Source organism: Cololabis saira, chromosome 4 (genome assembly GCF_033807715.1).
Source record: "Cololabis saira isolate AMF1-May2022 chromosome 4, fColSai1.1, whole genome shotgun sequence".
In the NCBI taxonomy this organism is placed as follows: domain Eukaryota; kingdom Metazoa; phylum Chordata; class Actinopteri; order Beloniformes; family Belonidae; genus Cololabis; species Cololabis saira.
In genome coordinates this window covers 40,350,146-40,471,453 of record NC_084590.1, presented here as the reverse complement: position 1 = coordinate 40,471,453, position 121,308 = coordinate 40,350,146, and the positions used below count along the sequence as shown (strand labels likewise).

Sequence of the window (121,308 nt, the reverse complement as noted above, 5' to 3'; positions counted from 1 at the left end):
TGTAATAACGGCCAATAACGTAATAACTGCCAATAATGTAATAATTTTGGCCATTTCAAATGGAATAAAGCCAATAGTGTAATAATGTGCCAATAATGTAATAAAACTTTTGAGTCAATAACGTAATAACCTTTTGCCGATAATGTAATAAGGCATTACATTATGAAAGTTTTTTTTAATACCAGGCCAATAACGTAATAACCAGCCAATAATGTAATGCCTTATTACATTATCTGCAAAAAGTTATTACGTTATTGGCTCAAAAGTTTTATTACATTATTGGCACATTATTACACTATTGGCTTTATTACATTTGAAATGGCCAAAATTATTACATTATTGGCAGTTATTACGTTATTGGCCGTTATTACGTTTTTGGTTGTAACAACATGTATCTTATGTGCAGCATCACGCCTCAAAACAAGGACCTCCCCAATCTTTCTCCAGCTGGAACCAGTAAGAAAAATCCTCATCGCCTATAAAATGTCTCCTCATCAACAGACCGTTTGCAGATTTCCTAACGTTGTTAAAAAGATATTGTTAGAAGTTAGTCAAAAGATTTGAACTCTGAGACAACTTTGCCAGCGGTGCAAGTTGGGGCCGGTTTTAATCCCTCTGCGAAAGAAAGATGCGGCCAGTATGATTCACACTTCTCTTACCTTTGTTCATGAATAGTGACTGGATATTCATCGCACAGCTTTGTCATGTTTCTATAAAAAAAATATATCCTGAAACATGAAAGGGCCAATTCAGAAAATCTCAGTTAAAGAGAATTGCACTCAGAGGCTTCTTAAAGAAATTTATCAGGTAAAAATCTGCAATTCAGAATAAAGTTTTATGTTTTTGATGGTTTTAATTAACTGAGAGACTTATAAAATGTTTAAAAAACACAGTGAAATTAAGGTACTTTACGTATGGGTATGTAGTCTTTTGGTTTGTATCTTCTAAGTTTCAGGAAACTACTGGTATGATTAACTACAACACGGTACATGTGGTTTTCTTTTACAATATTTTAGTAAAACTTTATTTATGCCTTGTGAAGAAAACAAAATTCCCACTTTATTCAAATAATTTTTATTAATTACACGTATTATAATGTCTAATTGCTATCCCAAATATTATTAAATATCACATGAGAAAAAATAATGGTTACATTTTTCAAACTGCATTGAAAACTACCACAGATGAAAACATTGAAACACTCAGGAGGAAACATCTACTGAAGCGAGAGTCTGTGTGTGTGTGTGTGTGTGTGGTGACAATACTTCAGAAGATATTTACCACGCCATGCTCAACTGTGCATGAAGATTTAGAAACTTAAAGCGACTTTAAAAGCAGCACAGCAATGTTTTGTTTTCACAGTGTGAATTTGGTTTGAAACCCTAAAACGACGGCACCGAAGCATGAAATAAAACCCACAAAAACAGTGACTGCAAAGGAAAAGGCAGTTTCTTGGTTTACAAACCATGAACAAATATGCAGAGTTGTGACAATGAAACGCGGCATTCTTTTCACAGTAAATACGATACAAAACAGTTCAGTATACTTGGATAATGAAGGAGTTTATAAAATGTCTATTTTGACAAACGTCATCCCTTTCACCTAGCGTAAATGGCCTTGATAATTTAAGATGCGGATTCATCGAATTCACGAGTGGCTGCCCAGGATCTCGTCCAGATTTATGTCTTTCATCCAGTCGTCGTTCCCGGATCCGGACTTGAGCAGCGAGTCAATGAAGTCCGAGTCTGCGTTGATTCCCGGGACGGTGTTGTCCCCCTCGGGGAGGAAGTCGAAGGTGAGCCGGGTGGGCCTGTTGTTCTGGTAACTGCTGGAGGTGGGACTGGCGTCGGGGAACTTCCCCGCCGGGACTCGCTGCTCAGGAGACGCCTGGCTCAGGCTCCCCACCGGCGACGGGGAGCCCATCATGGCCTGGTTGGACCTCGGGCCTGCATCTCTAATCCCAGCGCTCAGCGGGAGCCTCCCGATGTCCGGCGCCACCTGGTTAGGGGGCCCGACGTGCCTCTGCTGGTACGGGTGGCTCGGCATGTCCTGCACGCCCTGCGACTGCAGCGCGTTGGGGAGACGCCTCACGCCGAGTCCAGTTGTCACTTGCTTATTGGCCGAACCCCAGCCAACGCTGGCATTTGTCATGAGTCCTGCGAGAGCCTGCCCCGGCAGCCCGGAGGAATGCAGGTCAGCTGCCGCCCTCTGGTGCTGCTGCACACCTGTCAGATTGTTCATCCCGAAGGACTTCCCTTGCGTGCTGGGCTCCAGGAACCGGGGCTGGCTTTGATTCAGGCCGATACGGCCGTGACTGTTCTGCTGCTGCTGGAACTGGCCGATGCACGGACTCTGGTGGGAGTCCGTTCCCAGACAAAATCTGCGCTCCAGCGACGAAGAGCTCATCTTTGGCGCGGACCCACCGGGGAGGTGACAGGGGAGGGACTGGAGGTTATTCTCAGGACCACTGCTGGGAGAGTGGGAGGAGTTCTGACCTGGAGAGATGCCAAACAAAATGCATTAACACTGGGATGATTGACAAGATTAAAAGAAAAAGAAAAAACAAACATAGTGACGTACCTGTGAAGATGTTTCCTTGCTGAATTCCCGCCATGCTTCTCGTCTGTTTGTAATCAGGCGGAGGTCTTGTAAGATGTCTGCTAAACTGATCATGTGCATTGTCTTTGTCCTAAAGGAAGATATAAAATGACGATGGATTATATGACTTAATTTTATTTTTTATTTATTTTTATTTTATTCTTTATTTCATTCAAAAAAATAAAACAATTCAATACAAATACAAATGTTTTTCAATTGTGAATGAAAAGGGAGCAGAAAGAAGAAGAATCTTATCTGATCTGCCCCTTTTTCCAAGAAATAACTTCACAAATAACATAAATTAAAAATTAAAAAAAACAACAACAACTAAGTGAAATAAAAAACTAAAAAACTAAATAAAATTACCGCTGTCTATGGGTATGTCAATCAAACTTAAACTAACATATTTCATTATATTTACTTAACATACAGGCTTTAATTGTTCTTTTGAATGTAATGTTTGATTTGGATTCTTTGTTTTCTTTATTCAGATTGTTCCATAAACTGATTCCTTTCACAGAAACACAACGTTCCATCAATTTAGTCCTGCATCTTGGTTTTTAAAAAATCCCTGTTCCTTTTAAGTTATACTTGCTTTCTCTTTTTTCAAATCTTTTCTGAATGTTGATTGGTAAAGTTTTTTTATGAGCTTTAAACATAATTTGCAGAACTAGTCTACTAGTTCATGAAATTTCAACAATTTTAACGTTATCACTTTGAACGGCGTTCAGGGTGTGAACTTCCTGAGCGTACCGTGTTGCTGATGGCGTGCTGCTGCTGCTGCTGCTGCTGCTGCTGGTTGAGCTGCCTCTGGATGGCCAGGTGTTTGGCGGGACCTTTCTGCTGGCTGGCGGGCGCTGAGGGTCGCAGCTGCGACTGCGCTGACATGACTCCCGCGTTTCCATTGGAGGACAGCCTCGGCCCGTTAGGAACACCCTTTGAAGGAGAAAAACAGCATGTTCTTACATCAGTGTCAGCTCTTTTACATTTTATTTTAACGACTTCATTTTCCTCATCTTTGCTAAGAGCCATGAAAAGTTATCATGGAAGAGAAGAAATAAAAATGCAATTACGTAGGTTGGCCACTAGAGGGCAAAACACCACTAGTCATCACCTATCTGTGTCAAAGATGCTATTCAGCCTCCAGAAATGTGGTCAAGGCTACTCCCTCTGCAGATGAAAAAGGGAGACTTGAAGAAAGGCTTTTTTTGGAAGGGGGGGAGAGCGAGTTGTCCTCAAGGCCTGCCTCTCCCTTGATAATTGTGCCTAAAGAGAGTGGAAAGAATCCCTGAGACAGCAGGAAATGTGTGCCGATGGGAAGTTCAGCGCCAGCACCATGACTACCTACATTTAATAAGCTCTCCTCGACTGATCACTATGTTGTGTTTGGCAAAGAAGCATTCCATCTTCTGGAAACCCCAGTTGGCTCATGACACTGCCGCTGATTAAAATGTAGTCGGTGGCGCTCAAATTTAACTGAGACATCAACACCGGCTCCTTGTTTGAAGTCTTGTCCTCATCGCATGCTTTGCAGATAAGATTTCACGGGTGTCTGAGATGTTACATATCTCGCGCTGCGTGTTGTCTTAATGCCTAATGTCTTTCCGGCAGCAGTGCAAGCACTCCGAGTAAAACTCGTCCTTCACGTAGACTTGAGGACACCCTCGCAATGCTCCGGCTTCTCCCAAGTGCTCGCATTTTTGTCATGAAGGAGCTTCGTTTACTCCCAGTCCAAGTCAACGCAAACATAATACAGCATCACTCATTATGATGACTTAAAATGTTTCGCCAGCATCCGACGGTGCATTTAGGAGAAGCTATTTGAGGACAGACAGTTTTTAAAGCATGCATATCTACAGGAAAGTGATATATATGTGAACAAAACATGTGTGGATCTGAGGGGATGATGATAAATGGACAAAAATTGCGAGATGTAAAGGGGAGGATTAGAGAATAAAGGAGTTTGAAAGTCACCGCAAGTTACAGGTTATTTCATGAAAGCTAATATTTGCCATCTCTCACCCTCACATGAGACCCAACCTGGCCGCGAGGTTACCCAGCGAGCGAAACATCAAAGCAGGTTTCTCCTGTTACGCCTAGAAAGTGGAGCGACTTTGATTCATTGTACCCAGTTAGCGGTTGGAAGACCCGCCGACAATCGCAGGCGAACAAAAGCCCAACGAGGGGCGTCTGAGCGCACACAACTGAGTAATCCCCCTCATCCCGATGTGTCATAGAGCTGTTTTCCATGTTTTCCCCTCACTCTCATTCTTCACAAGCTCGTTGTAAATGAATACCACATGTGGTTGGAGCTCGGCAGAGAGGGAGCAGAGTGATTTAGTCTCCCATCCCGCGGCAGTGCAGGCAGCTGACAGTGTTCCAGGCCCGGCCTCGCCGGCTCTCACACTACACTTCCCCTGTCTGGTCTCAGGATGCTGCCCCCGGGGAGCAGCCTCGGCATCTGGACTTGGCAGCGGATCCCTTTCCCAGGAAACAAGCACTCCCTCCGCAGAACTGCCAGAGTGACCTGGTAAGTTTAAGCTCTGACTGCGGTTCTGCTCTCATCCCCAGTGAAGGAAGTCAGTGGTACCGCACGATGTATCAACAAAAGCCGAGGAGACTTTATTAAAGAGAAGAAACAGAACTCTGCATCTTTAGTTCATTTCTATTCTTTTATCTCTTTGCATCACATGTCTGCACCCAGATTAAAAGCACGGATGGGGTTTTTCTTTTTATGTGACATTTATTGTAACTGCCATTTTCATGCCATTTTTGCAAGGACTGTATGTTGTCAGGTAAAGAGCAAAGTTCTGGTAGTGAAAACAAATGCGGTCCGATGACTCCGTCTCATCTAACGCCAGTCAGTATCAGTTCCACGCCAGCATTTTATTTCATTTGATTTCCATTGTAAACGTTCGTCACACAGCCATCCGTGCTCAGTGGGCATGTGCGCCGCCGCAAAACACCCCTGGAAACAACCTTTGCTGCGGATCGTTTCTGTAATACCTCATAATGCCTTTTACTCCCACACATGTAGCCAGTTGCTTCACTATTAAATCCAGACTTTGTATTCATAATAGCAGAAACAAAAGACAACAAAGTCGGCGGCGCCTACTGTTTCTGCCTCCAAGTTGTTGTTGCACGTTGTGTAGGTACACCTGTGTGATCTCTTTCTGGTGACGGCTGCTGCGTGATGAAGGCTCGGTGAATTGGTGAGTGTGTGTGTGTGTGTGTGTGTTTGGAGAGGGGAGGGGGGTGACGTGACCCAGAAGCAAATCCGTGCAATTATGTCATTGTTTCCAACTGATTCTGGTTTCGTCCACATGACACTGCACCAGCTGCATTTACAAAATGAAACAGGGTCTGCAGCACATCAAAGGGTTTCTGCATTCAAGGGCTGAAATTGCCGGAGAACTGTGACTGCCAGCCGTAACAGAAACAAAAGGTATTAGCGAGGATGTAACCCGCAACCTACCCGTTAACTTTTAACAAAGGGTGAGGCAGATGTTTGAATGCAAAATGTTAAAATATTTCACTATGCATGGCAATAGTTACATTATGACTGTAACTATTGGCAAATCGGGGAAGGATATGTTGTGACACAGACGAGGACAGTGTATCACAGGGCCATCCTTGCTCACTTGCAATGGTTACATTACAGACGTCATTATTGCAATGCCAAGTGTTTTCCTTGAAACAGCACCGCCCTCTAACGACAGCAGTCAAGGTGACGCAGAAAACACGCCACACAAAGGCAGAGATGTGTGTGCATAGGCCTTTTTTTTTGCAGGATTTGTAAGCCTAATCTCCACTCACATCCATTTAGTTGTGCCAAATCTAAATGGATGAAATGAAAGTAGGTCAATAATGCGACAGAAAAGAAGAAAATATAATTTTACTAAACACGAAACTCAAGAGAGTTATCAGTGAAGGAGGGTAGAGAAAATGTGTTTTATCTGGGGTTTCAGTTCTGGAATGATGAGTGGGGGAAAAAAAACCAACTAAAATTAGCGATGAAATGTGTAAGTTCAGTAGGACAGAGGTCAAGAAGCGCATCGTTTCACAGTGACAGTAGCAGAACCACAGAAAGGGCCCCAGCAGAAGAAAAACATAACGCATAGCCTCTACAGTATTTAAGGTCAGCTGTGCGTGGAGATGATCGGGAGGGAGATGCAGATTTGTATGGATGGAGTGTAGTATCTTGGCAGTTTTCTTGGAAATAACAGCCTTCGCGAACCTAAAGCGGCTCTTGAGCCAACTGTCATCACAATGGACCACAGTCCATCCATGAGCGCTGCGCACAGCTGCAGCTATTTAATGGCATTCACGATTAAATAAGATTATACACAGCACTTAATGAGAAACAAAATCAGACATAACTATTGCACACATTTGGTTAAATTACTTCACTTAAATGACTCAAATGGTACATTCTTCTGTTATAAATACCATTTTCTGTATTTTTCACATTTTTTTCTGTCAACACAAAGTTTGTTAATGCTTCAGCATCCTTGCCCCCCTGGACCAAGCCGTACGTAAAGCAGCGTGACGGAGTTTCGGTTTCAATTAAAGGAATTCCTTTCACCACTCCAAGGAATAATTTATAGCACCATCAAATTATCCATGCCGTTTTATTGCAACCATACAAGCTGAGGTTACAACATATCTGCATATGTTTTCATATTATTTACATAATATTAACAGTATTATATAATATTATAATATATATATATATATATATATATATATATATATATATATATATATATATATATATATATCCTACTGGATTTACAACCCATCTGAAACAATTATTTGAAAAAAAAAAGAATAGAATTGATATTCAAATTTTGGATATATCGAATTGGCCGACAAAGTATCGCGATATATTGCCATATCGATATTTTTGCCCGCCTCTAGACAGTGTTGTAAAAGCAAGTGCACCTTCATCCCTGTAGGTGAACCTTCTTAGATAAAGAGTCTACAATAGAAACCCGTTTCACTCTCTCTTGATCGCAGTGCCCTGAAAACATCCCGCAGTTTACCTGGAGGGTGCAATGGATTAAACTAAACCGATTAAATAATCATCTCCACCCTAATGTAGGTAAAAAGATCATTTTTTTCAAGTTTCAGCAAGTATAGTACCGATTAGGAAATGTGGAAATGAAACGATTTATATTTTTTATTGTTTTTTTTTTATTTTTATGTGTAATTATTCTGACTGAAAACAAATATTTACAGCAACTCATGGCACGATCTCCAACCTCAATGTATTAGAGTTCATGGAAAGGGCTCTGATCTGAACTCAACTTACGAATGCTGTAAAGTGACTTGAGAAATGACTTGTGGGATGTCGTGTACCAAAAGATGTACATTTTCACAAGTGACACTGCAAAAAAAAATTGGAGCCTGGCAAAGACATTAGAATTAAAAACAAACAAAGAAAACTAAATAAAACTACCCCGATGCAGACTTTAGTTATGAGGCTGCAGCTCCCCTGACCCCCCGCTCCCAGAGGCGACTGCAAGTCCTGAGACTGAAACAGCTCCCTGTAAATAGACCCCGGTGCTGCTCTAAAGGGGATGATGACATTTTTTTGTTTGTGACCTCGAAGTTACACGGTCTCACAGTGGTGGGTATGAGTTTTGGGGAAATTAATTCAGCGTCTGTTAATGAATCCACCAGCAGCTTTGAACAAAAGCAAAAAAAAACAAAAAAAAATATATTTCACCGTTTTAAAAACAGGTTTGCAGCTCCAGTCGTTGGGAAGGAGCCCACTGCTCGTAGCAAGTGTTACACGGGGGATCAAGGGATTCTTTGAGGACCCTTATTTCTCCTGCATTACTAATTCAGTTCGCTGTGGGGAAGAGACTTTGCTCTTTTTTTCTTCTCCCTGAGCCATCCCTTCCTCATTAGCTGGAATTTTAACCCCGTCCCTGCTGACTGAAAAAATACAAACACCGTTGTCTGCATTTTTCTTTTTTTTTTCTACACACATGATCTTAAATAAAAAAAGGTAGCTGCTGTGTCCTTTAAATAACTTTTACACCATCGCACCCCGAGCATCGTGTGTGTATATAACATTTGCTCAAAACCAAAATGCTCATTAAAATTCAAGGTCACTTAGAAACTCGTCTCAAACCTTTGCTCTTCAGGAGCTAAACCGCAAGACCGTGTCCTCAGCAGTTTAACGATTCGAGGTGAGTGAAATCCAGAAGATCATCTGGATTTCTTTGCTTTTGTAAGTTTTGTAAGTTTGCTTGTTTAAATCAATTTATCAAAATCTACTGAAGTCATTGTAATTATTTGATATCTGGGCCGCCTCTTTATCTTTCCTCTACTAACATGCCACCATCTGTTAATTTACCTTTAAACATCATAGGCCTACAACATTTAAAGAACCAGAAAGATTTTGTCTACTTATGAACAGGGATGGGAATTGATAAGATTTCTACGATTCCAATTCCATTTTTGATTCTGCTTGCCGATTCGGTTTTTTTATCGATTCTCATTTGGAAAAAAAGGACAACAATTTATATTGGCGGCAAATGGCGTTAATATGAGAGGCAGTGTTCGTTAGTTAATTAGTTACCTGCAGTATTATTAAGCCAAAGACATGCTAACGTTGCTGCTGCTGCTGCTGGATTGAGAATTACTGATGTTGGTCCGGAGTGGATTGAAAACACGACATTCACTGATTGTTATTCCATGCTGTGTGTGCAAATGATTTTGTATTTGGTAGTATTTCCTCCCTTTGACGAAATATTCACTTTAAAAGTATTGCAAGTTGCCCTTTTGTCATCTTTTTTACTGAAATGTAACCGGACTTTCGAGTGTCTGTATCGTTTGGGCTCCATGTTTACTATTGACTGTGGGCTTAAACATGTTGCTTAGCAATGTGTGTAAGCTGATTACGTCATTCATGCCAATCGTTTGCAAATTTCAAGGAATTGAAACACTGGGAACCGGTTCTGAACAAGAACCCGCTCTTGATTCCCATCCCGACGTATGAAGCTGTTTAATGTCATTTATATTAACTAATACTCATGCATATACTACCAAAGTTACTACTTCCACTCCTGATCAGCTCCATCGATGCGTTATGTTTGTAGCCAACAAAAGTATTTGGAAATGTTTTTATTTTTCAGTCTCGAATATGAACGAAAAAAACCTGATAAAGAACATTTTAAAGGGATTTTTTAAAACAACAAATATCGCTCAACGATATGATATTTTGGTGCTACATATGAAAGAGATCATTTTAATTAGTTGCACTTTCATTAGGACTACATGTCTTACTCCTTATATGGTGCAGAATTCAAATGGTTTGGGTGTAAAACTGACCCATTTAATCTACGTGCAGTGATTGATTGTTTGTCATCCCACCTTGTTTACTTCAGTGTTTGTGAAACTCGCTCCCTCCTCCCGCCCTTCCCCAGTCACTAAAGCACTTCCCTTGATCTGCAGAGTTTACGAGAGCTCTCTTGTGCGGTTCACATTATCATTTCACACAAAGAGAGCTACAGATACTGTTGGTTGCAAGAAAAAAAAAATGAAAGAAGGGACGGTCTAAATCTCCCCAATCATAACAAATCAGTATTTCAACCTCCGGCACCAGGCTAAGCAGATTACTGTCATTTTCCACCACTTGTCCCTTGTAGCGAACAACCTCCAATTAGCAAATCCTGCTGTGCATATCTGTGCCCTGACAGGGAGCCACCATGACAAGCAGAGAAATTATAAGTCCTGCATGTTAATTTACCGTGCTCTGGCAATCTGTGTCATCGTCAAAACACTTTCAGGGGAAATGCATCCTGAAGGGGGCTGACAACAGCAACATTAACACGAACAATGCAGTCCTCCAACAAAAGGTGTTGCATTATTGCTTTACTTCAACACATTTTTAAATCCCGGTGTGTCACATATTGACACTTGGGCAGCAGCTCTGCACATCGGTCTTTAACCCACTGGGTACGGCTTTTACCATCACTTTCTGACGCAATGAGAACTAGTAGGGATGGGCGATATTTTACCGTTCACGATAAACCGTCAAAAAAATTCCCCACGATAAAAATTTCTCATCTCGCGGTAAAAACGATAAATTCCCGTTGATGACGTTTTGGGGTTAAGTTGATTTATGGTTCTGTGTTAAATCCACGCAGAAGGAAGGAAGGAAGGAAGGAAGGAAGGAAGGAAGGAAGGAAGGAAGGAAGGAAGGAAGGAAGGAAGGAAGGAAGGAAGGAAGGAAGGAAGGAAGGAAGGAAGGAAGGAAGGAAGGAAGGAAGGAAGGAAGAATTAAATGAGCCTGAAAAAAAGAATGAAATGAGCCTGAAAAAAGAATGAAAGAAAGAAATGAGGCAAAAAGAAAGAAAGAAAGAAATGAGCCAAAAAGAAAGAAAGAAAGAAAGAAAGAAAGAAAGAAAGAAAGAAAGAAAGAAAGAAAGAAAGAAAGAAAGAAAGAAAGAAAGAAAGAAAGAAAGAAAGAAAGAAAGAAAGAAAGAAAGAAAGAAAGAAAGAAGGATCATTTCCCGTTGATTACGTTTTTATGTAACAAACATGGCGGATCTGAGAGCGAGATAAATTTATAGTTAATAAGGTGGAGTTGAATTGGTATTTTTTTTATTGTCGTTTTAATCGGGATAAATGCCAGAAATTATCGTGATACATTTTTTAGTCCATACCGCCCATCCCTACTCAGCAGCTGCCAACGGCACCATCGGTGCCAACAGGAAGACATTGGTCCGTAGTGCAGGATTATCAACAAAAATAGTTTTATTTGATATATATATATATATATATATATATATATATATATATATATATATATATATATATATATATATATATATTACTAAATGTATTGTTTTCATTCAAATATAATCAGGGGCGTTTGGCTCGAATTAGCTTATATCATCATGGCATTATCTGTGTTAAATTCTGTCTTCTACGTAGTAATAAACATTTCAATAAAAAACCCAGCGGCTCCGCGGGGATAATTGACCCTTTCTTAGCCTTCTGATTGGTCCCTGACTGACCAATCAGAAAAATAATTCTCCGACTATCCGGTTGGACAACACACCCGTGTGTCTCGTTCGCATCAATGGAAAAATCCTAGTTGTTACTTGCCGAAATCCGATCCGTAATGCCAAAACATAAGTCGGCTCGGCAGCAGGCTACAACGTATAGCTACAACCGCTAACGCGTTTATTTATTTATCTTAAAATGGTTACGCAGTGTGCTCGGGGCACTTGTAAAAGTGACACCTGCTACCCAGAGGGAACCACAGGAATACATCTCATCCCAAAACCAACAGTAAATTACGAAAAATGTCTGCGTTGGATAAAGCTATGTGGACGGCCAGACTCGCAGTTCAACCCTTCCACCATGCTGTCACTTAAAGGAGCATGAGGCAGGATTGAGGCAGGATTTATGAAAAAAATTTGTATACATTTTAAGTTTTCTAGTAATAATGTCAGATGAAGCGTTCCAAACCCAAAAGAATGAGCCCTCTAGTGTATCTCTCCTTTGCCTTGAACAGGCTGTGTGCTGCAAAATGTGCTGCAATTCGGTCCCGAATTTCCCGCGCTGGGCTGTGGATGTGACGTCACATGACGCTGCATGCACGTTCTCCCCGTTCTCCCGTGCCGGCTTCACTGTTGGCTGCAGTACCCCCGACGGCCGTCGTGGCACTAATGACTCTCATTTCTTATTCTTGCCTCAAGCTCCTTTAAACCAATCAAAATATCTCGTTTTTGCCGAAAACCTCAGTTTTTTAAACTCACTACACGGTACCTGAAGTGTTCTTTTTTATTTATATCTAGTTGCTGTTGATTTTCTTTGGTCCAATAATTGGAAATAAAGTGATGTAAAACCCCGTTTTTACAATGGAAGTGACAGGAGAGATGACAGTTTTGTCCGACCTGGCAACGGGGGCGGGACTTGACAAAGGGTCAATTGCGCACTTTAAATACATGCTATCGAAGCAGAAGTACCAGGTGCTTAGGGCTGGGCGATATATCAAGATTTTAATATATATCGATATATTTACAAACGCGATATGGTACGAGACAATATCGTTTATATCGATTTTAAAAAAAAAACATTTTTTTTAATTTTTTTTTTTTTTATGATTTTGATATAGCTTATTTTCATTGACTTGAATGTTTTATTTGAGATTTGCACAAATGTTTTGTTATTTGCACAACTGTCAACCTCAGTGGAAAAGTCTGCCTGTTACTGTCTACATTGTATTAATTGCACAGTGTACAGGAATTGAAACACTGGGAACCGGTTCTGAACAAGAACCGGCTCTTGATTCCCATCCCTACGTATGAAGCTGTTTAATGTCATTTATACTAATTAATACTCATGCATATACTACCAAAGTTACCTATTCCACTCCTGATCAGCTCCATCGATGCGTTATGTCTTCATTTGTAGCCAAGAAAAGTATTTGGACATGTTTTTATTTTTCAGCCACGAATATGAACGAAAAAAACCTGATAAAGAAACATTTTAAAGGGATTTTTTAAAACAACAAATATCCCTCAACAATATGATATTTTGGTGCTACATATGAAAGAGATCATTTTAATTAGTTGCACTTTCATTAGGACTAGATGTTTTACTCCTTATATGGTGCAGAATTCAAATGGTTTGGGTGTAAAACTGACCCATTTAATCTACGTGCAGTGATTGATTGTTTGTCATCCCACCTTGTTTACTTCAGTGTTTGTGAAACTCGCTCCCTCCTCCCGCCCTTCCCCAGTCACTTTCCACAGTGGAAAAGTCTGCCTGTTACTGTCTACATTGTATTAATTGCACAGTGTATTTTAATTTAATTGTTATGCAGGAAAGGGATATTTGTTTTATTTTATTCAAGAAGCATTTTTATTCTATATATGCAGGCAGTTTATTTTTATTTCATTTGTTTTATACATTTTGATATTGTGCAGACCTCTGTTAATAAAGGAACCTGTGTGACATTTGGCACGAGGCTTTGTATTAAAACTGACAGTTTTTTTAAGGGTTTCCCTCAGAAAAAATGAAGCTAACAGAGATGCTAACAGAGATGCTAACAGAGATGCTATGCTATAATGCTTTGGGGGAAACCCCAATTATGGCACAGAAAAAATATCGATATATATCGAGTATCGCCATTTAGCTAGAAAATATCGAGATATGACTTTTGGTCCATATCGCCCAGCCCTACAGGTGCTGCAGTCAAACAGTCAAATTCAGTTTTAACAGTTCGGTTTTTACCTGCTGCTGCTGGGGCAGTCTGAATGGCAGCCCCCCGGGACCGGCCTTGGTTTGGAGACAGAGACCCGCTGATGACGAGATCTGCTGGTTCTGGAAGTGCAGAGCCGAATGTGGCTGGTTCTGACCCGGCGACGGCGACGGCTGTTGCTGCTCTGTTTTCAGAGACATGGGCTGGCCCGCAGGATGGGGAGTCTTAGGGCTGAAGTGCAACGTGGGCTTGTTGCTGAGACTCTTCATTTCAAACTGCTGGGATCCGTTGTGGCTGTTGGACTTCAACAGGCAGTTGCCGAGCCCCTTGTTGCCGGAGCCCATCCTCTGCTGGCTCAGTGGGTTGGAGCTGGAAACCTTTTCCTGGGGAAAGGTGCTGGTGGTGGAGTGGCCGCTCACGGCAGAGGCCCAGTTCGTCATCCCCACGGGTGGCGTCTGGTGGTGGTGATGGAGGAGGGGACTCGGCTGTTGCTGGTTGGCCGCCATCTGCTTGAGTTGCTGTGCGTGGGATATTTCTGGCCAGCAGGGCATGGCTCTGGGGTGTCCGGCCTGGGCGTTAGCTTTCTGTGATGTGTTGGTAGAGGAGGTGCTGGTCAGTGTGAAAGAGGGACCTGCTGAGGCTGGACGAAGCTGTGACGAGCCACAGTGAAGCTGGCCAAAATCCGGAGAGTTCTCCGTCTTTATCGGCTTCTCCATGAGGGAGCACAGATTGGCGGCCGCTCCCGCTGAGCTCGGCCGACCTAGATCTAAACTAAATGGATCATCCTGCTTGAGCATCTTCTCAAACTCGGGATCGTTCAGCGGGGGCACTGACTTGGTCAGTTCATCAAACAGATCCTGCAGCTCCGGGTCAATCTGACCCCCACCTTCATCCTTGAAATCAAAAATCATCTCTGAGTTGGACTGCCCACAAGACTGGATCTCCATGGGCTCCTTTTTCATTTCTTTCAGAGTCATGTTGAATATGTCTGAGCCCAACGCGTGGGGCATCATGTAACTCTTCCTCTGCATGCCGATGGCCGAAGACAGCTGCAGCGAATGGGCCTGGCCTACGTTATGGCTGCACGTGACGTGGTCCAGACCTCCGGGGTCCACGCGGACGCGTTTAAAGTCCGATCCGGCGAAACCGCAGGAGAGGCCGTTCTGCTTGAGCCCATGTCCAGGTGTATTTCCTTCGATCTTCCTTCGCAGAGATCCTTGGAGCTGAAACATACAACACAATGGAGTTACCCTTTGAAAATATACATAAAAACATCATTTTTTTGACCTCCGCCTCCCTCTTATTTCGTTTGATTATCATTTACAGCGTAACTATGTTGAAAATAAGAACAGCAAACTCCAATATTTATGTAATCTGGAAAAGAAAAAAACCTCAGAAAAAAGAGATTTTGATTCAAAGACTTCTTTTATGTCAATTTGAGTCAAGGCAACATTTCTGAAAAGGTTCGATTTCATTCCACAAAATGTTTATTTACACATAAAAATTCCATTTACACGTTAAGTCGAAGACTTATTATTTGTGAAATTGAGAAAAAAAAGCCTTTATTATTGAGAAATCTCAATCACTAGAACCAATACACAACTGCAATGACGTCTAAAGTCCGTTTTTCTGGCGTACAGTAGTTAATCCATCCGGTCGCATCACTACGTAAGACCATGCAAATGAATTCAGCTAACAAATGCAAAACTTAACAGTTTTATTTAAACACTTGCAGTGCAGCGGTGAGGCGATGGAAATGTTTTCTGATATAATGTAGTCTGATTGCAGTGGATGGAAAGAGAAGATAGTTAGGAATCTGATACAGTCGACAGACCGCAGAGGGAACAATAGGGTCTTTGTCTGTTTCCCTCATTTGCATACATTATATTTTCCTCCATTGTGCTTCGTTAGATAGCAGAGTTTCTCCTTTGTGGCTGAGATTCTGCTTAACATGCCGGTGCAGATATCTGGTTGCCTTTTGTCCTACTCTAATGCCTGCGTTTAGGTATCCACACGGCCCCGACTCCAAGCACGAATCGGCCCAGGAAAAAACCCACAAATGTCAAAAATTCCAAATCAATTTAATCAATTCTTTAGAAGTGCGGTAACTTAACATTAGAGATTATCTTTCCGTTTGAGCCTATGAGTGATTAAAAACATCAGAGTGAGAAATACATGATGGGAATCATTCACAGCCTTGCAAACACACACGCAGACACATAAAAAGTCTGATTTTCTGACCACATTTTTATTTGGACCCTGCATGGAAACAAAATGGCTCGAGTAGCGCTCCGACCTGAAAACATGAAAGCAGTATCAGTGTGTTGTCTATCCCTCTGTGGGAACACATTTGAGTCACTTCAACCTGCTGGCAAACGGTACATTAAATGTGATTCACACCCCGAGGGTTGGAGCAAATCCTGCACCTCGCCGCATTCCTACTCCGTTCGTGTCTGTGTTACCGCTGCGAATGCTTTAACAACAGTTCAAAGATACGTTTTAATCACGGCGCAAATATGTTTGAGGCTCACAAAGCCTCCTTTATAAGACCTATTAAATGTAAGTGTGTGTGTGAGTGGATGATGGCATTAAAATGGATCTATTGTATGTAACATTAAAGATTAGTTTAAACTGTTACTTTATACTATAGAGAGATGACAAAAACAGCCACTGTATATTTTTGTGCAGGGGAAAAATGTATGCTTTGTTCTGCTCATTTCAGCACATACTAAACATTTGCATTCAGACATAATGTCATAAAATATCAATATAAAGAATTCTATTTCTACATTGCTGCAAAGCTATGACTGCCAACTGCGGACCCCCTCCACGCAAAAAAAAAAAAAACGTGTCATGGCCTTTTAGGCGAAGGCTATGCAATGCTAAAATTGATCATTATCGAATAACTTTTCTGCAACATGAACATATGAAGTGGTTGATACAATGTCAACAGAACAGCAGAGACCAACAAAGATACCGCCAGCCCGCGCTGAAACCAATCATGTGGATAGACGTTGCAGCCAAAAGGGAAAGAATATCAGGGGGGTTTTTGAAACTGAAACGTCTAACACATGCTGACTTTGCAAAAAAACTGTAGGACGCCGTTAAAAAAACAACAACAATTGCAACGTTATAGTGTGCAACTGACCGTGGAAAATGCAAAGAGCCATTACAGCAGAAGCCAGAGACCATGATCACATGGCTGACTTCCACGTACGGCTGCACACTGCACAACCCACTACCAGTATCCAGTGTCCCTGTGTGCACAGCATCTAAAAATGCCTTATTGTACAAGTACCATCCTGCACACATGCTAATATTTGCACTACTGCAGAGAATCCTCATTAGATAAAAGAGAAAATGGACGACAGAAACAGTTGATGAAAACTCGAGCCTCTAACGGACCACGGCCCGAGGCTGGAAAAATGAGGAAGTTGTTAAAAATAAGTATCTCAGATTGCACAGTCAGGACAAAAAAAAAAAAACAGAGAAGTGATGGTAGTCCCCTAGACACTACCAACATGACACCACCACAGCGAGTAATAGGCTACAGACACGACAATGGCAGAAGTGGCCGATGTAAAATAAAAAACAAATACTGCAAATAGGGCTGGGCGATATATCGAGATTTTAATATATATCGATACATTTTCAAACGCGATATGGTAACAAGACAATATGTCTTATATATGTCTGTGTTATATCGATTTAATTTTTTTTTTTTTTTTTTTTTTTTTTTATGATTTTGATATAGCTTATTTTGTGACAAATTGACTTGAATGTTTTATTTGAGATTTGCACAAATGTTTTGTTATTTGCACAACTGTCAACCTCAGTGGAAAAGTCTGCCTGTTACTGTCTACATTGTATTAAATTGCACAGTGTATTTTAATTTAATTGTTATGCAGGAAAGGGATATTTGTTTTATTTTATTCAAGAAGCATTTTTATTCTATATATGCAGGCAGTTTATTTTTATTTCATTTGTTTCATACATTTTGATATTGTGCAGACCTCTGTTTAATAAAGGAACCTGTGTGACATTTAGCACGAGGCTTTGTATTAAAACTGATTTTTAAAACTGTTTTTTTAAGGGTTTGCCTCAAAAAAAATTAAGCTAACAGAGATGCTATGCTATAATGCTCTTTGGAGGAAACCCCAAATATAGCACAGAAAAAATATCGATATATATCGAGTATCGCCATTCAGCTAGAAAATATCGAGATATGACTTTTGGTCCATATCGCCCAGCCCTACTGCCAAACGCGAGGTGCAAGCGAGGATGGTCACAACTGTCATACTTAAGTGGCTCATTAAGGCAAATGAGCCTTGTTAACGGCTCCCTGGCTGTAAACTCTCACCTCAGACAGCACATCTGCATAGAGAAGGCAGCCACACCGTTGAAACGGAGCCTCATCATGTCTCACACTGCAATACCACATTTTATCTGGGTTCAAGTGGCCCGTCTGAGCGTTACATGAAGAAGCCGACCGCCACGGTGAGCAAAATTGTGATTTGAAAAGCAAATGTGTGCAAAACGTCACGTTTTCCCTGAAGAGCACACAGGAAGAGCAACAACAGCACCTGCATCACTTGAGTGTGTACTATGGATGTACTTGTATGCACGACAGCATACACAGATGTTTATCTTTTACTGTTTTAGTAAAGTAGAACATGTTATTTATTTACCTGCCAAATAATTTACTTTACTCAAACTGAAAAGTCCTTATTTTCTTTTTCTCTGTTGTGTTACCGAAAACCATTCCAACATATTACCGGTGTCAGCTGTGTACTTGAAAATTGCACCTGCTCAAATTTAAGATTTTAATACGGTATAACTATTTTTTTTAAAGTACTTCATAATATCACACCTCATATGAGAAACACGGAACCTTGAAGCTTGACGGAAAGAGTGATGTGATTTATTCTGTAATATATCTTGGCAGACTTTTCCCCGGTACTGCAAGGCCTTGTGGTCAGTGTTACCTAACCAGATGGACGTGTTGAGAGATTCACACTAGTTTATTTATCAAAGGTTTTTACTAAAGGTGGAACATGTTGCCAATCTTACCCTCTATAAAGTGATGCATGTTAAACATATGACTATATATTATATATATATACAGTATATATATATATATATATATATATATATATATATATATATATATATATATATATATATATATATATATATATATATATATATATATATGTGTGTGTTGAATAAACATACACTGCTGGTGTTATATCAATAATATCATATTTTCTGCACTAGACTGTTTTAGTCCAGAATTACACACAAAATATCACACGCCAGATTATATATTGTAGCCATAAATGGTATTATTGCTATCGCCTGAGGGTTCAGTGAGTCTAATGTGGATGAATTCACTTTTTCTTTTGTGTCATTTTGTGACCGACAAAGATATTCAGAAATGTAATACAAATAAATCATCCATCCATCCATCCATCCATCCATCCATCCATCCATCCATCCATCCATCCATCCATCCATCCATCCATCATCCATCCATCCATCCATCCATCCATCCATCCATCCATCCATCCATCCATCCATCCATCCATCCATCCATCCATCCATCCATCCATCCATCCATCCATCCATCCATCCATTAGGGATGGGCGGTATAGCCTAAAAAATGTATCACGATAATTTCTGGCATTTATCCCGATAACGATAAAAATGACAATATTATAATATTATTAATATAATAATGACAAAAAAAAATACCAATTCAACTCCACCTTTTTAACTATAAATCTATCTCGCTCTCAGATCCACCATGTTTGTTACACAAAAACGTCACCACGGGAATTTATCCTTTTTTTTTCTTTCTTTCTTTCTGGCTCATTTCTTTCTTTCTTTCTTTCTTTCTTTCTTTCTTTCTTTCTTTCTTTCTTTCTTTCTTTCTTTCTTTCTTTCTTTCTTTCTTTCTTTCTTTCTTTCTTTCTGGCTCATTTCCTTCCTTCCTTCCTTCCTTCCTTCCTTCCTTCCTTCCTTCCTTCCTTCCTTCCTTCCTTCCTTCCTTCCTTCCTTCCTTCCTTCCTTCCTCTTGCTCTCTCCTTCCTTCTTCCCTTCCTTCTTCCCTTCCTTCCTTCCTTCCTTCCTTCCTTCCTTCCTTCCTTCCTTCCTTCCTTCCTTCCTTCCTTCCTTCCTTCCTTCCTTCCTTCCTTCCTTCCTTCCTTCCTTCCTTCCTTCCTTCCTTCACATTGTGCGTGTATTTAACACAGAACCATAAATCAGCTTTACACAAAAACGTCATCAACGGGAATTTATCGTTTTTACCGCGAGATGACAAATTCTTACCGTGGAGAATTTTTTTGGCGGTATATCGTGAACGGTAAAATATCGCCCATTCCTACCATCCATCCATCCATCCATCCATCCATCCATCCATAAAAAAACTATAGTAATAAGCTGTACAGCAACACGTAATGATGAAATCAGAGTGTATCAGGGTTAAAACATTCAGTGCGGTGAAATCCAACCTTCTATGAGGAGCCATGGCATTTTATCAATCTAAAAGAAGTTGGATATTAGAATTGGGTTATAAAAAGCAAAACTGTATGCAAAACCTTCAGGAACGAGCAAAGTGTGATAACAGTTAGCACACTACAAACTCTCTCTGTTTTCCCTGAAAGGCACACTAACAAGCATTACTGGACATCTGCAAATGCAGACGTAAACAGGCCCTCAGGTGAGCAACCTGTGCTCTTTCAGGAGATGACAGACAAGACTGTTCCTCGTGGTTCCAAGCACTACCTTCAAAAACACATCGTGAATAATGGAAAGTACAGTGCACATGTTGCAAAAAAACTAAAAACAAAACCATTTTGAGGAAGGCTCGTTTCCCTCCTGCCTCGGCGGCTGTAAGAAAAAAAAAAGAAAAAAAAAAGGACTCTAGACAAGAATGGATTTGAATTTAAAATCTGAAGATGTATCATCTTTGGACAGTTTAAGATTTTCTTCAAGGTTAGATCACTCTTGTGCATATCCTGATATCATTTAAATGAGGTGGTTATAAAATACAACCTTTTTTTGAACCTTTTCCTAAGAAAAGGACCATCATTTCCACTCAGCTCTCAGAAGCTCTGGCCTCTGAGATGGCCTGAAATCCACATGACTGATCTCCCAGTGATCTGAAAATAGATTTTTTGATTAACATTTAATGAGCTCTCAGAAGCCCTGAATCACTTTTGAAAGTGACTCCTGATACATGAGAGGCAGTATGTAACACGTATGTTTTACATACTGATCATCTTAGTAATAAATGACCAAACGCTTGCATTTACTTTTCTCTGCTGACAAAAAGAGATGACGAGGTCAGTGGATGCGATAAACGTCTTTTCGGCGCAGCCAGTTTTGATGCTCCTTGACCGCGGCGGCGAAGGAACCTGACCTTGACCACGTCAAAAGAGACAGTCTATTCACTGGGAGCTGGGAGGCTGGTCGCTTCAGTGTCAAGATGAGCAGTGTGGTGATGCTGAGCGCTGTGGATGGGGCTCCGGGTGAGCCATCACAGGGACGCAACACCAGACCTCTTGGTACCATCTGCCAGTCTGCTGGCAAAGTGCTCAGAGCTCAACACACAAAAAAAAAAAATGTTTTAAGGGTAAGGGTATAGGTTTGAAATCGCGCAGAGCTTTTGTTTGTCTCTGTTTGACAGCAAGACTGTGGCTCGAAAAAATAGACAGAAAGAGACAGAGAGAGAGAGAGAAAAAAACTGAGCTCACCAGCCTTCAGTGTTTTCACCAAAGCCTTAACATGTTGCAATCTTTCCTGAAAGAAAGAGAGCCTGCTCTCTCGGAATATGACATGGAAAAATAACAGAAATAAAGGAATAAATACAACTATTGTGTTCCTAGGGAGACATAATATTTATGTGGTTCTGCAGGTTGCATGGTGTTGCAAGAGGGAATTTCAGCTCATTTATTGCCAGATAAGAAACAAGAGCCCCCCAGACCAGTGCCAGTGATCAGCTTTCATGCAAAATTCATCTGCTTGGAAGTGTGGAGAGCTCAAATGAATGATGGAATTTGTACAAGCTGTCTCGAGTTGTGAAGTCGTGATAATAAAGCCAAAAAACATCCTGGATAAGCTGAATTTTGGGAATCATTTAAAGGCTATGACTAAGATTCAGTACGTACATTTATAATCAAATCAGGTCAGAGCATAATATTACATTCTGTTTCTTAATCCTTGTTTGCTGAGGGTCTGTTATTAATCAACACACATTAATGTGTGCACGACGTATCTAATACTCTTAAAATATTCCAGGTTAACCATCATTTGATGCTAAAAACAGGACATACATTTTGCTTGTACGTTTTCAGTAATTCTGTGATAACTGCACTGAAGATAACTACGTGACTTCAAACCTCAGTGGATCTAATTTAAGGAAAAGATTTGCATAACGGTACTAATAAAGGGAATCTACCTTTGATGGAAGCAATGAGACAAAAACAAGCAATTATAACTGACTTTCTATGGAAAATCTACTGCAGCAACAATTCGGAGAGAAGCCACACGGTTGCGTCTCGCTTCACTTAACCAATCTTGACGGCTCTATTTTATATCACGTAGGATACATCAGCTGCAAAATAATATCACTGAGTATAATTCTTAATTTCTTTTATCGCGGTAAATGACAGATTATTCCTCCCTGAAGCAGAGCTCTTGGAACGGAGCTCATCACATCCACCGCCCCGGCTCATGTTCACGGCATGCTTCCCTAAAAAAAGGCTGGTGTGTGTTGGGACAAAGGAGCACACTGCAGAGGTGGGCTACTTTTGGCTCATCAGCACTTTGCATCCCCACACTTCCTGACACAGTTGTATTAGATTGAGGCTGCCCTCCAGAGAGCAGGCAGAAGAGAAAGATGAAGTGCAGCAGCAGGAAAGAAAAGAGAAAGGCAGCTTTGTGGCAGCCGCTGGGAAATGGGAAGAGATGATAAGAGCTCCTTTGAAGAAAAAATCATCCATTATGTTTACTGAAGGCAGTTTTTTTAACAGTTACTGAAGCTCTGCTCTAATATTTCATGACAAAAAAAACAAAAAAAAAAAACAATTTGTATGCACAATAACAATCTCGTTACAGACATTAGTGACTCTCTATTATCCAAATGCAAAGACTAAAAGCCAACAATCCAATCAGTACTTGCTCGCTCAGAACCCGGACATGTTTAATATGATATCCCCACGGCTAAAAGACACCGAAGAAGCGTGGTGAGCCCACTTACAAAAGTGCGCTGTTGCTGCCTTTGCAGTTACTGGCCACGTCCTTAACGGTGATGACTTCAACTGAGAGCGAGAGGACAAGGTGTAAGTAGAGCTCTTCTCGGATGGTTCAAATTAGGGCTGGGCGATTTTGGACAAAAATAAAATCCAGATTTTTTTCTCTGAAAACCCGATTTTCGATTTCGATTTTTTTTGGTAAAACTACAAAAGACAATGGAATAAATTGTTTCAAATATTTTATCTTTATTTTTAAAGAAAAATAGCAAACAAATTTCCCTATTGGGAATGAAGTGCAATTGAAAGATACTGTAAATCCTCCTTGAGTTTAGTAAAGTGACAACATTTACAATTTTCTTGACCAAACAAAGATGACTAGACGAGCTCTGTCTGTAATGCAGCCAGCTGCAAAGAGGGAAAATCGATTTTCCAATTTTCCTTTTTTTAACATCGTCTTGATGAATAAATCCGATTTAGATTTAAAATCGATTAATCGCACAGCCCTAGTTCAAATCAACTGAAACCCTTTTTTATGGTTTAAACAGAAAGATCATCTTTGGCCTATCATGGTAGTTTGAAAGGCTATTGTGTCTTATATGTACTAAGGTACAAAGATAAGAGTCTATAGGCTGCGACTCTGTCGGAGCATGAGGGCAGCACCAGCCAGGCCAAGCCACCGCAGATATACCATGGGTCAACAACATCGCAGTGACAAGCTGTCACATCATATCACCCGTTGCCATGTGGCTCACAGAGCTCCTGACACTGCTGTCACCTCTCATCTACATGTCATTCTTAACCACAAAGACATTTACTGAGGAGGGCTGGGGAGGACTGAGGGCTTCCCGCTCAGGAGCGCTCCCATGCAACACATACCACAGTTCTTTCCAGTAAAAGGACACCTTCCAATAAGCACTTTAAAGCCAGAAAAAAATATTTTTAAAGATAACTGTTGCAACCTGATCGCAAACTTAAAGGGGACCTATTATGAAAAACAAGTTTTCTCTTGCTTTAACATATATAAAGTGGTCTCCCCTCAGCCTGCCAACTCAGAGAAGGAGGAAAGCAACCAAATTCTGCAGTGTCTGTACAGCCGCCCGGATGAGCCATCCAGTGTCATGTGACTTCTACGAGCTGGTCAGATTCTGTGCATTTTCGTTAGGTAACCAAAATGCAAACCACGCCCACAACTATAAAACCGTGTAACTGCATGAGAGCGTCTGAATATCGCGTAGCACTGCGTGACATGATGCTCTCTGTCCATCTCCCTCCAGCAGCTGCCACTTTATTGAGGTTTTTGTAGTGAAATGAGGAGGAATCATAGAGATAACTTCTCATTTCAACTAACTGGATCAGCCGTTCCTCATCCATGACTGTTTCCTACAGCGCTTTCAACCGGCTTTTAACGCGAGCGACAGGAAGAAAATAGAAGCAGGGCGACAAACAAATGTTCAGCTCAAAACGGCGCGCTGCGTCGCTCGCGGCCAGTTAGGACAGTCCAATAGAAAATAAAGCAAATGGAGTTGATTTTGTCGCTGACGCTCGCTCGCATCGCATGCAGTTAGGACATGGTGTAAACTCCGCCGGCCGGAGCTTCCGCCATTTTTTCGTAGCGGTGTATCGCGTCATTCAGGCAGCCAATCAGCACAGTGCCTCATTATCATAGCCCCGCCCACTCAGAATCCAGCATAGATAATGAGGTTAGAGACTGGGATGATAAAGACATGGCTCAGAGGCTGAATTTCTCATTTATTTAGCAAAAAACAATCAAAAGCTTGTTTTTAAGACATCCAAGGCCTGTTTAAAATAGGTATTAGATGCCATAATAGGTCCCCTTTAAGCCCAATACTATTTTTCTAGTAAAATCTCTTTGTTGATGCGCATTATGCAAATGATAGAGGAAACCTGTGGCTGTTTGTTTGTCAACTTTATTTCAGTCAAGAGAGCCACTGTATGGAATGCCACAAATAAAAAAAAAAGAAATGCATGTGTTAAAGCGTAAGAACATGAATAAAAAACAAATATGGTAACAGAAACAATAGAAAACAGTAAATACGGTAACAGTAAAGCAGCCGTGCACTACGCACCTTGGGTGCGTAACATCTGCCACCACCCTTCTTCCTGATGCGCCCGTCACTCTGAAACTGGATAAATCTGGATTCACTAAACCATATGACCCTTTTTTTCCCTCCGTGCTCTAGAGTAGAATCTTTGCCCAAATGTCAGCCTCCTTTGTAATTTGATTAGCCTCAGTGTCAAGCAGTTTTCTTAAAACTACACAGCTAAAAATATACCGTTCATCTACCAATATTATTGATTTTCTTTTTTATTATAGTTCTCAATACATTTAAGAGATCGCCAGTTGTGATCGTTCAAGATTTCTCCCCCTGATGCTTCAGCAGGTTTGAATAATTCATGGGGCAATTCTTGACCCATTTTTAGTAGGTTCAAATTGTTTCCTTGATGCAGACCAATTACTTTACTCTCTTCCATGACCGTGAGATGGGTCTTTGGACATGTTCTTAAAGGAATGAGAAACTACTGGCAGTATCAGTCGGGTTAAACTACATATGACTTAAGATAAGAGAGAGGGAACGGTTTCCAGTGGACATTTATGGATTTTGCTTCTTCACAAACTTGACTCGAGCGCTACTGGGATTCATCACTGTCTAACACCGTTCTGATGATTTATCTGGCGGATAAGACAAGAATGGGTGAGTGTGTCGATCACGTTTATGTCTTTTTATTTTCAGTCCTGGTCTTCTCTGAAACCTGTGCACCCGAACACAATGACCAGCGAGGAGGGTGACCAAGAAGCAGCTCCATTTGGTTACCCAGCAGGGCTGGGTATTGCCAAGGACCTCACGATACGATACACATCGCAATACTTGAGTCACGATACGATATTGCGATATCCACATTTTTGCCCACCCCTTTTACCCAACCACTTAAAGGAGCATGAGGCTCCTTTTAAGAAATGAAACTCTCTAGCGCCACCCTTCACCACGACGGCCGTTGGGGGTACTGCAGCCAACAGTGAAGCCGGCACGGGAGAACGGGGAGAACGCACATGCAGCGTCATGTGACGTCACATCCGCAGGGCAGCGCGGGAAATTCGGGACCGAATTGCAGCACATTTTGCAGCACACAGCCTTTTCAAGGCAAAGGAGAGATACACTAGAGGGCTCATTCTTTTGGGGTTGGAACGCTTCATCTGACATTATTACTAGAAAACTTAAAATGTATACAGATTTTTTTCATAAATCCTGCCTCAATCCGGCCTCAAGCTCCTTTAACCTCACCTGCCTGGCCCATGAGTCTCTATCAACTTGCATGTAGTTCCTGTTTTTTCTCAGATGAGTTAACAAGTTTCTCAGAGCTGAAAAAGGGTTTAACTAACAAAAGCATCAAATTATCAGCTGAGAATATTGTTAAACCAAAGGCATTACATTTAGCTAAGAATTTAACAAAGTATTTAATGTGACACTTCCACCTGCATACAATCCAGCTTGTTTTAACTTCATATTCTTGAAAGTTCCTTCTTCCTACATGAACAGCTGAACTGCATCAAATTAAGAACTGGATGAGACATCACAGACCACCAGGTTAGATATGCGCAGAGCCAAAAACAAAGACATTTATAAATGTGCATTTGCTGAATGAGTAAAAAGTTGTAGTCATAACCAAGGGAAGGTGTTTTTTTCATTAAAAAAAAAAAAAATCTAAATGGAAAGTTTTAGGCAATCGGTAACAGTTTGTGTGGGGGGGGAGCAGAGTATTGAAATCACTGGAATGGATTCACACAACTTTCATGTACAACTATTAGCTAAATAAAAATAAAACTTAAGAATCTGAGAGATGAAAATGTTTAAATTTGAATAATTTGACCTTCTCTGAAAGCAAGTCCCTTGCTGTGCAGGTTTAAAGCCTTTCTTCGAAGCTTTGTACCCTTAAAAGGCCATTACCGCATAACCTCAAGTACCTTTTTCCCAGCAACCGCCAAACACAAGGCCTGCCTCCGGTCATGCCACAGGAAAAGGCACATAAGTAGGGAACAAGTTCCCTTCCTGTTTTCAAAGACGATTCCTATGGCATGCAGAACTGTTTCCTGTTCACGAGGCTCAATTCACCACCTCAAACATCTGGCTGCTCTTCAGCAAGCAGCTGCACCACGGTGAGAGCCAAAAGTGCCACTGCTCAGTTGAGCAAGACTGTCCTGAGACATTCCAGTCATCTATCTGGAAACAACTAAGAAAACCCATCACGCACTTTCATTAACTAACAATGATGGAAACTTAAGAACAAGTTTAAGCGTGACAATCTGCACCGCGTTTAGTCCCTCTTTGTCCTTTTTCATGCCCTATCATCCAGTTATTTAGATTGTAAATTCCTTGATGCTCCATTTGAAGTGCAGTGGCTGCAGTTCCCATGCAGGAAACAGTATTTGTCAATATCTGATGTGGTTATGGCAAAGTGCTCTTCAGCAGCATTGCTGTGGCAATTGGCTTGTGAAACAAGGATCCATTTTATATCCCATGGGAAACCTGGGCTGAGTGGTTAACGCTGTGCTAATACTGCCTCACTCAGCCAGGTCTTGATAAGCCTCATGCTTTTAGGGGAGGGGTGCGGTAACATTTAGTGTTTTAAACCGCTTCAGTGGAGGAAGCTCTGAAAAAATACAGCAGCTGAAAAAGAGTACACTTTTTCGAGTTTTTGCCGTCTCACTCGGCTTTCACTAAAATAACATGACCGTGCATCACGACAGTCACGCTGTGAAATTAATCTGCACTCATCCTCCACTATGCTGGTTGAAAAAAAAAAAAGGCTGTTGCAGGTATAAAGCAGGAAGAAAAAGAAACGAGTGGGAAGCTTTGTTTGACTCCCACTCCTATCAGCCCTGACATTCCAAATAAGGTCTGCGCAGCCCGGCACGGACGCAAACGGACACAGAGGCTCGCTGACTCCTACCGAGGAAAAACTGTGTATGTGGGGTACTGGGGGATAATGGTGCAAAAAATACGTGACCTCTATATAAATTTATCATCAGCCCAACATTTTCCCAGGAACACAAAAAACAAATATCACACAATGCTGTTATCTCAGTAGTTAGATACCGTTACACATGAAAACGTGTGTACATCAGGAAGCTGGTTCATTTATTATTGAGTTACAGACTTTATTGGTTATGTTCAAGGCAAAAAGCAGAATATTGCCTGAAAATATACGTTTTTTTGTGTTTAGTTCAGAAGATAAGAACCATAGGAGGAAATTTGATTTTAAACATCCGTTTGCACGCACCACTTTAAAACAAATGTGTATTTCAGTATGTGGTGTAAAATTATGGAACTCCCTAACAACTGATTTAAAGGATTGTAAAAATATTCACCAGTTCAAGAAATTGTATAAAGACCACACAATCAGACAATATGAATTTAACGGGTAAAATATATTTTGTTGTGTTTGTTTTTATATTGTTGGTGAGTTAGTGTGTATGTTTTCTTATTTTTTGGTTTTGTTTTTTCATTATTTCTTTTTTTTTGGTATTATATAAGTAGTGATTGTTGAACAGACGGACAGACCATCTTCATATGAATTTTTTTTTTTTTTTTTGAGAAAGGGGCTTGGTATATAAGGCTTTCTTCTTCTTGCCCCTTTTCCATCATGGAATGGAACATATGTGAACTATTTCCATGATATGGAATAAATAAAAATGAAATGAAATGAAATGAAATTTATTCAGGATGAGATGGTTGATTTAACTGAGTATAGCAGTAGCCTAAAAAGATACTTTACCCACAACTATTTTTTGTTGTCAAACCATCCTCTAAGCGTTATTAACTCTGTTGCTGTACTTTTGAATCAGTGCGTACCTACCTCGCCTGCCTGCTAGCAGGCTTTGTCACCCAACCATATCAACAGAGTAAACGTAATTATAAAGTGTTTACTTCAACAAGCCACTAAGTCTGAGTAAGGAGGAAGGAGGGAGGGTGAATGGAGTCATCGCATGCAGCATTTAAGACTGTGGGAATCCAGATCATGACTACCACACTCTAACAGTTTCTTCACTTCCTTTTTTTTCCATTCATTCAGCCTTTTCTCTCAGTTCCTCTCACTCTTCAGCACCTAAATGACATTTCGTCATAGGATTTCAGATTTCTGTAGGAAAATGAAAAAAAAAAATCAACTTTCTCTTTTTCTTCAGTGTCATGTGCAACAGAAACAACAGTGGAAAGCTGCTCAAACTTTATTCCCACACAAGTTGATTATGTTGTCAACAGTGCTACAGAGTCAATGTGCACATGTTGCCCATCTGAAAAAGAAATTAAACAGTCGGAGGAAACTGGCTCCTTGGCTTGATTCACAGTGGCGTTCTTTGAAACAGACTTTGAGAAAGCTGGAAAAGAAAGTGCAGTTCTACTTGTTTAGAAGAATCTTACTTAGATGGGAACGATGTTTAACCTCAGACTTAAGGAACTTAAGATAAGACTTAAGGAACTTTCCAGCACTGTAAACCTGACTCTTAGTCTGGCTGACTAAGAATAAGAGCTATTGTGTTGCATATTCTTTGAACTCCAACCAGTGATGAACTCATGACCCTCTTTACAAATAATCTGGTTTCTATTAGAGGGAATATGTATGACATCATTCTCACATCATCCAGTAATGCTGCTTTACAAACAACTCTCTGAGCTGACAACTACTTTCTGCAACCACTATATCTAACTCTCAACTTATCTTTTCATACTGCCATACTGGAACTTATAAACATATCTTTACTGGTCATCTATGAACTTCATGTTCTTAAAACTGCTCCAATTAAGCCTTCACTTAAAAAACAACAACATAAAAACAGATATAAAATTAAAACTGTGCTGTCTTCCTCATACAGTACAGTTAGTCATGGTATTCCACAGGGTGCTGTACTTTCACCATTACTTTTCATTTTATATCTGGTTGAAACAGGTCTTATTAACAAGAAATTCTGTCATAAGAAATATGCAGATGACACTTGGCTATACTTACCAATGTAGACATAGGAGCCAATCTATTAGTGGGACTAAAATGGCACAAAGGCCTCAGTGGCTTTAGTTTCCTGCTACTAAACTAAGAGATAAGACTGAGGTTACCGTGCTAGCCCACATTGCCAAATGAATGGTAGAGTAAACAGGATTGTGTCCTGCAGAAGGTCTTATTTTTTATTTTTTTTACCTTGTCTGCACACATATTAATGATTGATACCATGCCGGTAAAAACAAAAGGCATATATATGTGCATTATTACTATATTTAATATATATACATATATATACGCATACATACATACATACATACAAAAGCCTGGTGATGGATCACTGCGGCCAGGGCTGGACACAGGCAATCTTGTGAACATCAGAGTTGTTGCTCTTTTGTTTGCTTTTTTTCTGTGAAGTGAACTATGATTTGTAAAGTGTTAAATAAATTAAATAAAATGTTCTTGCTGGCTTGCCTAGTACAAATGTTTTAGGACACTTCCCATAACAGAAATTTAAGAAAACATCTTCATTGATTTGATAATACAAGCACAACATTATAAAGAAAAAATGCTCCAGAGTGAGAAAATAGTTACAGAAATGGGCAAACTATTGAAGAGTGTAATAGTAGGGCAGTTTCTTTAGGAAGTAGACTCAAAAATCCATTCAAACTTACTATATAGCCAGAAACAAGATACAGAATGAAAACCCACAGACGCTTTCACTCAGAGTTTGTGATTTAAAACCACAAAAAAAAATAATTTTAAATGTGTTTTTCTGCTGGTGCTCGGTCAAAGCAACAAAATAGGTGGCATATCATCGTATCAGTATGTGCTTTCAAACAGCAGGTTTTCATTGATGGCTTGCTTTCCCACATGGCCTTGCATGTGCTGCACCCACCACAGTCTGGAACGGTGACTAACTGTGGCAGAGAGAGTTCAAGGTTGCAGCAAAGCCTATATCTCTGAGCAAGTTTCTGCATGCAAGCTGCTAGTGTGTGTGTGTGTGTGTGTGTGTGTGTGTGTGTGTGTGTGTGTGTGTGTGTATTGGGCCTTGTAAACCAAAACTTTAGGTCTATTTTACATGTTGCAGCTGGTGAGGGAGAAGGAGACAGAGTGTGCTCTCAGGTAATTTGCTCAAGTGGAACGGAACAACTTTCCCATGATGTGATGTTTTGAGTTTCATACAGTATGAGGCGTTATATGTATGCGGCGAGTAGGCGGAGTCATGCTTGACTGGCTGGGGTTCAGCCCCCCTTCAGATTAAAAAAAAAAAATCATATTATATTGATGCAAACTTGTACTGAATGACAAGATTCAATACTGGTTTACTGTCACAGTGTCTGCTTGTGTGTGGAGAAGCTATGAGTCCGCAGCCAAACTGTGACAGAGCAAAACAGAAGCAGTGTGACCATAGAAGACATCACACTATTTTTCTGCATGTATCTTATTTGTTTATTCAGCTTTCATGGCGGGAAAGAAAACATTTGGATACCTCTCCCTAAGACGTTTAATGATAGTGATTCAAACATCTAAAACCAAAAGGCAACACTGAAGTCACCAAAAGTGACAACAGTTGTGTCATTCATTGCACAATGCTCCATTTGTGACATCACAATGTGACTTCAGGTTGGATGGTTGTATAACTACTGTATACCGACGAAAGGTGTGTTTCTGTTAGTGGGGGTTCCCGGTAGTTTTTCCGAGGCCGGATCGTGGAAGCACGTCTCCATTACCAGGAACGGCCGTGCAAAAGTGGCCTTCAGGAACCTTCATGGGGTAAATAACGTTCCTGCAGTAGGAGAGGTAATCGGATTGGCCTACAAGACGACGTGGCGAGGGGTCAGTGTTGATCTGGTATTCTACATTATGTTCCGCCCATTCACATGAACAGAAATAGGGTGAACGCAACTTATTTGAACAATAGGGACCGGAAACATTTTGCTGTGAGTACAGTATTTTGCAGACGTTTAGGTGCACCGCATTATCAGGCGGAATACCAATGAACGGGTCTATTTTCATACATAAGGCACACCGGGTTATAAGGCGCAGGATAAAACATATATGAAGCGAAACAAAACAGTCTGGTCAGTCGAACTTTATTCAACTCATTCACAATAAGTCCGAATATCGTTCAGTTGTAACTAATACAGAAAAATAACACATTTTAAATTATTTGTCTTCCACCAATCCACAAATAAATAGTGGAGGAGGGAAGTGTAGTACTATGTCCTGCTCTGTGATTGGTTGCCAGCGATAGCAAACACCTGAAGTTAGTGTGAGGTTGACATTTGATTATAATTGGATTATGATGTAGATTTGAAAATTGTGTTTACGCTAAAAAGCTAATGTTGGCTTGACATAGGGCTGTGCGATTAATCGATTTTAAATCTAAATCGGATTTATTCATCAAGACGATGTTAAAAAAGGAAAATCGGAAAATCGATTTTCCTTTTTTGCAGCTGGCTGCATTACAGACAGAGCTCGTCTAGTCATCTTTGTTTGGTCAAGAAAATTGTAAATGTTGTCACTTTACTAAACTCAAGGGGGATTTACAGTATCTTTCAATTGCACTTCATTCCCAATAAGGACATTTGTTTGCTATTTTTCTTTAAAAACAAAGATAAAATATTTGAAACAATTTATTCCATTGTCTTTTGTAGTTTTACCAAAAAAATCGAAATCGAAATCGAAAATCGGGTTTTCAGAGAAAAAAAATCGGGATTTTATTTTTGTCCAAAATCGCCCAGCCCTAGATTGACGTGTAATTATAGTAAGGTAACATTGACTAAATGTTGGATGATGGTTGCTTGCCAGCTATAATTAGCTATCTAAGGTCGATTGATGTTGCAACCCATATCCAACCAAGGACCGACTAATGTGTCAGTTGAGAATGGTCCGACAGTCAAGCGCTCACACACTAGTCACACTAAAACATTTTGACAGATTTTTGAGCGCACCTGATTATAGGGGACGCTGCCGATTTTCGAGAAAAATTAAGGATTTTAAGTGCATCTTATTTTAAGTGCTGAAAATACGGTCAATTTGATGAAAATGGAGATTAATCGACCGACGAGTCGCTTCAGGCCTTGTTGACATAGTGAGCCAATGTGGGGGTCCAACCGGTGTTTTTCTTTTCATCTCAATCGCTACTACTGTGGTGTATTTTAAAATACAGTACCAATAAATGCAAGTAGACTCCCTTGTGTTTTTTCTTCTATTACCTAAGTCTTTTAGTGCATTCTTCTTTTTCATGCCATGCCGTTGGCTATTTGCGAACAGCAAAATGTGGTCAGCTGTATTATTTATTCGGTCAGTGGTTCTTGTGTGGTGCTACCGTGTAATGGGGACATGCCAGCTGAAGGAGCTGAGGAGGGGGTCGACCCTGTTTTAGCATGAATCTTCGCTAAAACCATCAAAACTGCCTTCTTGGTAGTTCTTGCTGCAGTCAGGGCCACAAGGAACCAATTTTGGCGTGATGTTTTTTAAATGCTGTGAGTATGCTGTCTGTAAAAATGCCATTCAACCAAAAGACATCAATGAAAACTGATGATATTCACAATGTCATTTTCTGTCCATATGTTGAACGGCTGCAGTCACATTAAAATACAGCCTGGTAAGTGGAGGCTGCACTGCAAAGGAACTAGTACTTCCAGTGTGTGGTACAGCACTGGCTGAGGGGATTATCCTGCTTACTCGTATGGATTTAACTCATCTGACAAGGCGTCCCTTATCATACTAGACTGCTGTATTTTTTATTTCCATTTTTTTTGTGTGTGTTTCAGTGGCTACTTTGATTACTTCAGGCCAAACAGAAGGCCTGGTGATTCAAAGCCAGGCAAGACTGCATAACAAGGAATTCATTCACGGGGAAAGACAACGGTGAAAAATGCTGAAATGCATGAATGTATGTGGTTATACAAAGACATGAGACATATAAATTGATAAATAATTACATAAAATAATATATAATTGTTGAATAAGGATAAACAAATATATTGTTGTCAAAATGGTAAAACTAGACTTTACATAACATAACTGAACTGATGAGTTTTGGTTGTGAATGTGGCAAAATGCAACATAATATGGTTTGACAGTAATGATTAGACACATTTGTTAATTATCTATTTTAAAGGAAATATTTACATCTTTGGAAGGTATTTGAGGCAAACAAAAAGTTATAATACTCTAAAGGAAAAAAGAAAACACAAAAAGCATGATTAAGTTTCAATCCATCATTCTCGAAAAAGTAAATGCACGATTCGCACTTTTGATGCATATAACATGACAGCACCACAAAAACACTCGCTCAAGGCCACCCACCCCCACCCCACCCTCAACGGTGCAGGACATTGAACACATCAAACAATTTCTGCTCTTCAAAAGAGACTTGCAATCCAAACTATGCGTCAAAGGCAAATGAGGGCGTAGCGTTGAGAAAGACTAGTTCATTTAGAGTCAGTTGATCAGATAATTTATCACAAGTGACCACGCTGCAACACAGAACACCACGCTGTTAGATTATGGCTGAAAAGGCTGGCTTTGTTGCCGGATGTGGGAAAAACATCCAATAGACTCTAAAAAAAGCACAGGAAGGAAACTGGGGGTGGGGTGGCAGTGAGTAGCAATGGGGGTGTGGTGGTGGAGAGTGGGAGTGAGAAAGGAATGTTCTCTTCACTCTCTCTTTCGTGTTATCGTGCATACGCACACATAATAACCCCACGTTCTCACTAATAGCTATGAGAAGAATGCAGCATCAAGGTTTTCCACTGCAAGCAGAAGGGCAAAAGAATGAGTCTTCACTTGTTTAATGATCATTTGTCATCTTAATTTACAAGAAAAGTAAGCAGAAAAAATGTAGAGGCTGAATTAAAGGGGCCGTTTGCTCTGTATTGAGTATCAATGCTTTTCTTTTCTTTCAATAGAATGTCATGCTCTAATCTGCTTCGTGCAGTATCACTGCAATCGTGTCGCTGACAGGCGCAGGGGAAATGTAATGCAGAGGTTTTTAATAATTAATTGTTCAATAATCATGGTGAGCCAGCACTTGACCTCTATACTGTATTTCCATATTAGTGCCCAATACCATCAAAAATGACCCGTTTGTTTTAAGGATGCACTTCATTAAATGTTTAATCAGAGTGAACGCTTGAGGCGATCGCTCATGCTGGTTGTAAAGCGGCTGACTTAATGTTTGAACTGGACTTCACCCCACTTTGCAACATTTTAAGGGCTTAGTTATTTGATAAAGATGTCTTATCGGAATTTACTCTGCAATCCAGTTTAAAAACGGCTTGCATGTAGTAGGATACACTTTAAATGGCGCAAGACTTCTACTCAACACCTTTTTTCTGCAGCCAATGTTAATTACTTGTCCTTACCAGAGGGATTAAACATAATAGATTTTTTTTGGGAAAAGGTGAAAGAAGGTGAAAAACAAATATAATTTTAGAAAACCTATTGTATTATGTCACTTTACTGCATGAAGGAGGTAGAAAAGAAACCCCTAAGCTAAGACAGTAGAATATCACCGCCCTGAAGTTTTTATTGTGATTAGAATATACACTAAATACTCACAGAAATACTAATACACTGCACGCACTCTATTATTAAGTTAAGTTAGAAAAAGTGCTCAGAGCATCATGGCAGGTCTCCAGCAGCTGCGGTCTAGAGCAGCCTGCAAAAGTAATGGCTTAGGGTCCTAACTATAAGATCTATCAGAGTAAACGTGAATCCAAACGGGGAGGTGGTTTATCAAACCCGGAGGCTGATATCTGCGGGCTCTGCTGCCTGCGCTACTTTTGGAAAATCAAGGAATCAGAATTAAGTCTGAAGTGTAACAACTTTCCACTAGGGATGGGCGGTGTGGACCAAAAAATGTATCACGATAATTTCTGGCATTTATCCCAATAACGATAAAAATGACGATAAAAAAAATACCAATTCAACTCCACCTTTGTAACTATAAATCTATCACCACATTCAGTCTTTCTTTCAAGCTCATTTCTTTCTTTCTTTCTGGCTCATTTCCTTCCTTCCTTCCTTCCTTCCTTCCTTCCTTCCTTCCTTCCTTCCTTCCTTCCTTCCTTCCTTCCTTCCTTCCTTCCTTCCTTCCTTCCTTCCTTCCTTCCTTCCTTCCTTCCTTCCTTCCTTCCTTCCTTCCTTCCTTCCTTCCATAAATCATCTTTACACAAAAACGTCACCAACAGGAATTTATCGCTTTTACCGCAAAATGACAAATTCTTACCGTGGGGAATTTTTTTGACGGTTTATCGTGAACGGTAAAATATCGCCCATTCCTACTCTCCACATTTCTATTTTGAGTTTAATCCTTTTTTTTTTATCTAAAAAAATGATTACTTGAATATTCTACAAACAGTATATTTTGAATCTTGAGAAACTGATCTCAAGGCACTTTAACAAGAGCTCTTGATTTTCCAAAGACTGAGATTTCTACTTTCAGATGAGAAGACAAGCCTCTTCAATTATGACCATTCAGCAACAATTCCTGGTTATTACCACTTCATTGCAAAAAACGAAGGGCACTAACGGAGCACTCCTCCTAGATCAATGCTTTGTTCTTGCACAACTCAAGTCCACAATGGGAAGATTTGGCATGATTCAACAAGCCAAAGAGATTACATTCGATAAAACCCCACACTTGGGGGTTATGAAACGCACTTAACTGATAGGAAACTGAGCACAAAATGTCAAACATGTGACAGATATTTACAACAAGCTGTTTGCATTGCTTTGTTTCCTTCTCCAAATCAGCTTAGTCAGTCTTCGGTCGAGTTTCGTCCAGTGCCTTGGCCTTTATTTGTCTTGGCCAGTGTGATTCCTTTTAGCCCTGTTGTCACATTCCAAGATAAATCAAATATCAAAACCAAGACACGAGGCCCACGCTGTACTTACCATACTCCAAAGTCTCCACTGAAACCAGAACTAATTATATTGCTTAAACAAGCTGGCACCCCTCAACCTGGTCAGTCATGAAAGTCCTCCACTCAGCATCACTGGAACCATGTGTGCAAACTTGAAAATACAATTGTCGGCCATACTCATCTGAGAATGTGTGTTAAAATAATATTACTAATACTGATAATGGCTATCTGTTGCTTTCAGTCAGATATACCAAATAAGTACACGTTTTTCCTGTGTTTTACACTGTTATTGTCACTAATAAATAGGGGTGTAATGATACACTAATCTCACGATACGGTACGATACACGATATTGAGGTCACGATAACGATACGATACGATATTATAGCAGTATTTTTTTAAGAACCTTGAATGAGGAACATATGACTGGAAAAAATTGTCTTTTTTTTTAAAGACACAAAATACAAAACAATGCTGTGCATTTGCCCTATTGTTACAGTTTGTAATGCTTTATAACTGTTTAAGTTTTAAAGAGAAAGCCAGGCCAACCATTTTCCACAAACTGAACTAAAAGTAAATGTCATGGTATGCATTATGAATCTTCAGTTTCATACAAGTAATAATATTTTGCCACAAACTGAATAGTTTCTTTCTTAATAACCCAATATCGCGATACACTTTGTCACCTCCACGACACGTATTGTGACGTTTTTGTATCGCGAAATTTCGTGGCACGATATATTGTTACACCCCTGCTAATAAACCAGTGAAAATTAAACTATTCCTCTCCTAAACAAAAAAGAAAGAAAGAAAGGAAGAAAGGAAGAGATAAATATACATAGAAAACTGCACAATATCTCTTACAGTTGTTGAATTTGCCATCACTGTGGTTCCAGTATTTATTTCCACAACCATTCCAGTAACTTTGGCCCAGGCCTGCAAACTTGCAACATGCATGTATGCCTGTGTCAGCTGGCTTTGTGGGTTTCACTTTACATACATTTCACTTCTACTAAAACTCCCCGAGGTTTGATCGCTGCAAAGAGCTGAACATTACCACAATGCAAATGTATTGAACTATGACTTAGATCCCAGAGCACAGGAGAGCGAGGGAGAGAAGAGGAGAATAAATGAATGCTTGTGCCTCTTTTCAGCACTCTGGAACTCCGGAGCCTGGGAACTTCAGCAGCTTGGACAGGCTCTGAGAAATATCCTGAGCTGTAATGTAAACATGACTGAACTCCGATGTAGCAGGCTCTCCTAACCCCCCCCCACTCCTCCCAGCTGAACCCAGGGTTCTGCTCAAGGGCTGTGTCGGTGACATCAGGAGCCCTCGTTCTCCTTTCCTGAGGACGGTAATGACCCTGAGGAGGGCAGGCTGTTTGAAGCCTCGCTGCAAATTAAGCTGTTTTGCTCCGAACCCGATTGCTCGTTACTAGGGATGGGCGGTATGGACAAAAACATTTATCACGATAATTTCTGGCATTTATCCCAATAACGATAAAAAAATACCAATACAAAAAGTGTCATCAACGGGAATATTTCTTTCTTTCTTTCTTTCTTTCTTTCTTTCTTTCTTTCTTTCTTTCTTTCTTTCTTTCTCTTCTTTCTTTCTTTCTTTCTTTCTTTCTTTCTTTCTTTCTTTCTTTCTTTCTTTCTTTCAGGCTCATTTCTTTCTTTCTTTCTTTCTTTCTTTCAGGCTCATTTCTTTCTTCTTTCTTTCTTTCTTTCTTTCTTTCTTTCTTTCTTTCAGGCTCATTTCTTTCTTCTTTCTTTCTTTCATGCTCATTTCTTTCTTTCTTTCTTTCTTTCTTTTCTTTCTTTCTTTCTTTCTTTCTTTCTTTCTTTCTTTCTTTCTTTCTTTCTTTCTTTCTTTCTTTCTTTCTTCTTTCTTTCTTTCTTTCAGGCTCATTTCTTTCTTCTTTCTTTCTTTCTTTCTTTCTTTCTTTCTTTCTTTCTTCTTTCTTTCTTTCTTTCTTTCTTTCTTTCTTTCAGGCTCATTTCTTTCTTTCTTCCTTTCTTCCTTTCTTCCTTTCTTTCTTTCTTTCTTTCTTTCTTTCTTTCTTTCTTTCTTTCTTTCTTTCTTTCTTTCTTTCTTTGAGGCTCATTTCTTCTTTCTTTCTTTCTTTCTTTCTTTCTTTCTTTCAGGCTCATTTCTTTCTTCTTTCTTTCTTTCCGGCTCATTTCTTTCTTTCTTTATTTATTTATTTCTTTCTTTCTTTCTTTCTTTCAGGCTCATTTCCTCAATTTATCGTTTTTACCGTGAGATGACAAATTCTTACCGTGGGGAATTTTTTTGACGGTTTATCTTGAACGGTAAAATATCACCCATTCCTACTCGTTACCAAGACAAGTTTATTTTGAGCTTCACACGTATTCTTTTTTATCAAACATTTTGTATTGTAAAACTCTAAAGCTTTGTAAAGCTGGAGTAAAGTGCAGCGAGGTGAAGACAGGCGTACTGTGTTAACGTAGCGACATAAATGGACAACCGCGCCCTGTTCAGCAGCCACAGCTGTGATAATCTGATCTGTTTACAGTGGCTACAAGGAGTCCAGGAAGGCCCGACATATCAGGTAACTGATTGTAAGATAAGTGTGAGAACAGTGCTAGATAATCTCCTGTTCATTCAAGCGCACAACTGTCAGCTCTGGAAAAAAGAAAAAGAAGAAAAAAGTTGTCAAATTAGTTTACAAAACCAAATACACACTTTTAATACTGGGCTAAAGGTGTGTTTTTCTCAGCTTTTGCATTGTTTCTCATAAATAAGGCCAAATAAATAGATAAATACTCTGATCTGTCCCCTCACTCCACCTTCAGCGCGCTGCACCCGAACAACTGAACATGCTTCTTCCCACAGGGTTCCAGTTTCAACACTTGGTAGCAAAGCACTCGTGGAAAGACACTTCAAGGCATTTCTCTCCACCTCCCTCCCTTTTTCCCTCTCTCTCTCTCTCTCTCACACACACACACACACACATACACACACAGCCTTACCCTCTCTTCAATTAAGTCAAGCAGGAAAAACTAGACAAACCCTTAAAGAGCTCTCTCAGCAGAATAAATCACTTCAGGCATGAACTGATACCTCGGCAAGTTCCCTCTAAAAGTAAAAAAGTACATAAACTTAATCCCTTTTCTGTGATTGTCCTTAACTTCATATATATATATATATATATTCTTATGTCAATATTCCAAATGATGAAAAGCCCTGAAACGCTTATTTTCTCTGTAAAGTGGATTAAAAAGCACCACCAGGAGGACAAATTTCATTACTTGTCCTTAAAGTCCCCAGGAACTTCAATGTCATAGCTAAGATTTGTTTTTGCTTTTTATTTTGTAATCTGACAGTCCACATAATACTTGAAATTTCAACGAGGTGCCTGTAACAACAGGGGTCCCGCTGACAGCCCAAATCAACAACATATGAATGCAGATGGGACTCTAATCCAAACCCTTTGGGGAATAGAAGTATTTCAGTGAAACACCCGGCAAAATGTTCACTTGCATGGAAACAGTGAGTGCCAGGTTAATTTATATTCAAACCATGAAACAAGTGTCTACACATTATTCACTGGAGTCTATTGTAGAGTCTATTTCACAATTGGAGTACCAACTAGGGCATTTAAACAATTACACAGCATATTAAAGCTCATTTTCACAGTAAAGTTAGATTACTTTATCATCTTGTGTTTACCGTCCTTTCTCATCATGACCCCATATCCTTCTAGTTTTAGGCCTGAATATGGTCTTTTTATTTTATGTGTTTAATTGTGGACTACAGTACAAAATGCAATGCATACAACTACCAACCTTAACTGATAAAATCCTCTTCATACAAGCGGAGAGGATCAAGATGCAGTCTGGTGACATATTATAAAGGCTTCCCTGTGTGTAAGTCAATACTGAATGAATGCTAGGGATGGGCGGTATGGACTAAAAAATGTATCACGATCATTTCTGGCATTTATCCCGATAACGATAAAAATGACGATTAAAAAAATACCAATTCAACTCCACCTTTGTAACTATAAATCTAAGCTCTCAGATCCGCCATGTTTGTTACACAAAAACGTCATCAATGGGAATTTTTCTTTCTTTCTTTCTTTCTTTCTTTCTTTCTTTCTTTCTTTCTTTCTTTCTTTCTTTCTTTCTTTCTTTCTTTCTTTCTTTCTTTCTTTCTTTCTTTCTTTCTTTCTTTCTTTCTTTCTTTCTTTCTTTCTGGCTCATTTCCTTCCTTCCTTCCTTCCTTCCTTCCTTCCTTCCTTCCTTCCTTCCTTCCTTCCTTCCTTCCTCCTGCTCTCTCCTTCCTTCTTCCCTTCCTCTTTTCTCCCTTCTTTCCTCCTTTCCTTGTTTTCTCCCTTCCTTCCTCCTTTCCTTGTTTTCTCCCTCCCTTCCTTCCTCCTTTCCTTCCTTCCTTCCTTCCTTCCTTCCTTCCTTCCTCCCTCCCTCCCTCCCTCCCTCCCTTCCTTCCTTCCTTCCTTCCTTCCTTCCTTCCTTCCTTCCTTCTTCCCTTCCTCTTTTCTCCCTTCCTTCCTCCTTTCCTTCCTTCCTTCCTTCCTTCCTTCCTTCCTTCCTTCCTTCCTTCCTTCCTTCCTTCCTTCTTCCCTTCCTCTTTTCTCCCTTCCTTCCTCCTTTCCTTCCTTCCTTCCTTCCTTCCTTCCTTCCTTCCTTCCTTCCTTCTTCCCTTCCTCTTTTCTCCCTTCCTCCCTCCTTTCCTTCCTTCCTTCCTTCCTTCCTTCCTTCCTTCCTTCCTTCCTTCCTTCCTTCCTTCCTTCCTTCCTCCCTCCCTCCCTCCCTTCCTTCCTTCCTTCCTTCCTTCCTTCCTTCCTTCCTTCCTTCCTCCCTCCCTCCCTCCCTCCCTCCCTCCCTCCCTCCCTCCCTCCCTTCCTTCCTTCCTTCCTTCCTTCCTTCCTTCCTTCCTTCCTTCCTTCCTTCCTTCCTTCCTTCCTTCCTGTATGTTGTGCGTGGATTTAACACAGAACCATAAATCAGTTTTACACAAAAACTTCAAGGGGAATTTATCATTTTTACCGTGAGATGACAAATTCTTACCGTGGGGAATTTTTTTTGACGGTTTATCATGAACGGTAAAATATCGCCCATTCCTAATGAATGCATAACGTTTTTACCCCCTGCACACAGATGTAGGGGTTCCTCTTATAACATTGGAAGCAATGACTCTTATTATAACAAGAATATGTTACAGATGTATCAAATGCTGGAGGAAAGTGTTTCAGATGATTTATCATCAAATCACTTCAAGCTGTTGTCTTGACTTTCTGTCTAATAACTGACTGAAAGCTGCAAACTCCACATCGTAACTGCATAACTGCTCATATCATGTGCAAATATACTAAATTATATATATTTCTCATAATTCATTATTTCACCCAACTTGAAATTTGCCCATTTGACACAAAAATAACAATAGCTGGACCACCTGGGGGAATATTTTGCGAAGCGGATGCTGATGGTGTACATTTTCTACCCTGTTAGCATCTGAAGGTAAAGCTGTTGCCTTGCAAACCCTGCGTGGAGCTGGGGACTGCAGCCAAGGACAGCTGCGAAATGTCTGTGGAACAAAAGCTTCAAACAATGAAAAGGCTGTGGCTGCAATAAAACTAAAGCCTATATTCACCCTAAAGATCTGGCTGATATAAAGAGGCGTGTGAAAAAGAAAGTACACCCTTGTGAATGTCAAGTATCAAGATTTAACAAAAGGATTTCTAAAGTCATCACTTCCTAACCGGGTCTCAGACTGTAGATACAGCCAAGTATAAGAATAGTATAGTGTCGTCATTCAATTAATGAAAATTAAGCCGAAATACAGACCTTAGCTACTCTGTGACAAATACCCACATGAAAAGATGTGTTGGTACACTTACATTAAAGGAAGACACATCTACAATGGTCAATGAAATAATTTGAAACTGAAAACAATTCCATTAACAGGGACTAAAGAAAATCAGACATTGTTTTTGAATCGTGGTTCAACAGAGTTGTTTAAAAGGTCTGACTAATGAAATAGTCAGACAAAAAGATGACGAGGCATTCAACTTAACATGTCATTGCACAACCTTTCTAGGTAATCACTGCAATCAAGCAGTTTAAGTTATCTAATTGAGACTTCTGCATCTGTTGACAGATATTTTGGTCCACTACTCATGCGTAAACTGCTCCACTTGTCTCACGTTTGAAGGGTTTCATCTCAAGACTGCACGCAGCTCTTTCCACAGATGCTCAATAGGATTTAGATCAGGACTCAGATACCCCTTTTCCACCAAACTGCTTCCAGGGCTGGTTCTGGGCCAGTGCTGAGTTTGGAACCGGGCTTCTGTTTCCACGGACAAAGAACTGGTTCTGGACCAGAAAAAGCGGTTCCAAGGTAGCACCAACTCTTTGCTGGTCTAGAGGAAAGAACCGCTTACGTAAGCGGAGGGGGCGGAGTTATCAAGACCAACGGCAATAGAAACAATGGTGAAATTTTCAAATAAGCGACAAATTAATATGGATGCAGCAAAGCAGCAGTGGTTTGAGGAGGAAACAACCTGTCTTTTAGTGATATGGTCCACGGAGGTGCTACATGGACCAAGTCCGTATTAGAGCAAATACGTTGTTGTTGCTTCAACTTTGGCGCCAATGCAAACGCAGCAACATAACTGACGTTTGCGGTGACGTAACTTACATTTACAGCGACGTAATGACGTGCTCCCGCTTAGCACCTGAGCTATGAAAAAGCGAATCGGTTTTCAGCTGGTTCGCAAGTTGAACAAGTTGTGAACCAGCACAAGCACCGGTCCAGCAGCCCTGCAACCAGTTTGGTGGAAAAGGCGTAATAGAAGACTGCTGCATTTTGTTTCTAGTAGGGCTGGGCGATATACCGAGATTTTAATATATATCGATATATTTTCAAACGCGATATGGTACGAGACAATATCGTTTATGTCGATTTAAAATGTTTTTGTTTTTTTTTATGATTTTGATATAGCTTACTTTGTGAAAAATTTATTTGAATGTTTTATTTGAGATTTGCACAACTGTCAACCTCAGTGGAAAAGTCTGCCTGTTACTGTCTACATTGTATTAATTGCACAGTGTAATTTACTTGTTATGCAGGAAAGGGATATTTGTTTTATTTTATTCAAGAAGCATTTTTATTTTACATATGCAGGCAGTTTATTTTTATTTCATTTGTTTTATACATTTTGATATTGTGCAGACCTCTGTTAATAAAGGAACCTGTGTGACATTTGGCACGAGGCTTTGTATTAAAACTGACTGTTTTTTTAAGGGTTTGCCTCAGAAAAAGATGAAGCTAACAGAGATGCTATGCTATAATGCTTTGGGGGAAACCCCAATTATGGCACAGAAAAAATATCGATATATATCGAGTATCGCCATTCAGCTAGAAAATATCGAGATATGACTTTTGGTCCATATCGCCCAGCCCTAGTTTCTAGTCATTATTGGTTGTTTTTAGCTGTGTGTTAGGTCATTATCCTAGCTCTCTGACACTGGGCAGCACGTTTCACTTGAGAATGCCTCAACGGTCTTGAGATTTCATCCTATCCTGTAAAGACAAAGCATCTCCACGACATAACCTTCTTTGCTTTCTGGACTTCATTTTTGCATTTGTGAACATAGAGGTTATATAACTTGCCAAGAAGCTACAGTTTTGTCCCGTCTGTCCAAAGGACATTCTCCTAGAAGCTTTGTGGCTCGTTGATATGCATTTTGACAAATTCCAGTCCTTTTCTGAGGGTTTGTTGTCATCATTGGAGTCCTCCTCCTCGATGCAGCAACATTTGCATCTCTGAGATAATTTCTGTTGTGTTTCCTTCTCTGCATTGTGTTTGTCAGCAAACAGGCAAAACCTCTGCTGCTGATGATCAATTCATATGGTGCATTTGATACGTAGTTTGCTGCTGTTTCTTATCATATTAACTGCACACTGCTTCTGTATTTGGGGTTTAGTCTTGTAAAAAAAAAAAAGAGCTCACATGACATAATATGTGTATTGTTCTTCTTTCAAAAATCTTTACCTAACTGAAAGACCAAATGATTTTTATTTTGATTATTCAGAATGGGTAGTGATTGACAAGTGAAACCACAATCATTTAAGTGAGTACTATGTCATTCTTTTATATCAATAAAAAGCAGTTTTCATTCAAAATACTGCTAAATTGAAGGCCACAACTAAAACATTAACAGCTCCAATGGTTTTGCACCACTCACTCAAAAAACTGTTCATAAGCCAGGGGACTGAGCTCGTGCTTCCTGCAGCAGAAAGTTAACAACCGCACTGATCACCAACTACCAGACAAATATGGGAGAAGAACTTGATTTTCATTCTTTCAATTGGCATTTTTTAAGCTATTAACAACAACAACATATACATGTATACATCACATGCCAGACACATCAAACCAGTACTGTTATCTATGGCAGTGACTGTGCTGTGCACATAATGGTTAGATGAGGAAAAATCACAAACAAAACAAAAAGCACACACCTCTAGGAAACCAACACCACTGTTTGAGGAACTGTGTAGTATCAAGTTCTTTCATACTGTAGAAAACGCAGCTTACCGTGGTTGCGTGTCCCCACTGCAGCCTTGTGTGCAGCCACTGTCTGCACCGAGACTTAGACTGAAATTTGTACCAATTGTGTCTTCATTTCCATTTCTAAGACACTACACTGAGTTTTACAGTCACATTACTGGAACCCCGGTCCATCTAAACACTGAGTAATCCAATAGCGTCTGTTGGCAGCCTCCGCCTGCAAGCATTAGTTCCAATACGATTTTCCTATAAGCACTTGTTGTTGTTGAATTGTGCTATATAAATAAACTTGCCTTGCCTTTTGTAAATAAGCTGTTTTTTATATGTCTATAGTCAACAGTGCAACTTGTTCAAAGGCGGTCAGCTAGTACACTGAAATGCAGCATAGTTTAAATTTCAATTAATCAAAACAAAAAAAAAGATTACATTTACAAATAATGGGTTGTGGTTGTTGGAAATATTCATTTTACAGGTCTAGCCCTGATCGTAACCTTGGAAGTGATAGAAGGTCTTCATTCTCTCCGTGTGACCTCCCAAACTAGCCGGGTGGACCTGGTCCACCTGGACTGTCAGAAGATCATGTTTTTCTGAGCATACACCACTTAGGTTGTATGGGGCCTTGAAGACTGAGGATGAGACGGGTTTACTACACGATCTCTGCAGCACGCTTCAAAGACAGATACAGCCTTCCCATAGGCTGCTGAATAAAACATGAGGAGTGTGAAGCAGGGTGGTTTTGTCTATGTGTGTGTGTGTGTGTGAGTGCGTGTGCATGTGTGTGCGTGTGTGTGTGTGAGAGAGAGAGACAGGAACAGCGGGAGCATGCCTGAGTGAAAAAGTGTAGGACTGGGGCAATGTGAAGGGAGAGGGAGGGTGAGGGGGTTCTTACGACACTGCTGGAGATACTGTATAACGCATGATCCATAAATGCCTTTGATGTGACACACATCCTCACTGCCCCGGTGGGTGTCTGGAAACTTCTGTCTTGATTCATACGTTCTTTGTTTTCTTTCTTTCTTTCTTTCTTTCTTTCTTTCTTTCTTTCTTTCTTTCTTTCTTTCTTTCTTTCTTTCTTTCTTTCTTTCTTTCTTTCTTTCTTTCTTTCTTTCTTTCTTTCTTTCTTTCTTTCTTTCTTTCTTTCTTTCTTTCTTTCCTTCCGTGGTATACTGTGGAGCTTGTTAAGAAAATCTGAATTAGCCCAGAAAAGAATAAAAGTGTGCTCATTTCAGGAGGACAAGGCTATGCAAATCCTGCCAGGTACAGAGATGTCCCAGATTTAGAGAGCACCGTTTCCAACACCCAGCTGCAGCTGCTGATGCTGCATTACACCCAGTTTCCTTAAAGCTGACTACATATAGGGTTAATCTGTTTTAACATTCAAACCACCTGAAATGTTTCATCTATTTCTGTTAATATTGACTATATAGATAATAATAATGTCAACGTGTGATTGTTTAAAACTGAAATGAGCACTTAGCTGTAGGACAAAACTGAAAAATAAAGCCTTAGTAGAATATAATAATTCAGTTTACAAAGAAGTGAAGGATCCAATGCATCAAACAGGCACATCTTTGGAAAGATTGCAACAGCACAATCAGCAGATCTTCATCCTCTATCTACCCTGTACTCTGCTGTGCTCCGCGAAACATATGCTGCTTGCACACGGTGTTTCCATTTTTATTTGCACTAAACCCTGATTGCTCTGAACAGCTTTAGGCATCGTGGTTATTTTTTTCCCTCCTCCTTGAACTCATTACTCAACACCTGAATTCTTTGACTGCATCTGCTCTTAAAAGGAAAAAGTGTTGCATAGATCTTTTGTGGTAAAATTCCACTGGTATTGGCAAGAATGTGTGCAGCTGAATAGTGAAATACGGCTCCACACACAGGGAAATTAAAGGTATTAAAAACATAATGTAGAACTTTATATCCTGGAAGCAATAATAAACAGTAAATTGTACCCTCTCTTCATCCAATTTCTTCGGAAATAAAAGCACAAAACAACAATTTTTAAAATACTTAAAAATTAAAAATCATCAATCATAATGGAATTTAATATTAGACTAATACAGCAATTACAAGCTCGGACAAACAACACCAATAGAATTTGTATTGTTTATTCAACAAAGATGAACCCAAAATAGAAAAACCATGTGGGTAATACTAAAGACCCCTTACTGCTTTTATAGCATTTATGAGGGTAAGTCGTAGCCAGGTGCTGCTAATCATTAGCTTTGATGACCTGATCGTCAGCAGGTGTACAGAGCTCTATAAAAGCAGACGTTTTGGCAGTTTGTCGTGGAACGTTCAGGTGTTGTTTTGCAGCCACGGGAATCGGGCGCCATGCAGTCACCGAGTTCAACACCAACTCCTCTGTGAACCAGCGTCCTGATCAAGGTTTGGCATTGGCTTCGTCAAAGTCAAGACCTCAACGCTAGGGATGGGCGGTATGGACTAAAACATTTATCACGATCATTTCTGGCATTTATCCCGATAATGATAAGACGATAAAAAAAATACCAATTCAACTCCACCTTTGTAACTATAAATCTATCACCACATTCAGTCTTTGGAGCCAAATCACTGCTCTAAAAGATACTAAATACTACTAAACTACACCAATTAAATTGAATTGATAAAAAACAATTAAATTGGTACACATGTACTGCAAAACTGGAATGACTCCTCGCTCTCAGATCTTTCTTTCTTTCTTTCTTTCTTTCTTTCTTTCTTTCTTTCTTTCTTTCTTTCTTTCTTTCTTTCTTTCTTTCTTTCTTTCTTTCTTTCTTTCTTTCTTTCTTTCTTTCTTTCTTTCTTTCTTTCTTTCTGGCTCATTTCCTTCCTTCCTTCCTTCCTTCCTTCTTTCTCTCCTTCCTTCCTTCCTTCCTTCCTTCCTTCCTTCTTTCTCTCCTTCCTTCCTTCCTTCCTTCCTTCCTTCCTTCCTTCCTTCCTTCCTTCCTTCCTTCCTTCCTTCCTTCCTTCCTTCCTTCCTTCCTTCCTTCCTTCCTTTTACGTTGTGCGTGGATTTATCGCAGAACCATAAATCAGCTTTACACAAAAACGTCATCAACGGGAATTTATCATTTTTACCGTGAGATGACAAATTCTTACCGTGGGGAATTTTTTTGGCGGTTTATCGTGAACGGTAAAATATCACCCATTCCTACTCAACGCTATGGAAATGGTGCTGGGACCATGAGAGAGGAGAGAAGGAGCAAATCCCTGAAACACTCAATGAGTTAAACTACCGCTGTAAAGAGGAATAGGCAGAAATATCTCCCTCCAAAATGGGCGACGAACTCATACAAAACACGACTAAGTCAAGTTACTGCTACAAGTAGAGGTCCACTCTCCAAGTTACTGGATTATGAGGATCAGAAAGAGAAAAACACAGTTTACAACATCAGAAAACGGAGTTATAAGGTCAAAAGAGTTGAGAAAATGAGGCTCCAGTGAGAAATCTGCTTTCTGGATTTGGCTCCTGGAAGAGAAACTTGTTAAAGCTTGCGGGGCAGTCTCCCTCGAGGATATAGCTATCATGATTCCCGAATTATGTAAAAGACAACGTGTTTGCAGATGTCGTCATGAAACTATGTTTACGGGGAAATAAAGAACTTCATTTCCTGAGCCGTGTTAAGCCAGGGGATGACACGGTAGCTATCACTACGAGTTTCCAAACAAACAGACTCCTGTCTCAGGGAAAAAACAACAACTTTACATTATAATTCTTTAAGATGTTCACTCGTTCATTTTCCTTTTAGACAAGTTGTACTTATTTACGACTATTTGGTGCAAAAAAAAAAGACAAACTGCCCTCGTTTATGACTCTGGAATGTCCAGAACAAAATGTTACATGACCTCGATTTTCATGAGACAAGTCAGTAAATCTTGTTAATGTGTATCAATAAAAAGAACTGCTGTTTTGTTTTTTTCCCGATGAAAATGTAACTGTGTTCTCTCCTCCTTATGGAATGTAAATCACAGAGATTCATAAGCTCAGGGGTCATATTTTTTCAAATATGTTATGGCCTTAAGTGAATTTGAAAACATTTAAGCAAACAGAGTTTAGTATTATTCCCTGACAAGCTTCTGTTCAGTTGAAACGATCTTATACACTAATTCATAACAATCCAAAGCGTAAAATAAAATAAAAAATCTTGTATATAAATATCGATAAGTATTAATAAACACCCCGACAACATAAAAAAGATAATTATCCAAATAATTTGACTTTTACACATTTACATTTTTTTAGGTTTCTTGGTGCAAAAACAAAGAAAAAACTACATTACATAAGTTGATCTAATATGAAACACATCTGCCCTGCGATGGACTGGACATCTGTCCAGGGTGTACCCCTTACTTTCACCCAAAGACATCTGGGATAGGCTCCAGCAGATTCCCGTAACCCTGAGTAGGAATAAGCGGGAATGGCAAACGGATGGATGAACCACGTCTTTGGAAGACCTGTCACTCCAAAGAGAAGAAAGAGATCTGCAAATGGCCTCACTACAGTATAATGAGCGATATCTTAATCTCAACTCATTTTACCACCGTCTCTACAGTAAAGCTTCACGTCAGATTTACGATGTAACTAATCAGTGAGTAAAAGCACCAGCAGCACTCCGACCCCTCTTCCTCGCCATAAAGAAAAGGGGGAGAATCCTTTAGAAGCACAACCAGCCAGCTATTCCTGAACGGAAGAGGTTTAAGCCCATCCTTGAGACCGTGGAAGTGATTTTTTTGGTCAAATATGGATCCTTTTCTGCTTCTATAGGGTTGGGTGGGGCTGTGAGCCTCACGGTGGGTGGTCTCCGTGGACCTGGGCTAATTGTTTCACATCACAGCCGAAACAGGCTGAGATCAGGCCACCGGCAGCTCTGATTCAGACTGCTCAACGGCTTAAGTCGATATGCCAGGAAACACTTACAGTACACACCCCACCTCGCACACATCCACAGGCAAAACCCTGCTAATGCACAATACATGACCACCAGAGACTTGAAGGATTTTCTTTTCCCTCCATGCTATTTGACTAAGCTGTCATTCCAGTAGTCAGCTGGAAATTGAATTTACTCCACTGATAAAAAAAAATGGAGAGGTTGCTCTACAAGCGCCCAGATTAATTTTGCTACCATGTTAATCTTCTGCTTGGGAACGTGAGGAGTCAGACACAAGAAGTGCTGTGCAGTTTCTTGACTAAATCTCCGTTTGCACATGGGGGCAAAAAAATGTGCGAACACATTCTTTTCACCAGATTTCTGAAGCAGAGAGCATGTATCCCAGATAACAAGGAATGTTTGGCCCAAACATGCTTCACATTTGGAGTTTTCCCTGTCCCACATCTGGCCTTGAAGGATGCAATTGAGTCATTGCGACTGCGGCTTCCACGTATTCATCAGACATGTCCAAAATGTGTCTTTTTCTTTGAGCCTCAGAAGCTTTCAATGTCAACGTTGGCTCACGGCATTTGGGGCATCATGTGGGTCATGCAAAGCATGCAATAACCCCAGTCAGCCCCAGCTCCTGACCTCTGGGTCACCTAAGTCCCACGTAACCCTTGCCACAGTGTTGTAATTGAGCCATAAGTAGCCCAGATATGGCGCGAATGTGGCAGCTATCTTTTACGGCTCTCCTCCACACACCAATCATTGTGAAATTATTCACATAACTGTTTACACATGCCTCATTTCCGCTTCCAGTTTAAGTTACTAGCGTGCGGGGACATCCCCCTACTTATCGGTTCAGTTATAAAAACGCTGTTTACAACCCCAAGTGAAGAAAAAAAAGGACATGAAAATGAAAGCAATACTAAAGATGAAGCACATTTTCATTTTCACTGATTATGAAACTGAGACACTTGTTGAGAAAAGCAGGTTGTCTTGATATATTGGAATCACAAACAAAAATTCAACTTTTGAATATATAAAAAAGTAGATAAAGTGATCAAAGCCCTGAATACAGGGCACATGAACCCTGCAGAACTGAAAAAAAGGCTGAATTAAAAACAAGAAGCAAAAAAGCACATTCACAGAAACCACCAAGACCAGCAACCCTTGCTTTATCTGCAAATACATATAAATATACATATATATATATATATATATATATATATATATATTATTTTTTTTTTACATATATTCCACCATGCAGCTTTATGTGGCAACGATCAGAAGGGACACCAATCTTTCGATGGAGTATAGTTGATTGTTTTATTTTCAAATATTCACAAGGTTGCACCTTATTCAACCGTAATCTGCTGCGAGAAACTCCGACACAGTTCTAACTATTTGTTTTCTTAATCACACCTGAAAGATCTTCCAACAATAGCTTAAAAAGAATAACCATGGCTTTCCTTGTGAAAGTGTCAGCTTGTTGTAATGTAAAAGTGTATTCCCTGAGGTGCCCACAGTCTCACCGCACATCTTTCCTTTACTTCGGGTTTGACTGCAGTCGCCAACTTTTAACAGTTAATCCAAAACCTTGGATTTGTGCCAGAACTGTCACCAAAACCTTGAAGAACATGCTGGCACTGAATTTTTTGGTGGTGAGGAGGATGATTTACTGTAAGGGGAAAGGGGGGGGTGGTAAGTCTCCAAATTTGAAATTATGAGGTCATATCGATTCTTCACACCGCCAGCTGACCAGCGTGCCTCATCCTCCAAAAGGGAAGCCATAACATGACAACAGTCCAGCAGTCAGGTGCTGCGTTCTGTTCGATGACTATAGTTCCCAGATTTGTTGCTGCGTAATAACAAAATCCTCCAGGCACACACAGGACTGTTAATCACCAGGCATCCTCGCCTACTGCTTTTTCAAGGCCCGTTTGACTTTAAGTAAACATGTGCAGGAAATGTATTCAGTGGCTCCAAACATTTATGTGTGGCTGTGTGGGGGGGGTTGTGTTTCAAACAGTTTCATGGTCCACAAATCATTCAAGAAGGTGCTTAGAGGGCCATTTGTTAAAGACATGATAATAGAATATGACAATACACGGCATGCAGGAGGGATGTATCTTTAAGCTCGTAGTTTCCATACTCACTATCTATCTCGCTGAAAGACGAAGGCTCAACAATGCTCCATCCTGATCTGATGAAAACAAATGTCTGTGCCTGGTAATATGGGGCCGATGTTTTTGAAGGCTCATCTGCGTGACCCATTTCTGTGATGAATGCATTTACTGATACAGGTACGAGGGGAAAAATTGACAAATTGAAAAACAACCGAAAATATGACTATCCAAAAGCTTTCAGTGAGTTTGTGCAAACATTGTGGAAAACCACCTCTCCGAGTCGATGAGCTCGCTCTCATCTCACTCGTTCGTTTTCTGCAGCCGCTCTAATCGCTCTCATCTCGCCTTTCAAAATTCATCAATTTCATCTAAAATAATATCCTTTGTTAATCTGGTCTCAATGAGCAGCGTTGTTACGCGCTGCTCGGAGCCAGTTATAATCCATCTTACTTGGTATATATTTCCATCCCAAATTCCAATGTGAACAGTCAATAACAAGCACACGTGTGGGCACTGTAGATGACTAACTTTGTAATTTAGAAGAATCTATGTTGTACTACAAGCTACTACGCATCCCACTTCTACTCTTTTTAGCCAGAGATATAAACCAATAATAATAAAAGACATCATTTGGTTGTTAAAGTTGTTCCACACTCGTTGAGAAAAAAAGAGAAAGAAAACAGTAACTCTGCAGTATAAATGCTGAGTAGATGCAGAGTACATGTGGATGATTTCTGCAAAGGCTGCTGTTCTGTTTCATCCAATCATCACGAGCTGTGAAAAACATTAACCTCGGGGTTGATACGAACGTGTACAGCAGGACTTCATTTCCTCCTCACATCTTGCTGCTCTCATCAGTTTTATATGGAACACACTACTCCAGAGTCAACATCAGTAAAACTGAAAGAGTACAAGATAATTATGTTCCCTGACCTCTTTTACGTAGTCAATATTGTCCGCGTTGTTGTTGTTTTGTCTCCCATTATGTTCCGCTGCTGAACTGTACGTAACACTTAGCACTTATTTGAGAAGGTGAGAGAGACAAATGCATTTTATATTGTCATTATGGATCATCTACCATCTGTTTTTTTCTCTTGCATGTTAATGTTTTGAGCAAGGCATACTACAGCGTACACGGCATGTAGAAAAAGTCATCCCTTGGTCAATCCCAGCGAAGAAAATAAATAAAATTATGGAATAATTATTGCTGCCCTTTTATGGCTTCACTGGAAAAAAATATCTCATTGTTTGTTTTTCCATTCAGCATCTCCAGCACATCGAGAGGAGGAACATCTGCAAGCTTTCACCCTTTTGACATTATATTGAAATGCTGCTTGGGAAATAATTCGTAGTCTAGATGCTGAACTCCCTCATGCCCAATGAAATAAAAAAAAGAGAGAAAAAAACAGAATAAATCTCACATCTCACTGACTGCTCCCTCAACAGATGCCATACAGGAAGTTAGTCCTAACAGCACTACCAAGCGAACGAAAATAACCATCCAAGTTCCCTATTTGGTGTAACCTTTGTGCATTATTGTCGTTTTTTCCCTTCTTCTTCTTCTTCTTCTTCTTCTTCTTCTTCTTCTTCTTCTTCTTCTTCTTCTTCTTCTGATTATTATTATTATTATTATTATCATTAGGATTATCATTTAAATGTATCCTTTACACTGGAGATGCGGATATAGACACTAAAGAAAGCCTCGACAGGCAGCCTCCTCGAGAGGATTCCTTAAGTCATGTAAAAGCAAAGGAAATTGGATTTTCTTTACTGCAAAACTTGATAACGGTGGATAATAAATGGATTAAATATAAGGCACATTATGCATCTCGATCCCTCCGTTTGGATCAGCTGCACAGCGGAGATGTTGAGATGGCGTGCAGGAAATGCAAAACCTCCCTATGGCCCAGTGACCCCAAAACTATTTCCTCACTCTGGATTGCTTTGCAAATAAACTTTGCAATCCGGCATCGTGGCATCAACTTCAAGGGTATCTTTTTCAGGAATCTGTACTCATTACTATTGTTTTAGTAAATTGTTGTGACAGTGTGTTGTTACGATCCATCGTCGTGCCAGTTCGTGGGCCAGTGACTGGCTGTCCTACAAAGTGAAAGGAAGCTTTATCCCTGCCAGCAGTTATGGCAACCACTAAAATAAAAGGACAATGAAAGTGAAAGAAATATCTACATGTTTAGTACTTAAGTGACACCAATGAGTTGTTTTTTCCCATGTTAAAAATGTCTTTTTCAATTTCACTGGGTTATTATGAAGCCTTTTCATCTCACCCACGTTCTTCAGTCCCTACGATTATGGCAAAAACTATCCGCAGTAACTTTGGACTCCCAGTCCCGGTTGTCTCTTGTGACAAGAGCTTAACACTTGACACCACTGTGTCATGTATCAACGACGATGCCGCTAACTCCCTGAGCTACAGTGAACATCACCACAGAGGCAACTCAAACCTCGAGAGAGATGAGAGAGTGACCAAACAAGAGTAAATGTACAACATTTTCCCAAAAGCGACTGAACCTCTGTGAGCTTAAGAGTTCCTTTGTGTTGCTTTAAAGGCAGGGTAAGGAATTTCTGGATGACATCACTTCTATGGATATTTGAAAGAAAAACACCATCAAAACAGGAACTAGCACCTGCTCCCCAAGAAAGGATGTGGCAACTACATTACATTACTTTTTTATTCTAATCTATTCAATATGTTGAAGGTATTTGGCAGCATGTGAGTATTCAATCACTGAGTTTATTCTGATCATGCTAACAGCAGGGTTTCCGTTGTCCGGTAATTGCCGGACTTTGTCCGGTAAAATATGCCGAAGTCCGGTATTTTATAATCTCTCCGGTCAAAATGTCCGGTGAAAATACTCACTGGTGCTATGGGACTAGAGTCCCCGGGAGTACTGCGGATGGACACGCCGAGCCCCGGCGGAGGGACACGCCGAGCCTCGGTGCCGGGAGCCGGGAGGAAGCGGAGCTGCGGCGCCGACATCCACGTGTGCGTTGATTTATGGTTCCGCGTCGCACCGAGGCAGAGCCTACGGCGTAGAGTACGCATCGCCGCGTACCTTACGCCGTAGGTTACGCGCAAGCTTCTGCAATATTTATTTATTTTTTGAAGTTACGCTCGCGAGTCAATTGACGGGACTTATTTTATTTCAAATACCGTTTTTCAATAAAAATACTATTAAATGACTTGCATTGATATCGTACTACTGCATATGATTTATTTTTAACCTCAATAAATTCATATAGCCTATGTGACCGGAATTTCAAACATTTGTCCGGTAAATTGAAACCCTGCCGGTCACATTGTCCGGTGCCAATTTTTTCTAGCGGAAACACTGGCTAACAGTGACAATGTACATTTTCCACTTTGAACAGCATGAGAAAGATATTAGTTTTGATTGTTTATTAAGTTTATTTATATATAGTGAGGTATTTTCCACAAAGAGAAAGACGCTTACTCAGCATTCACACAAACATGCCTCGATTCTGGTTATAGTGATTGAGCGTTTCAACAAAACAGTCACAGACATGAGGACAGGGGACAGAAAGGTTCTTGCTTGGTGGTGTCCTGACCAACACTGGTGATGCTTTTCATCTTTTAATGATGATCCCTAATCAGATCATCCATTGCCCCCCCATCCACCAACACCCCACAGAGTGACAAAACTCACCGCTATGCGGGTGGAGATCTTCTGCTCGCCCTCCGTGACCTTCTGCTCCCCGTTGGTCCTGCTGTACTCTGGGGGTTGCTGCTGGTTCGACCCCCGGCTGCCTTTAGTCTTGCGGGTCCCGGGCCCTTGCTGGACGATGTTGAGCAGGTGGAGCGTGCTCTCGTGCTCCCGGTCCGAGCTCTCGGCCTGCCCTCTCTGGTAGCGGCTCTCGCAGGTGGAGTGGTGCCGCCTGCACAGCTCGATGCGGGCGCGCAGGCGCTCCACGATGGCGTTGTGCAGCTGCGGCACCGCCGAACCCCTGGAGGGGGCCCCCACCACCGGGCCCGGCATGGCCCCCAAGCCGACCCCCAACATGGGCACGAAGGTCCCCGCGGCAGACTGGGCGGGGGTCGCCTCGCCCATAACACAAGTTGAGAGAAGGCTGAAAGGTCCAACTTGGAAAGGTTTCTGACGCACCGCAAGACGCACGGACCTAGGATCCCATGTGGGAAATAAAACCTCTTAACCCCACGGTCCGAGTCACTGAAGAGAAGCACGCACTGTGGCCTATGCCGGGCTATGAACTGAGATGTTTATGATCTGTTTAAACTACTTAGAAATTATATAGTCAGTAGTAAAACCAAATCAAGTTATTATAAACCCCAACTGTTTTCAAGTCGTCAATAAAAACTCCCAAAGTTAAAGAATCATGTTATTCATCGTGGGTGATTGTGGGCTTGTGGCAACTTGTAATTAAATGTGCAAAGATTTGTCTTACAAATAGGCTATAAATGGAGTTGCTGCTGGATTTGATCCACTCTTCCTCAGCGACTCAACCTCTGCGCACAAATAACCAGGCGAGACTCAACAGAAATGCCGTGGATGATTCTGAACCACGGCACGCGTGATGGTCGGGACCGATCCACGGAACATTTTCATTTCATTTAGTCCCAGCCGTGTTGCCGACCCTAAAACTGGAAGGGGAGCGATTCCTCTCCAGCGCCCAAAGAATCTGCAAACACGCAAAATCCGCTCAACTTCAAGACTCACGGTATTTTCGCTCGGAAATTAGTCCATCTTCTCTATGTTTCTCCATCTCCATTCAGATAAAAAAAAAACGAATAGATACATATCATTTGGCGAGAAAACATGCGGCTGGAACGCGGGGAAGCTGTTGCAGATCCGTCTCAAGTAGTCCATTGACAATCATTTGTCCGAGTGGTACAGCGAGCAGCGGCGGAGCTGCTTTACACAGACCTTCATTGTATGAACATTCCTCCTTTTGACATGATGCACTCGTTTAGACGGAGGCGGGCTCAACGGCGCACTCTAGTGGAGTTAAAGGTGAACTGAGAGGGGGGCAACAATTTCACTTCATATGCTCGCATGACTAATTAGAAGACATTGCATTTACATTGCATAAAAAGATACTCATACTAGTTTTCCAATGAAGGGACATAGGCTCTAAGATTTGACACACCCAGAGGCTATCAGCAACAACTCTCAAAAAAGTTTTGGCAAATATTCTGATTAGTTGAAATGCAAGTATAAAAACCCATTTGATATTGTTATAGTCATAAAAGAGTCATAAAACCTCAAGAAAAATAAATGTTGGTAAAAAAAACAAAAAAAAAACATATATATATACATACAGTAGGCTACAGACCAAAAGTTTGGACACACACACCTTCTCATTCAAACAAATGTACTGTATACTGTATTGGTCTGTACATATATATATATATATATATATATATATATATATATATATATATATATATATATAAGCAAATGTCCATCCATTATCTATACCCGCTTTATCCTTTGCAGGGTCACGGGGGTCTGCTGGAGCCTATCCCAGTGAATTTTCAAGCGAGAGGCTGGGGGTTCACCCTGGACAGGTCGCCAGTCCATCACAGGGCCACATATATGCACACAAGACACACTCACATTCACACCTACGAGCAATTTAGAACCACCAATTAACCTAATATGCATGTTTTTCAACTGTGGGAGGAAGCCGGAATAACTGGAGGGAACCCACGCAAGCACGGGGAGAACATGCAAACTCCACACAGAAAGACCCTGCCGAGCCTGGGAGTCGAACCGGGGACCTTCTTGCTGTGAGGCAACAGTGCTAACCACCAAGCCACCATGCTGCCCTTAGCAAATGTCATAAACCCATATTTTATTCCCAATAGAAAACAAACAACATATCAGATGATGAAACAGACATTTTGCTGTTTTATGGAACATATGAGCTCACTTTGAATTTGACAGCAGCAACACATATACAAAAAAGTTGGAACGGGGAAATGTTGTGTAGCATCCGCTCTCCTTTCAACAACTGTCTGTCAGTGTCTGGGAAGTGAGGAGACCAGTTGCAGGAGTTTAAGAGAGGAATGTTTGTCCCATTATTGTTTGATAAAGGATTCTAGCTCCTCAACAGTCCTATGACTTTGTTGCCGGATTCAATAAAATAAAATAAATAGATACTCATACTATGTTTCCAATGAAGGGACATAGGCTCTAAGATTGTACACACCCGGAGGCTATCACATTTAATTTGATTTCTTTGTCGTAGGCCTAAACAACTGAGATAGGTCACCGTCTGGCCTCAAATGATCAAAACTGTATTTAAATTTGAACTTAACACTTTGCCATTTATTATACATACATATACATATATTTCTGTGCATTAACACATTGAGAGACAGCGTGGGGAGTAACTGGAGGCTTCTTACTAGGCTACTCTTTCTAACTATAAATGTTGATCTCTTGTTAGGCAAATCACTGTAATAGAAATGTTTTCAATCTTTCATCCATATCTTAATCTAACGGAGGTTTCGCAGTCGGCAGAGATTTATGTAGACAAATTTGAACATTTGTAGGAGAGTCAGGGCACGGGAAGGTGCACAGCTATTGAATCACACTGAATCTAACAGGAAGCATGTTCTGTAAAGCAGAAGGAAATAGTGATAGGAAAACCACATAAACGGCAGAGAGAACATGGTAAGAGTCCAAGAATAAACCAGTGGAATGCTGAGTTGCATTATTGCCTTAAAAGAAAAAAAAAGGAACTAGAACAGAGTTTGCATGGATGTGCATATGGGTCATGAAAACTCCTTATCAGAGGTAATCTTCAAGTACTGTAATCAAGTAGGATTTTTCCCATTGTTCGCAGGAACAGATCAGTGTAGAGGGATATATGCGATATAAAATATTTGTAGTGTGGATCTAATTCTTTTTTTTAGCAACAGATATCAATAGTGAAAGATATTTGCAATATTTTGGCATTAACATAATTACGTTGTACCATCAGACATACTTGCTATCTTATCATATCCCCTGTTATCAGTCTGAAGACGCCATAAGCATGCATCTCATGTAGTACTTTATTAATGCCAGCTGGTGCAGCTACTGTCTAAAACAGCAGGGGAACGGCAAAGAGGAAGTAGCGCTCCAATGGGTTTTAGAGCCATGTCCTTAAAAAAATAAAAAAATAAAAAGAAATTACCAGTATTTGTTCTGCATTGACGTGAAAGTCATTCAGGACTGAATGTAAGTAAAGGAAAACACTACGCAGCATCGCCCAATGAACATGATTGAATTCACCATCCAGGTAATATTATTATTTGCAAATATTCTGATTAGTCGAAATGCAAGTGTGAAAATCCATTTAATATTTTTAGAGTCATGCAACCACAATGCTGTGTGAATATATATTTATATATATGCAGTATGTAAAGAATGCAATTATTCAGATTGTTATTAACCCCCATTTTATTCACAATAGAATGCAAACGACATGATGAAACAGATCATTTGCTGTTTTATGGAAAATATGAGCTCACTTTGAATTTGACGGCAGAAACACATCTCAAAAAAGTTGGAACGGGGAAATGTTGTGTAGCATCCGCTCTCCTTTCAACAACTGTCTGTAGGTGTCTGGGAAGTGAGGAGACCAGTTGCAGGAGTTTAAGAGAGGAATGTTTGTCCCATTCTTGTTTGATAAAGGATTTTAGCTGCTCAATAGTCCTCAGCCTTCGTTGCCAGATTTTTGGTTTCATCATGCGCCAAATATTTTCTGTCCGTGAAAGGTCTGGAATGCAGGCGAGTCAGTTCAGCACCCGGACTCTTCTCCTGCAAAACCACGCTGCTGTGATGGATGCGGTAGGTGATTTAGCACTGCCTTGCTGAAATATGCAAGGCCTTCCCTGAAAGAGATATTTTCTGGGTGGTAGCATATGTGACTCTGAAACCTCCTATTTGATCGAGCTTTGCCCAAGAGAAGATGGCAGTGTTTCTCGGTCATGTTTAAGTGTGGTTTCTTCTTTACATGACAGAGCCATCTGCATTAGTGGATAATGCAGTGAGCCGTGTTTACAGACGTGATCTCTGGAAGTGTTCCTGAGCCCCTGCAATGACTTCTAGAAGACGATCATACCTGTTTTTAATGCAGCGGAGCCTGAGGGCATGGAAATCCCAAGCATCCAGTTCTGAACCTCAGCCTCGTCCCCTTCACACAGAGACTCCTCCTGATTCTCTGAGTATTTTAATGGTATTATACAATGAAGATGGTGGGATCTTCAAAGTCTTTTCAAGTTAATTTTGGGGAAGTTTCCTGAAATAATTCCACAATTTCTTGGCGTAGTTTCTCACAGATTGGTGAACGTCTGTCCTCCGTCGGATCTGAGATGCTCTGAAATTCTCCTTTTATATCCAGTGATGCCACTGACCGGTTGAAATTCAGCCTAATTAAATGTCAAAGTTGCAGCCACGAATTCAAAACTAGCTATTTTCCATGAGATGTTGAAAAGTTTCGACATACTGTATATGCTCTTTATGGTCTGTTGGAAAGAAAATGTGGGTTTATGAGATTGACAAATCACTGCATTCTTTAAAAAAAAAAAAATATATATATATATATATATATATATATATATATATATATATATATATATATGTATATATATATATATATATATATATATATATATATATATATATATATATATATATATATATATATATATTTTACACAGTGTACCAACTTTATGGGAATCACGATTGTAGCTTTAAGAAATGAACCCTGTCCCTCCATTGGCTCCCTGTTAAACTCAGAATCCAATTCAGAATTTTATTACTAGTGTATAAAGTCCTAAACGGCTTAGCTCCGTAATATTTGCAAGAACTGATATTTCCTTATGTTCCTAATAGGGTTTACTCGTAGTTCCTAGAGTATCCAAATCTAGACGGGTCTTCTGCTATCAGGAACCATTACTATGGAACCAACTTCCAGTTTGGGTTAAAGAGGCTGATATCCCTGGTCGGTAAATCCTTTAGTTAGTGTACTGTTTTGTAGTGTTACTGTTTTAGTTTCCAGTAGTCACAACTGCAGCTACAGGACAAGACTAGAGCAGCTCGTCTTAAACGTAGCTTCGCCCTGTATGCTTCTATAGAGCTTCACTGCAGGGGGAACCAACATGATCTGCTCAGTGCTGCCCCTCCCCCTCCTCCTCTCCTTCTGTTTCCTTTCTTCAGCTCAATCCACAGTTATTAATTAAAGTATCTCATAACCATAATTGCGCTCCATTATTCTTGTAGGTTGTTGTGCTGGTGTGCCCCTCTTTTTCTCTTCTGTACATGTTTGCAGGCCAGAGCTTCCAGAGCTGCTGACCAGAGCTGCTGTCTGCTACATCTGTTTATATAGTCGTCCCTGTAGTACATCACCTAACCGTGTATCAGTCATATAAGTCTTAGTTCTCCGGCTCACGGACAGTTACGACTAATATATCTTGTCTTTTGTACCTTTGACAGTGTGTCTGTGTCTCTCCTCTCACTGTTTTTCATTCTCTTTTCCTGCTCTACCCGGCTGGTCTCCAGCAGGAGGGTCCCCCCTTATGATCCAGGTCCTGCTCACGGTTTCTTCCCTCCTGAAGGGGAAGTTTTCTTGCCACTGTTTGGCTTAAGGTTTTTCTCCCACTAGGGGAATTCTTACCTGTCATATGTAATAACTGCTCAGGGGTCATGTTCTGGGTCTCCCGAAAGCGCCTAGAGACAACATGTGTGGTAAAAGATGCTATATAAATAAAATTGAATTGTATAGATTACAGCTTAAAGGGTTAGAATAAATAAAATGATTTTAATTTATATCTAAAGAGGAACTTGCAGAATGTTCACTTTCTGATTTATTCTATGACCACAGTTTAAGTCAATAATAATACAGGAATAACAAGACTTTCATTCTTGTATGTCTCAAATTTACTGTACCACATTACCACCACACTAGCATTGCTTCTCATATTGCTTCAAAAAAAATGAAGACATTTGCATACATCTATGTTAGTAGAGAGAAAGTTTCCTTGTGTTTTTTCTTTTCTTTCTTTTTTTTTTTTTTTTTTTTACAAACATCATCTGCAAAACACAATAAATTAATAAATAAACACACAAGCAATCTGCAAATGCTTTACAGTAGTAGCAGTAACAGTGGTTAAAAAAAAGGATCTCTACAAGTACAGTACATCAACCCAGTGACAGAGTGACAGCAGGTCTGAGCAGTGATTTTGGTCTCATAGAGTCAGACTGTCATTTAATACACAACTCTAAACTAGCACAACACGTACACAGCTCTCCTGCTTACAGCACATCGCTCTAGATAATAAATTACACATCCATTTCACTTCAGAGAATGACAGGTAGACAAGCTCTTCAATCTTTTCTTCCCTCTCGGTTTGCTCTTTGTGGATCACAGTTCACGCTGGGAATGGTTATGTCAGTGCATCTCAAACCGAAAGCCATTGCATCTTATGAAAAGCTCATCGAAATATATTTGGGAATTCAAAACTGAATGAAAATGCACTCAGAAAAACAGACGTCGCCATATTTTATCTGATTCCCGTCCTCACGTTTAACACTCGCTTCCATGCTTCAGTAAAAAATAATGATTTAAAAAGAATACAAAAAGCTGTAAAAATTGTAGAAAAAACATTAGGAAGCAAATCATTGATAACACCATCCAGTGCTGCATGGCCGTACTTTTAAGATCAATCTGGGGTTCACCTTTGAGTGGTTCCAGCCCACAACCAAACGCTGGACTTGACTCGAACCAGAAACCGATCGTTCAGCTGTTTTTAAACACAACATGATCCGTATTGTAAATAATTCTTCAAACAAAAATCCACAGTCTAAACTCACATAAAAACACATGGCAAATTAAAGAAATAGAAGAATTTAGGAAAAAAAAAAAAGAGAAACAAAACCTCAAATTTTCTCCAGCTATTTTGACTCAATATGATCAGTGGCTTATCTTCAGTAGAGCACATTGTCAAGTTACATAACCGTAGTGCACATTTGTCTCAGACGTGCATCACATTTCTCACAATAAACAAAATGCACTTCAATATGTGTCAGTCTATCAATAGTTTAGACAAAGAAAATCATTATTCTTCAGAGATAGCTGTAGTGTGAGGAACGGTTGGAAATAAAAAAAGAGTCTGTGGATGGTTGAATTCCGGAAATACAGAAATACGCGACCCTCCGTCTACTAACCTCGTATTCACGGCCTCTGGAGAGATAAGAGTATTTGGAAAGCACACCTCCGTCTTTATTTTTGCTTCCACCAACCTCGTTTTCTTGGTCAGTGCACATTTACGATGAAATGTATCAGAATCTTTACCGGAAGAGAGTCGACATCTTCGGTCACACAAAGACACACACTGCCCCCCCCCCATCTGACTGACTGACTGACTGACTGACTGACTGACTGACTGACTGACATGGAAGCTGCAGTGAAATAATTGGCCTAACAACCAGCCTGACTGTTCTTAGAGCTGATTTGGGCTCATACATAATTGTATTAAAGGCAGCAGTCACGTGCAGTGGTCATTAAGATGTCTGACACAACCTTTTGCATATTTGTATGGCTATAACACCCCGTACTCGCTCTCTTTACTGGACACGCACTGTGAAGCTGAAAATATTGCCTGCAGTGAAAACCATCTCTGCACTCCTTTTGCATGACTCAGCACAAATGACAGATTGAAGTGTGTGGGGGAAAGGGGGGTTGGGGGGGGATTTTCAGCCTGTGTGCCAAAATTGGAGTGTATCTTGGCATTCCTGAGACCAATAAGTGTACTCTCACAGTCTATTACTTAAGTCAGACAATGCTGCTCTGTGCAGGAGTTGAGTAAATGACCAACCGGACGAAAACAAACGGAAATGTTGACGAGGGATGGTGGGACAGCTTGGATCAAAACATGTATTCGTGGATGGTGAACTGATTGTGATGAACCTTTTATACACTAACAGTCTGGATCAGGAGCGTGGACAGGGCACTTTTTTCTGTATGGCCTTGGATCCTGCACGCTAGCAGTGCACTGCAGCAATAATCATTGGAGTGAACAGGCATAGAATAAGTTATGGCTTTTTGCTCAAACGTGTCAGTCTCAAACCAAACCAATCAGCATTTACATTACTGATGACTTCAGTGGGGTGTTTTTGGTTATTTTTGCCTGATCAGTGTCAGGACTTGACGCCCTTGGCAGGTTCGGCGGACTGCCGCACATCAGTCCACTCCTGCATCGTGCTTTGCAGAGCCCGCGTCTTCTCTTTGTCGACCTGCACGTAGTCCACCTTCTCATCAGATGTCACAGACGACGTAGAAGGCTGTGAAAAAGGGAAAAACAAAAGGTTCAGCTGAAGTTCTGGCTACTAATTTTTATGTAGTATTCCATCAAAACCAATTTAAGAGATAAAATGACAACTTAAATTGGTTTTGTCGGTTTCCTTAGCATCTTTTCACTTTCTGTTTTCAGAGATATCATTATTATTATTATTATTGCTATTATTATTATTATTACTATTATCATCATTGTGATTATTGTTATTATTATTAGTATTATTATTATTTTGTGTAGACTTATGATACTTAATTTGTTCTTTTTGTATATTCTATTCTGTTAAAAGGTGGGCAAGATAAGCTTTATGCTTCAAGCCCAGACCTTTTCGGTCAAAATAATCACAATGTTGACCAGGGAAAAACCTGTGTTATCTTGTTTGTTGATTTTTATGTTTGTGATTGACAGAAATAAATATTAACTAAAAAAAAAAAACAACTAAATCAACCGGCCCAGGGACTACAGGTGGAAAATAGCAAGCTGCTACAACCTGGCACAATGCATATTCTCTTGTACAACTTTGTATAAGATTAATGTCTTATTGTGCACTGTCCCTGTTTTGAAATAAATAAATTACAAATTACAAATTAGGGGAGGACTGCACTGTATTAAAAGAAAAACAAAACATGTACTTACTTTTCTGTGTGGACTGGGTGAGCCGGGCTGGAAGTCCAGTGCTAAATAGTCCACATTGCCAGACTTCCTAGGGGCTGGGCTGCTGGTGCTACTCACAGCTGGGGAGGTAGACGCTGGGTTTTGCTATCAGGGGAAGACAGAGGTTTCATTCACACAGGACATAGTAGGGAATCAAGGCATGCAAACCAAGTTGAAACCCCACAACAAACTCCCTATTTCTCCCTCCAGGTACTGCAACTTACCATTGCCACGTAGTTCTCCTCACTGTCTGCAGAGTCCGTGCTGGTGATGCTCTGAGTAGAGATGGGTCGACATTGCTGGGAGGACATGGAGTTTACGGCGGGCCTGAAGCAAAAAAAAAACGGGACCGTGTGAATGACCTTGGGCAAAAACGAAATGCTGCAAACGTTTGCAATCAAACAGTCTGCAAGTATGTGAATGACCCTGGATAACCGGCTCACATTGGTCGTGTCCAAGACATAGTGACGGGACTCTTAAAAGGCAGCTCATCAATGATCCCACTGTTTTTCAAATCAAGAGGTGTTGGCTTTGCTGAAGAAAATCAAAGAAGAGAAAACACTGTCAACTATTAAAACAGTTCAGGCAGATTCTTAAAAAAACAACAACAAGCATTTACGTCAGTCAAAATTCTTTTGTGAAAAACTCACATTTCCTGTTTGGTTTGAGGTTGCGGTTGATGGGTGGTGGCGTCACGTCACTGAAACGAGTGGGCCTGTGACACAGGGAGGCGCTGCTCCCCTTACGGGCCGGTAACGTTGCAGAGAATCCTGGGAAATCAAAGTGATGTGGCCCCGGACTCATGGGAATGTAGATATTCTTGGGGCTGTCGGCCTGGGCGGCGCTGAGTGGCGAGGACCCAGGATTCATAGGCACATAGTTGTCATCTGAATTACCGCTGTCCGAGCGGGTCAAGGGGGTTTGGGCTCTCTGGCATACAAAGAAAAAAGAGGAAAGGGGTCCCAACTGTAACATTCAGGTGGAATAACTGCTATAGAAATGTATTTTTTCTGTCACTACGGTGAATCTGACGGTGGATCTATCCGAATACTGACCAGGTAGGAGCTGAAGCCATCGTTGACAGACTCCACGGATTGGCCTGAGTTGTTGAAATGGAAGAGACGATGGCTGTTGGTTTCAAAGGACGAGCCTGAGGAAAGAGGTGAGGAAGAAAATCAATGTTTACCGGGGCAACAAATACTAGAAGGCAAACATATTCCTCAGTAGGGCTGGGCGATATATCGAGATTTTAATATATATCGATATATTTTCAAACGCACTATGGTACGAGACAATATCGTTTATATCGATTATTAAAATTGTTTTTTTCTTTTTATGATTTTGATATAGCTTATTTTGTGACAAATTGCCTTGAATGTTTTATTTGAGATTTGCACAAATGTTTTGTCATTTGCACAACTGTCAACCTCAGTGGAAAAGTCTGCCTGTTACTGTCTACATTGTATTCATTGCACAGTGTATTTTAATTTAATTGTTATGCAGGAAAGGAATATTTGTTTTATTTTATTCAAGAAGCATTTTTATTCTATATATGCAGGAAGTTTATTTTAATTTCATTTGTTTTGTACATTTTGATATTGTGCAGACCTCTGTTAATAAAGGAACCTGTGTGACATTTGGCACGAGGCTTTGTATTAAAACTGACTGTTTTTATAAGGGTTTGCCTCAGAAAAAGATGAAGCTAACAGAGATGCTATGCTATAATGCTTTGGGGGAAACCCCAATTAAGGCACAGAAAAAATATCGATATATATCGAGTATCGCCATTCAGCTAGAAAATATTGAGATATGACTTTTGGTCCATATCGCCCAGCCCTATTCCTCAGGTGAAGTAGTTCAATGACAAACACGTATAATTAAGACACCGTACAATAATCACAACAGAGGTCAATTAACACCAAGATCTCTGATATTAAAATATGCAAACTTGCTTCTTTCCTAACAAAACTACGTAACATAACGGAAGTGAAAGTCCATTAAATGCTACACTGGACCCCTTTGCTGTGCAGGTGTGTAAACAGCTTGTGGACTCACTAACGACGGTCCCAAATCAATTGTTCTGTCTGGTTATACGAAGCCTTAGCAGAGACTTGGCCAAGTAACAAACCAAGCAAACTAAGAAGCCACGCGCTGTGTCTGCAGATTCTTTTTAAGGAAAAGAGGAAGAAAAAAAACCAACAACAACAAAACTTGCTTATCTGCCTGGAACGAGCCATTTCGGATCAGGCTGTATGACTTGAATGTCATTAGAGTCTAAACCGAGCGGCGTCTGCTACACTGGGCTCTTTGTTTCTGCTCAGCTGCGGGTGTTTAATCAGAAAAGTGAGAGATAGATGAAGTGAGAGCCGGGGCAACGTCATTGCGATACCAAAAGAGCGTGGATTGATCGAGTCAGACTTGACTGAAGACAGGAAACAGGTGAAAAACACGACTTCAAAAGGATGTGTGTCAGACGGATGCAGTTGTGTTCAAAGAAACAGGCAGCATTTATGACAAGAGAAAATGTTGTGGAAAAGCAGTTAAAGTACTTAGTGGAGTTGACGTTCACGATAAACCGTCAAAAAAATTCCCCACAATAAGAATTTCTCATCTCGCGGTAAAAACGATAAATTCCCGTTGATGACGTTTTTGTGTAAAGCTGATTTATATTTATTTTATAAATCGGTGCAGAACGAAGGAAGGAAGGAAGGAAGGAAGGAAGGAAGGAAGGAAGGAAGGAAGGAAGGAAGGAAGGAAGGAAGGAAGGAAGGAAGGAAGGAAGGAAGGAAGGAAGGAAGGAAGGAAGGAAGGAAGGAAGGAAGGAAATGAGCCTGAAAAAAAAGAAAGAAAGAAAGAAAGAAAGAAAGAAAGAAATGAGCCAGAAAGAAAGAAAGAAAGAAATGAGCCAGAAAGAAAGAAAGAAATGAGCCAGAAAGAAAGAAAGAAATGAGCCAGAAAGAAAGAAAGAAAGAAAGAAAGAAAGAAAGAAAGAAAGAAAGAAAGAAAGAAAGAAAGAGAGAGAGAGAGAGAGAGAGAGAGAACGAACGAACGAACGAACGAACGAACGAACGAACGAACGAACGAACGAACGAACGAACGAACGAACGAACGAACGAACGAACGAACGAACGAACGAACGAACGAACGAACGAACGAACGAACGAACGAACGAACGAACGAACGAACGAACGAAGATAAATTCCCGTTGATGACGTTTTTGTGTAACAAACATGGCGGATCTGAGAGCGAGATAGATTTATAGTTAAAAAGGTGGAGTTGAATTGGTATTTTTTTTATCGTAATCTTTATCGTTATCGGGATAAATGCCAGAAATGATCGTGATACATTTTTTAGTCCATACCGCCCATCCCTAGTTGACGTACCTCTGTGCAGCCTGATGTTCTCGACGGCGGGGAGAGTATTCCTGCGTGGGATGACTGACACCGCAGATGTAATGTCACCGTTCTGGCTCCCGACTGAATGGGGACTCCCCCACTGTCCCTCCGAGCCCTGGGTAGGTTTGGGAGGCCTGGGAGGAGGAGCGCAGGAGGATTCAGAGCTGGAGGGCGTCAAAGCATTGTGATTCTTATCAAAAGTCCTGGGGATCTGGTAGAAGGAGCCGGGCGTCGTAGGAAAGTCGTAATGTTCAGGCGACCGGTCATTATTGTGCGCTGTGGCCGGGGTATTGCAAGGCGTTTTGAAGGTATACACATCCTCGTTCTCGAGATCGGGGTCGCCCAGACTGCTGTGAGCCGGCGCTTCAGAGCTGTAACCCCGCGGAAGGACATAGCAGGCCTCTTGGGGTGAGCCATCATGCATGGGTAGCTGATGTTTTCCTGGCTTGGGAAGGCTGTAGAAGCCGTGCAGCTGAGCCCCCGTGCCATTCAGACAGTGGGAAAGGCCGTAGGAAAGTTTCTGCACTGGAGAGTTGCTCCCCACTAACATATTGCTTCGTGTGGCCTGGGAGAAACTGGCACTCCTGCAACATGAGATAAAGATATACAGACATTGGCATTTGTTTTTACTGTTGACAATTTCCATGATGCCAACATACATTCTCATAAAATTCACACCTAATGCCAGGACTTCACTGTATTGTCTAAGTAATTATCCAAGCAGACACTAGATGGCAGCATAGCACTTCAGAGGGAACATAAAGCATCTCTATGCGGCTGCTGAGCAGGTTTGTTCAGACAGTAATATTAATAATTTTAATTAATTGAAAAGCTTTTTCTTTTTTTAAATATACTTTCAACATGCTGACAAGGACAGAGGATCCACGTTAAAAGGGTGAATGCTCTGACGTTCCCAGAGTTTCTCAGATTCAGTTAAGCACACTGGGGACATGGCTCATTTACCATGAGACTTGACCTTGAGCACCGACAACAGCAGCCCCACAGCTTCAACATTTCTGGACAGTTAGCTGAGCAATGGCTCGATTTTTAAATGGCCAATGCAGACGCAAGATATCACAGTTCCTTTGGAACTAATCGCTGCTCAGAAGATCACGGATAGATGTCTGAAGGTCTCGAATTGATCTCATATCTGCATTACAAATACAACAGCTTAAAATAAAAACTCAATTTTTGTCATAGATCTCATTTTTGTGTAGCGTTTCATCAACTACTTTTCATTTGTGGATAATTAACATTGATTATTGCATCATCTTTCTTCAATGTGGTTGCAAGGGGGCTTTTTGAATAAATGAATACATAGCATAGGTCATCAGACCTGACGACTTTCACTCTGACGTGCGTCAGGAGCCCGCCACCAGATGCCTGGCCTAATTAGGAAGCTCATGAGGCATTAGCTACAGAGAAATACGTGCATAAAGCCGAGGATGTGGACCGGGAGGTTTGATTTCTTTGGTTTCAGAAAGGTCCAAAAACACAGATTTATGTGCAAAGCGTGTTGCTGACGGGGCAGTTCTACCGGCGTCTAAACCTGCAGGAGTGATGAATTGCTTCTACGGCCTCATTGATCATCCACGGCGCTGGCTATCTCGTGACTGGCATCGCCGCTAAAGCTGCCTTGTGATGGCAAGGCGTGATGAAAATGTGAATAAAAACCCAGCAGCCACTGAATCGGGGCATTTTGTTATGTACTCATCATTTAGGTGAAACGGGTACTTTTGAAAACATATTTGACCCGTGCATTTTTGCCAGAGTTGAAATGATGTCTCAGCACAAGTATTCAAACACTTGACTTGCAAATAAAATCTGAATAAAAGCTTTTTTTCCTCCGCTTTCTTGCATTAAGAATATGAAATCATTTTACTTTGAGTGACTTTAGGGCTCAACAAAAGCATGTACACAAGAGAGAACTGATCAGCATCAAAGAAAATGTGCATACATTGCTGCAGAGAGTAATCGATGGCGTTTATCCCTTTTACCCTTTTTGTTATTTAGATTAATTTTGACACTCAGATATTGACTTCAAGTCAACGTCTTCATATCTGTCCATAATGCTCAATCACATCCCCCCTGTAAACACACACACACACACACTCATTCCTGCCCCACAACAGTGTCTTTTAGTCCCGGGGGACTCTCAGCTGAGGAAGCGCCATAAACCTGTATGTTGACCTGCATTAACGGAAAACAGGAAACTGACACAGGACGTCTGAGGGTTGTGACCTTTACCGTGCACTCTCTGTCTTCCTGCTCATGCACTGGTGGAGGAGGAGGTAATCCTGAGGTGCACTGTTGGACAGGGAGTTGTGGTGCGAGTGGCGCACCGGCACATCAAAGGTGAAGAGCACGGGCTGGCTGGAGTGGATTGGCGCCGAGGACTTGCGCTCCCCGCTCAGAGGAACCGTCGAGCCGCCGACATCCGCTCCAACAGAACGAGGCATGTGCTGCGGCCTCCCATCTGCAGGCGGGAGAATACATTGGAGTCATTGATTATTTAAAGCAGAAAAATCATTCTTTAATTCCAGCTAACCCCAGGCTCATTTTTCGACAGACTCGATATACAATGTCATTTTACGTAACAGAAATTAACCAACAGTGACGTTATAACGCTGGTGTGGTCTTGTAGTCAGTAGCTTTCAGTCTGCCCTCTAATCAATACGGATGAGGGATCTGTCTCAAGGGAGGGGAGAGAGTAGCATCCCCCCACTTTTTTTTTTTGAGCAACAGAGAACAAATGGCTGGACAGCACATGATCCAAGTTATCCCCCCTTTAAACCAGGGTCAGTGTGCTTTGTTTGATTTTATTGAGCCGACTATTGTTTTGCACAGTGGGACAGTGTGAACAACATGGTCCGGCAGTCTTATTGTTTTTCTGTGACATCCCTGATTTTTCCATCGACTACAAAGAAAAGACAAATCCGAGATGGGGATGTTGGAAACAAACTGGGCGGGAAGCCAAAAACGAGGAGCTGCACAGACTGAGCTGCCGGAGTAGAGAGTGGGCGGTCGACTGATCCATCGACCCGTGGTGCTGTGTGCAACAGTGGCTGAGCCAGAGAGGGAATGAAAAAAAATAAATAAAAAGGATACTGCTCATGCCATTTTTTTTCCTTTTCACTGTACAGTAAATCCAAGTATTGCATCAAAGTGTTATTGCAGGAACAGTGAGCTTCATTTCACTTATTATAATCAATCTAAAGCTTAGGGCCATTTAATCAAAAAAAAAACAACACAGAAAATGGTCAGAACAATTTCAAAGACCATCTGAAACCAAAAGATATTCAAACTGAACATCAACACAAATACATATTTGGCAATTAAGTGTTTTTTTTCCCGTGAAAAGGACCAATCCACACCTCCGCACAAGACTTAGAAAGAATAATATGCATCTGCTCGTCCTCCAAGAAGATGACTGCAGTCCAGGAATGAGCGGGAAAGCACATACAAATGTACTGCGTGAGCATGTGAACACATGTGTGCGTGTCGGGCAGTAGGAGGGCTGGATTCTGGAGTCCAGTTTGCTGAATGAGGTCACATGCACGCCTGAGGGGGGGAAAGGGGCTCTGCTCCGAGGACTGCTGGCCACTGGACACCAGTGAGATGGCCGGGACCACAGTGACACAGGCGGGGACTCCCCCCTCACACATCCTCAATTACACCATTGTTCTAAGTGATTTCATTCTCCCTAGGATGGTTAGTTAGCCATCATCTCTGCTCTCCACAAAAAGCTTTGCAAAAGCTTTCATCCAGGCCAGTAAGTACTAGGTCCCCTATTATAGGCGGACGTATTGATTTGTTGTGAACACACAGATCTCCCACAACGTGCCCTGGTGTGGAGAGAGGAAAAAACAAAACAAACAAACAATCAACTAAAAGGCAAAATGTAATCTTGCTAATTTGCAGGGTGCGTGAGCACCAGAGGTAATGCCGGCTCTCTAAAAGATTTTTTGATTAAGTACACAGATGCCAGTGAGATGAAAGATGGCTGGGGCCGCCTGCTGATGGAACAGCCTACAATATGTGGCTCATCACTGACACTAATGAGCCTGGTGATGTATGTCAGCGCTGGAACACTTGCACTGGCGCAGGAGGACCACGATACAGAAACAGAGGAAAAGGGGGCTAAATATAACAATTTGATTTGATTTGATTTGTTTATTTGCACAACATAAAAAAACGGTACAAAAGTTTAAATGAACATAAAAAGCATGAAAATATGTGCAGGTGAGAAAGGAAGCCCTAAATGGGCTTATTCAAAGTTCTCACCAGGAAAAATACATTGTATTGAAATAATAGCAAGAACAAAAAAACAAAAAAAACAAAAAAAAACAGCGTTCAAAAAAGATGGATATAAACAGACAATTTCTCGGTGTGCACGTGCAGAAGTGAGTCCACATTAAGTGGAAGCACTTCTAGACGCTTGATCAATAAGGCTGGTCTTCAATCTCTGTTTAAAACTATTAATAGACAGTGAAGATTTTGCGATAAGTATATGAGAATTCCAGAGTTAGGCACCTCTGTCTTTGATGGAGAATTGACTGCTATTGGTACGACTGAATGAAGAATGGAGATCTTCAAATTGTCTGGTATTATAGTTATGAATTTGCGAATTGGTCTTAAAAAAATCTTTGAAAGTACTTGGAAGCATATTTGCAAGATAAGTGCATTATATATATGAATATATAAATATAACAACACCGAAGCATTCCCAAAAAACACTTAAAGTAATGCTCCTTATGAAATAAATGATAAACTAAAGGAACCGGGAATTTTTTGTCCATGACCTCCCCTCAGCTTGGAGTCAACATAAGAGCCTATCGATGCATCAAAAGAGCCTTTTGATGGGTGAACGACACATGGTTATTCCGGGTCAGAGAGCTCCTAACTTCATGAGCAATTTTCCAATTATGTTCTATAATACATCACCTACTGTCTCATTGGCTCTGAAGACGTAATCTAATAGAAACTGGCTGCTGGTCTCGGGGGGCCAAAATTAGAACCACGCTGCATCACTCACGACAAGAACTTCTTTGTAGTGCCCTCATTTCCTCCTGGACCGGCCAGAATTAGACGAGAACATACGATAATTTGATCTCAAATTGTATGTAAAAATAGAAAAAAAACAGAAAAAGTGGCACCGATCTGTTGAAAGGGTTGGTATCTGAATTTTCTCAATTCGGCACTGTTTTTTTTCCACATCAGCACCAGAGCTGATTCACTTAGATATCCCATTACAGATAAGAATTAGAAGGTACATGATGTCCACCTGCTTTTAATCTGATTGCAGCAACAATGCAATATTGTGAATGGTTGCATTTAGGCATTAAACCGCAGGGCTCAAACGGCTGCGCTGAGAACTGCAGACGAATCTTAGTTGGGTTAAGGCTCCACAGAGGGGCCATATGGTAAGAGCAAGAGGACATCCTGTGAAAAAGGGGTAATATAATTAATGTGAAGTATCCTTGAAAAGAAAAAGAATAGAAAAAGATGAAGAGGCACTCTAGTTTTGTATGTTAATCTCTAAACGTGTACCACCTTCATGACCTGACTATTAAAACTCATTTGTGATCCCAAGTGTAGGCATACACATACATTATAAGTTATCCTAAATGGATCTGCTGGGCCCGACTACAAAACAACAGCGCGTCCCAGAGGGCCACATAGTGGGTCCATTTGCATGTGTGGTTAGTGGGGGATGGGAGTTTTCCATGAGACTGACATAACCAGATAAAGAAGATGCTGGACTGTTGCTGAGATACGTCAGCCCACAATGGCTGGAGTTGTTACCGCTGTCGGAGTGGAGGCACTTCACTTCACAGAAAGAGTCCCGGGCCTTTAATTTTCCTTAAGTGACAAAAAAAAAAAAAGTTGCAAGGATGCATCATTTTCATATGAATGCAGCGCAGCAAACACTCCAGATCACATTACTCCCCGTTCCTGCTCCAGAGCATCATGTGAGCCCCGCCACTCCATCACACTGCAACATCAGTCTGCCTCAACACACTGTACTAATCAATCACCTAAAAGGGTCAGGCATGTCGGGAACAATGCATAACAGAGTCTCGGCAAATTCTAAAACGGCAGTATTCTAAGTACAAGTGTTGCTCAGCCGTTGAGCCCCGACCGGCGGGGCGGGAGGAGGTGGGTGGATTTCCAGGGAAGGTGAATTATTGATTTTTATTCTCTCTTTGAAAGAAAAAAAAAAGGGTTACTTCTGGTAATTTGGGGACTTTTTAACATCCTTTATGATGAGTAACTACAACAACGGGAAAATCTCTTCAATATGGGAGAAGAAAGGAGCAAGTAATGCTAGAATAAATCCCAGGGTATCAAATACAGATGAGCTGAAGAGGAAATGGTGATAAAGTAATGGGTGTAGTAAAATGAAGAGCAGGGAGGAGGAAGTTTAAACCATCTCTTCTCCCAATGAGATGTTGCTAAAGGTCTTTTGATGTCTTTTTTACACTTTTGTTGTATTTAGCTGTATAACGGACACGATTGTGGTTAGATGCGGTTTTGTGGCTAAATCCAGCAGTGCTTCACATTGCTGCAATTTAAGGAGACAAGACAATGGGATATCTTTTCACGGCTTCCCTCTCTGGCGCATGCAAATATAAATATGTACAACAATGCATTTTAGTGCCCTCTGTGCCTGTTTACCTTTCTTACTTACGGTAAACTACTGCACTAACCCTGCCCTTTGTTTAGTTTGTTTATCATGTGGACTTGAAGACTTTCTGCAGAACAATGTTATGAGTTTGAAAACTGGACCTATGATTTTGTCATGATCTTTGCTTTGATTTCTGTCTTTGTGTACAATTTTCTTGGAGTCCAGCTCTGCAGGACTGTAAGAGCAGATGCTTAATACATGCACAGATCAAGACCCATCTGTAAACTGCACACGTCTCAGGAGATCTGCAGCTCTCCAGCGGCTTAGCTATTCACACCGGACATATGGGAAGACATCAGCATCTCAGCGGAGGTAACAGGTGAGACGCTTAACCAAAATAAAAGGTCCAACTTTTCCCAGTTACGCTGTTTCGCTGCAGTTGATAACTTGCAGTGTTGGGGTAGTTACTCAAAAAAAGTAATCCATTACATATTACTAGTTACTTTAAAAAAAAAAGTAATCCCTTACACTCCTTAGTTACTGGTTGCTGAAAGTAACTAGTTACATTACTAGTTACATTACTTTTGGATTACTCCACAATATCACCTGAGCTGCCCCATAACTCGATTGCCAATGAACAACATGTACAGGACTGTCTCAGAAAATTAGAATATTGTGATTTTCTGTAATGCAATTACAAAAACAAAAATGTCAAACATTCTGGATTCATTACAAATCAACTGAAATATTGCAAGCCTTTTATTATTTTAATATTGCTGATCATGGCTTACACCTTAAGAAAACTCAAATATCCTATCTCAAAAAATTAGAATATTCTAGGAATCTTAATCTTAAACTGTAAGCCATAATCAGCAATATTAAAATAATAAAAGGCTTGCAATATTTCAGTTGATTTGTAATGAACGCAGAATGTATGACATTTTAGTTTTTTTTTAATTGCATTACAGAAAATAAAGAACTTTATCACAATATTCTAATTTTCTGAGACAGTCCTGTAGTTGGAACCTTTCTGTTCTCCCGTTCTACATGTAGCTGAAAAGCTAAGAGTAACTAAAGTAACGTATTTTTTTTGTCTTAGAGTAACTATAACAGGATTACCCAAATTACAACTGTAACGCGTTACATTACTGCGTTACTGGCGAATGTAATCTCGTTACAGTAACGCGTTACTTTGTACCGCGTTACACCCAACACTGATAACTTGTCTCGTAAACCGATCTTTATTTCCCCTGTTTTTATGTTTAGTTTTTCTGGGCTTCTGGGTTATGATTGAGCTCCGGTTCGTCAGTGCGCTTGACCTTTGCCGTTCATCTTGTACAATGACAACAAAAGAACCTTAACTGATCTTCTTGCTTCCGATGACACATCTTATTTCATCGCTGCCAACACGGCCACACACCCCCTCAATCAGCACATGCAGATAGAGACCGGAGAAAGGTGGTCGATGAGTTAAAGGAGGACTCCACGTTTGTTGACAACAAACGATGTAATCTGGAAAGTGTTACTCACTGTGAAGGAGCATCACTACAACTGGATATTTAACTGTTGCCTTCGAGTTTCCGTCCATGTTTTCTACCAAACCAGTTGATCTGGGTTATCTTCAGAGGCTGCATGTGACATCAGCTCGTTTGTTACCAGGCAACAATCTTAACAACCCGTGCAGTCATGGTGATTGCTGGAGATTTCAACTCCACCCCTGACTCTCTCCTCTACTTCCAACTATTTGTCCTTCATTTTCAGTTTTTTTATTCTCTACACTGGAATAATATAACTTCTCTTTGTGGATAAATTAAGTATGATTGTATTTATTATCCTTAAAAAGATAAATCAAAAGAAACAGACACTTTGAAAGTACAATTCATAAGTCTGGTGTGAAAAAACACAATAAAATAAAATAAAAAGTGACGTCTAAATAAGACACACGTTTTAAATAGGTTAGATTAGTTGAGATTCCTTGAGCAACTAAGCAGATGCAAACCTAAGGATATAAGACAGGATGAAAGACAAATTGCTGACAGCAGAGGGGTTTTTTTTGTAGCAGAGGCTACTGTTTGCTAAAATGTTAAATCAACCAAGTAGTTTAGTTTTATTTGAAGATAGTTTGTCTTTCCAGCACATCCTTTATGACAGTTAGAGGATATTGTAAACATTACAGCGATTTCAAAACTGAAACAACTGCTGGCTTCTTCGCGTTTATTGTACTTGGTGAAATTTCTGTTTTGTTAAGAAAAGTTTATGTTTTGCAACCAGCAGTCACATTTTAACTGACATCTCTTAGGAACAGTAACCACAAAAGAGAGAAAGAGAGAGAAAAAATAGCCACAGCTTCACTAACTTGGAGGAAAGTTGCTTTTCAGTAAGTGTGAGTTTAAATGTCACATTGAGTTCAAATCTCTGCATTTCTTGTTCATGAGTAGGCAAAAGTGAATGTTTGGAGTGGAGAATTATATTCCAGGAACAGAAACACTTTCATTATTTTAAACACCGACAACCTTTCTTGATCATCGTCCAAGTGATTCTTTTTTACATTTTTATTTACTTTAATAAAGAAAATAGAAAATTAATGCACATATTCAAAAAATGCAATATAATGCAGATCTGCAGCAGACAAAAGTAGCATTGTTCAAGCAAAACAAAGCTTGTTAATACCCATTTCACAAAGAAAACCACTGCAGGCGCAGTTTTGCCTTCCAAATTTCTCACCATCTTAAAAGGCAACAGTGAAAACTTTTATTTATTGTCTTTTCCCGAGGAGCAGATACAAAAACAGACAGAAGTAGGAGGAAATCCAAACAGTGGGAGCTGTTAGGCAAAAGTCAAAAAACAAGGGCTCCATCCCTGTCTTTGAGTTCAAACAGCCAGCAGAAAAACAGAACAAAGCCTGTGATTGATCAAATGATGCTTTATTCATTAAACTGCGCTCAGGGGTTGGTCTTATGCTGTCTGACAAAAACAGTACCGACCAAAAACTGTAACCACAAACCTGGTTACTTTTAATCAGAGGTGCATCAGGGTATGTTTACCTCCTGCTGTTCCTGCACTGTTCAACCGTTCAGCTGCTGACTTCAAATCTATTCTATCAGGCAGGAGACGTGCAGAGTGTATTTCCTGCAATTATTCATATTCTGCCGGTAGCTCTATGCGATGTATGGAAGTTGCAGCAACAGAAATCTGTTCTCAGATGGCTCCATGGCTGCAGAAACCTGACCTTCCAGTGCCATGGAGTCATTATTTCAACAAAAATCAATGCACATAAAGGGCACTTTGGTCACTGAAAAGACAAGCTTTTAAAAAGAGGGTAAGAAGCCAAATGTTAGATGCACCTAAACAATATTTGGGAACAAATGCACGTGTGTATTTTACATAGTTCAGCTCCTTCAGCAGGGTATCCATAGTTTCTCAGACCTACATGACTCATTTCTTCTTGTTTCAGGCTTCCTTCAGCGTCTTCTACAGTTTGGCTGCTTTACTTGGTGCCTCGGCCATGACTTTGTCATCAGTTGTTAAGAGTTTGCTCTGTAGGGCTCAGGACGGGACTCAAGGCTGGCCAAGTAATCACTTCCATAGCAATTCCTTATCCATGCAATTTAAGAAGAGGCAGTGTCTCATTTGAAAAGAAAAGTCCTGACTGACTTGCATGGAAGGACAGCTGCCGTAGATATGAGTAAGCATTTGTATGTAGTTGTACAAGAACATCAACTTAACCAGAGGAAGTCTTAAGTAAACGCTTCGCATACAACTTTACCCAAGTTCCCAACAAACTTCTAATCTTGACCCTGCTAACTAAACTTTGTGCTACTTTCGGAAAATTCCATTTATTTTCCTCGATTCTCACAACACTTTTCTAATACAGATGAGTCTAGTCTTTAATTTATTTATTTATTTTGAAGCTGAGGAGCTGAGTCACCGGTCAGTGGGGATCTGAATCCTCCCAGACAGAGACTCACTGCGGGCAGCAACAAAAGCTCATCCCATCCAGCACAGAACTGGCAAAAAACTACCAACTGCAATTAATCCTACTCCGCTGCGCTGTTGTCTTGTGGGTTCTGTTACCTTGGTGCAGACTGCCAAATTTGTAAGAGGATTATGAGTGTTGCCAGCCCAGGATTTGCAAAAAATACTTAAGAAAATGATCACTAGCTGCCACATCAGCAGCTGTAACTCTCGCATCTCAGGAGGTTTTTCTCAGATTTCTCAGATTTTTCTCAGATCTTTAGAAGAAAATTAGAGCCGTATCACGTGAAAATGTGAAATGTTAATGTTCTAACAATATATTCTTTACATTTGTACTATATATATATATATATATATATATATATATATATATATATATATATATATATATATATATATATATAACATTATTACGTTCTTACAATATTTATATTCTATAAAGGTCGGGAAGTTAAACATGTATATTGTAATAACTTGATGTCATATGGTTCAAACATGAAAAACAAAATTGTAATTAAGTGATAACATATTGTACAAACTTGAAAAAGATATTGTTTATGCAATAAATGATCACGATATATCGTGATATGACTATTTTTCTTTCACTGAGGTGGCAGCTCTACGCTTCCGTAATCGTACCATAGTTTCAAATTCATGAAAGCACTTCCACTTTGGAACTTTGGACTTTTTTCTTTTTTTTCTATAAAAAGAACACATTTTTACTTTAATAAATTATCAGTCTGAGGTGTCTTTCCATTTGTAATGATTGGAGTACAACATTTAAAGCTTTCTAAAAACACAATATAGTGAATAAAATGTATATATCTAAAAAAAATTATTAGAATACTGGAAGAATTATAAAGACGAAAAGCACAAAAAACAATATTAGCATAGATTGGACCAAATCTGAAACAAACCTCATGACTGCATGTCGTGATGGGGTGTGAGCCCTTGAAGGGGAGAGAGAAACTACAGGAGGCACCATGAAGGTTGGGCTGACAGAGAGTCAATTGTGCAACAATTAACGGTCATGTAATGCCCCTGGCCATTCTTTCTCACAGTTGTGAGACGCGTCTTACTAACGTTAGATCAGACAAACTGACTGAGAAAACGCAAGTTCAGATCAAGCTGCTGATACAGCCTATCTGATGCTGGCAGAAATCCCAACAAAATCCTCTGAGAAACACTTCAGCACTCCTCACGGTGTGCCGTTGTCTGGCTAAACACTGTTAATCCCATTTACTACTATTTCAGACTTCCCATTGGCGCTGCGGCTGTATGGGGTGAAACCCAGGCCGATGTGCTTCCGCCTGGTTTACAGCTTCTCTCTACTTCTGTCTGAAAACAAACACACCATCTCCATAACCCCATGCGTGCTCTTCTACCTCAATTACCTTATGTAATTTCCATAAGAGGAACAAACCCCTCATATTGTTTCAAAGTCTTGCTTGTTTTCTTCTAGAGAGGGAATTCCCGGTCTGTTGGATGACTCAGATCTGCAGCCGGGAGAAGAGAAAACACTCCAAAACATCTTCACTGCCACAAAATGTTTAACACGTTTCAACATCTTCCAGCCACATGTAACTACGGTCACAAACACAAACTCCTAAACGAGTAAAATACTAACGTGTTGTTGGCGTGTACTGCAACAAGCGCAACATCAGAGATCGAAACAGACTCGCACTTTGAGCTTCAAAAACACACAGCCGCTGAAAGGTAGCTGGCGTGGGCTGATGCATTTTCCGAATGTGCTGAGAATTTCCACACTGCAAGATTATGTTGCTAAATATAGGATTTGTTGCCACATGATTGTCTTAACCAGAAAGCTTTCTAGTCACAAGAGTGCACCCATTTAACAAACGTCTAGAGGACCTGACTCTTGGTTTCTGTGCTTTACACTTATTTACAACATCTTGGCACTTAAATGATATTAAGACACTAATTAGGGCCCGAGCACTTACAGTGAAAAGGCTCTATTGTATCTGTAGGAATTTTCCTTTTTTATTATCCTTTTTATTTTTCCGACGAAAGGAGGGGCTTTTTGCCCCCCTAAACGTGCCCCAAAAGTCACCAAATTTTGCACGCAAGCCAGGCCTGGCGAAAAAATTTGATATTTAATGGTTTTCATTAATGGGCGTGGCAAAATTGCTCAACAGCACCCCCTAGAAAACTTTGTGCCTCAAGCCCCACAATACGGTTTGACGTACATGCACTAAAAACATGTGTATCATGTCGCAACTTAAAGAAACGTCTCTTGGCGCCATGGCCGAAAACCGAACAGGAAGTCGGCCATTTTGAATTAATCGTGTAATTTTGGCGCAATTTATGCCATTCCTTCGGCAGTTAATGCGGCCCGAACTGTAACGTGAACCCAGGTGTGTTATACATCAAAATGTGCGTCTCCATCTTGCGACGATGCGCATTTTTTTCTCAGTCAAAAGCGTTACCGTGGCGACCATAGATGCCAAAAAGGGCGCCCCCCCTTCATCTGGTTGGTCCATATTTGATAGTTCCTACTTTCTGCCAGAACTTTTGAATGGTTTGACATAAAGACTCGTGGGTGGTGTCATCGGACTCGGTATTGAGTACTTGACCTTCATTGGCATGAATTAGCCCCGCCCCTTCTTCTGATTGGTCGATATTTTATAATCCCTAATTTCTGCCATAACTTTTGAATGATTTGATATAGAGAGTCGTGAGTGGTGTCATCCGCTAAATGTCCAGGCCTGAAGAATCTACATGCAAGTCATACATACAAGGGTGCGAGGGCCCGTTCATCGCTGCTTGCAGCTTTAATTCCACTTTACTGTTGTCCATCTCCATTGTTGTATTGCTTAAATAACTATTCACCACAGATATTAAAACCAAGACATTATATTAAAGTTTGCTTTTTATTGATGTCTTAATCGGATGGAATCCTGGGAATTGTCAAGATAATTTTCAACTCTTACAACTCTTAGCTTTTGAAAGACGGTAGGTCTTAACAAAGAGCTGAATCGCCCCATCCTTCGTGTCAAAACGCCTTTTTGGAGGCCTGGGTGTCTCTGGAGTTCGTAACGCATGTTTGAGGTCACTGAAGATCATTATCACTCAGTAGCACTGATTATCTCCTTTTTATCTTTAAAGCTGTTGTTATGGTTTTCATTCTTGGTGTGAGCAGCTCCTCCCGCCTGGTTCTTAACATAGTTTTTGTTGGTTTTTGCATCAATATACACACATAGTAGTTTCAGCCAAGCAGTCAACGTTTACCAGTCATATAAAACTACATATTCGACGCGAGAAAACTCGAAAGTATTGATCTAGAGTACGCCAGCATTACTGAAAACACTCAACGGGAGGTTAGCATGCGCTTTCGCTTCCATAATGACAACAACAAACCAAAAAAAACGGAGAGTACACATGAGTGTAAGCAGAAACTGTTCTGATGAAGAGTAGATTGGATCTGCATAAAAGCCAACAGTGCACTCCTTGGAACACTGACATTAAAAGCCTATTGTGCAAAGCAGGTTTTACAAGGAAGATGCATGTTATTTGGAGTGTTCCTAAGATGTGCGTCCTGTTTGTGTGGCTATTAGAAGTAGGAAATGGAACAGACACCAGGAAGAAGACTCAAATAGAGAGATTAGGCTGGCGGTTCTGTTATTTCGATTACACAGGAGGTCACTTCTGACTAAGCAGGACGGCGCAGGATGGGAGAAAATGATCTTTTTCGCCCAAAAAGATCACTACGATGGCAATGGAAAAAAAGCAAAACAGGAGTCAATTTTCTCCCCTCATATGAAGAGTGATGTTGAATTTTCTTTAAAAGCATTTCCACGAATGCGCAGAACATTGGCGCACTTGAGAAGGTATTTGCTTAGGTTTGTAACGGTAATCAAAGTTAGACATGGGTTATCTGAGAAATGAGCGTCCTCAGAGAGTGATGACTGAAGGCTGCACAGATGATGCTTGTTTGATCTTCACAGAAAAGTATCTTTACTCCAAGAGGGCTGGAGCTAAATTCTACACTTCCTCTCATCATTTGAGATCAGCCAAAAAAAAATAAAAAAAAAAGGTTATGAAAATGCATTTCAGTGGGGACAGAGCTCCGGGCCCCAGTGTCAACCTTCTCAGAAAGAGGAATTAAATAATAATAATTCTGTGAAAACAAAACTATGACAATTTATGCCATTCCTTCGGCAGTTAATGCGGCCTGAACCGTATCGGCACCCAGGTGTGTTATACATCAAAATGTGCATCTCGATCCTGCAACGACGCGCATTATTTTTCTCATTCAAAAGAGTTACCGTGGCGACGATAGATGCCAAAAAGCGCGCCCATCCTTCATCTGGTTGGTCCATATTTCCATAGTTCCTACTTTCTGCCAGAACTTTTGTATGGTTTGACATAAAGACTCGTGGGTGGTGTCATCGGACTCGGTATTGAGTACTTGACCTTCATTGGCATGCATTAGCCCCGCCCCTTCTTCTGATTGGTCGATATTTTATAATCCCTATTTTCTGCCATAACTTTTGAATGGTTTGACCTAGAGTTGTGGGTGGTGTCACCCACTTAATGTCCAGGCCTGAAGAATCTACATGCAAGTCATACAAGCGCTTCCACTGCAGCACGCCTGAACGTGCACAAGGGTGCGAGGGCCCGTTCATCGCTGCTTGCAGCTTTAATTACACTTTAGCTCCGCCCCTAAATTCTACACTTCCTCTCATCATTTGAGATCAGCCAAAAAAAAACAAAAAAAAAGGTTATGAAAATGCATTTCAGTGTGGACAGAGCTCCGGGCCCCAGTGTCAACCTTCTCAGAAAGAGGAATTAAATAATAATAATTCTGTGAAAACAAAACTATGACCAAAAGAGAGAGGCTGGCAGACTGTTACGAATGCAGCTGTCATGACTTGAGCCTTTTTCCCTATAACCCATCCTCACAGCCACACCCGCCAGCCAGCATCAGTGCAGCTTCAGATCTATTACAAGACCTTGCTAATTACTGACTGTGGACCCATGGGGTCTTGTCATTATGTGAGGATTATTACACTATCCACATGTTGTTTTGTTTTTCGTTAACTCCACACCTGGACATATCGCATGTTACAGATGATCAGCCATGTGCACAAAGATTAACGTCCACGAGCTGCCAGATGGTGGGAAAACAGAGCGAATGCAGTCTGGATGGGTGGGACTGAGAGTGTGAGTGGAGGTTTTTCACAGACTATATGTTACTAAATATATATCCTCGAGTTCAAGGCTCATACGAGACTGTAGACGAGTTCACTCAATGCTTCTGCAGACAGTTGAGAGTTTCATCTTTTAAATAGGACTCATTTTGTGTGTGAAATCGTTTATGTTTTTCCTAAAGCAACAGATTTAAAGTGTAAGCAGTTCCACATGAAAACATTACTGCATGGAAATACTATCACGACCGTGTCTCGTCTGATACGGAGCAAAACAAACCACTCCGATGCACTTAAGATCAATGAGAGAAGCTGCAACAAGAATATAAAAGTGAAGATGAGTTTCACCAAATTAACTTTTAGATTGTCCTGAGCAATCATTTCCATCCTGCTGCACATAAGAGGCAGAGATCAGGAGCTGCTTTAACAAAACAAACCAAGAGGAAAATCAATAATGGCTCCAGTCACTGTGCCCATTTATTTAGCAAGCACTCTCTCAAATAACAAAGATGGAAAAAGCGTAGAACTGCTGAACCTCTGTTTACTAAACGCTGAGATTTGTTCTGCTCCAAATAAAATGAAAAAGCGGGAGACTAATAATAAAGAGTTTTTATTTTGGTATTGTGAAATAGTAAATAAAAAAAGTAGTGCACAGTATGGAATTATCAAAATATTAGATATTACGTGATTAGTATAACTCTACACACTGACAGAATTGTCCACAATCCGGCTGCAGGCTGCAGCCTGAGTGGAGATCAGGTGTTTTTCACATCCACGAGGTCAAGTTAGACACCAGTCAGATCGGTTATCTGGGTCTTTCTTCCTTCAGTCCTTCCTAGTTTAGTCTGGAGGACATTTTCCCACAACACAGTGCACAACATGTAGTGTGTATAGGAGGGGTCACGTAGTCCGCAACATTTTAGGGAAGTATTTACGATAGTTTAAGGTAATGATCCCAGTTTTTTAGAAAATAACTTTTTTTTTAATTAAAAAAGCCAATAAGGATAACAGATAAAAGCACAATTAAGTGCCAAAGATGCAGAGAAATTGCATTTATTGATTTCAGGTTGGTTCTAAAACTCTTGAGAGAATCAAAATGTTTCTACAAGTTTAATTTTTACACATTTCTGGGCTAATAGTGATGAAAAAAAAGAGATGTTTCTTTTATATCAGTTATATAGCTTCAAGATTAAGAAGCGTAGGATGGAAGAGACAGAAAGAGAAAGAGAGTGCCGGTCAGATTCCTTTACCGTGACTGTCGTCCGACTGGTTGAAGCCGCACAGCTGGCAGATGGAGCGGACCCACTTGTTCATCTCTTCCTCGGTCTCGGCAACAAGGTAGAAAGTGCGGTCGGAGGTCTTGATGTCAAACACGAAGCTGTCCTGGAACTCCTTCCTCTTAAAGGTCAGGCCGGCGTCCACCTGCTCGCAGGCCTGCAGGTCGATGACCCGGATGGGCTTCTTGGAGTGGTCGTTCTTGTAGTACTCCAGGACGTCAGGGTCCCCGCTCATACGGCCGCTGCGAAGGATAAACCATCGCTTCTTCCACGCCTACAAGTCAAAAGGAAAGAGAATACCTGATGATGAAACGTAATTACAAAAAAAAAAAGAAGAAAAATGTCTATGTTAATAGAACATACTTTTTAGTTTTTCATTTTTTTTTTTTAAGTAACTCCAAACCTTTCTAACTTAGGAACTGTGGTTCAGTTTAGTATCTTACTGCATGAGAGGTGAAATGTTACCGCGTTAACCAACTAACAGCTGGACTCCAGTTGTGGTGCCAACTGTTGAACAAACAAGATTCACAAGGAAAAGTCTGCTTATTTGAGCACACATGTGGTCGTGTGCGGTTTGTGTACATGTTGGCGGCTGAGGGGAAGGTGGGGGGGGAGGCCGGCTGCAGCAGGTGTTTACTCCCTCCCAACGTATTTCCTGTGCAGATATCCCTCTCTGAGCGAAGAGAAGCAGCACTCCTCCATGACAGCTTTATTAAGAGACCGCAGCCTCCTCCTGCCTCAGGAAAATAAAAAGGTACGCGATACGTTTTTTGGCCCAAATCAGATTCAACCCCTTTCTGTCTCACGATATAAAACAATCATCTTTTTTGTCGCTGCTGCAAGAGAGGCAGCAAAGGTACCTGCTTCAATAGTGATAAAGCAAGCACATTGTTAAACGCTGGTGTCAAACCAAGAACAACAGTGCATTCTCAACTGGACAGGCTTACAGGAAGAACAGTGGCCTTCAAGGCAACAGCTCCATATGGTTTTCCAGTGACTATCTAAAAGGGACTCTGTGTTCTCTGTGCTGTGAGACAAAAGAGGAAGATAGACCAGGAAGGGAAAAGAGGGCTGGGGGGGGGTTGGTTGTTGGATATCTGCCAGCGATGCACTTCCACTAGGCAATGTAACATGCAGGCTGCTGACACACAGGATCCTGCAGGCCCCCCTCGCTCTTCATCAACACAGACTGCTGCAAAGCGAGAGCCTCCCCAACAACCTGCAGATACGACCTCACACGCGTTGGAAGGGATATTTCTAATCTCTTCTGCAAAGTCGAACGCTCGATTTTCTAATTGTGGGAGGCCGTTACCTCCGAGATGAAGACGTAAAGTTAATGAGGGCTGAAGTAGCTGCCTTGGCTTCACCGTTCCGGGGATGTGCATAGCGGTTATCCGTCTCGCTGCCCTCGCTGCAGCAGCTTTCAGGGACACCAGCAAACACTGCAACTAGAAAGCTAAATGCTGCTGCTGCTACAACTTTGATTAATCCTGTGTGAAATAAGTCAGATGCCAAAAAAAACAAATGTCACACAGTTGAATAAGAGTCATCTATTGCAGTGGTTCCCAACCTTTTTTCCTTGGAGACCCCCAACTTGTGTCTAAGACCAGCCGGGCCCCCCGACCCGTACGTACTAGCACCAAAAGAGTAAAGTTATTTGTTACAAATCTTTAATCGAAAAAATTAACATTAATTATGTTTTTTTTTATACATTTCTGTTTGGTTTACCCTGTACTTTGTTTTTCTCACCTTCCTTTTGTGTCACCAATGTATAAAATAAACACAAAACATAATTGCAAGGACATAAAAATATTTCTAAAAAATGTCTCTTTTAATATGAGAGCAAAAGTTTTTAACATTTTTCCTTTAACAAACTGTCGGAGTAGTAGTATGATTAAATGTTGAATAATGATATAATAATAAGTTATTAAGTTTTTATCCTGATAAATAACTTAGTATTTTAAAACGACCAAAATATATCTCTAAGTGGGTTTATACAGACTTGTATTACTGTATTCCATTAGGTGTGTTATTGTGATTTTTTTATTTATTTAACATTTGCAAATATAATTTTTACAACTGCATAATTTCAAAGCAGACAAAGTTTCGCACCCCCCCCAGAGATCTCTGGCGCCCCCCCAGGGGGGGCCCGGACCCCAGGTTGGGAGACACTGATCTATTGGACGAGAACAAAAAGCTCTAATACTCAAACATACAGACAACTTAAAGACAGACGTACATGAAATAATATGCAGATAGAATTGTTGTAAAGGAAAAATGTATGTGTTTTGTTTACGTGATGAGGATCCACTCCTGCTCCCGAGCCACAAACATTGTCATGTGGTCAGACTGAGACATCATCACTATTCACATAAACAACTTATCGACGCTTTCAGTGGGCTGACAAGTTGGGAACTTGTCTTAACCTTGCGCCAAAACTCCGAAGTAATCATTTTTCAACAGTTTTCAAAAAGGCTCACTGTTTTTAAAAGCCGCTTTTCACTTTGCTTGTTCAGCAAGCAGCCAGCCAGAATCAAAACATCTAATGATTCCAGGCTACGAATGAACACGGTAGGGCGGCTGCATGACTGCAGTGAATTGTTTATGTTCTGATCAGACAGTAGAAAGTAAATGGGAACAAACAGCAAGTGCTGACAAGAGTGAAACAAGTGATTCAGGCCTCATGCCCACTCGGTTTTGCTTGCAGATGCATCACTTTCCTCATTTTGTGGCACAGATGCGTGCACTTCAACTTCCCTTATTTATCGAAAGCAATATAGGAGATCAATATATAGCCCCTATTGCGATTGAATAAACAGTCTTAAGTTAAACATATTCCACAAATCTGGGATAGGTTCAGCTTTTAAGCTTCCCTGAGAAGGTTTCACGGGAGTTGACCATGTCTCTTTGCTTCCCATGGAGCATGAATGGGATCCATCAATCTGTTACAGGCATTGCTCTAAAGTATAATACCAAGGGAAGTTTATTTGTTTAGCAGTTCGGTGTTTTACATAGAAAATACAGCAAGATGCAAACGAAACATTTGAAAGTAGATCTAAAATAGAATTAAAACAACTAGTAGGCTTAAATGGTAAAACCTAATATTGAATAGAACAGCTAAATGCGCAAAATTAAAGTTCCAGTGCAGTGTGGGGAAATAGCTCTGATTAGCAGCGGCAAATAGAAAAGTTTTTAACCTTGACTTAAAATAACAGAAAATTTCAGCAATCTTCTATCTCTATCTTCAATTTTCTCTGAGTTTGTTCCACATGTGGCAAGTGAAATAAACTCTTATTCAAAAAGCATCATCTTCCCTAAAACGGGTCTACTTTTTCTACCGATTCCTTCTGATCGTAGTGCTTATGATCCTTCTGGAAATAAAAGATGTATCTATTAGATCTAAGCTGTCACAAAGATAGTTTTGTCTGATCGGTTTTTCACCTTCTCACCCGAACAAGCCCTTTTGATTTCAGGGCGAGCAAGAAGCTGATGACTAAATAGGAAATGCAGCTCTTCATTGAGACGGTTCACCAACCAGTGCTTGCTTTTGGCCATTTGTTATTTACAGTCTGTGATTCAAACCAGCCCAGTGCTCTTTTTTTTCCCTCTAAATTTGGTGCACTTTCAGAATATTAGATAAAGCTCTCCAAATTTGAAGTTATGCCAGGAAGCAGATTGATGCTACTAAAAGCTCCCTTTTAAATTTAAACCCCCGGGCGTGACTTATCTCCGAATTTTCCATAACACTCATCTTGTAAAATCTACAAAAATACTGAAAGTCAGTTAATTTGTGCAAAATTTGTCCAAAATATGCATCTCAGTGGACCTGCTTATCTAACATCCCTCTGGTCTCATTTTTCACTTTCTTAGAGCTGAGACATCTGTCTCTTTCTTTTGTCATAAGAGCTATATAATTAAAATATTTGGAACGTACTAAAAACCAATTGATGGGTTGGCACTTGGTGTCACATAATACCTCACAAATCAAAGTTGTTTTTTTTTACTTAATTATTTTTGGAGTCGTGGAGGAGACCTTATCTAAATGTCGCTGCACTGTTTGACATGTTACCAGATCTGTAACTGCTACACACATGTTTTTCTTTCTTTCCTTTTTTTTGAAACAAAACAAAACAGGAAATGCAGGTTGTGATCTTATCTTCAACGTGCAACTGAAGCAGCTCCTAAGGTACTCGGGTATAGGAGTTTTCATTTTATTTTACCCACATTGATTTTCAAAAGAGTGGGTTTATTAAGCTTCATGTGGGGGTGTTGCAATAAAAGCATGATGATAATAATTCTTATCAAAGCAGATGAGTCATCCGTTGTGGGAAAATGTCTTACATGTCATTTCTAAAGTTCACATCCCACATTAAATTGGTAAAGGGTGTGGTGAAACAGATTCCAGAGAGTTGTACTCCTCAAGTTCCCCTCTGTGTGTTTGTATCATAGCGTGACGCTATTCCACTGAAGCACAGTCATCCTCACACCCAACAACACACTTTGTTTTACATATTCCCTTTTTTTTTTCTTCTCGATGTACAAACCTCTTTTCAGATTCAGATTCAGATTCAGAAAAACTTTATTTATCCCCGAGGGGCAATTTCAAGGCAACTGAGCAGCAAAACGTTGAAGGTATCAAATAGGATAATAAAAAATAGAAATAAAATAAAATAAACAGATAAGTGGGGCATGTCTCATATGTACAAGAAATGTGCAAAGAAAAAAATGTACAAAAAAATATATAAATATAAGAATGTCAGAAAAAATGTACAATAGAGTGACTGTGGTTTAAATAAAATATACAGTGTAAAGTGACAGTGTAAAGTGTAAATATACAGTGTAAAGTGTCAATGTAAAGTGTTTGATTCAGCATTCTGTCAAACACAAAAATACATGAGGCACCATTTAAATATTTAGCCTTTTCTGGATAAAGAGCGCTGGACTTAATTGAGGGCTGGAGTGCTGCCCAGTTTTGAGAGGTCAGTGCAACCCCAGCTGGGTTATTCCTGGCCTCCATCAGCTGTGGCCCAGGCAACGTTTAAACATGGGAAAAGACAATTCAGCAGAGTGCAAATAAAATGCTGCTGTCTGCCCGAAAAGGAAATAATACGCTCGATTTGAATATGAGCGATCAGATTATAAATCTGCCTTTTTCAACAACAGAACTGGCAGTGCAGTTTATCTTCTCACGTCCGTGTCTCATAAGCGCCCCTTCAAATATGAGTGAACCTCCCCTGGTGGAGTATATCATAGGGGAGGAAGACACAACAAAATGAGCTAGCCCTCCCTCCGCCTGTCCTGCAGAGCATGCCTAAACCCATCGATCACTGTCTAAGCCCTGGGAAGTGAGGGCTGGAGCTGTAAAACTAGGCTGGTTGAACTCTCCCGACTCTTTAGCTCTCCCCTCCCCCTCGGGATTTTGGTTTAGGCTACATCACTGCTCAGAAAAAAAAAATAGAGGGGGTTGGGTTGGAGGGGTTAGTGCAGAAACACTGCCCTTAATGAAAAGTGGACGGACGGGACAGTCCTCCGGACCGTTTTTGTAAAGCTCTGAGATTGTGATTATAACATGAAATAACAAGATATGAGAAGAGTTACATTACTCTCTGAGCAATATATCAAAAGCCACAAGGGACATGTTGCAACTTCCAATGCACTGGTGTTTGTTCATTATGTTCAACGGGTCTTTCCAGCGAAGAGATGAAAGGCAGAAAAAGTGTGAAATAGAGCAACACGTTCTCATGAAATACACAAGAAAAGATCCTGAAAAATGAAAAAAAAAAACAATGACTTTGAGAATATGATTTGGGTTAAGAAACTCCTGCTGTTATGGTTTCAATCTCAAGAAAGGACGGCTTGCCAACAATGGTTGCCGTCCAAACCGACAGGCAGCCATCCACATCTACGGACCTGCAGCATTTAGCTCCTTCAGTCTCATTCAATCATCTCAGAAAGGCTTGATCTTAACTCGATCCAACGCTGTCATATTTGTCCTGCGCTCCGGCACGACAGTGGAGCACAAAGGATAACATGTCCGTATCTATTTTTGATGAGTGGGAAGGAAAACTTCTAATAACAAAACATTCCTCCGAGTGGGTTTCTTCCTCAAAATGAGATCAAAATGTGTTCATCTGGCCCGTTTCTTTTGTTTCTTTACAAGTAGAGATGTTTTTTTTTTTTCTTCTAAATTTGGCAACACAGCAAAACAATTATTGTGTGTGTACATGGGGGTTGGGAAGGGTGGGGGGTGGATTCATACAAATGCTTTCCTTTCACCGACATAAAAGTGTTTCAATTGTCTGGTATGTGTTAATTGTTCTTCGAGGCTTTAAATAGCGTTTGGGAGATAGATGCGGCGTAAATAAGCCGCGGCACAAGCAAAGCGCAACAGTCTTATCTGTTTTCCTCACTCTTCCATCCCAGCGACAGACTAATGAACTTAGAGGTGGTTGTGGCCTAAACAATTATCTAAGGTGTGCCTTTTTACAGCGCTGCAGCGATGTGTGTGTTTAGTAGTTGGCTGTGTCAACAAGTGGGATGATATGAATCAGTCAGCATGTTTTTAAACCTGCATGAGCAAACATCCAAGCTAAACACATATGCTATTCAAGCTAAAGGATAGAGCAGTCTTGTTTACCTCTGTTCCCATTAAATCAATGGAGGAGGAGACATCAGGTTGTCGCCTTTGACTCCTCTGGCTCTCTCACTCACACACACACACACACACACACACACACACACACACACACACACACACACACACACACACACACACACACACACACACACACACACACACACACACACACACACACACACACACACACACACACACACACACACACACACACACACACACACACACACACACACACACACACAGCTGCACAAACACAAGTACTCCAGACCTGCAACACAGCACCGTACCCGTAGCGCTTTTGTACATTTTATTGTATACATATTCATATTATTTGATTGAACTTTCCTTGAACGATATTGACATTTTGGTCGTGGTTTGTGCATTTGTTCGTTTACCATACGGTTGCAAAAGGCTTTTTTTTGATATCCTGATCTCTGATCAGAGATCAGAATGTGCTTACGGGGGACTTCTTAGGACTGACATCAGCAAGCTCCTATCCATCAGCTGATAAGGATCCGCTCTAGCTGTTTGAAAAGTAGTTGTTTCCAATCACTCGTTGATCAACAGGTGCACCTGCCACTTGATGCTCTGTCCCAGTAGATATTTTGTGGGAAGTTTAAATTGAAGGCCGAGCTGCATTTCTACCATGGGGACCAGGGTTTTTAAGGGGGATACTTTCCTTGGCTCCCTCACGTTTGACACCAGTAAATAGCACATAAACAGAACTTCCCTGGCGAGAAATCTCAGCCCCAAAAACAATCCTACTTCTGAAATGACATGGGGTAAAGCTGGAAGTACTGAACATTCCCAATTAGCCAGGCAGTCCCAGTGTTTTTCTTCTATTTATGTTTAATCCATGCAAAAGGTTGTACAATTTGTTAACTTTAAATTTCATGCAAAAACAGTAGTTACGTTCTGCAATTGCACTTTTTTGTTGTCGTTGTTGTTTAAACTCAGATTGATACAGCTATAATCAACTAAAACCAAAGTCAGAGTGAAACATTAGCCAAACGAGCTCTGGAAGAAATTAGAAAGAGGCAACTATGAAATTTAAATAAATACTACTACTTCTACTACTACTGTCATTTAGGAAAGGCTTTAATCCAAAGCGACTTACATCTGAGAGAACAACACAAGCACAAAAAAAAAAAAAAAAAAAAAAAAAAAAAAATCACATAGGAGGGTCCAGCATGGATAAGTGCCGGGCACACGTGGTGCCATGCAAGTATTAGATTTTTTTAAATAAACACAATAAATATGACATAAAAGTGGGACTGAAGTGGAATTAACCCTTTAATGCCTGACATATTAAATAATACACAGAAAAATCATAATTTGTATTATTTGAAGTGTTTATTATATATTAACTGTTTCTAATGATATTTTTTGTATCAGTATGAATACACTCGGCAATTTTATTTAAATTTTCCATTTATTTGTTATATTTTTTGTTAATTATTTCATTGTATAAAACGTTGTTGTTTTGTTTTGATCATGAGGAGGTGGTGTAGAAGTCTCTTGTATCCAACATGATACGTCTGGCATTAGAGGGTTAAGCTCCGTCAGCGTGTTACCCAAGAGGTAGGAAAGCTCTAATCCTAACCAGAAATGATCAAATGTTATTACCAGAACGTTAGTCTACAAATATTCATGGAAAACACATTTTACGTAGTACAAATAGAAACATTCAACGCCTCGCAGAAGTGTGTAACACACACACACAAACACATATCCCTTTCTGCTGCTCTGACCAGCGTATAACACTTAAACTCCAGCAGGGGCTGCTGGAGAAAAGTGACACACTTCAGCAGACTTTATCTTTGCCTAATGGACCCTGTACCTTACACACTTGAAACGCAAATGACAGAGGGACGGAATGATGTTTAAGCTCACCGCCACGTTGAAGTTCAGGGTGCTGCTGGTCGAAATGCAGCTTTATTACAGATCTTTTACAAAACATTAAACCAGTTACATGCTAACAAAATGTAGTTTTCATCTTGAGTTCTTACTGGTTCTTGGAAAAGAAAACAACAGCTTCACAAAAGAAAATACTGGAATGCATTAATCCCACACCCCAATCCCATGTATGCTGCGTTCGTAGGCTCTACAAAGTTAACAAAAAACAGGAATATTGAGTGGATTGACCTCTGGCATTCTTGTGACCGGATAAGGCTGGATTTTAATATTTCTCAAAAACATTCCTCAATAAATCAACCGCAGTGACCACTTTTTTTTCAATGCAATGATTAAAAAGTGGGAATGTTAAAACGGCCACAGTGAATGAGTGAATGCCTCGCCACTCGTGATTCCGGTTAATGTGGCGTCGAGGGACAAAGCTGCATGGACAATGACGACAGAGCCCCGATTATATATCCCTAATCAATAGTGGGTCACCACATGCCAGGAACAGATGTGAATTTCAGAATAGCAGACAAAAGAAATCAGTATTTGACAAATGCTGCCTTGTTACCCACCAAAAAAAAAAAAAAAAAAAAAAAAAAAAAATCACCTTTCACATTTGGGTTGAAATGCTTTCCGAGCTTATGGACACTGAATGTCTGAATTTCTAACATGGAGTACCTGAATAATACACTAAAAGTACATTTCCTCTTTCCCGTGCTCTACAAAACCCGTGCAACTTTATTTGTCTGGTGGGGATTAGTTTATGTGAGCTTAAAGAAACCACAAATGGGGCCTTAGAAGTGTGTGCAGTTCACCCAGGGTTCAGCATCTTAGGTCTGAGTGAGACACTAACCAGACAGCTGTCAAGGCCAAAGTTTATAATAGACCTTTCTGGAGTATTTACAATAAATTCAGGTTACAAACAAAACTGTGCCAACAGTGTGCATTGTAAGTTGCTCCAATCCATCACACGTCCCAACAGATAAAGAGATCCAGATTCCCCAGGGCCGGAGAAAGTTTTATCCCATCCATTTGTCCATGTATGTAAACATGAAAAGATGTTAAACCGAGTTTCTGAGAGTAACAAAAGTGTGGGTTGTTAAATCTCCCAGACGTTTAACACCATTGTAACTGCTCTGGTTTGTAAATAGTCTAACACTGATCGATGCACGACAGCTGCAATAAATGAAAAGCCCTGAAAAATAATCATCTTGCATGTTAAAGACGGTGGGAGGTCGTCCGTGGGGTGCAGTTCTCTCTCGCAGGCAGGCTGGAAAAACCCTTAATGGTAATATCTCCATCATGTGTGCACTTTACAAGTTCGCGTTCCCTTTTTAAGAGAGACTTGACTGCGATAGAAAGCTCCATCCAACAGGTGTGAAGACGATTCAGAGGGTTGCCGCATTTGGCAGCTACCGTATAGCTCTCATTCGCTCATTTCAAAAGGGGTCCAATGATCTGCAAAATCTGCAGCACATCTTATGAAAAACAACCTCTAAAAAGCTCTCAACAGATATAATCAGCCTCAATTTGCAGCTGAAGGGTTCCATTATTAGAAAAATGAGTAATCTCTTGCCATCTCTCCATTTCAGCAGAAGCCTGAACCTATTTAGCATGAGCCCATCTGACAGTTCGACTAACGGGGAGCATTATCTTCAATCAGAAGTCTTTGTGTTGCTTCCTCGACTTCTACCATCTGCATGGGTTCATAAACGTGTAGGGAAGGCGCTCTGTGAGCACCTCTTCCACCACCTCAGAATTTACCTTTAGCTTTACAACACAGAATAGGTAATAACTAAAACGGGAGAGGTGCATAGAACAGAAATATGCACATACAAATGGAAGACTTGAACTCAGCTCGAGTATGATCACCTGTAATGCGGATATATGGCCCATCTGTGTGCATCACTGCAGTCAGTTAGCTGAATTTTTGCAGGAAATTCTGACATGCGGTCGTAACACACCCACATGCTCAATCCCAAACAGTATAGTGACTCTATGACAACACACTTCAGTCATTTCTAATCACTTTGTTAATCATTATAAATGGAAAATAACCACCAGACTATCATCTGTTAGAATATTTCCCCTTTCACACTAAATACTTCAAAGATGTTGTAGTTTTGATGGATTCTTGTATGCATTGGCAAAAGCTATTTATATATTTTTTGTGCTATTCATGAATATTATCATGATGAATCACATTTTTCATCAAAATAAGTTTAATGTTGCAGAAAGACATAGTTTCTGTCACATTTGCGATAATAACCCTTGATTCATTCCTACAAATCACAAAGCCCTGGAAAACTATTGCACATTTCTGTCTCACTTGAAAGGAGAAAATACACTTCCTGATGATTGATTTCGATAAACAAAGTATGATATTTATGAAGTATGCAGTAAAATTCCAACTAAAGGAAATGACATTTTTTTTAAACTGAATTAGTTATAAATCATAAGGAACACAATACATTGCCGCATTGAAATACTGATTGATCTGAAACTTCAAAAGAAGAAGAAAATTACTAGTATGTGTGCACCAGGAGCAACAATGCAAATAAGGCTTGAACGTCATTGTTCCACAAGTGGAGTAAACCAAAACACGGTGCATTCTGGGGCAGGTGGGTGCATAATGTCCCCAGGAAGCCTGTGCTTCGCTCGCTGTGGATAGACGCTGCCCTATTTGCCATCGTGAAGCCTGATCTTACTAAGTTTCATGTTGTGTTCATCTGTAGGAAATGTAAGTTCCTTGACCCTCACCGTGCACTGGCACGTGTCTTTGTGAGGGTTAAATTCAATTCAAATCAATTATGAGTGTCGTCTAAGCTTTTTCACGTTTTTAAATGGAGATATACAACAATAAGATGTTAAAAGGTTTTCCCACTTCAGCCACATACACCACACATTGGATGGGGTTTTTACAACTACATAAAAAAAGTTTTTCCCTTCAGCTTCCTTGATCACTTTCTTTTTTTGGTCCCTGAGAACAAAATTTGTAGCTCTTTTCATTTTGTCTGCTACAACCACGGGTATCACAACAACAGTCAAATGGCACTTTGGTTACACTTTTCCAACTCCTACAAACTAATGTAACGCCTACTTATTTATTTATTTTAGATATGGGGCACTATATAATCAATTATTTTAATACCTCAGCTCTCATTAGAATCGTGCAAAGCCCATTCAAATGTATTTGGTCATAGCAAAAGTTGTTTTTCTTCCTTTCTTAGAAGTGAACAATATCTAATTGTCTACAATTTGTCTTATCACCAATGACTCACAGTTTCCAAGTACTGTATTTATGTTTATATAGTATTTACCTCACCATAGTGTGAGCCGCCGCTTTCTCTGCAAGATTAGTTTCACAATTAGACAAATAGTCTACCAACTACTGAAAGGCAGTCGGTAGAAACGTCCCTAATGAATGATAATTTTAAACAAACTAATGGAAATATACACTTGGCACTTTTATTCTGATCAGATTCATGGGGTTAACTAAACTGTTAACCATTTCTTCATTTTTGAATCAATTTCAGCTCATGCAATTCCCCTTACAGGATGAATAAAGTATCATTGAACTGGACTGAATTGACCTGATTTAGGTTGGATTGAGTTAAAAAGAACAGAAGCGAACTGAATTGAACTGGATTAAATAAAATTTGATTTAGTTTAATTTTTTTTATCTGATGACTATTCAGTTTCTACTGAGTGATATCATCGCTGCAAAGAATTCAGCAGGGAAGATCTGATGACACTTATAATGACATGTTAAGCTTCAGCTTCATGTATTCATTGCCTCCGAATTCATGTTTAGGCACTTAAATTTGGTTTTAATCACCCAAACACAAGTTGAATTTCTCCTTTATTAAAAAGGGGACATTATTGAACAATTGAGTCAGTTAAATATCATTACAAAAGTAAAATCATACAGCTTGTCATGTTTATGAGCTCACAAATAGGCCTGTGTTGAAAAAAATTGATTCTCCGATTTTAAATCGATTCTCATATTAATTCCTAAAAATCGACTCATATGTCTAAAGATCGATTTAAATTTTTTTTTTTTTTCATCATTACATTACAACTTTTGGTACTTTTTTGTTTATGCCCAAAAAAGGAATATTTTGTTTGACACGAGAATAACTGGTGCCATGTTTTTGCCTTTAAATATGTTTAAAGGTATGAAAACATTAAAGTTTTCAGTTATAATTGCATACATTGTCTATATTTCTTTGCTTTATATACTGTCTTGGGGTTACATTTGCATAAATGTTAAAAACCAAATTCTCATAAATGGGGAAAAAATAAAAGCGATTTCTTTCGTCCTCTGTTTGCTGCCCTGGATCTGTTTGGTAATTCTGCACCACGATGTTTCTGAAAGCAGTTCCATCAGCATTCTGGGAGCTGATTGGTCCTTACAGCATCATTAGCTGCCAATACTTGCTGCTGAATCTCAATACTAGTATTAATATGTTGCATAACTAGACAGTCATATAATTCATGCAACAGCTGAGAAAAACAGTTTTATTAACAGTAACCCAAATCAATATCGGATCGAATCGGATCGTAATAATCGATTCTGAATCTTAAGAATCGGAATCGAATCGATTCTTGATATTTGAATCGATCCCCAGCCCTACTCACAAACACACATATTTTTTTCTGAACAGTTGTAATCTATGATCCCCAGATTTCTAAAGCATTCAAAAAGTAAATCATATTAATAACAGGAGTTATTAAGGTCAGCAGTTTATGACCCATGTTGTTGTCGTCTCACTGATTTTTATGATTAGCGCCATCATGTAAAGCAGACACTGTCATGTTAGTATGCTTTCTGAGTGTTCAGCAAATAAGCAAAAACATTCTCACTGCTGCCCAAAAGCCAAAAGAGGGGGGAGGGAGAGAAGAAATCAATGAGATCTAATTTCCTTCAGAATGGCGCTATTTTAAGCTCAGCTGATAAAGTCTTGATAGATGGAAATGCATTTATATACTCACAGAGCAATTTAATTTCTTTCCTTGTCATGGGACTTCTGTCACAACACTTCCTGTAGGTACCGTCGAGAGGAAATCTGGCATCTGCTGTTGGTGAAATAATTACGTTTTGGACCAAAAGCGCATAGGCCAAACTCCAGAGTTCATCGCAAAGGGCAGGATATTATGACAAATGTTCAAGTGGGCCACCGCTGGATCTTTGCTGAGAGATAAATGTGAGAAAGATAGTCCTGGTTTACGGAACTATATTCCTTAAAAATAAATAAATAAATAAAATAAAGTTTTATGCATCAATGTAACACACTTTTTGCTCTACAGAAATAGCATGAAAGATTAATTGATTTATCAGTTTCAAGGAGGTATTTACGTTCGGCAGGCATCCTGCAGGCCAAAGGAAGTTACAAGTCATCAGCAACTTAATAACGATGTCAAAGCCTGTAGATTGCATCCTCATGTCAACCTCAGTCATCACTTTAAGGGAATATATATGATGAATGTAAACTTTGATACTGCAGTTACATCAAAAAAAAAAAGTTGTGTGACAGCCCCCCCCCCCCCACATAGTTTTGTAGTTTATGGGGAAAGGCCCACAGATGAAATGGAACAAGGAAAATGCCTGTGTGAGCACTGGGCGTCTGTCAAAGCAGGAACTGGGAGGCGTTCAGAGTTGACCTCTGAGGGCAAGGACTTCCCAAAGCCCCTCTGCAAAACAACAGCAGACCCGGCAGCTGACAGCGGGACGCAGCATGCTGCTGCTCGCTTCGAAAAGTCACTTGACTGTCCCCAAATCTTCCCCCTGTGGGCCATCGCTGACAGCAAAGCGATGAATCCCTGTGAAATCGTCATCAGGGGGTGGAAAAAAAAAAAAAAGGAAAGAAAAGCAGATATCACCTTGCCGATATGATCTGTCTGGAATGTGGCAAAGCCTCATTGTATTTGAACAGGCATGTTTGTGATGTCAGACACAACAGCCAACATATGGGAGGGTTTAACAAATAGCAGCTCGATCCAGGCCTGAGAACAGGAATTGTTTACGGAATGACACGTTGAACGTATGAGTCATACTGTGTATGCAAAGTAGGATTCATACGCGTCATTCATACGACTTGTTCTTATGCAAATGTCAAGAGGCTAAAGTCCCAAAGCGGTGCACGGATCTTAGTGTATATGGGTTGGAAGTACGTTTGAAGGGGTTGTAAATAATTCAATTTTTTTTAAATTGACATTGATTTTAAGATCATCTGTGATGAAGTATGCTGTCTTATCACGGATGGAGAAGCAAAATGACCTCACATGAACTATGACAGACTTGCTGGCTACATTTGTCGGTTGTTTTCATGTTCTTTCTGCTTTTTCTGGACATTGTTCAAAAAAAGCAAGCAGGCCACTCCCACTTAGCCTTTAAACACTCCTCACCTCCCCGCCTCAATCAGCCTGAGAAGAAATTAACTCCAACCAAAGTGATTCGCCTAAAACTGGGACTGTTTTTTTCCTACCCTTCTTATATTGTGGGAATGCAGTGTGTGTGAAAGCTGACGAAACTCGTCCGCGGCAGTCTGCAGTCACATGCTCAAAGGGGGGGGGGGGGGGGGGGGGGACACAGCAAGTTTGTACTCATCATGTGTTTGTGCAGCAGTGAGGGGCCGTTGCAAAACCAGTGAGTCACTGCTAGGAGTTAATCACATTTGAGCACAATTAGAAAACATTTAACAAGGACTAAGCATGCTTGTTACAGTGACTAAACAAGTTGTCCCCATTTCTCGTCGCCCGTTGCAGCCAGACCTGAACTGGCGACGCTTGCATCTGATTTGCATGCCAGGCCTGCAGCGGCGGTACCTGTCCTGATTCCCCCACGCTGAACTACACATGGCTCTGGTCCAGCCTTTCAGCTGTCATCTAAGGACGGGCAAATCTTTTTTTTTTTTCTTTTAATGCAATGACCAATCATTTCAGCAACAAAAGTACTGATTAACAAACAACACAGACTCCATCCGGTTTAGGAAGAACTCAGTGGCAGACGGGCGTTTGCATATTGACAGTGTTAAGGATTTAATAAAAAACCCAACACGTTTTTCACAATAGCAAATAATCACCCACGGGTGGCACATTACAAGCCGCTGGAGCATTTAGCATGTCCATCGTTTACACAATATATCCTTTACTCCCTCTACTGCCAGTACAAACACACCTTCAGCCTGGAATGCCTGAGAGTATATCAAAGTCCCATCTGAAAATATCCCTCTACATTAACTTAACTCTGTCAGATGACAGTAATACTGGTGAGTAAATGGCCCCAATTGTCCATAGTCTGACTTTTAGTGGAAGGAATTTCAGATGGACAGATTATCACATTCACAAGTCTGCCTGCACTGGATACTATCTCATGACTCTGTTTTCTGGGTGAAACAGTACGTGTGTAGTTGTTTTTGTGTGTGTGTTATTTCTCAGGGTGAGAAGGGGTTGGGAAAGCTCTGTTCTCTTGTCTGTTAGCTCCGTCCTTCCTTCCAAGTTTTTTTTTTCTTCCCCTTTCTTGTTTATAAAGTTCTGTAACCAAGCAATTTTTTTTCCATCCCTACTATTGCAGCTGCTGATCCATAACTGTCCAAGGTGGTCTCTGTGTAAACACTAGGAAGCCTAAAGTGGAAGACACAGAAAAATGACAGGATGGGGGGGGGTTGGGTTGAGGGTGGTGGAGGTGGCTACATTTGAAGACATCCATGGATGGATTTCCAAATGAAACAGAGGGATGACATCATGGCAAAGTCAGCTCGCAGGAACACGGAGAGGCCTAGTAATGTAACACCAAACATAAACAGCGGACAGCTGTATTTATAGGAGATTGTCTCATGCTTCTATCTGTCTCCATAAATCCTATTATCTGATTTGCAGCCATTCCCCCCCCTCCCTGCCCAGCACCCAACGAGAGACCAGTAGCTTGGGCTTATATTTAGCCTTATCAAGGCACTCCAGTGCCTGACATTAGTCGACTTGGCAGTGATGAAAACTAGTCACATCATGCTTAATAAGACATGACCTCATCATACCCGGATAAAGCCAGATGACAGTTAGTGGATCTGAGAGCTCTTTAGTCCACATTTCAGACAGCTGTCGGGTATTATGCAGGCTTAACCCCTTGTTATCAGGGGGACCCCACTATGGGTGGGCTTCCACCTTGCAACTGCATTTGTGCACATGTTTCTGGGTTGGTATTCCAATGCATATTGAAAGCAAGCGCAAGCGTGCTTCCTGCAAAAAGCATGAAGTAGTAGACAAGTGTGCTGCAGCAGCAGGGATGCACCTGCTGCAGGACAACACAGGGACTTTAAACGCCACTTTGGCACCACTTATTATCTCTGATGCAAATGAACAACGGTGCAAAACTACAGAGAAACCAATTCACTTCTGCAAGTCAAACTTCTAAAGATAGACAAACTAAGCGGAAGTGATTTTTTTTTTCTCCTTCACTCACATATCTTCTGAGTTTCTTCTCCGGAGGTGATTTCCTCAGCCAGCCTTGGAAGATGATCTCCCCTCCTCCGCCGCTCATGTTTGCCCAGTGCGCGCTCCCTGCCTGCCCGGTTCCTGCTCGGAAAGCTGCAGTATCTGTCACTAGAACATGACCGCGGCTGATCGCCTCTGCACACAGCTGTCACACGCGTCCGATCCCCTCCATCTGACGACAAACGTGGAGTCGTCCCTGACTGTCGGTGCTGCTGTTGCGTAAAAAGGAGGAGAAAATATATCTATCTATACGCTGCAGCTCGACTTTGGAGCGGACGTGCGGCCGGCGGACGCAGAAACTGCTGCAGGAACTGAAGTGATGCGGGGCTGAGGAAGCACCGCGTCTGGCCGCAGTTTGTTTTCCAACTCAAGGCTGATTTATGGTTCCGCGTTACACCAACGCAGCGCCTACGGCGTAGCGTTACGCGGCGACGCGCACCGTTACGCGAACCATACGCCGTCGATTTAACGCGGAACCATAAATCAGCCTTCACGCCACGCCCACGGCGCAGACAAGAGGGATGGGCTGCTGGGATGAACAGGATGGAAGAGCAGCAAAAGAGCAACAAAACACATCCAAGACGCCCGAACGAATGGGAATAAAACCGGTTTATGTGAAGCAAAGTGATGTTTTATAATGTTCACACAAGAACGGACGCGCACGTCCCTCTGATTTGACCTCTGGTGACAAAAGTCTGAAACTAAAACACAAAGTGTGGTGTTGCTCGTTTCTTACACACTGGGAGTTGTTGGTTACTCCTACTCTGGAAAAAACGAGATAAGGTTAACTAAACTAACAACGCTGCTTAATTAAAAATAAATAAATTAATATATCTCATATTGTCATTGAAACAAATAGGAATAAGCGCCACCTTGTGGAAATTGTGTGTAGATGCAGGCAATGCAACTGTGCTCACAGGTAAGTTAAATCAAAGTCACACAGTCAGACACTTATGAGGAAAATGTATTTAAAAATCACAGTGCTTATTATTTTCATATTGTGGGTGTAAAAAATGCATTAAAACCAACTGAGAAAATGAAATAAATACTTAATTTTATTATTTGTATTTGAAAAAGATGAAAAAAACAACTTCACAAGTATTTTACACGTTCAGATAGTTTTTTTTTTCTTCATTTCAAAGAAGACATGAATTGGAAAATCTGGGGAAAGGAATCACATCCTTTATGTTGTCAACACCAAGAACACACTGCAAATATCGCTCAAATCCCAGTCCAAAGCCTCCATGCGGGACGGAGCCGAAGCGTCTCAGATCCAGATACCTGCAAATTAAAACACATTTAGATCACTTCTGGTGCCTGAGCCTGTTTCTAGTAAGATATTATTGAAACAAATGTTTTTTTTACCAGCTGTAGTTGTCATCTAATCCAACCCTAAAAAGAAACATATAATTCTCATATTAGTATGAAAGCAATTGCTTGTGATATAAACTCAAAGATCTACATTAAATCCTCTATATTATCATTATCATACAATGTCACTACAATATATAGTACCGTGTGTGTGCAAAAACCCCAAAACTAACAGTTTTCTCTATGGATTACACATTCAGAAATGGCGTTGTTCAATGGCGTTGGTGAAACGAGATATGCATTCAAATAACTGGATATGACTGATGTTTTTCTTTGTCCATAGCCCGTCGTCCAGTCTTTAAAATGTGCAATTACTTCCTGATGTATATTGCATAATAAATTCTGTGTGATTTTTGTGCATCAATGATTAAAAAAATGCAATGCAGCTGTTTCTGCGTACGTCCCATATAGAAAACCTTCTCTAAAAGCTTTCTGTCATTTTACACCTGCGGTGGGTAATGAGCTTTAAAGAACTGATAATGCAGCCAGAGAAGTTAGTTTGGGCTTTAACAGCTGGCATCTCTAAGAACCTTTGCCATCGTGTTGGTAAAATTACACTTTCAGTGTTAAATGAACGAGGAAACTCGTCAGCGCCAGTGGCAGCTCAAATATGTCGGCATCAGCCTTTGCGCTCTTACGCTTGCAGCCGAGCCCTCAGCAGATTCAGCCTCTCCTCTCTTAGCGAGCCCCCACAGAGCTCTCCAACTCCTGGCACCAGCAAGTCCACTGCAGCTGCCTGCACACAAATAACAGTCAACGTCAGCACGGATATGCAAATTTCTGCCGTGCACCGACTTGCATCGCGAAGGGGGAAATAAGTGGTTAAATGATTGATTCGGTGGACGTTTTTAATGACTGTAAATGAGTCTTACTGTATGCCTGGGGCGGTCCTGGTTGTCTCTTGCGTAGAAAGGCTTCAGGTCGTAAGGATAATCAGTGACAAAGATAGGAATGTTGCCACAATGTTTCACCAGGTACTTCTCATGTTCAGTCATAAGGTCACACCCCCACTACAGGGCAGAAGAGCTAAGGTCAATCGTATGGTAATGGCAATGGTTAGTAGCCAATATATAGTAGAGACAGAAACTGAGATATAATTTCATTTAAAAAGAGAGAGAAAATATCCACTTACATCTGTAGGGAAGGTAAATATCTCTGAGCTGCGTTTCAGGATGTCTATGGCCTCAGTGTAGGTAATCCTGAAGAAAGGAAGGAACAACACGCTTTAAAACTCTCGGACAGTTCACTTTATTCATTATGTTTATTTTTAAATGCAATGTTTAGGGAAAACAAGACTCACACTGGGAAGGTCTTGGTCAACATAGCGTCCACAGTGTCCTTTGAATGTATTAATGCAAGAGAAAAAAAAATGTGAGCTGAGAAAATAATGAATTCAGATGCAGTCATGGCTGCTCAGCGCAAGGAGCCAGGTTATGTATCCAAGTTAAATAAGTGTCCTTCAGGACTCACCCGGTGTCCAGGAGTCACATGCTTGTGAAACAAATCCACATCCTCCACACAGTGAGCCAACACATGCTCCGTAGCAGACTTGAACATGTCCTCCATGACCTAAGGAGCACAGGCCGGGTTTAATAATTAAAGCTCGTCCTACGCAACTGTGTACCTGGGCAACTTCAAAAGTCACATTGGTGTTTTTATTCATTAATGTCTTTTCAAAAGAGTCAGCGTACGCACAAGCCATTTATCTAATTTCCCTCAAAATGCCGCGATGCCGTATTCTTTACTTATTTGCACAAAGCTGAGAAGAAAACCAAGAGAGGTAAAATTCAATCCAAAGTCGGCAGAGTCACAGCTTTCACACAACTTCCTGTCGCGTCACCATAACGATTCATTTTAACCTGCCAAGCGTGCTGTGGTTGCGTCAAACATACCGGGGGTGGATGGAAGGAGAAGAAAAGAAGATCACTTTTCTACATGTTACCATGGTGATGAACAAAAGGGCAATATGTGGTATATGTTGGAACTTTCTATTAAAATGTATTATTATATTCCTGGCAAAAGGACAAACCCCAACTTTCCCAGCCTTTTCTTGTCCCAGCTTTTTTGGGACAGGCTACAGGCATCCAGTTCAACATGAGAATATTGGCCAAAAAAAAAAAGTTTATAAGTTTTAACATTAGATAATTTGTCTTTGTGGTATTTTTAAGTGAATAAAGGCTGAAACAGTTTCCAAATCACCATCTTCTGTTGTTATTTGTGTTTTAAGGTGTGCAAACATTACATGTTTTGGTTTTAACTATTGTGTGACAGGGCCAGCAGTCAATATTTTTTTATTACTCTTCTATCTCCACTCTTATAAACTATAGTTTAATCATTTTTTTCTGTTTTGTTTTGATTAGACAACAGTAAGACTTAAGAATAACCCAGCTGCTGAAATCACACGTATTACAACTGCATGTTCATCACAGAGTTTGCAAATGTGACAACTGATAAAAATCACCTTTGTTAATGTTTGTGTTCTGATAATGTCTGCTCTTACATGTAAGAACTGTGAAGTTTGTAGGTGATAAAATGTAACAAACCAAAAAAATAAATCATACAGCACAGCCTGTTGCTGTGAATTTGACCAATGAGGTTTATTTTCGAATTAAAATCAGTATAAATCGGTAATGTTCAGAAATAAATAACATTATGTTTAGAGAAACTAATGAAACGAAAAGAAGTTTAAGTTCCAGTATGTGGTGATGGCGCTACCAGGCAGGCGGCAAAGAGGAAGACCAAAAAGAGATTAATGTCTCCAATGTTACTTTAGTAGCTAAGAAAAGACAATACTATACTTTGTAGCCAGTTTATAGCCAGCTTTAATGTGTTTCACACCTCTGTAGTTTGGAGGTAGGTGGGTGTTGTTGGCTGCAATTTGTGATTCATGCCACTAGATGTCACTAAGGGCCTGATTTACTAAAGGTTTGCGTGTGTAAAAACGTGTGCAAACTTGACATCACCCGCAAACCAAAGTGCCAGCTGATCTACTAACAGCGTGCAAAGAGGACTGCGCCTCTCAAATGCGCAAAATAGCACACGCAATCCATTTAGTACTTTTGCCCTGATGAATAATCAATATGGGGCGTACCCGCCAGAAAGCGCTAAATACTGGGAAGGGAAGATGCAAATTGGTCCATTTACCACGCGCAATGAGATTTACCAAGCCTGAAAGTTTTTGCAGGGATTGTGATTGCGTCTGTATTTAATACGTTCGAAAGGAAGGTGCTAATCTCCACATGCAAAAGGACAAATATTTTATTTGAATGTTAAATCGAGTATTATTCAGCAAAGGGTTGCCACAGGAGGCACTTTCATTTTTTTAATTTGTGATAATAAATAAATCACGTGTTTTCATGGAGAAAAAAGTGTTTCTTATTGTGCGCCTATACTTGTTCTGCATTTGTCATACCCCGGTGTTGTGCCGTATTCAGCACCCCTGCCGTGAAAAGCACCCCCTCGTCTGACAAAAATGATATTCTCATTCCGTGTCACGTTCTGTTTAGCGTCCAGTTTTGTGTTAATGATTCATGTTTAAATGCGCTCATGGATTCCACAATAGTCATACTTTCCCACAATCATAGTCACAGATAACAAAAATCGGGTAAATGGTTATTGATGTCATTAATTAATAGCCTGCTTACTGTGTTGTCTTCCATAATATTTGTAAATATATATACTATAAACTCCTAAGTATGTGTTTGTGTGAGTGTGTATATATAAATATATTGAAGTGTCAGTGTGTTGTTTTTTTTCTTGGTCTACTTATCATTGAATATACGAGGGGGTGCTTTTCACGGCAGGGGTGCTGAATACGGCACAACAATTTGCCTCTTCCACTAATATCTCTAACTCCAACTCGTCAAATTTCATTTTGCGCTTGCGACTATATCCTGCTTTCCATCCACTCTCCATGGCGCAAAGTTTGCGCCGCAAACCGTAAGACGCGCAACACCTCATTTAAATACTGCGGTTTGTACCTGTTATCAATTGCGCACGCAATCTTAGTTGATCACCCGCAAAACACACAACAACAGCACGTGCAAACTTTTTCAGTGCACACGCAATTTAGTACTCTTTATTTAGGATCTTAGTAAATCGGGCCCTAAGTCTTATAGAGTCTTATCTATCGTAGATAAAACAAGCTAACCGATGCTCTGCCTGAATATTACAGTTATGTTGTATTCGGAGGTGTACCTTGGTGAGATCCTCTAAGGACTGGATGAAGGAAATCTCCGCCTCCACCATGAAAAACTCTGCCAGGTGGCGTCTGCTTTGGGAGTTCTCTGCCCGAAAAGTCGGCCCAAATGTGTAGACTCTAGAAAAAGCCCTGCAAGCATACGAGTGACAACACTTAATTAAAAAAAATGAAAACGCTTCAGTGTATATTCATTCACAAAAGAACGACTTGCAACAACAATATATATGAATAAATACAACAGTTTATCTCACCCTGACATCACCTCCAAATGCATCTGTCCAGACACAGTTAGGAAGGCCGGTACAGAGAAAAACTTCTCATCTTCTGAATAGTCTGGGCCTGATGGCTGTGATAAGAAGCAGAGGTTTACTTTTTAAACCTGTTTCATTCATCTGCCGGTTCATATTATAACTCAAAGCGACAAAACATGCAAACTAGCCACACACATAAAAAGACTTTAAAACCCTCACCTCAACCTCAAAGAGCTCCCCTGCCCCTTCACAATCATTAGAAGTGATGATTGGGGTATGAATCTGTACAAAGCCATTGTTCTGTGGAAAAAATAAAACAAAACATGAGCCCACATTCTGCAGTCTGTGAAACACTCCTCCACTAATGGTCTCACCTTGAAGTAGGAATGAATTGCTGCAGTGGCCTCGCTGCGTATCCTCAGTAGGGAGCTAAAGGCGTTGGTTCGACACCGGAGATGTGGAAACTGACGAATGTACTCGAGGGGGTGTCTCTCTTTAACTTTGAAGGGAAAATCCTTGAAGAAAAAAACAGTGATGCATATATATATATATATATATATATATATATACATACATATATACATACATACATACACACACCGGTATATCTTTTTATATTTTTCGACAGCCACAGCTTTAACAGTGTAACATAGTAGTGGCATTGATGCTCTCTGCAATGGTACCGGCATATTGAAATGTGTTTGCCTGTTTGTGCTTACCACCGGGTTACATTCTCCAACGACATGGATCTGGTCTGCTTCCAGTTCAACTGGCTGCTTTTGGTTAGGACTTTTTTTCAGAACACCTTTGACTTCAACCGAACTCCCAAATGTGAGCGACCTTAGATTTAGAAGAGAGATGAATGGAAGAATTATGCATGTGTACTTTACACATCTAAAAAGGATTCATATTATATAATTGGTTGGTTGTTTTTTTTTTTTTTTACAGGATATAGAAACAGGAGTGCTTACGGGTCATTCATCTCTGCTCGAGCAACAACCTGCAAGGACTGCAAGGAGCTTCCATCATTTAAATGGAAAAAGACATTGTTTTTCTGAGCTCTTACTGAGCGAATCCATCCCTGCAGAAAAAGAACAAAATGGAAAAATCATACGATCGTGGCTACTTATAATATATACAGTACTAACAATATGTTTGATGTTTGTATGACCACATTATGAGTGAGATTAGCTTTTAGCCATATATTCTATCTCACTGAAATGAAATTTGAATGCACGCTTAAATTTCTGGATTTAATAATTTCCAGGAAAGACAGCTAAGTGAGTAAGTACAACCTACCTATTTACAGGTTGCATTGACATACGAACAGCATTCTCACACACACACACACACACACACACACGTATATGTACAGTTACTGCAGCACTGATACAATGATGCAAGGAGAAATAAAGGCATGTACGTTTTTGTATGTTTCTATCCCATTATAAGCCAAAAATTCAAAAAGAGTCAACTGAAAAAAGGAATAAGCATTATTAAGGTGGAAGGTGGACATGTATCACAAATAAGACACAACATACCAGCTGTAATAAACAGTGAACAACACCTTATTGTAAAATAACTTGGCACATATTGATGCAGTTGTCAAATATTAGTAATATGGGCATTGTTACCTGAACTTTGACATTTTTCCCCAGCTCAGCATCAGCAAGTGCTTGGGATACTCGGAGTTTCGTTGCTGTCTTCTCACAATAATGCCGAATCCCAAACAAGATCCGAGGAGCTGCTGAAACAGACAGTCTACCTACAGCCTGCAGCATGGCTGCAATCGCTGTTTATTCCGCGCACAAACCCCGCTGATTACAAATCATAAAACGCTACTAGGACACGAAGACTCTAAAATATTTCTTCGGTTTTCATGATTTTTTGTTTCACTTGACTTTCAACTATCATGCTGCAACGAGCCTTGAAGTAACTCTTCCTGTTGAGGTCTTTCGTCATTGGTTGAATTTTGTCACGTGGGAAATGATAAGCCAATCATAATTTTTGTGTGGCTCAACAAGATCGCACAGGCTGTAGGGAGATGTAGTTTTATTCAAAATATGTACATTTGTGGCGAAACTTTGATTTCCGATGTAATTTTATTCAAAGCTTATTTATGGACATTGCATAAATGCTGTTACAAATGAACACACAAATCATTAAGTCTGGAAAAATAACTAAACTTAGTGAGTAGTAGGCAAGGACAGACAGACCATTTGCATTAGTCAAATATTCCCTTGACTGCCAGTAATTTTAGATTAAATGCAAGAGGAAAATATGAAAAAAAAAAAAAATATATATATATATATATATATATATATATATATAACAATCTGTTTCCTCCAATATCCCTGTCACTACCACATGGAAGGTCAGATTTGTGTTAAGGCAATGAAAATGCACAGGTTAGTTGATTTCATACAAAAAACCACCAGGCCATGTCTTTTCAGAGAAACCCATAATTAAATTGCATTCATAATTGTTAATTGCAACACATAAGAGATAATTTTAGTGAAATGGAGCAAGAGCTGTTATCAAGGCTTCAATGAAACTCTCCTTATTGTTTGCACGTGTCTGACTACAGCGTGGGGTTCATTTGGGCACAAACCTTGTTAATCCAGCGCCCTCCTCAACAATAGGGAGCTTCCCACCATTTGCTGCTGGAGTAAATCAGTTCATGGCAGCAATATAATAAGATGCCATTGGCAATTATTTTCCCTGTCAGCTGGGGGGACCCGGCTATGGCCCGCCAGCATACAGAGCCAGGTCTTTCCACCTCGGCCTGCTTATAAGTTATGACCAAACCCTATAAGATGTATCTAAAACGTTATCAGTTTATTTTGTATTAATTATCTCTAACATGGGTTGGAGCTCTTACAAATGTGGCCTACAGTAGCCTAACAGGAACCAGGTCTTAATTGAGCAGGTATTTAGGTACTTGGAGAAAAAAAACGAGTAATTATCACACTAAAATAAACTGAATATTTGAATAATTATTGAAATGTACAAAAATGTAATATTCAATTTTTGTAATAATTAATTTTATGCATCAACGAACCCCGTCTCGTGTCATTAAGTGCAATACCTTACTCTACCACAAGGATGCGCTGTAGCTCTATTGAATTATTTTCTTCAATTCAATCCCAAAATCCAGACCAAATTATTATTCATTTGCGTTTCCAAGGACTTAAATGACAAGTTGGCATTGCACAACAGTCTGTCCAGATTTCATCCTAAATTTGCTGCCACATATCAACAGGGACAGTGAGATTGTGGTACCCTCAGTGGTTTGCCACAACTTGATTTGTACATTTCACCTCTTTGCAGGTTCGGCATGTGACATCTTGCACGTGGGAGAGATGCCTGATGGTGTGTGGCACGTATTTATATTTCGTGAGACTCACAGCCTCCCACAGAAAATTGCCAGGCAGTACGTGGATGAAACGATGTGAAAAGGGTCTGCTGAGCTATCTGTGGGAGTGCTGCACAACCACAGAAGAAACATCCCAAAGTAAAACGTTATCCCAGTCACACTCCCATAATACAAAAAAAATCAAGGACAAATGTTGAACAGTACTCTTTAATGTGAGTAACACGGCTTGTTTCTGGAACCCCTACAGGTGGCAGAGTTGTTTGGCAGTGGCTTGACAGCCTTATTTGGGTTTAACAACTTGTTGAAATCAATACATGATTAGTCAGCAAAACAAAGGATTTCGCTGTAAAAGCTTGGAAGTGGAGAGGATCACTAAACTCTGTGACCGAGGGCATCCTCTGCTCTCTGCAGGCCTACTCGTCCAGCGATGGCAGCACCCCTATTGACAGTGGTGCGTGCCATGAGCCTTCATCAGCTCCTCCAAATATTCTGCATTCACAAATGGGAGGCTGCATTGATTTTATGTAACATGGCTCGTTAAGTGCTGATTAGACCATTATAGTGATGTGATTCCAGGGAATGGGTTTGGGTGACAGGCGGCCAAACACAAATCAAAAGGAACTAATAACCCTTTCTAGAAAGAGATTTGGGCTGCTACACTGCACCCATGACTCCCCAGTTACTAGCTCAGTGTTGTGTTTGTGGAGGTTGGCATCAAATGGACAGAATATCTATTACCAACAGAGTGCATCACTCTTTAGAAATGACGTGCCTTTGATCACAAAGAAATAAGTTCAAAATAATTTTGAATTCAGTGTATACCTGTGCTTGTTTTGGTACTATGACTATTGAATACATATCCAATCAATAGAAAATTAATAGTATGGGTCTTTGTTAACAGATTTTTACAAAGTATTTTTCAGTATTATGAAATGGCAAACATACAGGACTGTCTCAGAAAATTAGAATATTGTGATAAAGTTCTTTATTTTCTGTAATGCAATTAAAAAAACAAAAATGTCATACATTCTGGATTCATTACAAATCAACTGAAATATTGCAAGCCTTTTATTATTTTAATATTGCTGATTATGGTTTACAGTTTAAGATTAAGATTCACAGAATATTCCAATTTTTTGAGATAGGATATTTGAGTTTTCTTAAGCTGTAAGCCATGATCAGCAATATTAACATAATAAAAGGCTTGCAATATTTCAGTTGATTTGTAATGAATCCAGAATGTATGACATTTTTGCATTACAGAAAATAAAGGACTTTATCACAATATTCTAATTTTCTGAGACAGTCCTGTATATACATACCATAAAACGTACAAAAAAGCATTTTACATAACGCTGATTTTATTTTATTTCATTTATTTATTCATTTTCTCACAAATCAGCATTACATCCAGCTAATTCTACTTTTATGACACTACTTTTCCTCTTTTACGCTGCCTTTTGGCCGGGAAGTTATCGCAAATTAAGTTTTATCTCTCAATCGACTCACCTGTTGAATAAAGGTAAAAAATAACTAAATAAAAGATGACATCAAGTATTTGAAAAGGAAATAGATAGATTGATAAATCCTTTAAAAAAAAGAAAATGAAAACTACCAGGTTTTAAATTATCTTCTTTGAGACAAAAAAAAGACAAGTTTATCACCTTTACAAAAAGTAGCTGACATTCTCTCCTTAATATTGTGCCCTTGTTGAACAACCCCGATGATAATATTCATGTTTTTTAACACATCTTACGCTGTGTAATTACACAGAGGTTAACTCAGAGTGTTTCTCATCACCTTGTCAGAAAACTGAACTTTTGGAAACTGGTATTTCGAATAATCTCTAAAACCTGACAACTTCCTGCTGACTTGAGTGGGGTCTTTGAGCAGCACTCGAGCTTCTACATAATTTACTCTCCAGTTAACAGTTGGTGAGGAAGAGCCATGTTGATACAGTTGTGATTACCCCATTCTTCTTATCCTGCGTGCATGTCACACTGTGTCACATGGCTGTACTGCTGACTGTGGTGCTCGCAATGAGACATGGAGAAATCAATGCTGAGTAATAATGTAGATTAGACACTTAAAATATCTTTAGAAGCAACAATCCTGCATTAATGTCAGGGCAAGGTTTTATGACTTTTAATATTTAATTTTACCGATTGCAACTTCTTAACACTGACAGATTTGGGGTATTTTCATTTTGTCTTTCAATTCTGCACTGAAAAGAAACTCCCCTGATGGAAATGGGACACAGCAGGACAGACGGCAGAGTGCTGTCATTAGCAGCATTTACAACAAGATTTCAACCCTGAAAATGTCTTATCAGTTTAGTACTTCAACCTTTTCCTTTTACTGGAAGCAGTCAAAGACAAGACTCTCCTGAGATGGCTAAGAATAGATGATGGGAAAAAAAATAGGTGGAGAGGCAATATTAACAGACAGTGTGACTGCCATCCACACACACACACACACACACACACACACACACAAATGAACACATTTGTTCACACTTCGGTCTTTACAATGGCTCCACTTGTCATGGGATGCAGTGTTCATTTCCTCGCCTTCTTTAGTTTTACCTCCTATGAAGAAGGAACGGCTCTAACCCTCATTTACAGAACAAAACTTGCAAAAATAAGCGCAGATTCCCAAGTCCTAATTACAAAGCAGAAATCCTGTTTTCATACAATCTAAAGACACAGAGTTATTTTACTTGTCTGATCCGAGTTACAATGCTTGTTGAAAGATTGTTATATAACACACAACGTGTTTGTTTTTAGATTTAAGTTTCTATTGTAACTGTAATGAAATATTAAAGCAACTCTAACTCTGTGTTGAGAAAACTCCTCTGGCCCGAGAAATCGTGCTTCTTTTGCTTCATGCTTTGTCAGCTTGAATCAGAACTGCCGCAAAGATATTTAAGAAAAAAAAAAGAAGTTTAAAATGTTGTATTCAAAGTTCCTCATGTTATATATTTTCTGTGTTCTACAATGAGCTTTTGGCCTGTCTAGGGTATGGATGGATGGATGGATGATGGATGGATGGATGGATGGATGGATGGATGGATGGATGGATGGATGGATGCATGGATGGATGGATGGATGGATGGATGGATGGATGGATGGATGATGGATGGATGGATGGATGGATGAATGAATGGATGGATGGATGGATGGATGGATGGATGGATGGATGGATGGATGGATGGATGGATGGATGGATGGATGGAGGGATGGATGGATCTATAGATGGATGGATATATTTTCTGCAAAAAAGATAGTTGTTATGTGTGATTCTTCTTACATTTCAAAGATTTAATACCAGTGAAGTAAATATAACCTCACTTGAAGAATTGTACATGGCATAGGGCGTGTCTTTGTTCACTTCACAAAAAACACAAGGAAAATGCTGATTTCATGTACATTTCAAGAGCCAGCAGCTTGTACCACATTTAGAAACATCAGCTTAAAGTAATTGCTTTTTTCCTTGAGACATTATAAGTCTAGGATATTGTTATAGAAGAGTTACAGGTTACTCCTCTCCACAAACTTGTTTGGTTCCGTGAGGTTTGTATCATTTATGCACGGTCCTCTCAAGTCTCGCTACAGTTGGGTTGAGGTCTGGACTTTGATTCCAACATCTTGATTTTTTAGTTTTTTCCACACATTCTGTTTTAGATTCATGTCTGAAGGACATTGCACCAGATGTCTTGCGTTTCTTCAGACGCAACTGTGCATCTTAACGAAGCTGTGCTGCCATGTTTTCTAGTGAGGAAAGGTTTTCCCCTGGCAACCCGTACAAATGAGCCATACTTGTTCAGTCTTTCCATAATTGTACTATCATCAACTTCAACATTTAGCATGCTCACTGAGACCTATGGGGTAGTAGATGTTGCTTTTGGACTTTTTTGAAAATTCTCTGAGCAGTCGGACCTTTTGGGTAAACTTGCTGGTGTGTCCAACCTGGAAGGATTGGCAACTATCCTAAATGTTTTGACACATGTCTAATATTTCTCTCCCTATAATAATAAGGTACCAATTGTTTGAAATGGGATTTTTAGCCTTTGCCAGATTGATGGACAACAACATTGATCTAAGATCAATGCCAATTTCTTTCCTCTTTGGCATTGTGTTAGTGAAAATCTGAAAGTCCTTTACCAGGAAACTGTAAAATAACTAAATAAATAAACGGATAGTCCTTTCTGATGATCACATCTTCAAACGTGCGTTTATTTATTTATTTCATCACATCCGGATAACCACAATTTTTGATTTACAGGCAACTTTCTTTTTCGCAACATGTGTTTTTCGAGGAAGAAATACAATGCCGATTCTGGTAAAGCCATTATTGTTTCTTTTTTTTTTGTTTAACCGCTGCATCACACCACTGTGAAATCCTTTCATAATCTATACTTTTCAATTGTTTGACATTAACAGCAAACTGGTAGGCCTTTTGGCCACTTTTATGCCCTCCACACTGAGTGCCTTTTTGTTTAACAAGCGCTTGTTTTCCAGGGCAAAACACAATGTCCTATTTTGAGAGTTCCAGCAAAATGATCAACAACTCACAAAGCGCAAACTACAAATGAGCAACGAGAACTGCTCTCTGCTCGTGTGGGAGAATTCCTCCACAGCCGTATCATTGATGTGTCCTTCCCCCGCAGACGTATTTAATTTACCTCCCCTGTTGAAACACAAAGGACCTGACAATAAGCAAACGCTAACTGGGTTTATTCCTGCGAGCTAAGCTTTATTTCATTATATAAGAAAAAAAAGCTTATTAGTCTTGACACACATTGTCTATGTGAATTGGGAGGAAGTCCGGTTTGACATCAACTTTTCTGCAGGTACGACATGTACCTTTTAATCACAAAGGTCAGGGAGTGGAAGTAAATGTTACGATACACCTCTGGCAGTTCAGTGCCTTTGGCATGGTCAGGGTGTGAAAAGCCAGATAATATGTGTTATAACGTTTCTGTTTACTGTAAAACAGCGAGTATTACTTTCTTGCTATGGAGAACCAGTTGTTTTTTTTTGGCAGTAGACAATACTAAACCTTCTCCTCTAACGACCCAGCATATGTCCACTCGTAAATCGATGACTAATTACTTTAGTTTCTCCAGAAGCAGCAGCTACCCTCTAATTAGCCAAACAATGAATGGAAATGTCTTGGGTTTCCATGTGGGCGTTCCGAGTCACAATCACTGCACAGTTCTCCAAATATGGGCCTTAAGATAAAACAAATTTTCTATTTTATAGTGTCTTCGTGAAAACAACGGTCCATGCCCATATGCAGATCATTATGAAAGAGGTAGGACCCGTCCAAACTGTCCTGCTGGGATTTCTAGGTGCGCATTTTTGAGAGAAGAATGACATCTGATTAAACTTAAATGTCAACCTGGGGGGGGGGGGGGGGGTTATTTAACCAAGAGCATTATTGTAAAACTGTATCTGCTTGAGTGGATAAACAATGTCCTCCAGCTGCTTCTGATTTGCACATCTGATTTATTCCTGCAGTCAATTCCCATTCAGGCTTTATTGTAGAGCAGCAAACATCATGAAACATCATTACTATTTATTTGATAAAACAAAAAACACACAATGCATCCTGGGAGTCTGCGCTGAAGCTGCACTGCTGCTGAAACATGCTATGATGAAAAGAACTGGTATTGTGCATTTCTCTGGACAGTTACACAAGAAATTATGTGGAATTTGAAAGCCGGCGTTATCCTTATTGTCTTCATTGATTTTTCTCTTTTTTTTAGCATTAGAGAAGTAAGAAGAAGATCTAGTTGTAGTGGGTTACCTTTACTTCAACTCTCTGTTTCCTTTCCTTTCTTGTTTTTTATCGAGAGCCAATCATTTGAGACAGCATCGACAGTACAGTTGAGCATCTCTGTCAGTTCTGGACTGAAAGATACTTGGGTTTACGTAAAAAAAACATGACCGTTTGATGAAATTTGCTAAAAGAAAAAAATTAATAAAAAAGTCTCCCATTTGTGCTAACAGGTTTTTTTGTATGGGTAAATGAAATGAGAGGCCAGACGTGTCGCAATCCAAACGCACAATGTGAAAGTAAATTGCCCAAGGGGGATCTACATAATGGTATTCTTAATGGGTCCAAAGGTTTTGTAGCCAAAATAATTCTGTCAGACTGACTCCAGGCTTTGTATTTCAAACTGAAAACACATAGTGGGAGATTCAAAAAGGGCAAATGGAACAGATAACCCTCTGTCTTACCGCTTTTATTAACTTATAAAGTATAATTTCTTTTTAAACTACTAACACTCGTCAAACCCATATCTTGCTAGTTTATATAGAAGAACACTCATAGTTGGTGCAGTCTTGTTGACTTTGACTTGGCAGAAAATGTTATTTAGTTTGGTGAGCTGCAGGCCAAGTGCATGAGGATAGTGGCACACTAAAGTTTACAAAGCAGTTGTTTAACAGCTGTCTGGTGCCGGGCGTGTTGTGTGTGATGCCTGTGGTAATAAGACTTGCCTGTGGCGAGGAGCCCTTTGGGGTTCTTCGTCTACACCGGGGGATGTTATCTATCTCCATGCGGTTGGAGACCCCCAGTTATTATTATTTGACTTTTTGTTTCATTTCCACCGACTGTCATGCATACAAAATTTCTATCAGTGGCCAAAACAAGCACAGGTCTTCTGCTTTTCGTCTGCTTTTCTCTTTCCTCAAGGTTTATAACTGGTTGGAAGGATTTCATTGTTCAGGAAGACTTAAAATCCGCTGAAAAATAAAAGGCATCTACTTCGCAAAATAGGAACTAAGGCAGCAGTTTGCTTATTTATTTATCTATTGAGAGCTTTTCTTGTTTCTTGGTTGACTTGTTGAAGGAAAAGAGCAGATTAATGCTTTAAATTGATCATAATTACCCACATTATCATTACCCTTTTTTTCATCAGTAGTCTCTGGAGCTTTGGTATAAAAAAAGAAGAAAATAATTAAAATCACAGTCATTGTTCCATCGGTGATTATTTATAAATGTGCAAAACAAATGTAAAAAAAGAAAATGGAAATGTGATGTGCATAATATAATTCAAGACATTAGTACACTCCAAGGTGGAAATTAAATTATGCAACAGAAAATGTCATATTACAAGAAATGAAAGGGGAAAAAAAAGGAGGTAACAGATATGAGTGTTACTAGACAGACGGAAAAGAGCACATTGTGGTGTAATGTTCGACTCAAAAAGCAGAAGCATAGACATAAAAGCATGACTAGTATTTAAAATGCACATAATAAAACAAAGAAATAGACATGTGGTAATAAGCTCTTACTGCACAATGTAAAGAAGCACCACAATATCACACGCATGAAGGTACATGAAGGCTGAGTGGGAAACATGAAGATGAGCACTGAATGCAATTGAGTTTTAGTCCTGCCAGAGCGGGGTACTAATTGACAATTTCTCTGAATTAGTTCTGAATAAACCAGTATGTGTCCTGTTGTCTGATATTTGCTGGAATATTGCTGTTTGAAAGCTGTAAGCAGACTGGTGGTCAGTACTTTATTAGAGTGAAATAATCACACTGCTTGTATTGATAATCATGTGCATGAGTATGACTCTCCACAGATGAGCCAGAACGATGGCGTTGGGTTGGCTTCCCACAGAATAAATTGACACATGGTGTTTGCTACTCCAATTAAGTACATATGCACACACACACAGTCCAGTAACAACCGAGGTTAAAGGTTGTTTGCCTGGCCAGACGTGCAGCTATTCAGCATCTGAAGTGCCATGTTTCAACCTCACTCTTCATAAAATTCATCAAGTTCCTCATCAACCCCCTGCAATTCATACACACAACACGATATGCAAATTCTGGCATCCAGAGATGTACATTTCTGTGTTGAAGGCAGGAATGCATCTTCCCTGTGAACTAGTTAGCTTTTGCATGCACAGCAAGATGGCATGTTTGCTTTGTGTAAGGCTAAATGCACCGTGCTAGGGATGTTTAATGAATGTTGCTGTTAGGAGGAAGGCTACTGTTTTCTTGCATTTAATACCAAGAAAAAGAAGAAAAAATACCTGTAGTACTGTTTCATCAGGCTGTGATTTCAAACACACCCTGAAGAGAATAATATATAAATATATATATTTATATATATATATGGTTCAAAAGACATACCTAGCAGTATATCTGTGTGTAAAATGTGTAAATTAACCAACAACATGCGGATTAAAAATCATTGATTTCCAGTAAAATGCAGTCGTGTCATGGCAGAACCTTGCGGCACATCTATGGACACAGTGAGGAGGGTGATAAGATCCCAGATTGATGTGTTATCTACCCCAGCAATTGTTTTTATTTTCTTTCTTTTTCTTTACTTTTCAGTTTCTTTTATTGAATCTACGGTATATTAAACATCATTCTGTAGCCTGACATTTCAAATATTTCACGCTATGGAGTTGCCCACTATAATATGCAGACACTGCCCTTTGCTCTCTGTTTCTTTGTCTTTATTTTCCTCCCACCTGGAGTTATACTGTATGTGCAAATCCTGCGGATGCAGAGCACACCGGGAAGGCAACTGTTTGCCCGACCTTGCACAAAGTTTATCTTACGCACGGAGCAACTCCAAGGAAATGGAATTGGAAAAGGAAATATTTATTAGGAACATTATTTGGCCTTAAATAACACTGCACCAATCTGCTGGTATCCTGAGAGAGCGATGACTCAGAGGTGAGAGATGTGCCCCCAGGAATTCTGTCTGGAACAGGCTGCTGTAGAAGAACGTTTTATTCATAACTTGTGAGATTCACACACGCAAATTGCAATCAAAATGGGTGTGTGTATCTTGTTTGTCAGAGCTCAACATTAATGAATAAAAAGTACAAAAATGCATTAGACTGTGTGATGAAAAAAAAAGATAAAAAATACAAACCAAACTGCATATAGATACAGGACTTAGATTAAATTATATTTTATTTCGTTTTTCCAGTGCATCTAAGTAAGACAACAGCTCCTTTGTTCTGCAGACCACGAAAAAAGTCTTTTTAAAATTGATTCCAAAGTAAGCAAATAATACAAAATATCTTCAGGTTAATTTAAT

At 40.2% G+C, this 121,308-nt stretch overlaps 3 protein-coding genes across 3 annotated transcripts; all 3 read right to left on the bottom strand.

Annotated features, from left to right (window-relative positions):
- Window positions 1–1,061: 1,061 nt before the first annotated feature.
- zmp:0000001236 (mastermind-like protein 2) lies at window positions 1,062–57,462 on the bottom strand. The gene is made up of 5 exons (XM_061719786.1): window positions 56,240–57,462; window positions 13,861–15,051; window positions 3,352–3,534; window positions 2,581–2,689; window positions 1,062–2,495 (listed from the first exon to the last, which is right to left on the bottom strand). Exons 1-5 carry the CDS (start codon window positions 56,639–56,641, stop codon window positions 1,648–1,650), a joined length of 2,733 nt encoding a protein of 910 aa, XP_061575770.1. The 5' UTR covers window positions 56,642–57,462; the 3' UTR covers window positions 1,062–1,647.
- Window positions 57,463–62,391: 4,929 nt separating this feature from the next.
- Window positions 62,392–103,342, bottom strand: gab2 (GRB2-associated binding protein 2). Its single transcript, XM_061719785.1, has 10 exons — window positions 102,997–103,342; window positions 85,967–86,267; window positions 71,193–71,421; window positions 68,934–69,529; window positions 66,606–66,700; window positions 66,201–66,480; window positions 65,994–66,084; window positions 65,775–65,877; window positions 65,533–65,655; window positions 62,392–64,885 (listed from the first exon to the last, which is right to left on the bottom strand). Exons 1-10 carry the CDS (start codon window positions 103,072–103,074, stop codon window positions 64,742–64,744), a joined length of 2,040 nt encoding a protein of 679 aa, XP_061575769.1. The 5' UTR covers window positions 103,075–103,342; the 3' UTR covers window positions 62,392–64,741.
- A 737-nt stretch (window positions 103,343–104,079) lies between these two features.
- On the bottom strand, window positions 104,080–110,796 carry nars2 (asparaginyl-tRNA synthetase 2, mitochondrial). Its single transcript, XM_061720438.1, has 14 exons — window positions 110,486–110,796; window positions 109,823–109,932; window positions 109,571–109,691; window positions 109,226–109,366; window positions 109,071–109,151; window positions 108,852–108,946; window positions 108,597–108,729; window positions 105,870–105,968; window positions 105,700–105,737; window positions 105,532–105,598; window positions 105,272–105,409; window positions 105,038–105,135; window positions 104,394–104,420; window positions 104,080–104,309 (listed from the first exon to the last, which is right to left on the bottom strand). The coding sequence occupies exons 1-14, from the start codon at window positions 110,630–110,632 to the stop codon at window positions 104,165–104,167; spliced, it is 1,440 nt and encodes a 479-aa protein (XP_061576422.1). The 5' UTR covers window positions 110,633–110,796; the 3' UTR covers window positions 104,080–104,164.
- Between the last annotated feature and the right edge of the window lie 10,512 nt (window positions 110,797–121,308).

Bases quoted from the DNA above. Each gene is read 5' to 3' on its own strand.
- gab2 (XM_061719785.1), bottom strand. From the start codon at position 103,074: ATGAGCGGCGGAGGAGGGGAGATCATCTTCCAAGGCTGGCTGAGGAAA. The intron at 66,701-68,933 runs GTACGTCAACTA...CTCTTTCCTCAG, and splicing joins GAACATCAGGCTGCACAGAG to GCTCGTCCTTTGAAACCAAC. The intron at 65,878-65,993 runs GTGAGCCGGTTA...TTTTTGCTTCAG, and splicing joins ATGTCTTGGACACGACCAAT to GCCCGCCGTAAACTCCATGT.
- zmp:0000001236 (XM_061719786.1), bottom strand. From the start codon at position 56,641: ATGGGCGAGGCGACCCCCGCCCAGTCTGCCGCGGGGACCTTCGTGCCC. The intron at 15,052-56,239 runs GTGAGTTTTGTC...TGTATGTTTCAG, and splicing joins AGATCTCCACCCGCATAGCG to CTCCAAGGATCTCTGCGAAG. The intron at 3,535-13,860 runs GTAAAAACCGAA...TCTCCTTCAAAG, and splicing joins GACTGCCCCAGCAGCAGCAG to GGTGTTCCTAACGGGCCGAG.
- nars2 (XM_061720438.1), bottom strand. From the start codon at position 110,632: ATGCTGCAGGCTGTAGGTAGACTGTCTGTTTCAGCAGCTCCTCGGATC. The intron at 109,933-110,485 runs GTAACAATGCCC...CTTTTTCTGCAG, and splicing joins GGAAAAATGTCAAAGTTCAG to GGATGGATTCGCTCAGTAAG. The intron at 108,947-109,070 runs GTGAGGGTTTTA...TTCTTATCACAG, and splicing joins GGGAGCTCTTTGAGGTTGAG to CCATCAGGCCCAGACTATTC.